At 41.2% G+C, this 101,810-nt stretch overlaps 4 protein-coding genes across 8 annotated transcripts; 1 reads left to right on the top strand and 3 right to left on the bottom strand.

Moving 5' to 3' along the window:
- Window positions 1–14,303: 14,303 nt before the first annotated feature.
- rmnd5b (required for meiotic nuclear division 5 homolog B) lies at window positions 14,304–35,592 on the bottom strand. The gene is made up of 10 exons (XM_036576889.1): window positions 35,548–35,592; window positions 31,200–31,428; window positions 29,499–29,641; window positions 27,451–27,588; window positions 26,416–26,516; window positions 24,936–25,102; window positions 22,030–22,195; window positions 20,527–20,629; window positions 16,998–17,152; window positions 14,304–15,058 (listed from the first exon to the last, which is right to left on the bottom strand). Exons 2-10 carry the CDS (start codon window positions 31,336–31,338, stop codon window positions 14,995–14,997), a joined length of 1,176 nt encoding a protein of 391 aa, XP_036432782.1. The 5' UTR covers window positions 31,339–31,428; window positions 35,548–35,592; the 3' UTR covers window positions 14,304–14,994.
- A 3,298-nt stretch (window positions 35,593–38,890) lies between these two features.
- nsd1a (nuclear receptor binding SET domain protein 1a) lies at window positions 38,891–71,777 on the bottom strand. 3 transcript variants are annotated; one of them, XM_036576881.1, is made up of 25 exons: window positions 71,683–71,777; window positions 70,276–70,452; window positions 67,425–68,332; window positions 64,992–65,133; window positions 64,288–64,460; window positions 62,240–64,100; window positions 60,495–60,607; window positions 60,148–60,376; window positions 59,729–59,820; window positions 59,584–59,637; window positions 58,983–59,031; window positions 58,688–58,848; window positions 57,601–57,723; window positions 57,107–57,230; window positions 56,144–56,344; window positions 54,346–54,525; window positions 52,290–52,446; window positions 51,971–52,176; window positions 51,668–51,780; window positions 50,452–50,721; window positions 49,589–49,705; window positions 48,187–48,328; window positions 45,975–46,081; window positions 44,368–44,569; window positions 38,891–42,888 (listed from the first exon to the last, which is right to left on the bottom strand). In XM_036576881.1, exons 3-25 carry the CDS (start codon window positions 68,313–68,315, stop codon window positions 42,209–42,211), a joined length of 6,387 nt encoding a protein of 2,128 aa, XP_036432774.1. In that variant the 5' UTR covers window positions 68,316–68,332; window positions 70,276–70,452; window positions 71,683–71,777; the 3' UTR covers window positions 38,891–42,208. The 3 variants fall into 3 exon arrangements, with proteins under 3 accessions (XP_036432774.1, XP_036432775.1, XP_036432776.1); XM_036576882.1 differs by lacking the exon at window positions 71,683–71,777 and adding an exon at window positions 70,988–71,103; XM_036576883.1 differs by lacking the exon at window positions 71,683–71,777 and having other exon boundaries at window positions 70,267–70,664.
- A 1,439-nt stretch (window positions 71,778–73,216) lies between these two features.
- On the bottom strand, window positions 73,217–76,191 carry si:ch1073-44g3.1 (UPF0461 protein C5orf24 homolog). 2 transcript variants are annotated; one of them, XM_036576888.1, is made up of 2 exons: window positions 75,927–76,191; window positions 73,217–74,436 (listed from the first exon to the last, which is right to left on the bottom strand). In XM_036576888.1, the coding sequence occupies exon 2, from the start codon at window positions 74,431–74,433 to the stop codon at window positions 73,831–73,833; it is 603 nt and encodes a 200-aa protein (XP_036432781.1). In that variant the 5' UTR covers window positions 74,434–74,436; window positions 75,927–76,191; the 3' UTR covers window positions 73,217–73,830. The 2 variants fall into 2 exon arrangements, with proteins under 2 accessions (XP_036432781.1, XP_036432780.1); XM_036576887.1 differs by lacking the exon at window positions 75,927–76,191 and adding an exon at window positions 75,748–75,893.
- Window positions 76,192–80,149: 3,958 nt separating this feature from the next.
- On the top strand, window positions 80,150–92,684 carry ppp2caa (protein phosphatase 2 catalytic subunit alpha a). Of its 2 annotated transcripts, XM_036576885.1 has the most exons (8): window positions 80,150–80,252; window positions 80,445–80,559; window positions 84,210–84,419; window positions 85,156–85,329; window positions 85,822–85,911; window positions 87,860–88,021; window positions 88,985–89,103; window positions 91,903–92,684. In XM_036576885.1, exons 2-8 carry the CDS (start codon window positions 80,458–80,460, stop codon window positions 91,973–91,975), a joined length of 930 nt encoding a protein of 309 aa, XP_036432778.1. In that variant the 5' UTR covers window positions 80,150–80,252; window positions 80,445–80,457; the 3' UTR covers window positions 91,976–92,684. The 2 variants fall into 2 exon arrangements, with proteins under 2 accessions (XP_036432778.1, XP_036432777.1); XM_036576884.1 differs by having other exon boundaries at window positions 80,154–80,559.
- Window positions 92,685–101,810: the final 9,126 nt, after the last annotated feature.

Below are 101,810 nucleotides of genomic sequence, written 5' to 3'. Positions count from 1 at the left end.
TTCTCCTTCGTCTCGCTCTAATAATGAAGCTGAGAGCTGATCAGAGTTAATGATCTTCAGCGAAGCTCGTTCTGCTCGTTAGTCTGTTTGATGATGATGAACGTGATTCATTCACGTGACGTTACTGAGTAGGATGTGATCATGAGGGTCATTTCAGGACGCCAGTTCGTTCACATTAACGACAGAATTGAATCACTTACCTAAACAAGTGTGAACCATCGAGTCAGAGAGATCGGATTTGAGCAATGAGGCTTGTAATGTGAACGTAGCCTTAGACTCAGAGTTCCTAATATGAGCAAGGTCTCAATTGCAGAATGCTGACACAAGAGGTCTGATGTGCCTCACGCTAAGTCAGACATGTCCAACTGGGGACCTTCCAGGCCAAAGTGCTGCAGAGATCCACGTTTACCCTCATCTAACGCTCTGAATTCAGTTCATAGGCCTTGCTAATTAGCTGATGAGTTGAATCAGGTGTGTTTAATGAGGCAGTGAGCTGAAGTCTGCTGTGTTTTGGCCCGCAAGGACTGGAGCCTGACAAGTGAAGTAGCTTCATCTAGGCGAAGGTTTATATGGAACTATTACAAACAAAAGACATTAAATATGTCCAGTGTGTAGATCATGGTTAATATGCTTATTCCTAGTAGCTGAGACTGAGACTGAGAACTACTGCCACAGTATATATCATTTCACCATGTGAAGTGGACTATCATGGTGTCGCCACGGGTCACACTTATGTACAGAACTGCTGAAAAACGCTCGTCAGGAAGAACAGATCTAGTTCCCGTGTTTCTGGATGTAGATAAGCGAATAGTGCTGTGATATGTTAACTACTGGAGTCGATTATGGATTTATCTGTTGACTGTATGTGTATATACTTCTGTATACAGCTGTCAAGTGGTGCACATGACCTTGGCAGACGACTCTGAAATTGCCTGACTGATTATCTTTTTTCTTATGTAATAAAGTTAAATATTTGTCTTCTGACTGGTTCCCTTTGTTTCTTTGCTGACTGTTAATCATTAAGTAACGTAAAAAAAAAGGTGTTTGGAAAATGACTGGATTCTTTAAACCTCACTTGATGTACAGTCAATTTACAGGACAATTTATATGCAATCACATACAGTACTGTGCAAAAGTCAGACACTTTCCAAAACTGAAGTTCAAAAAATTACTAAAAGACAGAGAGAAAACGGCACCCGCCACCAAAACTGCCCCCATCAGATAAACAGCACTCAAAGCTTTCATCTCTGAGAGAGAGGAGAAAATCAAGCTGCTTCAGATCTGAAAACATCCACAGGTGTTTCTGTCCATCCTTCCACTGTGAGAAGACGACTCAGTGCTGTGGGTCTGAAAGGATGTGTAGCTGTGAAGAAGAACCTCACTGAGAAAAGGAGACGGACACACCTAACAAAGAGGCTGAACAATGGACTGACCACCCCAGAGTCCAGACCTCAACACCACTGAATGGGTTTGATTACTTGGATTCTGAGATGCTAAAAATGCTAAACCAACTTCTAAGACTGAACTTTGGAGGTGTGTCTCCTGAAAAGAATGGAAGCTGTAATAAAGGTAAAGAGTGGAAATATTATGTTATTAGCTTTCTTTTCAATATGTTTCCTGTTTTTTTTTTTCCATGACACTGAATGAAAACTGTTTTGACTAAAAAGTAAATAAATGAGGGCTGGTTTCTGACTTTTGCACAGCACTGTAGTTACATAATGCGTTATATGTCAACAAATGGCAAAAATGTTTTTTCTTTCCTGTACACATGACTATTTAAACAATTCAAATAATAAAATATCTTCTCTTTAATTTACAAACACATTGTGGTATAGAATCTGAGCTTTCCACAGAATTTCTGCAGTGAGACAGTGAAACACAATGTTCGAATGAGTTCAGTGACTGATCTAGTTTAATTCCGATTTTCAGAGGAGGAACTGGGCTAGTTCAGCTCCACTCACCCACAGAGCCAGCACACCTGCACATTAGCTTAAGGTTCTCGGAAGAATTTTGTCCTTGACTGATCAAGAAAGGCCGTTTGTCCGGAGGACAATGAAAGCTCTTATTCGGTCTTTAGGTGGAGGCTTCTCTGCTTCTCTGCTGTGCAGTTCCGGCTCTAAGCTGACCGCTGGCTTTAAGAAAAGCTCCAAGACCACTCAGCTCACCGCGTCCCTGCAGGAGCTGGATGGGTGTGTTACACAGGGACCCCTCGGAAGAAATTAACTAGCCCCAGTGTGTTCATCAGCGTAGAACCCTCAGGGCCTTCTAGGCCTTCAGGGACGGTCTAATAATTACCAGAAACACAGGTCTGTAATTTTTAGTTCGGTTTTATTTGACAGAATCATCATGCTTGATGTATTTAGACTCGGAAAGTACTGAAGTAATACTCTAATTTCATGGTAAAGTTTGGTTGAAAATTAAATCATTGGAACACGCAAAGGGAAATCAGGACCTTTACCAGAGGTATCTGGGTAGATACAGCCAAGAGAAGTCTCCCATTGGTTAGGACTTCAGCAGGTGGAGTTCTAGGCTGTATGTGAAATAGCCTATTACATAGTAGCAGAGCCGGTTTATGAGGAGCCTGGCCACTTCCTATTTCCCCTATTATATCAAAAACAGGACTGCAAAACAGCAGAGGGCGCCCGTAAGCGAGTCCTCAATGAATGGGGGTGAAAGGAGCTCAATGGCTAAAAACAAAAAGTTAAAATAGTTTCTAATCACTCGCTCAGAACGTTTCTTTCATTTTAGAAAGCAGAAGGATGTGTTTCACTAAAAAAAGCAAAGAAAACTAACATGTATTTTTCCTTTTTTCTACAGCAAACAGGTTTTGGGCAGCAGGATGTTAACATTACTGCTATTGGGTGCTGACTGGTTGGCGAGCGGAGCAGCTCATTGGCTGTTCGCGCTCACAGACGTCATGAATGTACATGAGGTGCCGTTTTAAACTCCTATAACTCGAGTTTAAAAGCTCTTAAAAATATAACAGCGGTGTTAAAATGTTTTATGCTGTTCTGTGTTCAGGAAATTATTTTATTCTTTTACATTAACAATGTTTAAGTATTTATAAACTATGATTTAGCTCAAACACATTTTATTCCTTCCTTTTTCGGACTCGCTCGGGAGCGCCCTCTAGCGTTTGAGAAACCTGGAAGACATTCCAGAGTGGTAAGTTCTCTAGTACTCTCATACTGATTGTGCCCAAAAGTAGACATTAGTGTGCAGCATGTGACCAACATGAATTCCTTCATGCGTCATCAGGGTCAAAGATACCCAGTTGACGCACTACTCTGGCTAAATATTCCAGTATGCATCCAGAGCCGTCTTCATGATAAACTAACACAGAAAAGCAGCTGGCAGTGGTTGCTGAACAGTGAACAAGGAGCTCAGAATATGAGGCGTCTCAGCCCCTCATGTTGGAAGGGTCTAGTTTAGTATATAGTGGTGCAGTTTGCAGTCTACAGTTCACAGTATGCTATTTAAACTTAGCTCCAGCTACATCACTGACTAAATATGAACTGTAGTCTAAGCAGGTTTCAGTCAATTGTTAGAAATGAAAAACAGCAACAGCAGCAGCTCTACACCAGCTCTACACCAGCTCTACATCATCTCTACACCAGCTCTACATCAGCTCTACATCAGCTCTACACCAGCTTTAAACCAGCTCTACATCATCTCTAAACCAGCTCTACATCATCTCTACACCAGCTCTACACCAGCTTTAAACCAGCTCTACACCAGCTCTACATCAGCTCTATGCTGAAAGACTCACTACAAATATGCTACATAGAAGCAGAAATTAGCGTCATTGTGTAGTCAAGTTTTTACTGGTTTTTTTTTTTGGTTTATTTTGGCATCTGTAGCCCAAACTCTTAGCTCTAAAACTCACAGCTCGTCACTGATTTACATTCGTCACTTTCATGCCATGGTGCTACGCTGGCAGCAATTTCAAATTCAATCCAAAAAATGAATGAAAAACAGGAGAAATAACAACTAAGAGTGACTATTATTATGTAGACCCTCGACTTGGCTTATTGAGCACCTAACACTGTCATATCTTCATAAAGATGTTTTTCAGTAAAGTGTGACTTAAAAATTGGCCATTTTTTCTAAATAGTATGGCATCCTGAATATTCCTGTTGGAGTACCCTGTCCTGTTTTTGTGGATTTCTGTCAAAGGGAATTCCTCAATTCAAAATTTCCAGATAATTCAATGGCTGAGATGTAAACAAAGTCATTCAGAGTGGTTTGGTGTGAAATGGTTCACTGTAGGGAAACTTACAGACTCAGATGTCTTTACAGTGGTGGTGATAGGAACCAGACGTCACAATGTCTACAACACTAATATAGACATTTTATTTACTGTCCAAAACCACCAGTGAACCTACACAAGTCCTCTGAATGTTTATATGTGATGTTGATGATGGTGAAATAGTGATAAATCTAAAAATAACTTTTCTTTGGGGACTATTTGGCCTCACAACGACTTGAATGTACATGTCATGACTGAAGTCTGAAAAAACATTTTAGGACAAAAGCAAAAACTACTATAAACTTTATCTCAGTCATCAGGCAGTGAATTCATAACCATGTCATGTAATAACTGTCTGTGATGGAGCTTTTAGAGGCATTAAACTCTACAGACGTCTGGTTCCTATCACCACCACTGTGAACAGTTCTGACTCTGTAAGTTTCTCTAGAACAGAGCATTTCACCTCACAAATGGTGGAATTCCCCTTTAAGTGAACAGACAGATCTATTCAAACACATCAGAAACATCTGCTGAACGTCCCTGCAGGTCATTATGAACATGTGAGCAGTTGTTTTGGGCTGCCGGTTTAGTTCTTGTAAAAAGAAAACCATTAAGCTCGATTCTTTTCTGGTGGTTTGCCCTTGAATGCCCATCATGACTTCCTCAAGTCCAGTTCTTTCACAGCTCCTAACTCACACTAAAAGACAGGGTCAAAGATCACCTAACGTAGCCAGTATAGTAGGACAGCAGGAGCTCTATAATGGTGTTTGTAAGGGAGACGATAACTCAAGCCCAGTCAAGTGTAACTTAATTATCCAAGTACACCAAACACAAACCTATCAGGGTCGGCACTACTGGTTATCTGAGTGATCAAGTAACCTGCAGATTATTTTTAATGAATTTAGTAAAGAGATGTTTTAAAAAAGGCAAAACAGTAGAAATGGGATTAACTGGACAACAGCAAACAATGCAGAGCCTCTGAAAGTTTCTAAATCCTAAAAGAAGATAAACGAGAAGGACCTCATTAAAAAGTAGGGGAGTATATATCATCATCATTCTACACTGGCAATTCATTAAGAAGGTTTCAGTTAATTAAGCAATGAAATTTAACTGGGTTATCATGAGGGGCTTATTAATAATAACACTGAAAATCAGAGGAGCTGAAGGAGGGAGTGTCTAACAAGCTCACCTCTGAGACTTACACATTATCTGTATAAAGGGGAAACTCCACCCATTTTTCTAAACTTCTGCATAATTAAATGGTCAAGATGTAAACGGAGTCATTCATTGTGGTTTGGTGTGAAATGCTCTGTTCTAGAGAAACTTACAGAGTCAGAATTGTTGCCGGTTCGATGCCCTTGGCCGACAGTATGTGACTGAAGTGCCCCGGAGCAAGGCACCTAACCCCAAACTGCCCCCCATGTGCTGCAGATAGGGCTGCCCACCGCTCCGAGCAAGTGTGCTCACTGCCCCCTAGTGTGTGTGCTCACTATTGTATTTGTGGGTGTTTCACTGCATGGATGGGTTAAATGCAGAGGTGATATTTCCCCACTGTGGGACAAATAAGGGTCACTTAGCTTAGCTTGTCTGAGACATTGTTTTACATCAGTTTTTGCTTTTATCCTAAAAATGTATTTTCAGAACTCATTCATGGCAGGTGCACTTAAGTCGTTGTGAGGCAAAATACCCCCCCCCATTTTTTCTATATAAAAACTCAGAAGACCTGCCTAGATTGTAGTTTATGTCCATTCATGGTGGAGCGGTTAATGCAGATTTACACATCCTCAAAGAAAACGGTTTTATTTTACATTTTTCCATTATTCATCATCAACGTTGCATATCGTCGCTTTCGTTTTTTTTTTTGAAAGGTCAAAGTGTTTTTGACTTCTCCTGTAAAGGTACTATTTTGGAGAGACATGTAGGTTGTCTGGTGCTTTTGGATATGCAATAAGCAAACAAGATATTGTGACGTCTGGTTCCTATCACCACCACTGCAAAAGAAATCTGAGTTGGTAAATTCCTCTACATTCCTTCATTTCACACCAAACCACTCTGATTGACTCTGTTTACATCTCAACCACTGAATTTTAGAAATTTTGAAAAGTATGTGGAATTGCCCTTTGAGTGAAAACTCTCTGAACAGGCAGAAAACATTTGCTAAACATCGTCATCAAAATCAAAAAAGCAAATCTTTTTCACTGACACTATATTTCTGTTAGATGTGTTTGCTTGTTAGAAACTTAACTTGTGATAAAATCAAAACAAAAATCCACAGTTTTCAGCTTTGTTGGACAACGTTCCTCAAACATCAACGTAAACGTGACATCATACAGAGCCATCACATTACTGGAGAGGGAGAAGAGTGGATTAAAACACACAAATACCTGCTTTTGTGCAGATATTAGAAGGTAGACAATAAAAAAAGCTGCACATTAACTTCCTCTGAGATCTTGAGGATCCTGCGAGGAAATCCTGCTATCAGAAACAATATCAGCTTCACAATCGCTGTTCAACACCAGCAGCAACAGTGTGAGCTCTAAACGGCTGCTCATACTGTACACTCCTGTTATATTTGGAAATAAAAATTACATAAACACTGTGAACCGGCCCTTCATAAATAGAGCTTTATGTAAGGCAACACTTGATGGGACGAGCGAGAACGTGTGTGTGCTTTGTTGGCAACTGTTGACACATCCGCTTATATCTGAAGTGTTTTTGAATTAAGATGAGGTGCGTTTTACATAACACACCTGAAGAGCGGATGTAGCTGCGGCCGTTGGTTCTTTACAGCCTGAGGAGGGAGAGAGATGAATTTAACAGCCTAATGAACAGCAGACATCACAGCTACCGGAGAGAAGTCAGGAATAAACTATTAAATTCATTAATAATCTTTTTATTAACTAATTTTTAGTCTTTTTGCTGAGGAACTCTACTCAGTTTATTGATTTTCTAAATGAAAATAAGTGAACACGTCCTCTAAAGAGAACACACTTAAATATGGCATTTTTCTGCTAATTTTAGTGCACAATTTCTATTTACAGGCATAAAAATAAAATGTAAAATATAAAATATGCTGTAACTTTTGCATAACTTTTGCACAGGCCATATTTTGTGTTTCATTTTCCCCAAATACGTTTAATTCAGTAAATAAACAATAATGATGTATTAAAACGGACAGAAGTGCGTTCACTGTAGAGGATGTTTCCACTTATTCGCATATTTACACTTAGAAAATCCAACAAAACAAGTCATTTGACCAGAGGCGTTCAAACATTGACACAGCTGCATGCTACTCACTTAAATAAATAAATCAATCAATCTGTGGCCCTGACCCCATTGACACGCTATGGTAACACTGCCCTCTAGTGGTGAAGAAAGGTCCTCACCTTCTGTGTGTGGAAGATTCCCCCCAGGAAAAGAAGAAAGGTTATTGTTGTTCTCCATAAAACATACAAAATAAGTTTCTTGCAGGTGCGTAAAAATATGAATCAAAACGGAGTGGAAAAATGTTGCCTGCGCACTGCAAAAAAGGAATAATCAAAATAAAACAAAAAAGTTTTTTTCATTCCATTAAATAAAGTACAAAATGCCCGACACAAACCGAGCGAAGCCTTCAGTCTCTTGCGATCATCAGAGCTAATGAATCAACTCCATCAATCAATCCAAGCCATTTTCAAATGAGTTGAGGTTCTGATCTCCTGAGTGGAGAATCCGTCTACACTGCAAAACAGATCCTGAAATAATGCAGTAATATTAAATCTAGTCTATGTATCGATTATCTCTCATTCTGAGATGTGTAAGAATGAGATTCTTTAACTACATAAACATTTTTTACTTAAGCATTTTTATTACGTGAAACAATCTCACTGTATTGACAATATGCTGCCAGTATAGTAAGATAATTAGTAAGAAATGAAGCAATGAGTAGTGAGATGACTTTTCTAAGATGTAATATTTAATCTTTACAGTTTGAGAGTAATTAGTAACTTGTAATTGTACCTTTTTTGAGTAATTGCCCAGTGCTGGGGTTACCCACACTAACATGAACACTACACACCTGAAAAAGATGGTTCTTCAAGGGTTCTTTAGAAAAGAAAATGGTACATTTTGGGGGCTATCGTCCAGGATGTGCGTCGGAGGATCTCCACAAGGACAGTGAGAGGCGGATGGCACAAAAGCCAGTCTGGCCAAACCACCTGAAGCACCAGAGGCACTGTGGACATCTGAAACAGGACCTGGGAAAAGAAAGAAGTCAGGTAGGAACACCGACTCCATCGTTGGTTGAGTGCAGGTGCTGACGAGCTCCTAGAGCAGGATAGGGAGAAACACATGTAGGACCATGAACACTCAAGGATTGTTTAAATGGTTCTTTGCACCATTCTTCAGATTGATGGAGAATGTGCTGTAGATGGTTCTATACAGAACCTTTCTGAAAATAGTTCTTAATTGTTACAAGCTTGACATCATAACAATAGAAGAACCCTTTTGGTGCTATACACAACCCTTTTCAAAAAGGTTCTACACAGAACCATCTACAGCACATTCTGAAGAACGCTTTCACAGTGCAAAGAACCCTTTACTAATGCAAAGGGTTCCTTGCGTGTTCATGGTTCTACATAGAACCATTTTATTTACTAACGAACCTTTGAAGAACCATCATTTTTAAGTGTAGCATTAACACGAGCCTGTGCTGCGCTCTGTTCCGACTCTGTGCTTCTCTGCTGCACTTGGATTTAATCTTCCCTCTGAACACTCAAACACCTCCTCTCCATAACGTAGATCATCACTTAATAGCCTTTTCCATACCGACCTGTCTTTACGCAGCTGTGTCATCACATAACACTCAATAGTCCATTATAACCCTGGTGCTGTATTGAAATGACCAACAATAATACCTACAATCTCACACACACACACACACACCCACACACACACACACACACACACACCCACACACACACACACACATACACACACACACACACACACACACATACACCCACACACACCCACACACACACTATCTACACCGCTTATACTCCTGGGTCGCAGGGGGAGCAGGAGCCTATTCCAGTGGTCATTGGGTGGAAGACAGGAGCACCCTGGACAGGTCGCCAGTCCGACACAGGGCAGACCCACAGACACATACATTCACACACGCACTCACCACTAGGGGCAATTTAGCATGACCTATTGGCCTTGTCTTTGGACTGTGGGTGAAAACCCACGCAGACACGGGGAGAACAAACTCCACACAGAAAGGACCCTGGTAGCCCAGTTGGGGAAACAAACCCAGGCCCTTCTTGCTGTGAGGCGACAGCGCTACCCACTGCATCACCACGTATTTTCATGGGGCCCTTAGGCACCTGTCTGCTTCTGCCTAGTGCAAAGACCAAAATCCATGAGTGCGATGTTTATGACACACAGTCAAACAAGAGAACCATGAAGAGGAGTCGAACAGTGCTGCAAAACAAACAAACAAACAAACAAAAAAAAACACAGTCTTTAGTACTAATGTGAGAAGAACAGGCCTAGAGGGCAGAGTCATCAAAGCTCTCATTATTAAAGACAGGTTTGTTAGAGCTGAAAAACTGCATTAAGTTCTCTAGTATTAAGGTTTAAGTTTGAGGTTTATCCCAGCCCTCTGAATGGAAGGTCGCCAGTTAGATCGCCTGAGCCGACAACACGCGACTGAAGTGCCCTTGAGCAAAGCACCTAACCCCCAACTGCTCCCCATTCGCTGCGGATAGGGCTGCCCACCGCTCCGGGCAAGTGTGCTCACTGCCCCCTAGTGTGTGTGTCTCACTAGTGTGTATGTGGTGTTTCACTGCATGGATGGGTTAAATGTGAAAGTGAAATTTCCCCGTTGTGGGACTAATAAGGGTCTCTTAATCTTAAAAGCACTTCCAAAACCCTATAAACCCCTAGCAAACGTATAAATCAAGCATTTTAAAACATACGAAACGCTGAAGCAGAGTATAAACATTTTTTTATTTTTATTTTTGATGCAAGTTTAATAAACATACTGCAATGATAGAAGATAAATATTTACAATAGAAGTCGCAATAAAATAGCAGGAAATGCAGATTTCTCATAACCGCAAAACCAAAATGATCCCGTGACTCCCTGACGCCTCTTTTTTGGAGCATCGCAGACGGACGATCTGATCAGGATTTCTGCTTTTAAAGGGTGAAGGATATGAAAACAATACATCATCTCACACTCCTGAATGGTCACAGATCTCACGTGAGTATTTCTGATGAGAAATGTAGCGAAACGCATGGCCTGGTGTCTCTCACGAAGGACGTCCAGCTTAGACCAAGCACATGGAATCGTGGTTAGGTTAGTTTGCGATGCTGGTCAGCAGCTGCCTCTTTTAAACCAGGTCCAAATGCTCCAGCCAGGATTATTCCTCATGCACAGGCAAGTGTGATGTTTAGAACAAACAGCCAATCATGTGAGTCCAGCAGCTTATTTTTTAAAGATGGAAAAAGAAATCAACCCAATGAAAAGCGAAGCTGGCACTACCACCACCATGTTCGAGCTTATTAGAGTAAAGCTTGCTTTATAGTCTTGATATCCATGTTTTTATATATATATATATATATATATATATATATATATATATAAAATGATTGATGCCACAAATGAAGAAAGAAAAAAAAAAAAATGACACAAAAGGGACTGGAGGGGTCCACCTGCTTCGGAGGGCTGTCCTTGATTGGTCTAAAGCCCCTCCCTGATTGGTCCAACGGCGACCCATTGATGAGCCGAGGGTTGAAGAGTTCAGTGGTTAGAGTAGCAGAAACACTAAACTGGGCACTACTACAGCCATGCAGTGCTGGAATTACCTATCGCTGTGCTACTTAACATGGGATCAGTTAGGAAAACGTTATTTTGGTGTCTTGCACTTCAATTAAGGTGCTCTTTTTAGTCCAATATCATTTATATGAGTCCACAGTGGTTGCCCTGCTCCAACACTCTAAAGGATGAGTTGTTTAACCTAATCTCCATCTGCTGCATCTGTAGCATAGTCAGTTACCATGGATAACAATTTTGACACATTCCCTGCCCTGAGAAGAATATAAAATTAGTTGCATTATAATAGAAGCTAATATAGACATAGATTTACAATATTTTCCACTGTCTGGATCTGCTAAGATTTAGACAATACAGAAAGTAGGATTAGATCCATTGAACTAGCATTACAGAGGAATATAATATTCGTTTGTAGAGAGTCACAAATGCAGTAAAGCAAATAAAGTGCAGATATTTTAGCATAGCATGCCGGCATCAGGCACCTTTATTATGCTCTACTGAAGTCCAATAATCAATTATAGCTTCGTAATATCCATCAAATTTGTCCAATGCATATGTTTTTCAGAGCAATTATCTGCTGATACTAAAATGATTCTCATATCATTGTGTATCTCTAGCCAATGAGCAGATGCCAAAGCAATTGCTCATTAGCTTCTATTATGATCCATGTCAGCAGGTTGTCTGTTTTAAGTCCAGAGAAATGACCATCTACTGTAACAGACCACAGAGTTAACATTAAAAATGCTGGAGTATTTTTAAGGGCTTGGTAATCGGCTGTTATATTAGAGCAGGGCAAACAGTAGTGTGGACATTTAAAAGCAAATTCGAATACCTGTCGTCATGCTTGCTGCAGCCAACACTGCCTGCCTGAACTGCTTCCAAATTCAGTCAGGATAATGCAGGCAAAAAGCTGACCTCAGGTGGCCACAGCGAGGACTCTCTGTGCATCTCTGTCCAGTGCTTAGGGAGGCAACAAACGATTGTCTACTGAAGAAAAACACAGCACACAAACACACAGTGAAGCACTCAGGTGTGTCAGGCCGTCAACTTTAAGGTCCATTCAATTTGAGGGTAACTGCTCCATTTGGAAATTTTTAATTAATATCAATCCTTTCGGTCCAATCTGTTTAGCTATGCTGGTACATTCTCCACCATCGACCAGAAGGAAAAGCTGATGCAAAAGAAGAGGCTGGGGGGCTTAGGAGTTTACCTTCTTCAAACTATTACAGACGTGCCATAAACGCGCACACAAAGGAACAGACGGTAGACAAGGGTATGAATCCTGAAAAAAAATTTATCTGATCCAAATCTACCCTCAAACAGCATTCGCTTACACTGTATTAGCTATGTAGTTCTTTCTATGGGGTAGCAGAATGACTGCATACTTTTAGCAGACACTTAAAGATTCCATATCCCATATATGTATTCCTATCTGTGCGGCACAATGCTGAACAAGGCATAGTTATTTTTTAGGGCTGGGACGATAATCAATTTTGAAAACTAAAGAAATCCTGGATAAAATTACTGATGTTTTTATTGGGTATTTTACAGCAACATTCAGTATCTCTAGGAGTTTCCAGAGGGAGAGAAACAACAAAGCATGTAGGCCTTCTGACACAAAAAATAAGCGACAAGAAGTTTTGAAAAACGTATTAACACTAATGCAGTCTTTCACACCGGAGCTCACAGGCCTCATTTACACTTGGCAACAATGCCTGATCAGCGTGATCCAATCATGGTGACTGGATCATCATCTAACCGAAACACAGCCTTCGCCCTTCTGCATCGTATATTCAGATACCAAACTGACTGGATCATTTTCCCCACCACAAGATTTACATTTTTAAGAGTGTGGAGAAGAGTAGGCGGAGCCAACGCAGGCCATGCAGCATTTACTGCGTTATTGCAAAAAAAAAAAAAAAATTTAAAAAAAAATTCTTGCATTCATGATGCAGTACATTCTGGCAAAAAAAAGAAAGAAAAGACAGGGAGTTATGTACGTTCTACTTAGCATCCAGAGCTTAAGAAGAGTCAAAAGAAAAACATTAGCTTTTCAACACTTGCGTTTATAGGTCTGAATGCAGACACAAACGTCTACAAATGTTCAACGAGAAAGGTTCAATGCGGAACTTCGCTTTTCATTTCAGCGCTTAAATGTAAGAGCTTTTACACAGGCTGCACGAGCAGCGCAGCACAGCTTCCCAGAAGCAGCACATCTTTTAGAAGTCTGGCAAATAAGAAAATCAATGAAAAATAGTTAACAATTTATGCTACTTTTTCACTTCCCAGGAGGTCAACCAGGACTGACACAATCACTCAATCCCGTCAGAAAGCTGTAGTATTCTTTTGCTAATTATCTTTCTACTGACTTTATCCAGGTGTTAAAACGATGTCTTTAGAACTTGCTTGCTGTATCGCTGTGTGAACGACCAACTAGTTTGAGATGTGGAGGTCAAGCTGAGGTCACTCAGAGGTAGTATGTGTGAAACAGGCCTTTGTGAAAATAGTCAAGCTTTTAAATACATATATGGAAAACTTTAAGGTATGGATTTTAAAGCCAGGTGTAAACAGGGGCATGTTTGCTTGTGGTTTGTTCACTTCTTTTAATTCTCCAAGCTCTGAGCTGAAGCAGAGCCTCGAACCCGTAAAATCCGACTAGACCACTTAAATGTTGAACTAAAATTAAGAAAAAAAAAAACACTGTTTCTGATGCCGTTTCTCTCTGTGTGCTCACACAAAAAGAAGAAAAGTAACTCTACCAATCAATTTCATTGCCATTATCAATGAGTGGTCCCAACCCTAGTGAAGCCGATCATTTCTAGGCTTTACGATGTGTTCTCTCTCACTGGGTGCTGCAGTTGCAAGTTACTGAAGGTGATGTCATCTGTAAAATACTGTAAAACCAGCTCTGACAGGTAAAACCGGGGAGTTATCCGTGTTAAAACTGTTGAGAAAAAAAAAATGGTGCTTAAGTTTTCCAACAAACACCTCTTGGAATATATTGAAATTACTACTGGATGGGAAATAAAGTCACAATTCACAGCAGTATTTTTTTTTCCTTTTAAATATTTCTGAAATATATACACAAAGCAAGACACATAGCTTTTACTTTGAGGAATCTGTCCACGTCCGACAAAATCTGCCCACGGAATTAAAACTTCATGACCTCCGATTTTTCACACAGATACATTATCACACACTAAAAAAATGTATTAAAAAAAAAAAATTCAGCCAATCTGATCACACTTTTATTATTATTATACACCATCAGGAAGAGCGGCGTCATTCAGTTACAATCGACGTCCTGTTCACAACAGGCACAAAACCTCACCAACAAGCCCTCCACCAAATAACTCGCGGCCTTATTCAATACATCTCTGTGAATATACTTGCTGAAAAGCCGCTTCTGTCATGTACACAAGGCAGAATGCCCCTATATATAGTCGTTTAAATATCTGGAAATAAGCAACAGCAGAAACATACTATGCAAGAGGTTCACACACCTGTTCACAAGCATACAGCCCAGTCTCGTAGTCAAAAGGAGGGAAAAAAAAAGAGGGAAACTGAAAAAGGAATCTCAAATTAAAACAAAATTAATGAGGAGAAAAAAAAACACCACACATATACTTATAAAAGCCTGTGAGTCTGTCATAAATGAGCGTGTATGAACAAATGATCCGTTGAGGTTTGTCCTTGTGATATTTTCACTTACTGACTCGGATCTACAGGTGTGTGTGTGTGTGTGTTGTCATGACCACCGGCCTCTGCCAACTAAAAGCTTAGGAGGGGAAGCGGCTCCACGGTTCGAGCCGCCACAAAGGGGGACTCGGCGTGCCCGTGAACGTGGATCATTCCAACTCAGCCACTCCAGTGAGCTTCCGACACAGCAGAGCGTCCGCTGCTTTAATCTGCTCTCCTCCGCAAAGTCAGAAGTAGATCTGCTTAGCGTCCGAAGGGTTCTGCTCCATTGGACAGTACGGGCACTTCAGCCTGGGAAATACAATGAAGAGATTCATCACCATCATCATTATTACAGTAGCTGTTCTACAGATCAACAGGCATCTCCATCTCCACAAACACTCATACAGTGTTAAAAAGCACATTACCAAGTCTATTTGAGATTACTTAATAACCTGACCACCCCATTAGCCACACAGCTCCAGGGCAAAAATACAGAGGCAAGCTTTGGACAGCAAAAGCGTCTTGGCTGTTGATCAACCAAATCTGAGTAAGAGGGGAAAACTGTTAATGCTATCTTGCCCTAAGCTACCATTTTAACCCTGCATTCACACCGGCAGCGACACGAGGTGACAAAGCGGCCAGAGGTCATTCATTTTCAACGAGAGCAGGCGATTTCCGGCGACAGGAGGCGACACGAACGTTGGCAACGCAAAGTGGGAGGAATCAGCAACTTTATGCATTTAGGAGAAAAGTGATGTGGCGATTACCAATGTGAACTGAGCACTGAGCAGAGTAGTACACGCTGTATCTCCACCACTGTGAAACAGTACGCTCCATCTTTGGTTCCTAGATAATTGTTCCTACCACAGGTGGCCACAAAAAGACAGTAATCACAAAGACCAAACACTGTTTTCCTCACAAACTGACTGCACAGACCCGGGGATTAATTAAAAATAAGCACACAAGCGATTTCTCACCAGGATTTATTTTCAGCAGGAATGCATCTGATTTGTGCTTAGCGTCAGTGAAACCATGGCAACCAACGGTCCGCTCAAGTTCAGAAACGCCCTCAAGCGATGAGTGACCAGCGACAAGGGGCGAAAAGTCGCTGCCGGGGTGAACGCAGGGTAACAGGCAAAAATGCCGTCTTTCAGTGCAATTTTCAGCGTTGTGTGTGGGAGCGGGTGGGCAACCAGCCCACTGCAGGCGGGAGAGGGCCAAACACGCATTAAGAGAAATTCTGCAAATTAATGAACAGCCTAAATAAAGTAGAACAATCAATAAATCACACACACACACACACACACACACTATATATGTATATATATATATATACACATATAAACAATACAAAATGATAACTGTAAAACATTTAAAATTAATACAACAACACGGAAATTGTTGTAGCCAAAAATAAACGTTCCGTGGTTTAAATTCTGATTTGTGCTTACTGGGAATAAATGGCGTTTGGTGAAGTTACTTCACAGTGAGCCTGAGGGCCGTGACTGCAGTTTTATTTCAGCAGGGGAGAATGTATTTGTGGATAAACTGTCAGATATTGGATGTCAGTTTGCCTAGACGGAACTGAGTGGGCGGGAACGGGCCAAAACATTTTGGTTGCGGGCAGGGGCAGGACTGAATATATAGTAGATCTACTGAATATGCCTGGATCGGCTCCCATCAGGACATCTCGAGTTTAAACTTCACAAGTTAAGCCATCAGTAAGTCTATTTAAGAATTTGTGAAATCATTTTAAGAGGGGTCTTTCCAAGCAACAGCTCTTAATTTTCCCTTATTTCATATAGGCCTGGTGAGTTACGTCAGGCGTGTTTAATAAGGCAGAATGCTGAAGGCTGCAGAGCTGTGGCCCGCAAGGACCGTAGTCTGACACATGGTTTAGACAGCACGTTAGCTTGAGCTTTAGTTTTTATTATCTCATACTACACTGCACTAGATACATGTACATAAGGTTGTGTACTGTGCTGAAAAGCACATGACTTACTGCATGTGCACTTTATTCATTTTGTCAATATTTCATACTTTCAGTGCCACTTTAAACAAATATTCCCAAACCTGTACAGTACCGTATATTTGTAAATATATTTATATTCAATTTATTTGACGTATTAGTTATTGTATTTTCTGTCTTTGTGTGAGCATTTCAGAAATGTTATGTTGTGAAAATATTTTTTGGCTAATAACACTATCCTAATTCTGGTAACAGGAATGAAAGGATAAAGGCACTTACTTCCCAGCGTTGGTGAGTTTGTTAAGGGCGTCTCTGGAGATGACGTGCCCACAGATGAGCTTCATGGGTGGGTTACTCTCTGACGTCTGCTGCCTCAGGATGGGACACGCAAACACAGAGTGATACCAGCACTTTTTGCCCAGGTCTATTTCAATCTGCACACAAACATGCAAAAGAGAAAATATGAATTTGAAAGTGTATTGGCATTATGACTACCATTTACATTCAGCCAGCAGTTCCCTAAAAAGGTGCATATATAAAATGCATACAGCTTCTTTAATCTCCAGTGAAAAACATCAATCTATAGAATGAGAAGCTGCACATGAGCCTAGGGGCCACCATGTCCAATGCCAAGCATGAGCTAGAGGGGTAAAAAGCCAGCATTTGTGCAGCACTGTAACTGTGTTCTTCAGAGTGATGGAGCTCCATCAAACATCACTACCTCACCTCACTGATGCTCTTGTGCTTGAATACAATCAAATCCTCACAGTAATGTTCTACCATCTAGTGTAAGGCCTTCCCAGAAGAGTAGAGGCTGTTACTGCAGCAAAGGAGGAACAAAAGAAGAAACCCTGGAGGAGAAGGAGGTGTCTACAGACTTTTGGACATAGTGTTTCTAAGAACTATACAAAGAGGCTTAGTAGGGTATCACGGCACACAACACCCAATCAGAGCATGCACTTCAGTGTGGAAACAACAAGACCTTTTGTTAATTTTTATATTATAAAACTGACAGTTTCTGTCCTAACATCTGATTGGCTGAGCCGCATTCGAAGCCGTTGTAAAACACACGATATACACACACCTATGACCACCTCACAGCAACTGAACTCTGTATTACTGTGTCATGTCAATCACTTGTGCTGTTAATGGCATAATCTTTAACTCTCATGCTGCTCGCAGGGACCACCGAGTGTACTGATGAAGTAAGAATCAGTTTTTTGTTTAAACTGAGGGGCTGAAAACTTATTTTAACTTATTTTATCTTAACTAGAACTAGGCAGATCAGCTAGTTGACAAGCTAAAAGAGAGCCAATAGCCTAAACAGCTCCATCACTAATATCACAGGCTTGAATTGAACTACTCACGGTTTGATTCACTGTAAAACAGAAGTATAAAGGTCTAAACTACGAACTTGAATGTCTTACACACTTCAAATGTCCGTGTTTCAGTCAGAAGTCGTGTCAGGCTAAATCCCAAACAGCCCTGTTCTCCCTAAATAGTGTTCTGACTTTGAAAGTTTAGAAATTCTAGCCTTTACAGCCAAATAGTGCACTATTTATCAAGTATGGTCGCTGCTGAATCCCAAATGACTTGCATCATTTGTGCACTATGTAGGAAGCAGGGAGACATTTGAGATTCAGCCCCAGCTTGAGAAGAGGGCGCCATTGGATCAGTGCTACATAAGACTTTCGGTGGTAATTCTGTGACCAAAAAGTACTTATAAGGCCAGTTTTATTTAACAGTATAAAGTTTGGTCAGTAGGGGGAGCACTGCACTCACTGCTAGACCACTGACTCCGCCTACAAGCACAGCTATTGACTCGGGAGCCACTGAATGCTGTCGCTTTATTGGCACCCAACCGAAACAGCTGCATGAATTAGGGATTGTTTCATGTAAATGATATGTAAATGAGCTGCTAGTAGGCTGGTGCTTGATTTCACGCACTGAAGCTGATTCATCATTTGTAATCAAATCTCCACTTGTTCCCTTGTGGTATGAAAGTCTCATGAATTAGATGCAGAGTAGTTTTTATGCCATTAAAGGTGGTTAAATCTGTTCTTTTTTACACAACTTTGATGAATAAGGCACTCTAAATTTGCCAGACTTGCAAAATTTTCCAAATCAGTCAAAAAAGCAGTATTTACCAGCTAATGGAAATGCTTGTTACAGTTTTACATTTTCCCTTCTGTAGCACATCTGACTCCACTCCTCAAGTAATTAAAAAACTCATTACGAGATGAGTAATGCGCAGGGCCTTCGGGGCCGCAACAGGGAACCACTCTGCTGAGGAAAAACTGCTGAGGTGGAAAGAGCTTTAATTTTATTAGTATTTTAAATCAAGTCCAGATACAGATTATGTCCGGTAACACCATCAATGGGGATTCTTAAGTGAAAACACTTTTCTGTGTACAGCTATGCAGAATACAGTACTGGTGCAGTAAGTGTACACAACTATGCCAAAAATAGATTTTTGTATGTTTATATTGGATGACAGAACAGCATTGTTATTCTCCAAAGGCACTGTGCTTTCTCAGCAGCCTTCTAAAGACTCCTCTGGGGCCTGGAATGCATCCAAATTTAGGGCGGCCAAAGAAAGGAGCCAACAGGAGAGAGTGAGCGAAAGAAAGCACAGGAGAACAAGAGCGGCTGCATTGATGGCTCTGATTAAGATCACTGCAGTGTGAGAGGGAAATGCACATCAGATGCTTCAATAGCAGAGGAGCAGATGAACGCAACTTCCAGAAGATCAATGGTCACCTTATGCCAAATGAGGACCATGGATATGGCCACAGATGTGAAATGAATTCTGAATTTCATCAAATTCTCTAATTTACTGCAATAAACATCAAGTAGAGTGCAAAATACTAAACTTTTGGGACTCTGGGTTGCTGAATCGAACTGCACCCAAGAGGCAGGCAGTGTTTGTTTTCATACATTTCCAGGACAAAAATGTTCTGATCTCCACAGTAAACAAACTAAAACATGGTATTTTGGTGCATTATTTCTGTATTTGTTGAGTTCGGTCACTTCTTTAAGTACATCTCCTTCCATCTATACTTCTCCATTTTTAAAACTTATACAGGTGCACTTTGTAGTTCTACAGTTACAGACTGTAGTCCATCTGTTTCTCTGCATACTTTGTTAGCCCCCTTTTACCCTGTTCTTCAGTGGTCAGGACCCCCATGGACCCTCACAGAGCAGGTACTATTTGGGTGGTGAATCATTCTCAACACTGACGTGGTGGTGTGTTAGTGTGTGTTGCACTGATCTGAGTGGATCAGACACAGCAGTGCTGCTGGAGTTTTTAAACACTGTGTCCACTCACTGTCCACTCTATTAGGCCTGGTCTGTGGTGGTCCTGCAGAGGTCCTGACCATTGAAGAATGTGGTAAAAGGGGGCTAACAAGTTCACAGAGAACAGACGGACCACAGCAGTGTTTCTCAACCTCGGTCCTGAAGGCCGACTGCTCTGCACATTTTAGTATTTTCCTTGCTTTGAAACACCCACTTTAACTCAGTAATGGGTAGTTAATGAGCTGTTTCGTTGCATCAGGCGTGTTGGGAGCAAGGAAAACACTAAGAGTACAGGGCACTGGGCCTCCAGGACCCAGTCTGAGAAACACTGGACTACAGTCTGTAACTGTAGAACTACATAACATATACGGCAAGTGGAGGTGATGAAAAAGACAATGAGCACAGAAACCAGGAGGTGGTTTTAATGTTATGGCTGACCCCATATATTTTATATAAAAATATATAAAATATAGATAAAAATATGGAGAAAAAGAGAGACTGAGAGACTCACAGGCAGTTCGTCCTTGTGTGTCCAGACGCCGCTGCACTGTCTCTGCTCGATTACCTGCTTAATGTTCATCAGCACAGGCAGCGCCATGCAGCCAGACGCAAAACTAGGGGAAAAAAGGTGCACGTTAAAATAACAGGTAGCAAAACAAATGACAAAAATTCACTCCAGCCGCTTGTATTTCTTATTACAAAACTAATGTGAACCTCTGAAGACTGTTTAATGATCATTCACATTATCTAAAAGACTAATTATTTAAAAATTATAATACAGGTCAATCTTCAACCACATCACGGTGTCACTAATGTGTTTTTAAAGTTGCGGAAGGTATCAGAAGCAACATGCAGCAGCATAACTGCAAAATTTACATATATAAATATGGGTATATATGGGTATTTTTTTAGTCCATACATCACAATATTTATCATAAAAACCTTTTACTCAATACCACTCAGCCCTACTTCTTGATGACTGTGACAGTCTCACTGGAGCCGACCGTCCTCTTTGCCCAAATTACACAGGCTGTGCGAACACAACTATCGATAAGGTACGAAAACGAGCCTGTAGCGGGAAATTCAACAGGTGCATGAGGAAACATGCAGCTCTCAGCAGCAGGTCAGGAATGAGACACTACACAGGGTGGTAGGCGGCACCGTTCACATGTTTCTGAACGCAAGCGGAGGAGTGGGTCATGTGATGTAACCATCTACTGCCTACATCTCTGGACTCAAATCCCTGCTGGCCTTTTCCTGAGATCAGTGATTTAGAATGCAGCTTATGATCCTCAGCAGCTTTCATAATGTAATCTCATTATGCAAGGCAACACTGTCCCAAACGACTGATTCACTATACGTCCAAAAGTTTGTAAACATCAGCAAAACAACAGCGTTTCGTCTGAAATGCAGGGTATTAACAGGGAGTTTGCTCCTCATTTGCTGCTGTAACAGCCTCTACTCTTCTGGGAAGGCTTTACACTAGATGATGGAACATTGCGGTGAGGATTTGACCGCACTCAGCCATAAGAGCATTAGTGAGGTGAGGTACTGATATTGGTTGATCAGTTCTGGATCACTCCAACTCATCACAAAGGTACTGGATGGAGCTCCATCACTCCAGAGAATGCAGTTGGTTTTTTAAGCTGGACTATGCAAGATATTTCTTGTTTATAAGTGAAGTAGCATGACTGAGTCAGTAGGGAAACGTGGTGTACGACTGCTGTGGCAAGTCACTCCGTAAAGCCTGAAATAGTTTTTTGTTTTTTTGTTTGTTTGTTTGTTTGAGGGGTCTAAAGCCTCCCCAGCCCTGGGCCATGGAGCAGTGGAACTGTGTTCTCTGGAGCGACAGCGCTCCGTCCAGCACTTGAAGGCTTTGTCTAAACCTTATTATGAATAAGTTTGATCACAATATTCTGATCCAATACTATATTCTGTATATAATACTCTGATTCAGATTCTGATAGGACTAGTATGGAGTCAGCACAATTCACAGCACGCATTTTTGACTGACCTGACGCTGAGGGGCGACTCCACGGACAGGCCGAGCAGGGCGCAGGCGTCGCGGGTGAAGATGTTGCAGATTTCCGCCCACTGGTTGGTCTCCAGCAGGCTGCGGTAGGGTGAGTTTTCAATGCCATTGCGCAGGTAAACGAGGCTGCCCATTAACACCTGGATATCTACACAGGAAAAACAGACACAAGCTGGATAATGGCCACTGGGTCACACACACACATCAGTCACTGATCATTTGGATAACTGGGCCAATGTATATTAGGGATGTGCATAGGTACTTGAGCACTCTGTTAACTGTTCCAGATGCCAGTATGAGGATACTGAAATCACTACTCTAGTGTATAAAAATGTACAGGCCAGCACTTCAATAAAACAAAGATTGTGTTTTTAACAGGACTGTAAACGTAAAAGTATTGCTCGAATTTGCAAATATGCACATTATGTACATGTGTATGCAAAGGTTTGAACACCCCTGCCCCATGAATTACATGTTTTGTTGATTTTCTAAGTGGAAATACGTCAAAACATCCAGGTAACAAATTTTAATATGCCATTTTTGTGATGATTTTTAAGTGACCAACTTAAACTTATTTGCCAAGTTTAACATATTAGAAAAACTAAAACATAAAATATGCTGTAACTTTTGCACAAACCACATTTTATGTTTCATTTTCTTTTCGAATATGTTAAATTCAGTAAATTAACAATAATTTGCATTAAAATGTACAGAGGTGTGTTCTTTGCAGAGGATGTGTTCACGTATTTTCACGTAGAAAATCAACAAAAACATCTAATTTGACCAGATGTGCCCATATTTTTGCATACAACTGTATATACAGGGTGATTCAAAAAGATTCATCTGATTTCAAAATGATTTATTTCACTTGTAAATCATTACAGAACAATGCAGTAAACTTTAAATGGTTTAAATAAGCATAAAGTTTATTATGTAATTTTGAAAGTGCTCAGTATGAACCTCCTCCAGCTGTACAGACAACATCAACACCATAGTCAAATTCATACCATACTCGATTGAGCATGCCGGGTGTCGCTGCACTCACAGCTCTTTCAGTGTGATTTCGGAGATCATCCAGTGATGTGGAACCAACGACGAACGCTCTGAGCTGTTGGAGGTTCACTGCCCACGAAAATCACACTGCACAGTTATGACGGATTCACTCTTATTGAAGTGGAGAACGCAGAACGCTTTCTGCTCAAGGGTCTCCATCTCCTCTCAGACTGAAGGGACCCAGTGACAGTCAGAAACTCTATGACCCCCTCTTTCAATTGGTATGTGATTGGTTCCTAAGTGCCTGACTGTTGCAAAAATATGGCGCTTTGAAATCGGACAAATCTTTTTGAATCACCCTGTATTACAGGCTACTACAAAATAAGTGCTTAAACAGCAGTGCATTGCCAAGAACGTGTCGTTAAGGATGTGATTGAGAAGTCAGAACTAGGCTAAATACTCTAGCTAATGTTACCTTAAAGAAACAGTGAAAAGATATTTTTCTGACAAACAAACATGTTGGTATCGCATCCACTGAGAAGAAAAAAAACTCATCAGCATGAAATGGTGTACTGGTTAGCTCTAGTGTTGGCTCATTATGCAGCCTTTTTAGCCTTTTAAGACTGGTGCTGTCACCTAAAAAGCTAAGCCTACAATCTTGCAATAAAGTCCTTTTTTTATCCATTTCTCCTTCCCTGTGGTTAATAAAATATCCGTTCACGAACTCATGTGGATATTCTGATATCTAAGTTAGCCAAAACGCACATAGACATATATAAGTTTGAGATTAAAAAACAAAGTCCAGAAGTTTTTCTATTGTGGTTCTCTAAACATACAGTGCATACAGAAATACAGGCTCAATACACTGTTTGGCTCCAGCTGTCAGAGCAGCTGTGCTATCTGCTAACTGAGAGAGCTCCACAAAACACCCTAAAGGCTCGTTAGCGCAGAGAAGCACGTTCTACAGCTGTTAAGCCGAAAGTGCTGCCAATTCAAAAGATTTGCTGAGGACGGATTATGTTACCATTACAACAAGGACTATGGAGCACTGATTAGGAGCAGTCAGAGCTGCTGATATTTGCTGCGGTCTTCAGCCTGCCTCAGTCAGCTCATAGGCCCATTAAGCAGGACCCCACAGTGCACTACGCACAGCTGGTTTCTTCATGCATAGATAACTACTACAAATAGATATTTACTACTCAGTGAGGTCTGAAATGAGCATTTGTTCTGATGTTGCAAACCAGAGCTATTTCACGAAAGAGCTCTCTTTAATAAAAAAGAGAGTGGGATAATTAAACCATGGGTGTCATGGTGCTCAATTAAACCAATGGTTTTCAACGCTCGTCCTGGAGTCACCGTGTCCTGCACATTTTGGTGACCACACCAAATTATGGTCAGAGGTCGTCTAAGACATGGACTGGGAGCCAACGGACTACGACACAAATTTAAAACCTGTAATTTAGCACTGGTAGTTTAATCAAGGCTGACTGTTGCTGTGAGGTAAGAGTCATTGTTTTGTGGTTCTCACATTATGACCCCCTCCTTGTTTCTGCGCTCATTGTCCATTTGGGTCCATGGGGGTCCTGACCACTGAAGAACAGGGTAAAAGGGGGCTAACAAAGTATGCAGAGCAACAGATGGACTACAGTCTGTAACTGTAGAACTACAAAGTGCACCTATATAGTAAGTGGAGCTGATAAAATGGACAATGAGTGTAGAAACAAGGAGGTGGTCATAATGTTGTGCCTGGTCAGTGTATATTGATATATGATTCAGCTATAAACTGAACTATCAGGTTTTTTTTAAAGAAACTCAAAAAACCTAAGAGGACAGTGTGTCCTCACGGAAGCTGGTGAGAAACCCTGGTGTAGATCTGTACCCTGCGCGAGTCTCACCTCTCTGGTGTTGGACGGCGAAGGGCTGGAAGTGGCGGGCATAGTGCAATGCTTCCAGCTGGTTGTCCACGCCTCCGTTGAGCAGGCTGATGAAGTAGAGCCTGTGGAGCTTGAACTCCAGACTGCTGTTCAGATCCAGCAGCCTCTGTCGGTTCGTCACAGCCCATCTGTTAAAGGCAGCAGGACAAATATGGTACCAAAAACATGACATGACACCAGAAATGAGCAGTGAAAAAGGTGAGAAACCAACAGAGAGCAGTTAATTCTGCGCTCAGTGGATTTCTCTGATAATTCTGTTTATTTTTTTAAATTCTGACACATCATATCTGCTGTTATATCATTAATAATTCAACAAAGGGGGATTTAACTAATTTAACTAAATTAGAACAGCAGCTAAGTTAGTTATTCCTGAATTCCAGTCATTCCTGTTCAGTGTGCAGCGTTCATGCTGCATCAGGTTTTTGTTTGAATGGTTCGATTTGCTTTTAACGTGGTTATCATCGGTCTGTGGTGATTTTATATGGTTTATGCTGGGCTACCAGCCACAGTGTCTGGAGGGGGGTTTAGTCTTCAAATGTAAATGTTTAGCTGCAGAAAAAAGGGGGGAGGGATTGCCTAAATTTAAGAGCACACTTTAAATATGTGATAACTCGTATGAAGCTGTCTCAATGAGCCAGTAATTTAACATATTCTCTGCTATCAGCAGACCTGCACCCCCCTCAAAATTAAAAACCCATGAAAACTTAACAATCCATGTGAATGGAGTATCCATTATTCAAAACAGTGAATTTCACAGAAAGGTGAGGAGTTTGCATGTATGGCAACACTGCAAGAGACAGAGAAAGGAGCTTAATATTGTAGGGCAGTGGTTCTTAAACTGGTTCTCAGGGACCTCTAGGCACACCATGTTTTGCTCTGTCTAAAAGTCTAAAAATCTGGACTGTCTGGGGGCCCCGAAGACCAGTTTGAGAACAACTGGTGTAGGGCAATAGTACTGGTCTGCAATCCTGGCGAGCACAGCACTACATTTTAATGTTCTTACTGCTCTGAGAGTGTCTACACATTAGACAATGCAAGCACAGAGCAGCAGACGCATACAGAGGCAGACCGTGTCTGTCTAAAAGGCTTGTGTACAGCTGAAAAAGAGAGGTTTGTACAGTTTTAAATCAGGCATCCATTTTTCTACTGGCTAACGTACCTCTACATCTGAATCCAGTAAATATTTGACACAAAACAGACGGCCTTTTCTCTGCTTACAGGTACGGCGGTTCGTAGCCTGACAGAGTTAATGCTAAGTGAAACACACTGAGGGAGCTGTTGTCTGACCCTGTTAGTGCGCAGGCACCCTAACACCTCTCATTTAACTCGCAACTTGTATTGGTGCTACACACAGGTCAGCACAATCACAGTTCTACAATTCACTCCCTTTTTGTAGCAGGATTTTTGATACTGCGAAAAGAAAGAGACAAGCCATACGTACTCTAGTGCTGGCCTGAGGTCCTGCATTCTTAACGCCTCGAGAATGCGGTTGAGCTCCAGAAACGGCTGCTTCATGCTCATGTCGATAACCACACCAGACTCCTGCAACAGGAGACAAAACACAGACAAAACAAAGTTAGTGGAACGGCAAAGGTACTTCATACTGCAGTTTCACAACTCTGGAAGTGGAAAACAATGGCCGCAACTTATTTTTATAACTGATTAATCTATGGATTATTATTTGATTCCTCCAACTACTGTGTCTTCTTCAGTTTCTCTCCCTTTGCCAACCCTATCATTCAAAGTTCCTTTTGTAAGATTTCTTCTTTCGTATTGCAAAGAAATAACAGGAGCCATTATCACCCCTTCCACTTGCTTGGAGTCTGACAGAAGGACCACGTGGCGTATCACTATTACAGACCTTTAGTGAGCTTTTAACTAAATTTTTATTGTTTTTAACAAATGCAAAAAAAACAAAAGCAGCATTTTAATCAGCGTTGTTGACAAACTGTTGCCACCCTAAAACAACTATAGACACCAAACTTTCCCCCTTTTTTTCCCTAAAACATAATTTCACAATGCCAGCTGCTATTTATAGTGTGTCCTTTGTTTATTTACCTACCTCTGACTCACTAATCGCACATATGGAAATGTGTACAACTGTATATATCATAGCTTTAATTTCACATTAAAACTGTGCAATACTGATGTATAAATGTGTATATTTAGAGTTTGTGTATATATTTTTACATACTTTTTATTTATTTTTGTACTACTACAAGGGGGCTACGCACCCAGGATTTTCACTCACCTTCACACCTGTTTAAATGTGATGTGGCAATAAACTGGATTTGATTTTGATTTGATTCGAGTAAGTTACTCAGTATGGTATTGGTCTCATTTTTGGCGAGTACTAACAATATATACTCGTACTTGGTATGAAAACAATGGTATCGATACATCCCTAATCATGACTGACACTGCATGTTAATGTACCACTAACTCCTTTCTAGAGGCAGCGATGAAACAAGCCTACCTGGCAGAGGTCCTCAGCCACGCTCAGCATGCCCTGGCGGTACAGGTGCTCCACAATGGTCTCACTAAGGTTCCTCTGTTTCTCGGGAGAGTCCCACACGTTCTCAGCCACCACAGCACTCACCTCCGCATCAAAGTTCTACACGGAACAATACCTCATTACACACGTGAGATTTAGTCACGTTTAACCAAGCTACTACAGCAGAGGTGATGGACTCCAGATGAGTCCAACATCTGCTTCTTTAGTTTTGCACTGGAGCTACAAGGTTAATGTAGCTAACAGGTAATGGAAGCTCACACACCACCAATTAGCATGGTGCAAACTGCATATCTAAATCATCATGTACTTGAGTAATAATAGAGCCGAACAGACTTGCTTATGAGGTTTCTGACACAGTAATAAATGCTGTTATCTATAAAACAAAAAAAAAGACAAAAATACAGATAATTTTCAAGCCTCGAGGCGGCTACTGCAGGTCAGCTGGGTTTGAGCCAAGGGTGATGCTATGCAGTCTGCATATTGTCAGTTGGTGGACACTGCTTTTCTTGTCCTCTAAAATAGCCTTAATGCAAAATTTACATTGCAAAACAAAAGCTATCATTTATAAAGCCCTTCATGAGTTAAATCAGGCCTGTCAGACATGGGAAAACAGTCAGTGTGGCAGCTGTGCAGGACTTCCTTCATGACATCCTTGTACTCCGTGACGAACTATGATTATTAGAGCTAAATTTTTAGTTTGGGCCATAAAACCTCTTTAAATCTGTCAAAAAGAAAGAAGAAAAAAAATAATAATAAAAACACCACCTCTATGATTTACGCCTATTTCAGCTAGTACCCCTATGGGACTGTATATTAGCGCTAAGATAACAATGAGTGTGTTTACATGTGCTTAATAATCCGATAACTGCAGAAAATCAGATTTTGTTAGTAATCTGATCAACGTGTTTACATATTTTTGAGTAATCAGATAATAGGAAAACCCCAGGTCTACATGAGTCAGATTTCTGCTTTGCAACCAGCCAATAAACTCACAGAAGATGTGATGTAAACATAACATAAAACTCTTGCTGTGGCTTTTTTCTTTTTTCTTTTTTTCAACATCACAGCACTTTACCTGAAAATATGAACATACATCATCTAGAAGATGAAGAACATTTAAATCCTTCATTTCGTGTTTGGTTTCAGTGCCGCTCCAAGGAGAGGTACAGTCATTCTCGCGCATGAGCAGACTGAGAAATCCGGAAGAAATCAGAGTAAGAGTTTACACGCACTGAGAAATCTGATTACTGAGCTTAAATCCAGCTCTCTTTATCTGATCTCTTAATCTCTTGATCGGATTATTGAGTGCATGTAAACACACTCAGTGATTCAAACAACCATTTTCTGGCCGCTCTACATAAATCAGATATTTGCAGCTTGTAAAAGACGTTCCATGGATTTTAAATAAATCAGACTTTAACGTGTTTTCAGTTACTCGTTCAGTTACGAGCCCCAACGTAGAGCTGCTATGGGTTTATCCATTTCTAAGATCTGACTCAAAACTGACCAGACTATCACTCCTACTCAAAGTGACGTGTCTAGAACTCCCAGAATGCCTAGAGTGACTTTTTCCTCACACTCACAGGAAATCATAACATGACCATTTGACTTCACTGTCACTTCCTCATTCTATTAGTAGTTCATGTGACAAGTTAGAACTTACCAATAGTCCTAACCAATGAGAGAACTTGCTTAACTATATCTACATATCTATATCTATCTATCTAGACTCTACAGAGGGAAAAAAGCTCTGACTGGATAAATTTGCCGATGGGTTATTAAGAATTTAACTCATTTTTTTTCCTTCCAACCAAAGTTTCAAATAAAATAAAAGTATTACTACGATAATTACAGAGTGTGTACAACTAAGCCTGATGATTATATTGAACAGAAACAACCTTAAAAGGACAAACATTCATTCTTCTGTTTCACAGAAATCACTAGGCTTTTACTGAAGGCCAAGAAGGAACACTGCTTGCAGCAGATGACCAAGCACAACTGCTACTCACGCGGTCGATAGCTTTGCCCACTTTGGACACGCTGCCGTGGATGTCCTTGTGGCGAGAGGCGAGCATCTGCACTGTTTCTTTGATTTCCTTACAGCACTGCGCCATCGTCTGAGAGAGTACGGACAAATCCGCATCTTGTACACCTGAGATGAAGGGAGAAAATAACACAATGTAAAACATGTTTCAGGAGGGCAAAGTCATGCCCTGCCATTTAAACAACAGCATGAATCATCTGTGTAAAACAAAGCTGGAGTTACGTAATCAGCTGCAAGCTTTTGTGTGGGCAAGAGGGTCAAGAGATCGCGAAATGATGAAACGTAGCATGACTTCTCCTACCGGGTGGGCTGCACTGCCTATCGGCACAAACAAAGCACCTGTTTTTCCTCTCGCGCCTCCGGAGCCAAGAAATCTACAATACACTGCTCTTCAAACTCTACAGCATAACATAAACAAACACTCCCACAGGCTCTCACCACTCTAGCTGATAAAGGTGTAGTGATCAATACTGTAGTGAAAAACCAGTGAATGGAAATTGCTACCTGAAACCACCAGTGAACCTACATGTGTCTTCTGAATTTCGTTGATAATGGTAAAATAGCAATAAATCTACAAAATGTGTAGGGACTATTTTGCGTCTAACGCATCAGCCCACGCATTCATGACCATTTCAGCTAATAACTTTCATTAAACTCTTCAGACGTCTGGTTCCCATTGCCTCCCCTGTGAACTATTCTGACTTGTTAAGTTTTCTAGAAAGAAACATTTCATATTAAACCACTCTGAGTGGCTTTGTTTACATCTTAACCATTAAATTATGCAGCAATTAAAATAATAAATAAATAAAAAGTGGAATTCCCCTTTAAAATTTGCACTGGTCACAAAATTTCACATTAGGCTTTGTTCACCAGGCTGAAATGGCAGACTCAGATCTGATGTTGTCACAGCTGTGTGGACACGCTAATCTGATCTTTTCAAATCCAACCTGAGCCACTTTGGCTACGTTCACATTACAAGCCTCGTTGCTCAAATCCGATCTCTCTGACTCGATGGTTCGCACTCATTTAAGTAAGTGATTCAGATCTGTCATTAATGTAACGAACTGGCGTCCTGAAATGACTCACATGAGCACATCCTGCTCAGTAACGTCACGTGAATGAATCACGTTCATCATCATCAAACAGTCTAACGAGCAGAACAAGCTTCACTGAGAAGATAATTAACTCTGATCAGCTCTCAGCTTCATTATTAGAGCGAGACGAAGGAGAAAAAGGTGAGATGAGCTGCTTTTCCACCGTTTACAGGCTTTAACTTCTGTTCGGCGCTGCTGCCATGGTAACGCTGAATGATGCCACAGTCGAAAAAAAGCTCACGAATTCCGATCTGAGCGTCACATTAAGGTCGTATGGCCACGAATCGGATACGTATCCGATTTTCACAGCGAAGCTCGTTCTGCTCATTAGTCTGTTTGATGATGATGAACGTGATTCATTCACGTGACGTTACTGAGTAGGATGTGCGCATGAGGGTCATAGAGATCGGATTTGAGCAAAAAATCGGATTTGAGCAAAGAGGCGTGTAATATGAACGTAGCCATAGACAGGCCCTATTTATTCTAGCTTCCCAAAGTCACAGGAGTTGAATCACCACCCTCGGACTGATGCATCACAAACCACTCGTGCATTTTTTTCTCTTTCGTCTTACCGAAGGTGACCAGCTGGCTGCGAAGTTCACACACGTTCCGCAGCAGCTCGTCCAGACGCTCCTCAGACTGGTGCCCGTACGTCACGAACCTGTGCAACACTTTCTCCAACTCTCGCTCCACACAGGCACACTGCTCCATCACTGTAGAGTAGGACTATCTCTCTCTCTCTCTCTCTCTCTCTCTCTCTCTCACACTCACACACACACACACACTTAGCAGCACCAACACCTGCAGAACAGACACAGAAGCATCACAGGTTATATAATTTGTCATGTATACATTTTATATAACATATAATCATGTACGATTGGAATATGATTATATTAATAATTAGGCCAGTCATCATTCTTACATAATCGACTGATCTTAAGTATTTAAGCTGATCACAATTATTTTCAACAGTTGTTTTCTTTGACAATCAAAAGTTTTTTTGATCTATTCGGTTGAGGCAAAAACACATACTTATTACATCAGTATCATACCGGCACCAGAATGAACAGTGTCAGAATGTAACTGCGGCACAAATTATCAAAACAAGCTGGCAAATAGGAGGCCAACTTCAGCTCCCACATCCTTAACAGGATCCCGGACAACTGAACTAAGATGCACATTTTACTCCGGACAGCTTCTCAAACCTTGGACAGTATCGAGCAGCTTCGCTCAGCGTTTGACACTGAAGGGACTGAAGAGATCGACATTTCCAACTTTATTAGCATCACAACCTCAACAGCAACCTATGTAGCAGCCATGCTGTGTGATTTCATCTACATTTTGAGGGTTAAATTTACTGGGATTTTTAACGAGATCGAAAGCAAGTAGCTAGAAGTCCAGAAAGTAGCTAGAAGCTCCAAGTAACTAGCAAAGCTAACTGAACAGCATGATGACCGAGCTTATTTACACAGAGGCTCATTTTATTTTCCTGTCTGTGTTTATTTCGACATTTCGGTGCCTCACTGTAAACCAGCCAATCGGAGCTTATCAAATTATTCATGAGCCCCCCAAAAAAAGGGAAAACAGCTCGTTTCATTCTAGGGGCTCATCACAGGGTTGGAAATGGAAGTGTAAAACCGCATCTGGCCATTTTTCCCCCGACCAAACTAACATACCGCATAACCGTTCAGATATTTTAAAATACTTCACTGGAAAAAAGATAAACTAGGTTTAAAAGACCATATACAGATAAAACACTACATGGCACAAAATGCATATAAATGGGCCTGAGAATCCAGCTCTGTTTCTTACTGTAAGACAGAGCAGCAGGAGAACTGCCCACTAACAGTCACTTCATCAAAAAGGTCATTATTATTTGACTCAGTTGTTCAGAGTAGAAGAAGCACTAAATTTCAGAGTAGCAGTGAAGAAGCTGTGCCGCCTGCCAGACCTGATTACAACGCTCCTGTTTCAGATTAACGCGATCAGCGGCTCCTACAGATCAAAGTCTATCAGAAACAGTCATCACAGTACATGACATTAACAGGCCACATCTACTCAGACGCACACTGCACTGAAGACTCGGTTTTGCCTGGATTTTCACAGAATACATTTCAATTATAAATGATTCACAGTGTGATGTTTAGTTTTAGGATTGTGAACAAAAAAAAATAAAAATCCACCAGCAACACAGAAGAAAAGCTGAAAAACTGAGCACAACCAGTCAAATAAGCTAAGCTACTAACCTGTAAATGTGCAGCTGCAGACAGAAACACTGACAACACACAAAACTCAACATGTGTATATATATATATATATATATATATATATATACACACACACACACACACACACACGTGTATTTATATATATATATAAAATCTGTACTGATATAACTATCAGTACCATCCACTAATTGATGATGCAATATCACTGTAAATTACATTTGTGTGTGTGTGTGTGTGTGTGTGTGTAGTGTATATATATATATATATATATATATATATATATATATATATATATATATATATATGTATAGAGCTGTTGTCGGAACTTTACAGGAGAATGAAAGAACCTACTTCACTTATAATGTAAGTCAATGGAAACAGACTTTTTTCCCCCAAGTAAATTTAGGCTGTTTCTTTTGGTTCATTCATCATGAAATTTACAAATAATGTAAAGAGTAACAGGCATTTTCAAAAAATGTCAAAAACTGAAAAACGAAAAAAAATGGAGAGATGAGGTTTTCTTCTGACAGCAGCGACACACACACACACACACACACACACACACACACACACACACACACACACAATACACACACACATATATATATATATATATGTAACAGGTGGATGAACACTTTTATGCATAATGTATGAATCAAATTTATACTGTCTGTCTGATAAGTGTCTGATACATGGATCATACCTATGTCTGATAAACACATCATAAAACATTAAGCTAACATATATGCGTAATATATGTCATCCACATAAGATTAATGCTTTTATTATATAGTATTTGTGTTACACATGTTACGTGTTTATTTACGGTGTTATATGACTGAAATATAAGTCCCACATTTGAAAAAGGCCAATTTCAAATAAGCTGGCATGTTTAACACGTCAGATATAAGATGGATTTAAGGGAAATCCATATACGCCAAAGCAGGTGATATACTGCCATATATCAAGATTTCTGTTTGGGAAGTAAGGTCTGCTTTGGTTAAAGAGAAAGAACAGAATAAAACAGTCTCAGATATTGTATTTTTTAAATGTTGAATGCTCTAAAAATGGAAAATTTACACAACAGAAGGTTAAAATAAGTCACATTCTATTTAGCTGTATCGAAAAAGGTATCAAATCGAGACACTGCGTCAAAATGATTTATGAATTTTCTGAATTATTACCACTACAAGATACCATGATGTGTTATTTACTTATTATTATATATATATATATATATATATATATATATACTATATGTACTGATATAACTATCAGTACCATCCACTAACTGATGATGCAATATCACTGTAAATTACATTTGTGCTGAAAAAGAATGTGTTGACAATGTCTTTATATGCCTTTACTCTAGAGGTGGGCGATACAGCAAAACATAATATCACGATACTTCCAGATGTTTTTACAATCCACGATACGAGTCACAATATTTCGTTTTTTCTTATACGTTCAAACAGATGAAGTAGTGCCACGTTTTAAAAATACTATTAACAACTATGAATCCAACGACTAGCATCCAACATTTCACACACTGTCCTGAATTCAATTAAACAGAAGGAAAAAAAAATTGTGCTGGGCAATATAACAATTTATATCATTATCATTCTTACACCACTATAAAATATGCTTTTCTGATCATGGGTATCGTCAGTACTAGCAGAACACAGAACGACTGCACGTTTTACTATAAAGAGAGCCGTATAACTGGGTTTAGTGCCACATACTGAATAAAAATCACTGTATTCACAGTTTTTGCTGGTATTTTTTTTTATGTAGCACTACTGACTCTTCTTTCTCAGTTCCAACCCAGATCAAATGTCTGAAAAAAATAAATATCGTGACATATCAAGTATCATGAAAATTTCCTGAAGTATCACAATGTAAGATTTCTGCCGTATCGCCCACCTCTAGTAACTGTGCTCTCTTCTTCATCAAAAACGTGGAAAGAAAGTAATTTTAAACCGCTGATCAAATCCATGATATACTCAGAAAAGCATACCGTGACATATCAGGATGTTATTTATTTATTACGATAACGATAAATATCGTCGTACCGTCCAGCTCTACATTACCTGGTATCGCTACATTATAAGATATGTGGAAACGTCACCACCAGACTTCACAGACATTTCAGTGGCTGATTTCTGACTAACGTTACAGGCTGAAGTACAAATACCGACCTAGTCCTTACTAAGTCCTCACCTAGTCCTCATTTTTACAGCTCCAGCTTGTCCTCCAAACCCAGTTTCTTCCTCAGCCTGAGCTGAACTGTGGCTCTGTGTCCTGTCCGGCTAAAATAAAGAGCTAGCAGACCTGGAGACTAACATTACAACCTGCTTCAGCATCGCCTCGACACTTAGTCCTAAAACTAATCACCATTTCAAACGCAAAGGGTGAGAATCCCGGACTAGGAGCAGCCGAGGAGTCAGAGAGAGAAGAGGCTGAACGGGCAAAAACAAACACTAGCTAGCTGTGCTAGCGTTAGCCAACAGGCTAACTGCAGGCAGGCGGGACCAGCTCGGCCAGCTTTCCCCCGCTTTCACCGGCAAACCCCCGTCTTACAAGGCGAAGTGTCGACGGGGTTCATTAGACTCAGCCATCTGCCTCCATCTGGGCTGATTTAGGGCTGTCTGAGAGAGGAAAATGGGAATAAAGCGCAGTGTATACTCGCCTGCTGTAGCAGCGATCCGTCCGTGGAGTAGAAGCTCACCGCGGATGGCGCCCTCTAGGAGCCGGGAGTACAAGAGCGGTGTTTATAAACTACTTTAACCGTTTGTGAACCAGCTTTGTACCAGCGCTGAGCTTCCCTCAGCACTTTACTGAAGCCCAGAGAGGCCGAGAGGTAGTTATAACTTTCTAAGATGTTATCTTGAGATCATGACTTATTTTTCTTGTGATCACAAGATTACAGAAGTTGTTTTCTCGAGATCACGACTTATTTGTCTTAGGATCTCAAGATAAAAGTTTTTTCTCAAGATCACTACTTGTTTTGTACGGAGCCCCGCTGGTGACATCCTGTATAAATAAAAATAATGCGTGGCCACGACTTAGTAAGCTGTGATCTCGTTCCCACGCCTTACTAAGTCGTGGCCACACATTAGGATCTCGTTCCCACGCGTTAATAAGGTGTGGCCACGCATTATTTTTATTTATACAGGATGTCACCAGCGGGTCTCCGCAGTTTTGTGATCTCAAGATAACAAAATTTGTTTCCCCAAGATCAGATTTTTTTATCTCACGATGACAAAAGCTACGGAGCCCTGATGGTGACATCCTGTGTAAATAAAAATGGGTGGCCACGCCTTATTAACGCGTGGGAATGAGATCCTAATGCGTGGCCATGACTTAGTAACACGTGGGAATGAGATGATTAAGTCGTGTCCATGACTTAGAAAGGTGTGGGAACGAGATCACGGCTTACTAAGTCGTGGCCACGCATTAGGATCTAGTTCCCATACTTTACTAATGCATGGCCACATGGGAATGAGACAATTAAGTCGTGGCCACGCATTATTTTTATTTATACAAGATGTCACCAGCAGGGCTCCATAAAAAACTTTTCTCACAATCACAATTTATTTTTCTCATCATCTCAAGATAATGAAGATTATCAAGTTATCTTGAGAAACAACTTCTGTTATCTTGAGATCACGACTTATTTGTCTCATGATCTCAAGATAAAAGTTGTTTTCGCAAGATCACAAACTATTTGTCTTGGGATCTCAAGATAAAGGTTCTTTTCTCAAAATCACTACTTGTTTTGTGATCTCAAGATAACAAAAGTTGTTTCCCCAAGATCAGACTTTTTTGTGATCTCACGATGACATGCTGTTTTCTCAAGATCACAACTTGTTTTTCTCTTGATCTCAAGATAACAAAACCTGTTTCCTCACGATCACAATTTATTTTTCTCGTCATCTCAAGATGATCAAGATTATCAAGTTATCTCGAGAAAACAACTTCTGTTATAAAAGTTCCAAGTTTTTTTCCTCAAGATCCCAACTTTTTTGTCTTGGGTTCTCAAGATAAAAGTTAATTTCTCAAGATCACAACTTTTGTGATCTCAAGATAAGTTGTTTTCTCAAGATCACAACTTATGTTGTGCTCCCATGATAAAAGCTGGTTTCCTGAGCTCAAACTTTTGTGATCTCAAGCTAACAAAAGCTGTTTTCTCACAATCACAACTTAATTTATGATCTCAAGATGATCAACATTATCAAATTGTACAAAGAAAAGAACTTTTATCTTCAGATCACAAGACAAATAAGTCATGATTTCAAGAAAACAGTCCAGAAAATTATAACTACCTCAAAGCCTCTCTGGACGTCTGTAGTATTTACATCACCAGACACTTTATTAGAAGCTCCTGCCTTGTAGCTCTACCTCGCTGATGTTCAGAGACTGTAGATCCGCAATGCTCACCTGTTGATGTGCAGCTTGTGTCGGCCGTCTTTTAGTCCTTCATCAATGTAGGGTTGAACGATTTCAGGAAAATATTTCATTGTGATATTTCACAAATTTTGCGACTGCAATTTAAATTGCGATTATTTTCTGTAAATTAAGGTTCAGGCATGTTTTTTTTAAATCCAGGAAGACCAGAATATCCACTATTTCTTGTTTAAGGCTTGATTCCTGAACGCAGTGTGCCAGAGTGCCAGTAAGCCGAGGCTGTGATGTCACAACACAAGTAGGTTTGGTTGCCTCTGATTGGTCTAACTCGTCTACAGGCAGTTCACAACCTCTGTGTTATTAGGTTCAATTCCCTCACTTAAAACTTAAGACAACTTTTTGGTAACGTAGGCCATAATTTACAAAAGTGCCCTCTCTTAAATTATGACTTCGATATAAAAATGATTCATCTCTTACGTCAACAACCAGTTTCTGACCACAGAGCTGCTCTTGGCTGGATGTTATAGCAGTGATGCTGATGTGTATGTAAAACTCCTAGCAACACCACTGCGTCTGATACATTCGTACCAGCCACTACCATGTCTGTGTCACTGCGCTGATGAGAATGGACCACCAACCACATTTTTTTTCAGCAACCAGCTGTTTTTTTTTCAGCCAGGTGTTCAACAGCAGTCCTGCGGTCAGAAACCAACCATGGGATGAGAGGCAGAGAGGGTCACTGCTACTGTTCAACAGATGGGCTACAGTCTGTATTTGCACACCTATACAGTGCAGCTCTAAGATGGGTGTTTCTAATAAAGTGGCCAGTGAGTGGAATCAAAAGGTAGGTGTTTCTAATAAAGTGGCCAGTGAGTGGAATTACAAGGTAGGTGTTTCTAATAAAGTAGCCAGTGAGTGGAATCAAAAGGTAGGTGTTTCTAATAAAGTGGCCAGTGAGTGGAATTACAAGGTAGGTGTTTCTAATAAAGTGGCCAGTGAGTGGAACTACTAGGATGGTGTTTCTAATAAAGTAGCCAAAAATGGAAGTACAAGGTAGGTGTTTCTAATAAAGTGGCCAGTGAGTGGAATCACAAGGTAGGTGTTTCTAATAAAGTGGCCAGTGAGTGGAAGTACAAGGTAGGTGTTTCTAATAAAGTGGCCAGTGACTGGAATCACAAGGTAGGTGTTTCTAATAAAGTGGCCAGTGAGTGGAAGTACAAGGTAGGTGTTTCTAATAAAGTGGCCAGTGAGTGTTGGTTAGTATTTACCATATTCATCTCACTGAGTGTGGTGCAGTTGATCTGATATGCAGTACATATTAATCTTGCCAGTAACTCTGCCAGCAATAGCAAATGTGGTAAATATCTGTTACAATCTCTTAAGTCAGTATTCTACATCACACGTAGCAATATTCAACTATTTTTCAATATTTTTGATATTTTTTGAATTTCCAGGCCAACATTAACCAGCATAGAACTCTTCCCTACACTAACATTGTTCTACCTTCAATGCATTCTTATAATATACAATTCATTATGTGTATTATCAGTTTTTACCATATGCAGTGGAAAAGAAACGACCATCACTAAGGTGTTTGTGTTGGTGCACCAGATCGTAAGAATGAGCAGATGTGGTCCAGTGGGAGCAGCTGTTTCTACTGTAAAATTTTACTTATAATATTTAATATACATAAAGGAGTACAGTACGGTTCATGAGTCTTCTAAAATGGCAGCAAACGTTTTTTTCGCCCCCGATCACCCCAGAACATCTGATTTGTGTTTCGTTTTCTTCAGGGCGCCGAGGGGGGCCAGAGGAGGCTGGGGCACGGCAACTAACATCACGAACACAGCCACAACGAAAGAGTAAAAAACAAGTACACGAGTGAAAAAGGTTCTACAAGGTCCATAAATATAAAGAGACTAAAGAAAAACAAACATTTTTTTTTGTTTGTGGAAGGATATACAGAAGACGAGAAAAGCAAGTAACAAAGATGGTCGCTGCAAAGTCAAAAAGATAAAAAAGAAAAACAGATAAACGTATGTGGTGGTAAGATGTTTCACATTGCATCAGATGGGTGTTGGTATCAAAATAGACTGATTGTAAGGCCAAAATGCTTTCAAGCTCATCGTTGAAGGTACAGAGAATGTATAGTGATGCCTCTCCTCCGTTTAAAACAGTGTGTTTTCACTGCGGGGAAGGTGCTCCTCATCTCGAGAGCTTCCGAACCAGATGTGCATGTAACACAAATGATACGAGATTCAGATGTTGGGTCTCCAACACTGAGTGGGGTATTTTTCATTCCAGTTTGTTGGTGCAAAAAACTAAGGGGCACTACCGAGTGCTTTGAAAAGAGGTGTTAAACATACACGAAGGCCAAAATTTCGCTGCTTAACCTTCAACATAAATATGAACACATGAATCCGCGACAGTCTGTCCGATACTAAGCCGGATATACACCTTCTCAAGGTGTGAGAACCACCAAAGAAATGTTTCAGTCAATATTAATGACGGTGAAATTGCTGAATTTAATTTCACACCTGGCATGAGATCATGCGAACCTGCTTTCAGTCACAATAAGCCATATTAGCTTTTATTTTTTTAGTTAGGTACTCATTTAAAAAGGTAGGCTTGAATGGAAAGTTAGCCAATAGATTCTATAATAAAGTAATCGAAGTCCTCTGTATTCCTTCAGTATCTGTACCTGGTAACACTGTACAGTAAGGTACTGTTCTTAGAGCTACATGCCACCTACATAAGCTTGATATAACCCTACATAAATGCTTATAAATGCTTGTTCCAATAGGCGTCGCTCGCTGTCATGGTTACATCTGCAGATCTTGATCAAAGTTAGCAAAAGCTGCCCTTATAACAGATGACGCCTATTGGAATAAGCATTCATAAACGTTTATGTAGGGTTATGTCAGTTGTCATGACAAGCTCATGTAGGTGTCATGTAGCTCTAAGAATAGTACCCTACAGTAAAGTGTTACCCTGCACCCTAACCCCGAAATAAGAACATGACTTCGGAAAAAACAATCATGAGGCAGAACAGGGAACAGGCAGAGATCACCACATTGGCTGCGTCTGCTAATTCAAACTTCCCGCCTGCTTTCTTTGATTGTGCCTGATCTGTGTCCGGCTGTCTTGGATAATATGAAATATATTTCATATAAAATATACTGGCAGAGCTGACCAGCACGTGAATCCAACGGCTACCAGATCAGGCAAACTACGCAGACGCAGCCACTGTAACTTTTCTAGAATTATGCAAGATTATTCTGTGGATCGAACATCTGAAACTGAACGAAACAAATCACAGAGTCAGATTAGAGTTTAAGACGGTGCTTGATTGTTTAAAAGTGGAGGCAAACAAAGCAAAAGCCCCAGCGTGAGAACTATTCAAGAAACTGAACCAGCTTCTGCATTGTGGTTCCTGTAAAAACCTGAAAAAGTGCGAGAACATTTTTAGAGGCACCTTCTGAACTATCAGAAAAGGATGAGCAGGACGTTGACTGTTTTGTACGTGCTGCTCTTGTGCAGACATAATTCAATATATCCTGCAAAGGAGGAAGCAGCATGGTGCTTTAATTGGTTTTACTGCAGGGTCTCTGATGAACGAACTCAGCGTCGACTTATTTTGCCTGATTTAAGAGGCGTGAAGTGAAGAAACTCACTGAAGTAAGACATGATGAGAAGAGGGGGCAGTATCGTCACAGAAGATTCAACTGTAAAATGGACCAACCTGAGCTACTTTCACTAATCCTGAAGCATACCTTAACAAAAGATAATGGGAGCTGACTTATACTCTCAAATGATCAAGTTACTCAAACTGAAAACGCCTGGAATGTCGAAGCTCTCAGTAACTGAACGCTTCAATTTAGCATGTAAGTCAGCTTTCACATAATAATAGTAACAAAATATGTCAATTTATTATTATTTATTTTTACGATCGCAGCCTGGAATAGCTGCAGTTTTCTTTGCTCAGTCACTATTTGATTCTATTAAATTCATGTGGCCAGTTCTGGTGGTAATGACACGTGCATGGGCAACTCAAAATGATGACTGGTCAGTCATTTTTGAGTTTTAGGATAGTTGTATGAGGCCATTTCTGTACACATGGGGCAACTTGAGACACTGTTACTGCTGTCCTTAAAGACAAGATGTAATTTCCTACTCATCTTAAGTGTTTAGGGCTTCTAATCCACTGCGGTGTATTGAACTCATATTAGTCTGTTTTTAAAACAGGGCGACCTACAGGCCGGACGAAAGCATGATCGCTGTCCAAAAGTGCATCGCAGCTATCGTAAGAGTATTATTTCTTAAGACACTGCGTTAAAGTGTTGCTGCCCCCCAATATGCTGGATGTCACCCGCTGTGTTCATATTTTGCCAGAGAGAAAAATGTAAACAGTTGGTGGAAAAACAAAACAAAAACAAATCAAAAACCAACACAAAAGAGCACCAGACAGTAACTTTACACCCACTACTGGACTCATGGCTGAAGAACTCAGCCAAAGGCCCACAGCACCACTTCCAGTCCCCTTTATGGAGCTGTTAAAGAGGACTTGAATAGAGAAGGCAAGCTGATCCCCATAATCAACCTCAGCATGTTGCACACGTCCGTTAGATTCAAGAGAGTCCCTCTGCATTCAGCTGAGAACTAACTAGACAATCTCCAGGGCCTGTATTCACTAAGCACCTCCAGGTATCAGTGCTGATCTAAGATCCCAGCTTTTGTCACCATACACTATAAAAGCATGACTGACTCAGAAACAGCACTTTCACAAGGTTCTTTGAGAATATGGCCTCCAGTACTGTTCCTGCTTCTCTCTCGCTGCTCTCTAGCGCCCCCTGCCGGCTGTGGCCGGCTGAGGAGGCTGCCAAGTCAGAAAGAGCTTTGCGATTGATGGATGGATTTCAGAAAGGAAGAGATTTCACTTTCTCCTAAGACGCCTCTGGCTCCATTTCCACCTCTCCTAGAGCTTCGGCATCAAAGTCTTCGTCCACACACTCATCGCCCCAGTCTTCAAACCCCTCTTCGTCTTCCTCGTCTTCAAACCCCAAGTCTCCGTAGTCCCCATCATCATCGTCGTCGTCATCATCATCATCATCGTCCTCATCTTCATCACCTATAACCTCCAGTTCCTCATCCTCATCCCCAATCACTCCTTCCACCACCTCTCCTTCTTCCGGTCCTACATCTTCTTTCGCCTGTTTACAGCGAGAAGAGGCAGCAGGGATCATTGTGCGGTCCATCACAACTTCATCCTTGAATGCCCCTCGCTGGCCGCCGTAGCCAGGTCTACTGGGGGCAGGGATGTAAAGATGAGCAGCTGTTGCCATGACAGCCTGAGGTAATCTGGCAGCGGAGAGTCCAGGGCCTCCTAGATTGGGTGGCGGGTGCAGGATGGGAGTCCCAGGAACGTACTCGCGGATCTCGCCTGGCTCCAGCGGGTCGGGGCCACACGGGTCGTGCTCGCTGCAGGACAGCTTCCCGTCCAGCTTGGAAATGAAGAGCATGCCCTCACGGTGCTGCTCGCAGTAAGAGCTGGGGCACATCTCACAGAAAGACGCCGCCTCATGTCCACACTTGTTACACTGATGCCACGGGCACTCCCACCGACCTGCAGACAATGATGACGACAAATGTGTAAGTCGAGTTTCTTAGCCACAGATCAAATAAATTAATAACTGCTCTAGGTTTTGAGGTAAGTCAGGTCATCCTAACGTGGAATACTGTTTTTCTACACAAACGGGTAAAAGCACACTGCATATCTAAAAGCAGTAAGAGCATCCATTATGAAGCCTGAATTTTGTCAGTGCTTAAAAGATAACAGTACGTCATACAGTGACAGACACCACATAAGCAAGTCTGTTCAGGATTAAACTCTTAAAAATGGTTCTTCAAGGGTTCTTTAGTAAAGAAAATGCTTCTATAAAAGAACCATGAACACAAGTGTTCTTGAGACTGAAATGGTGCATTGCAGATGGTTCTATATAGTACCCAAGAGGGTGTCTAACGTTACAAGCTTGACACTGTAGCAACAGAAGAACACTTTATTGTGCTATACAGAACTATTTTCAGAAAGTTGCTTTACAAAAATCAATATAGAGCACATTCTCCATTAATCTGAAGAACGCTTTCACAATGCCAAGAACCCTTTAAATCATGCAATGGGTCATTAAGTGTTCTTAGTTCTTTCTAAAACCATTTTCTTCATGAAAATGAACTTATTTGAAGAACTTATTTTTAAGTGTGTACCATCTTAACAGCTTCACAGCTTCACAGCAAGCCTCTGACTAGGTCTGGGCGATATGGCAAAACTAGATTCAGTTTTCTCAGTCAGTAATTTCACTCAATAGTATTCATTTATTTAAATCACTTAATTACAAGAATGCAGAAATTTAAAAACTCTGAATGACCGAAGTTAAATCGTTAGGATTGAAACAAATTCAATCAGAACGGTTTGATGGGAAATGCTCCGCGTTAAAGAAACGTACTGGTTGAGAATTGTTCACAGTGGCGGTGATAGGAACCAGACGTCTGAAGAGTTTAATGCCTCTTAAAACTACATTACAAAAGCGCTATTATATGAAAATGGTTAAGAATATGCTGCCTGATGCCTGAGACATTGTTTTACCATGGTTTTTGTTTTGCCCCAACGTGTATTTTTAAAATTCATTCAGGGCAGATACACTCAAGTTGTTGTGAGTCGCAAAACAGACCCCAAAAAAAGATTTTTCATTTATCACTAATTTTCCATTTTCAGCATCACACACAAAAGCTCAGAAGATCGTGTAGGTTCACTGGTGGTTCTGGATAGTGAATAAGATGGCTATATTTATGTTGTAGACATTGCGACCCCTGGTTCCTATCATCACCACTGCAAGTCCACATTTTTGTGCAATGCATCACATCAAACCAGTCTGACCAACTTTGTTTACATTTCAAAAAATAAATTTAATTCAATTATTGACAAATGTTTTCAGAAACTGGTGCAATTCCACTTTAACACAAAATAACAGCCATCTTACTCTCATACACTCGACACAAAGCTGCAATACCAAACCATGTTGCTCACTAAGCGACAGGCCCCACTCACCTGCAGGCCTCCTGGCCAGGTTCAGACAGTCTGCGTGGTACACTTTGGGACAGCCAGGCTTTTTGCAGGAAATGATTTGGCCACCGTCGCCGCAATAAAAACACTCGTCCTCTCGCTCCTTAACCACCTCCAGCTGACTCTTCCGCTTCCCAGTAACCTTCTTCCTCAGCTTGCGGCCCTTGTCTTCTGATGGTGGCTGGTTCTATGACAGACACAGATGTGTGTGTTATTAGACTAAACCCAATGTACGAAACTCAGTCTGAAACTAGTTTACGAAATAAATGAACCTGGAATCACACTATCCGTAATGTGGGCAGTCAATTTTCCTTCTAGTGCTTCTCCCTGAAGTCTCTTTAAACAGAGAGGAACGACAGAGCAGTACACCACCCACCAGTGTCCAACATTCACCATTTTAATCACCTCTGACAGGTGTTTGTGCATGCGAGACTATGCGAGGCACCAGATCAGGGGTCGCAACCCAAATTTTAAGAGACATTTTGTCCTTTCAACAAAAATCAAACCACCTTGGGAGCCACAACATTCTATGTCCATTTTCCCATCTTGGCTGTAAATATGTCTCAGTATGTGCTGATGTGTTAGTATAGGTTAAAAATATAATATAAACAAAAACAGACTTGCTCTGCTTTAAGCTTTAGCACAGATACAGCCACTTTCACATCTCTGGCAGGAAACTTTTCCTCAAAAGTAGAAAAGCTTCTTGTAAAATGTCTCAACGCTTTTTTTTTTTTTTCGAGGCTAAAGTCGCTTCTCATTCACCGGCTCCTTGTTCAAATTTTTCCAATCCACCTTAAATGGTGCCTGAGGCGCCAGAATGTAACCGCTGCACCATTTAAGGTGGAACGGGAAAATTCGAACGAGAAGCAGACTTCAGACTTTTTAGTGTGTGACAATTTATTTTAGCAGATTAAATGTTTTAGGAAACCAGCTGGAGTGATTATAATTACAAATAAGTCAGTTCGTCTCCAAATTATTGGAGTCCGTCTTAAATCTTTCTCTCTGTCTTTTCGTTGGCTACTAGCTAGGTGAGACTGTTGCCATTGCTATGGTGACCAGCAGTCTGTGCGCCAACCTTCAGGGTTAAAGGGTGAACTAGTAGTTCCACATTAAATCCAGTGTTTAAGACCATTTACTGCTAAAACTGTGTTGAACGACCAGCAGAGCTTTATTTTACTGCAAAGAAGATTATTTTATCTAATTCTGCTGTGGAGCCGCAACAAGGCAGTAAAAGAGCCGCATGCTGTCGACACCTGCACTAGGTAAAAGCACGCAATGCCATGTTTTTAATGAAACACACACATACACTTTACCTATTTATTTTTCGGTACATATTTTTATTTGGAACAGCTCGCACTTAAACCATTCCCTGCTATCTAATATACTTGAACCTGTGCTGTATACGGTTCTTATTAAATTGTGTGTGTTTATGTTTTCTGTCTTCACGAAAGCATTTGCCAGAACAAATTCCTTGTAAGGTTCACTGCACTTTCTTCCTTGACCTTATAATTTCTCATAGAATAAAATCATTCTTAAGAAAGGAGGACTGCCCCTCCGCAATCTATTACCAGTGATCAATAATCACTACGTACCTTAGGTCGCACCCCGAGGAAGCCACTGCAATTTGGCGCCCCGCATTTACAGACTGTCTTGCCGTTGCCCAGGCACTCCAGGTTGTAGTTGAAGGTGAGCTCAACACCTGCCAAGCAGTCAGAAACACGTTTAAACACCACTGCGCCAGAGAGACTGCAGTCTGCTCTAGCAGTAAGCTTCTCCACCAGGGTCAGCAATGCTGATACCGTATCAGGTCTTAGTAATTTTGTTATCAGTTGGACAGGACTGTCCTAGACACAAAAAACAAGACAATTCCTCAAGCAAAATATACAAATCTGAATGTACTATGATAGAAAGGTTGGCATAAACATCAGTATTCAAATACATTTTATTTATTTAGAAATTTCCGCTGCATTCATTTTCCCAAAACAGCTTCCCAGAACCATGGGTGCCTCCCCGAGGGAAACATGTCACTGGAGTATGATGAAGAAACACCACTCTGAAGTGCATCACACCTACGTCACACAAGTGGCCACTCACAGTACAAGGGGAGGAGCTCTCCCTCAGCTGGGTTATTCTCAGTGAGCACTTTTTCGAGATGTCTGAACATGGCATACATCTTTTTTTTTCAGTACTCACTGTCTGGCTATAAGCTTTGGTATAGACTCATGATGTATCGCCTTTATTTTGTATGTGTTAACCATGTAGCCTTTAGGGCGCTAACTGGAAAGCTAGCAGAGTAACGGTGTTGTGTCAGCAGCCATGTAGAACAGATGGACAAGTCTGCTACCTTAAACACAGACTGAACAACACAAATACAAGCGTTTTAAAGTATTTTATAAAACGGACAGTTCCGGTCCTAAAATCTGATTGGCTGAGCCGCATTCGAAGCCATTTTGAAATCCACGATATACCACGGCTATGACCGCCTCACAGCAACTGAACTCTGTATCACTGCGCCACGACACTAAAACCCTTCTGCTGCTAATGGATTAATCTTTGACTCTAATGCTGATCACACGGAGCACCGAGTGAACTGATGAAATAAGAACCAGTTTTTATTTAAACTGAGGGGCTGAAAACTTATTTTCTTATCTAGAACTGGGCTGAAAGATAGCAAACATGCAAACAACTCCAACATTGATATCACAGGCTTGAATTAAAGTACTCTTAACATGATCCACTAAAAAAATACAAAAGTCTAAAGAATGTCTCCTGAATGTCTCACACGCTTCAGATGTCCGTGTTTCAGTCAGAAGTAGCATCAAACCCAGGATGAATCCCAAACGGCTCCGTACTCCCTAGCTAAATAGTGCACTGCCTGTCGAATATGAATGTGGATGAATCCCAAATGACCATTTTTAGCGATATTTTTTATTGTTGGGCTGCAGGATCCAGTATTTAAATTCCTACGTAGTGCACTATGTAGGGAGCAGGGAGCTGTTTGAGATTCAGCCCCAGCTTGAGAAAAGTGGCGTCGTCAGACTGGCAGAGGACTCACAGTTGTAATTTGGTGACCAAAATTACTTATAAACAAAATTTTTTGCATTAAACAGTGCTGTGATATCATATTTCACTGTTATACGAAAAAAGATCATGAAATGTCTGCAATTTACATATATAGTACAGTATATATAGTGATTGGCAATTTTTCTCCTAATTCAGTGGTTAATAGTTGCTTAGCAGTGATACCGTACTCTAAAGGAACTACATTTCTTGGTGGAATAATTGTTTGTAAATTATTATCAATAATAACTTAAATAATTATCAAAAACATTGTGTATTTTAATATATTTTATGTTGGCCATCGTTTTATAAATGCGGTAAGCCAGGCAGTGCACTACTTTTGCTTTGCTTTGCCTCGTGCCAAAGAACACCTTTCCCCTTGATAAAATCGCAGTAACCTCTCGTGGCTTATTGCCTTATTATTGCTATGACTTACAACAGCAAGCTTGTCCTGACACAAAACGAAAATGTGTCATCTCGTCAACACATCAGGATTTCGGGTCAAGATATGCTGCCAAAGTCAGCACTTGTGTTCAGTCGCTCCCTCACCTCTCTGAGGCCTCGTCTAACATGTTTCACTTGAACTAAAAGTAACGGTTCTTAAGTTAATTTTGGGGATTTCCCAGTGGGGAAACTGGACGAGAGCTTGTTAAAACCAGTACTGAAACTGATCTTTGTGCATCCCTAAACTGAATTAATACTGCATATGCTGTTCGAAGTCACTTTATAGGGCTGTACTCCCACCTGCACCAACATCCTCCAGAGCGAACAGCCCCACTCGCGTGTCCCCGTTCACCGTCCACTTCTGCGTTTCGCAGTTCGGCTGGCAGCTGTGGTTCATGAAGCGTGCCTGGTTCCCCTTTGGCCCTGCATCAATGATGCGGTCCTGCAGGCAGGAAAAGAGCACAACTCAGCAGGACACAATGAGGGGGAGGGGGAGACTGTGGCTTAGCACCCAGTGGCACCCAGAGAGAGCAATAAAATATTTAGATATAGATCTCCACAGAGAGAAGTACTGTATGCAAATGGAGACTGAAGGAGTAACAAGCGTTATGAGAAAGATGCTGTGTTAGACATTAGAATGACTGTTTGTGTTAAGAAAGGTTATTAAAGACATTATGAGGTAAACAACACTTAATGCACAACGCATGAACGCTGCCTGTTAACACAGTATCGTTGCTGTCAGAAAAAAACCTCATATCTCCAAAATAAGAACTTTACAGGAGAAGGAAAAAAAACATCCTTCACTTTTAATGTAAGTCTGTGGAACCAGACGTTTTTCCAAGACATTTTGGGTCGTTTCTTTTGGTCCAATCATTATGAAATTTACACACAATGTAAAGAACAATTTCGAATTTTGTCAAAAACTGAAAAATGATAAAAACGGAGATGCACAGACTTTACTGTTATATATCAAGGGCATCAACTGAAGTAAGTCTTATCGTTATTCTAGACAAACAAGCTGCAGTGTAATTCTTGCTTTTACTGTCAAACGAACTGAAGTTCAGTTCAGTACAGTGCAGATGAGGCTTCTCACTTTTTGGCTGTGGTCTAAAGGCTTTAGCCTTGATTTTTATCCTTTTTTTAAACCACTGAGAGATCAACATGCTATGTATGTAGACTTCAAGAGCATTCCGGAGACCTTTTAGTTCACAGCTTTCTGAAATTTTGGGTGTAATGACAGAAAGGTTAGTAAGAACTTCACAGGGTCTGCCGCTGCCATTGAAAACACCATATGTGACAAAAGCTTGTCAGGCCTAGCAACAGTAACCTAAGAAACAGGGCTCAGAGAACGGCCAGATGGGAAACTGCAATTTATGTCCTTTAGACTCTATTCTTATGCACGCTGGATTAATTCTGAGTGCTTGATGACAGCTTTAAATAAAGGGTATTAACATCTATACTGAGTGAACCATACCAGCCTTTTCATACACAGTCCAGGGAACATCAATTGATTACATATTTGACTGTTCGGCTGTTTTTGTCCAGCTGTGTGTTGCCGGATCGTTAGTTCATGTGTGAGAGCTAACAGAAGATCTAGAGTTGATTCCAGACGTGAAGTTTTTGTTGCTGCAGATCAAAGGAGAAGAAACGACAGTGGTAGTAAAGCAGGTCATCAAGAAGCTGAACAGTCAGAGAGGCTTGCCTTGTCTAGTGTGAGCATATAGAAGTTGCTGATGTCGTTCTCCTGCGCGTGTTTGATCCTGGCACGACACTCCTCCTCGTCGATGACCTCACCCACATACTCGCTCACAAAGGCACCCTGAGAAAGCAGAAAAGGGTCATGTCAAACTTACTGTTTCTGACCTACAGCTAAAGCAGTAACCAGTCATGAAATGCCTGGAGTGAAGTTTTTTTTTGCTGTTTAAAACTAGAGCGACAACGCAAAACACTGGTACACTGGAACTCAATAGTCACCCAAATAGACCACATAGTTTCTGTTGAAATACATCCCCAAAACTTTTCTCAGCCCGCTCAGGTCTTCATCAGACTTGTCGATGCGGTTTGGAGCACAAAATGACTTCCTGTGAATTAAAAAAAATTTGCAAAACTTCACCGCCAAAGGCAGCAACTCCACACAACAAGACTGGTAACTGAAAAGCAGGACTGACCTTGAACAACTCCTTCGTATTTATGATGCTCGTTGTCACAAATACTGATTCTAGATCAGCACTGCGACTGCTGAGGTGGTTTGTATATACAAACCCTGTTGTCTAAACTGCCCGCAGTTTGGTTTATTTTTATAGTTCATAGTAAGTCATACTGTGTCCTAAACCACATAGACAAGCCTGCACGACTTTAATGAAGACCTGGACGGTTTGAACGGGTTGAAAAGGATTTAGTGATGTATTTTGACAGACATGAATTGGACTATTTGGTTGACTATTGAGTCCTAGTGTTTGTTAGCAATGTTAGATGAAGACGAAAACTGTCAATATTATTATTATTGTTATTATTAGTATTATTATTGTTATTATTATTGTTTATCAAAGGAGCAAAATCCCCCACCTTCTTGATGTCGGAGATGCTGCGTAGCCCCCAGCCGCGAGACAGCGTGCGGAAGATCTCCACTGGGCTGTACTGGCGTTTGGTGAAACACTGGTTCTGACAGCGCTCTCCAGCCGCACACACCTGCGGGTGGCACTCGTACATCAGCATTCGGTTGATGCACTCCGAGTCGATGCCGCACGGGTTCTCGTCCGAGGCCTTACAATTACAGCGAGGGATCTCAGACAGGTCCGCCGTCAAAATCTGCACCTTCCCTATTGGCCTGTTTACCTGAAAGAAATCGTTTGGGCAACAGGTACATAACCTGGTAAGCATGAGTCAGAGTTTAAAACATGAGTCACCTCTGTGAAAAACAAAAAGCATGACAAGAAATACAACCTGGAGGGAAAGTTCTCTTTTATTTTCACACCATCAAACAAGACTCCTTTAAGACCAACACTTACCTGCTTTAGGCAAGGGACATATCATACCACGTTAGGTACAACGTAGGTGTATGGAGAAGGACATATCTACACTTTTTATGGGGAGTAGGAAGCAGCTTTAATAGATTTTATTGGGGCGGGATGACTATACTTCCATGTTTCTGTATTTCCACAATAAATTAACCGTATACTGAATAACGGGATGGGGATTGAGATTTTAGTTCTTCAACCTCTTCGAATTCTCTCTCTGAAAACCAGCGAGCTACTGACATTCTTAGCAGTTCTAAACAGAATCTCAAAACTTTTTAAATTAGTTTTTAAATTAGTTTTTAATTCTGTTAAACTTTTTATCCTTTGCAGGGTTTCTATGTATTTATTACAGCTCTGTTTTTTTTTTTAAGTCCATTTCAACTGAATTTCAATATTGCTTCTAATTAGGGTTTTAATTCTATTACGCATATTCTAACTTTTCAGTTAACTTCTATTTCCAATCAAAACTAATCACCTCTGTCACATCACATTTACACAGGTGCGAAGGTGAGTGAAAATCCTGGGTGCCTACCCCCCCCTTGTAGAACTTAAATACAAAAATACAAGAAAAAAAGAAAAATTGTTGTATTTTGAGTTATTATTTTAAGTGTTATATAGAGTCAAAAGATAGGTTTAAACACCCTAGGCCCAATTAGGTTTTGTTTATTGTCTAAGTAAAACCCAAGAGAACAAACTTATTTATGGCATTTACCTTCCATACGTTTTAATTTAATCTCTGGGCGTTTTGGTAGCATGGGACGTACCTTTATGTGCCTGTACGGCGGGGGCTTTTTGTCGTTTTTCCTGTCCTCCTGAAGCTGCCTCATCTCCTTCTCAGCCTGCAGCTCTCTGAACCGCTCAGCTGCCTCATTTAAAGCTAAACAAAATCACAACAACAGCATCAGTCTTCTGCTCAGCTCACAGGTCATTCTATTAAACCTAGTGTCCAGTTCCAGCTCAGTACCGTCTCTGCTCAGGCACTCAGTTCAATTAATTAGCAAATGTGTCTCTCAGGGATTCACTGAGCAGGCCAGGACTGAACTGGCACCCCTTTACTGAATGTTCACCTTTCTTGTAAACAGCGTCTGTGCCCTTTCCCATCTTCTCCTTGTTGTTGGCGTCGCCCTCCATGTAGGGGAAGCAGCGGGCCTGGTAGGTCCACACGTAGTCTTTGGAGCCGAAGAAGTGCACAGGGAACTCGCCCACCTCATGCCTCATGCGGATGATATTCTCAGGAACGTTTTTAGGTAGGCTGACCTCAGCAGGCCACCACCTGCACAGCCCAAAAACCATGGCAGTGGAAAGTTTAAACGTAGTATTTGAATGTCAAAAGGACATCGTTTGTTTTGGAAATGAATGCTGGCGCTCCGCCAGGACAACACCAACCTGTAGCGGCCTACTTTCACCCACAGGATGTCCTTATAATGGGGTTTCTTGCCTGCTCGACAGTCATTGCAGTACCAGCTGCCCTGAGGCATGTCGATGTTCAGACACTCGCGATGGAAAGCAGCAGGGCAGGACTCACAGCACAGCAGACTGCCCCCTACAGAACAGGAGAAGTATTACACCACAGCACATTACAGAACGCATCTTCCAAACCGAGCTCGATATCGCTGCAGTTTCATACAAACACTGGATTTAGTTCTAACCACACTCTAAAGGTCTAATATTTAGATGGTCCTCAGTTTTAACGCTTTTAGGGCCCCCACGGTGAACAGACCTTAAAACACCCGTCCTGAAATGTTATATTAATGATTTCTTAACAGCTTATTGAAGCATGCAGAGGAAATCAGTTGGAAATGTGGATTATAAACTTTCAATTCAAACCGCATTTGTGCATATAAGTACAAGAGCAGATGTTTTATTATGAAAAAAGTTGTGTATTTTTGTGAATTCAGTCTGTTTTTGCAGGAGAAACAACAACCACAACAACCACAGTCACCACACAACCACCACAACAACCACCACAACATCCTTTGCCCCCCACCCCGGTTTGTTTTTTGACATTGAAACAAACAGGAAAGTAGTACACAAAGAAAACACTGCTCACCATTAGGGGTGTAAGAAAATACTGATACACTTGAGTATCGCGATATTATGCTTTGTGATACTGTATCGATTCTCAAACACACAGTATCGACTTTTATTTTTAATTACTAGTTTACATGCATTTAGATTCCGACAGACCGTGGTTCATTTGTGTTAATGGTGCCAGTGTTGCAGTCCATCTTCAACCATTAGACTCTTCCACTTCAACATAAACAAGCAGCGTAAGGGCGCACCGCTAACGTCAGCTATAGCAAACCTAGTTAGCTGACTAGTGTCGCTACAGCCGATGGCTGAATCCTAAAGACAAAGACTGGTGTTCTAACAAGCTGCCCTACCTATCGAGCGAGCATTCTTATACCATTACTAAAGCGTAGTAACTTGCTTTTAAATGTTAATTCAGCCATACTTCAGCCTATTGTACAATCTTTTGTACTGTCCAGCTTAATATAAGCTGATTTAGGCGATCAGAATATCCTACTTATTCTATTAATACTGGTAACATTTTCTGATAAAGAGGTTTAGATGATGTTGAAGCCATTCACCAGCTTCCTGTTTGAACTTTCCTGTTCCACCTTAAATGGAGCCATAGTTACATTCTGGCGCTTAAGGTGTTGTAATAATAATAATAATAATAATTGCTGTACCATTTAAGGTGGAATGGGAAAATCAAACAAGAAGCTGGTGAATATGAAGCTGACTTCAGTCAAATCAAAATGTCCTACCTATGGTTTTCTGTAGGGAGCTACTATATTTATGCCCTACAGTAGGACATTTCGGCAAGGCACAACAATGAGTCAGAACAAAGCTCCTGTAATACGCTGAACACGCTGGAGCCTCATTACACCGTCCCCTCACGACAACACATCACTGACATGGCTGTGCCCAAGCTGTCCAAGGAGGTAAAAACGAGCTTATTTTTTTTTACTGCGAGAAGCAAATATTAATATCTTTGCTCAGATTGCACAAAAAATAGTGCTATGATGTCGGATGTTACAGGGACTGTGACAAACGCAAATGCAGATCTCACTGTTCTGATTGCATAAATAGTAAACTTTCTTTTACTCAGAGTTTTTTTTATGACAGTTTTTTTAAAATTAAATAAAAAAAATGGCAATAGATCATCTTGCTTACAATACCGCGTTATATTGAATCGTAACCCCTGTATCGTAATACATATCGTATCACCAGGTTCTTGCCAACACACAGCCCTACCCACCAAAATAACTAGACAGCTTTTGTATTTGTGCATGACTGGTGCTTGCAAAGCATAGTAGTTTGAATATTTTTCCTGCTATAGATTTTTAGTTATGCATTTTAGCTCAAAAATGGACTGGGAAGAAACTGGGAAGAAGTCAAGAAAATGTCTGAGAAAGAACTGGAAGTGATGCGATACCTTCAGAGCAGACGAAGCACCAGCTGACGTTGATGTGTTCGTGGTTTTTGCAGCCTTTGCGGGGAGTGAAGTGGTTTGGACAAAGAAAGCTGTTGTTGGCCAGCGGGACGCTGCCAGCAGCCATGCAGTAGTCGTTAGCGTGGTAGGCCACCGGACAGCGCACGCAGCGGGTCAGACGACCTGTGGTGCACAGACACAGGACACAGAGAGTGAGACACAGAGGAAGAACCTTTCAAGATCTGATCACAAAAACACACTCCAAACGGGAGAGACGTTAAATCTAGCAATCCACAGTCCCGTTTATTATATGTACTTTCATTCTTGCTGTCCTCACATGGCACGCAAGTCAAACCCGGTCAAAATTTCTGTTACTGTGAAAAGCCAAGAAAAGATGATCTGATTTTCAAAAGGCATAAATTTAAACATGAGCTTTTCTTTTTTTATTTCCATATTTTACATTTTTCAGATAACAAAAGAGCAAAAGTTTGGGCACCCTGCATGGTCAGTACTTAGTAACACACCCTTTGGTAAGAATTGCAGCTTGTAAACACTTTTTGTAGCCAGCCAAGAACCTTTCAATTCTTGTTTGGGGGATTTTTGGCCATTTTTCTTTTGCAAAAGTCTTCTAGTTTTCTAAGATCCACTCCTGTGCTTAACAGTTGGAGGGGCTTTCTTTTCATGAAATTCTGCACGTTTTTTTTTTTTCCTCCAACATACCTTTATTCATTACGGCCAAAAAGTTCTATTTTAACTTTGTTAACTGAATGTTGTGGTAAGGACACAGGAAAGGTTTTCTTCTGACGACTTCCATGAATATCTTCATATTTGTTCAGGTGTCACTGCACAGTAAAATAGCGCACCACCATTCCAGAGTCTGCAGGTTCCTGAAGATCTTCTGCAGTCAAACAGGGGTTTTGATTTGTCTCTCAGCTCGACCTCCACCGTTCCTGTTACTTGCCGTTTCTTAACTACATTAAGAACTGAGGAAACAGCAAAGCATTTTCAGGTAGCTATCGTCTCATAGCCTTCACCGCTTCGTATGGATCGATTATTTTAATTTACAGAAATCTAGGCAGCTACTTAGAGGAGCTCATGGCTGCTGATTATTGGGAAAAGGCTTGAGGAGTCAGAGTATTTATAAAGCTTTGAAATTTCCATCACATTGCACACTGCATCCTAACGATCACTGTGAACAAAACTAAGCCCTAAAAAGCTGATCAAGGTCTGAGACTTTGGCAAAAGTTATCTGAGAGCTCAAATCTTTTGGGGCACTCAAACTTCTGCATGGTTCTCCTTCCTTTTTTTCCACTCTAAAATTGTACAAAACAAAAATAAGACACTAATCTTGATGAAAATGTTGAACGTTTCATCTTTACGCCTTTTGGAGATCAGTTCGTCCTCTACTCACTTAGCATGGCACAGTGACAAATTTTGACTAGGGTGCTCAAACTTTTGCACATCACCGTAGCATTAATTAGCAGCTTAGCGTACACCACCTACATTGCGTGGCATACTGTAACTATGCAAACACAAACACTGGCCTTTACTTAGATCAGGGGCAAAAAGCTGGACATGTACTTTCCTCTGTTATCTGCTGTTCAGTCATTGTTTCTTTTTTCACTGTGTTCATTTGAATTCCTTTCACTTCCTCACCCAGATAAAGTGTATCGAATTTCATTCTTTTCTGAAAATGTGCTGCACATGTACGAACTAAGTGACCTCTACCCGACCTCAAACGTGCCACAGCTCTTCCCAGACACACTCTAAGCCTATGCTAAGCGGAGGGCGTCTCTCTCACCCTTGGAGATGGAGGGGTTGTTGGGGTTGGTGATGTAGCAGGCCAGGCAGACATGGAGAGAGCAGCGGAAGCCTCGGTTCTGTGGGACGGTGGGGGCGTATTTCAGAATGCACTCCGCGTGGTAAAACTTCCCGCACACCGGAATCATACACCGCCTGACGTCCTCTCCGGGCTTCTTGCACACAAAACACGTGTGCACACCTTGAAAAGAGAACAAGAACAAATTCAGAGCTTAACAACCTTAAAAAAATCATTTTAGTAATGCTGATGATAAAATCGGCACTAGTCGCTGCCCAGAAAAATAATTTGGTAAATAATTTGGTGAATAATTTCACCAGCTTTTAATAATTTCATTGCTTCATTGATCAAGGACACACATGGAGAAAGCCCACCTGTAAAGCACTACTGAAGACACACACTGATGGTCTTTTTCTAATTCCTCACACATCAGTGTGGGACAGCAGAACATGCTTGGAGAAAAAAAGCTAACTAGCCAATTCTGTACAGCCTAAAATTGACTACCATGAACTAAAACACACTGAAGTGACAATTTAGCAAAAACTCTCCTTACATGTTGGTGAGATTTCTGGCACTGTATGACAGTTATCTACTAACATGGTCAAAAGTACAATATGGTGACTAATAATGTTTTTTAGCTATGCAAGGAACTTCTGTCCATTTTTATTTATAACGGTGCGTCACAATGTCAGAAACAACATAAGTAAGTCTTTTTTAATATATTAATCTATTACTATTACAACACAACACTGCTTGAAACAGGTATGTGATGATTTTGTCCTGCAGCTTACTTGTTGGCCTCATCATAAACAAACCACCAGTCCAAAATTAGCTTCAGGAAAACTGTTCGAACTAATTCTTTTGCCAACTATCACTTCAACTATATGTGGCTTGTAGCTCCTCTGGACTGCACTCCTAAGGGAGAGTGGGGGTGGGTGAGCTTACCTGTAGTGCACTCCTGGCAGATGAAGCGCCCTTTGGGCATCTCGCTGAGGCCGATACACTGTAGATGAAAGGCTCCACAGCACTGCCCCTCACACAAGAGCAGCTCACCTGTCTTCTCACATACCTGAAGAAAACACAAATTAACGCACATAAAGGCATTTGTTAGACAACGACTCTGAACATTAACCCCCTTAAACACTCAGCTTATTACTAAAGCAATCTACTATGAATTACGTATTAACTACTACATGTACTGAAGAATGACAGCCTATACCTAAAGATGGATCCTTAGAGTTTAAGGGGTTTTAAATCTCACTTGCCAAAAAAAAACATCACAACATTGTTTAGTGCTTTTCCAAACTCTAACTCAACACCTATGCAATGGCAAATGAGCAAGGCCAAATAGTATAAACTGTGCACTTCACTGTGTTACTTACACAAAATGAGTCTAGACACTGTCTTTTTAACACATACATTGATCTTCGATCAATTACCTGACAAACGTTCTCTTTCAGTGATGCAGCTCCGCCTTTCTCTGACGGTTTCCTGCCATAAGACAGACCTACATCAACAGCAAAAGAATCCCTGGCTGAGAGAAGCCCCTCACTCAGTGTCGCCTACACAGGAAAGCAAAAAAAAACAAAAAAACAACAGGTTTCAGACAGTCATCATTTTCATCAGTGTCACATTTGTTTTTACATTCTTTAAGCCACGTGAGCAATTTAAAAGCCCTAATAACTAAGGCTACACAATACAGACACAGTACTGGTGTTACGATCTTCTCGCAATTTATTTAAAACATACTGGTAAATCAACAATGCAGCACGTTTGAAGACCTGCACTGTTCTGACCAAGAATAATCCACTTTTTTTTACATTACATAAATACTTTCATCTATCAAAACACAAACAAACGCAGTGGAACTGCAATCGGTCAGGCTGCTCACAGAAAACTCAGGGACTGGTCAGAGGGCTCATTTGCACAAAGCAGCCTTCTGTGGCATCTGTTTTACAAAAATGACTGGGTATCGTTCAGTTTATCATCACTGCCTTAACCAAGACCTTGGCTGCTAGACTAATGACGCCTAGACAAACCTCTTTAAGTCCTTCTTTTAAATTACAAACAGAAAGTGGGTGTGGCCTAAATCAGAAATGAATGCGAGCTGCTGGAAGTGGGTATATTTACAGTTCGCAACAGACTGCAGACTAATCAAGAAGTGCTGATGTATTTTCTTGCATACAGAATGTATTTTAGACAGCTAACCAGCAGGCTAGATTTTGCCAGATAAGGCATGCTGCTAATTGGCTCACGGAAGCTGATAAGACTGACTGCTCTGGTTTTGAATGATGAGTCTTTTAACACTCTCTACTATTCTATAAAAGCACTGAATTTCAGAAAATAGCCCTAATTAAATCATGCTGTCATCATAACAATTAAAGCATAACTTGTGCAATTCTACCAGCACCTTAATCAATTTTAAACTGATGCTTGGTGCTAATAGGGCCTTTTTAGATAGCAGGAACACCAACATACTGTTAGCATCCACATTTATCTGGTACTGTAGCACTGGGAGTTTCTGACCTCTGCTGTTACAGGCCCCGGCGTTTCGGGCTGGTTCTGCTCTGCTGTTTTGGGCTCAGCTGGACTGCGGCTGTGTCTAGTCTCACGACTCCGGAGGACGCTGGGTGTTACAGGTTGAGTCGAGGAGGGTGTCTGTGCATCACCTGGTCCAGGTTTGATACCTTGAGACAACAAGCGACACATAGAATTCAACAAACAATTTGGCAGAAGAGCAACAAAATGAGTCTATTACTAGTTAAACGGTTAAACGTTCACTATTAAACTATGAAAAATGCAAGGAAAAAGGGTGAATTACCTGACATGGAAGGTGGGCTGGACAGAGTGGTTCCAGGCACTTCATTTTTCTATGGTTAAGAAGGAGAAAAAGCCAAAGTGAAGTCTCAAAATGTCTGAGCAAAATCTTTAGCTCAAATTGAAACAATTTATGTTATTATTATTATTACTACTACAACAAAAAGTTGGGAACCTGTGCAAAATGTAAATAAAAACAAAATGCAATGATGTGCAAATCATTCAAACCCCCTTATGTAATTGAAAATAGTACAAAGACAACATATCAAATGTTGAAACTACAACAGTGTCTCCTCACTTCCAAATGCACACAAGTTTTGTTAAAAGAAGAGGTGATGAAACACGGTAAAACATGCCCCATCCCAACTTTTTTGGAACTTGTTGTTGGCATCAAATTCAAAATGGGCATATATTTTTTGCAAAACAATAAAATTTCTCACTTGCAACATTTGATATGTTGCCTTTGTAGTATTTTCCTTTAAAAAATACGGCTTGCATGATTTGTATATCATTGCATTTTATTTTTATTTAGATTCTGCACAGCATCCCAACTTTTTAGAAATGGGGATGTAATAATAATAATAATAATAATAATACTACATTACCTGAAAAACTTTGACATCTGATTGCTCTGTCCAATTACCCTGTTGCTTAGACTCCTAATTAAGTAAAAAAGAAAACACATATGGTAAGTAATAATGACCAATTCATTGACTCTTCTTAAAACGAACAACAGTAAACTGTTCTCACCTTCTTCTTTGGGATCCTGATTTGTTCCTCCTCGATGGCACACTCCATTACTTTATGGGTGGGCTTCCTTGGTCTTTTTCTTTCTGAAGATGCTGTAAGATTAAGTTCTTGTTATAAACAGCATGGCACGTAATACTGGCACAAAGCAAAATACACATCAGTGCTGTCGGAACAAAACCTTGTATCTCCATTTTTGTCGTTTTTCAGTTTTTGACATAATTTGAAAGTATCCATGGTCCTATAAATTGTGTAAATTTAATGATGAATGGACCAACACAAATGACCTAAACTTACTTGGAAAACACTCTGGTCCCACTGACTTATATTAGAAGTAGAGTATGTTTTTCCTTCTCCTGTAAAGTTAACATTTTGGAGATTTTTGATCCGACAACAGCGATACGCTGACATAAAGCACTTACCAGCTTTCTTGTCGGGCAATTCTGCTTCTTGTGCGGGAGCTTTGTCAGGTGTTGATGAGGGCAGTAAAGAAGGGATGTTATCAGGCTCATCTGGAGTCGGCTGCTGCTGATGCTGAGATGGTTCTGTTGCTGAAGCCTCTAATAGCTGACCTGCAGCTGAGCTTACACAGTCAGCCGTCTGAGGTTCTGAAGGCTGCTGGCCAAAATTAGTGTTATTAATCCAAGCCCCCTGCAAGGAAGTGTGAGATGTTATTAGTGTACGCCACAGTTGCTTGTTCTACACACCACCAAAGCAGCCAAAATAATTCATTCATAAAGTCCTGCTTTAAGAAACGGCCTCGTCTTACTGTTTTAGAGCACTCGGTGGTTTTCTTTGATTTCTTCTTTGGAGTGTAAATCTGCTTATACTCCTCACCACACTCGATCAGCCTCTTACTTGGCTTCCGAAGCCTTTTGCTCTCTGAGATAGACGGCACAGAGAAGAAAAAAAGAGAATAAAATAGTCAAACATCAAGTCTCATATTGCTCAGTCATGCTCTGTTGTTGGTGGGTCATGAACGCAGAATTCAGTCATATGCTTGTTGACAAAAATAATTTTCGTTCAATCATGGCAAAATTATTCAGAGGGCCTACATAACCTCTGGGGCAGTCATGGGCTGGAGGTTAGGGAACCAGCCTTGTGACTGAAAGGTCACCGGCTCGATCCCCTGAGCCGACAGTACGTGACTGAACCCCCAACTGGTCCCCGGGCGCTGTGGATAGGGCTGCCCACCGCTCTGGGCAAGGGTGCTCACTGCCCCCTAGTGTGTCTGCATTCACTAGTGTGTACGTGGTGTTTCACTGCACGCACGGGTTAAATGCGGAAGTGAAATTTCCCCGTTGTGGGAGTAATAAGGGTCACTAAACTTAAACTTAAAAATTTAACACTGCATGCAAGGGGAAATTTTATACCCTGTTTAGATGCTGGTGGATTCTGCTTAGCATTCATTTTGGTAAGTTTTCCAACTGCCAGTGTGTAAAATCAGTACTCTGGTGTTTAATGTGAGGTGGCTGTATTGGTCAATAATGCTGGACGGTTTAATCCGAATGCACAGATGAGTCTGGTTTGGGCTTTTACTGAGATGAATTTTGTGAGACGAACTTTACTTTGTGAATGTGAAAACTCGTACATTCATAGACCTTGAGACTTGACAGCTATGCAGTCTCACAGTAATCCCTGCTCCTGGAGATCTACCTTCCTGCAGAATTTAGTTCCCACTCAAATCCAACATGCCTCTCCCCCTTACCTACCTAACACTACTGCATCTAATTCAGCCAATGACAGACTTATTTAGCTGGAGCAGGAGTGAGTTGAACTGGACTCTGCAGGAAGGTCTATCTCCAGGACCAGGTTTGGTGACCACTGCGCTACACAGAGTGATTCAGAAAGATTTATCCGATTTCAAAGCGCCATATTTTTACAACCGTGAGGCGCCTAGGAACCAATCACATACCAATTGAAAGAGGGGGTTATAGAGTTTCGGAAGATGGCTCCCTTCAGTCTGAGAGGAGATGGAGACCCCTGAGCAGAAAGCGTTTTGCATTTTCTACTTCAATAAGAGTGAATCAGTCATAACTGTGCAACGTGATTTTCGTCAGCAGTGAATCTCCAACAGCTCAGAGCGTTCGTCGTTGGTTCCACAACACTGGATGATCTCCGAAATCACACTGAGAGAGCTGTGAGTACAGCGACACCCGACATGCTCAATCGAGTGTGGGATGAATTTGACTATGGCGTTCATGTCTGTACAGCTGGAGAAGGTTCATACTGAGCACTTGTAAAATTACATAATAAACTTTATGCTCATTTAAACCATTTAAAGTTTACTGCATTGTTCTGTAATGACTTACAAGTGAAATAAATCATTTTGAAATCAGATGAATTTCACAATGCTTAGTTTCAACACCAACCTCTGAGAAGTAAAGGATGCAGTCACTAGCAGTGATGTCCACTCCAAGAATTCACTGCCCATTTGACCAGTTACAAGTATTAGTCACTGATAATGTAACCTAATAACATGAGCTTTTAACCAAATATAACCAGGGCACTCACCAGAGCCTTCTTTCTTCTCTGCAGAACAGGACTGGAGGCTTTGGAGGGTTTCCTCAAACACTCCATTGAGCCTGGACAGTATCTTGGTTGCATCCTGTTCCAGCACGCTGCCTTCACTGCTCTTTGGCTTGGCACTCTCTCCAGCTTCGGCCTCAAATGTCTGCCAGCGCTTCTTTGGGGCCACAGTGGAGAAAATGCCCCTACCACCAGCCTCAGGGGCAGCCTCGGTGTGGCAGTTCAAAAGCTCCTCTGGTACAGTTGCTTTTGCTTCAAGTGCTTCAGATGAGTTCTGCTTCTTAAGTGGCTTGCTGGAGTTTGAAACCTGAGAAAGCACATTGCTCCCATCGTCCTGCTTCTGAGCCTCCTTTTTCCCTGTAGCCTTAGTTTTGGGTTTGCTCTGCTTTGTGCTGCTGGCAGGCGCCTTCACATGTGGTCCGTTCTGAATCGGGACCGTCACCTGGTCCTTCTCGAGAACGCTGTCATCTGGAGTCGTGGAGGGATCAGAGAGCAGTGTGGGGATCATCGAGGGCTCCTGCTTGATGAGCGCGGAGGGCGAGGTTGGCGGGAGGGTCAGCGGCCTTCCCTCTTTCTCTCGGCTGTCGTGCAGGTCCTTCAACAGCATGAGGAAAGTGCTGAACTTGAAGTTGGAGTCGGCGCGTAGGGGGGGCTCATCGGGGACGCACTCCTCCTTCACCAGGGACTTGAATGACAGCTCTTGGGCATCCCTGAATGAAGCTTCAATGGGCGAGGGGGACGGAGAGGGGGCATAGGAGGAGGAAGAGGAGCACGAAATGACTGCTTCTTTCTCCGTTTTGACCAGGCTGATCAGAGAATCCGAAGGTTCGGCCTTGGGCTCTTTAGTTTTTAAGTGTGGTCCATTCTGGACGCGCTTCTTTTTGGACCGAACTCTAGTCAGCTTCAGGAGGGTGGGGTTTGGGGAGCCTCCATGGTGATCAGAGATGGCCAGGTGCGTAGGGTCCTCTAAAGCCTCTGTTTTCACCTGCCAATGCTGCTCTGTGCTCTCAGGCAGGTCTGTGATTGGAGAAAACGAATCGTGGTCAGTTGCAGAGGGCGGAGATGGGGATGAAGATTCACGGCTGGAATTGTGACCGTCTTTGTCGTCAGTGTCATCACAGGCAGCGAGAGCCCTGGACATGAGCCCACAACTCGCTGGCAAGTAGAAAGAATGCATCTCAAATGTCCCATCCGACAAGCTAGGGGAAGTGCTTCCCAAGCGCTTGCCGTTTGAAGCCTTGTGCTCAAGCAGAGCCTTGCTGCTCGGTGTGCGTTTTGAGGCAGATGCATTTCCTTTCCCCATCTTCTGGACCTTTTTTTGTTTTTTTCTTGCACGCTCTACCTTCGGCTCAGGGCTGGGCTCTTTTTCCAGCCCGGCTTCCGGTTGCTCATCCGAGCGTTTTGGACACAGTATCCTTGGAACCGAATCAATGTCCAGGTATGGACAATCCCTAGCATCTGATTCCAAATCGTTTGTGGATGGTTTGTGAATGTCTGCCGCGGGGCTGGACATCAGCCTGGAGAACAATCCATCTTTCATTTTCAAGGGGCTTTTCAACAGTGAGTTGTTTTTCTTCTTAGCTGCCGATTTCTTTTTGCTTGGTTCTTTGCTGGCTTTGGGCGGGCTGGGGATATGGAGGTCGTGTCCGTTGGCAAAAACAGGACTGGGTGAGGGCAGAGGACGTATAGCAGAGCAGGTTAACGAGGTGAGCGTCTTCTCCTCCGTAACAGGTGTGCGTACATCCCTGACAGAGGCAGGTAGTAGCTTACTGCTGAGAGGCTCCGGCAGAGCTGCCTCTGCCTCCTGAACCCCGGTTTTCCACTGTGGCATCAACCGCTTTGGAACCTGTGGCACAGGCAAAGAAATTAGGCCTCAAGCAATAAAATAACTGCCTGTCAAGCGTTAATCTAGGAATATCTAACCTTTCAAAAAGTCTTTAACAGAGTCGGTTTGAAATAATTCTAGCTTGTCAAAACCCACGGCTTTAATAAGCAGTGAATAAATGGATAAGGCGATGAATGTCAGACGTTACTGTGTATTTGTAGCCCTTGTCTCTTTGTCTGCCTCGTCGTCTGAGCACGGGGAGTTTCTCAAACTGATGACCTCCTTCAAAAGGATAAGTGGCTTTTCCAGAAACCCATGCTTGGTCCACAATGTCCCCAAATGTCCTGACAAAATACAGACGGCACGGCCTGCGACTTGGCTCTGAAAGATCACATCACACGAAAACCAAAACTGTGAGACTTAATAGACCTAATGCCCAGAGCTAATAAGATTCACTCGAATTATAGCTCCAAATACACTGTTAGAAATAAAGGTTCTGTAAGGTACGTTTTTCGTTCATCAAGGTACAAACAATGTAAATGTACCTCAAAAGGTACAACAGTGGTTTTAAATAACCTTAAATAAGTTTTTCCAGGTGAAAAGTTCGTATTTGTACATTTTCATAACCGGATGTTTTAAACAGATCAATAAAATAAAAGCCTGGAGACGAGACGGGGTGTGTGGAGTCAGTACAGCTTAGAAAATATCATTTCAGTGGATTATGGTTCAGTTATGTTCCCTGACTAAAGGTACTGACATGTACCCTTGAGGGTACCACCCCAGTGACAAGAGGGGTCCTGCCCCAGTGACAGTTTACTACCTTCATTTCTGAGAGCGTACTGCCACACTAGCAACAGCACTGGAAGAAATATCCATTATATCACAGGCACAGAAGAGATCAGGAGCAGTAACCTTTCATCCTGGTGTGACTCTCACTCAGTGGCTCTATAGACACCCGGCAGGGCCACCAGGGCCTACGGTTAAACTTCGCCCATACGACATCACCCACTGCATACTTCACTCCGGGGAGAGGCTTCTTCTTTGGGCTGTTAGACTGTAAAGAATAACAACAAACAGTAAGTCCATATTACACAAAGACCGTCCTGATCTTACAGACGAAGGACATTGTTTTTGTTTCTTTGACATTTATCTACCAGCCAAACACTGACCAAACACAGGCTGCATCAGCTCAGGCGAAATATACCACTGTGTAAACATTTCTGTGTCAAAACAATCTTTGTACATCTGCTCGCCTTTTTTAAAATAAAGCGGCAGACTCTATTGACCCACAGTGGGCTCTGTCCACATGAACCTGGCACCAGAACTCAGTAAGACTACTTATTACTTACATCAAATTACATAACACTGTAATATACTGTCATATACCACCACTATAAAGTACACTCTCATTTAATTCATGTTTGTTTACTACTCACTCCACTGGCAGCTCTCAGTCAGGGGGGGGACTGCCCCTGTGAAAGCTCCAAGTGGCAGCACGCTCATTTGGAGAGCAGTTTTGTTTCGGTTTGTGTGTAGTAGAGTCGACGTTAACAGGCGCTTATTTGCATGTATCAGTCTATTTATCCCTCAGAAAAGCAAAAAAAGAGTCTGGTCCTAAAAAGCTAAACAAACGTTAGTATGAAACGTGCATGTGGTGGCTCTAAGCATGTATAGTTAACGCATGTCATTTACCACAGTGACATCTTCAGCAGCTTCTAACAGACTGTATCAAACAACTGATCAAACAAGTGTTCGTCAAATGAGTTGACAGATGAATCACAGGCATTTTATTTGCGCAGAACATCACCACACGAACCGGCTGATTCCAGTAAAAATCCTGACGAGCTAATCACAGAAACACGCTTGGCATGACTTGAACAGTAACTGTAAATTAGATTACTTTTGAAAAAATGTCAAGCCCTACCTCTCGATGTGCACATGGCAAACAACAGATAATATAAATGAATATAAGTAGAATCCTAATCAGCTGAATAAGTTTCTGAAAGTGTGCTGGAAAACTTCTTACAACGCAAGCAGAAAGAAGTGACCTCAAGCATGGACGATACTTGAAATAAGCAAAGGACACCACTTCAGCAATTCGGTCAGTATTGATCTCTGAGTTATGAGAAGCATCGTTTTCAGTATTTCTGCATAATTAAGTTGTTAAGATGCAACCAAAGTCATTCAGAGTGGCTTGAGGTGAAACACTCTGTTCTAGAGAAACATATCAGCTCAGAGTTGTTCGCAGTGGTGGTGATGGAAACCAGATATCTGATTCTAAAAGCTCACTCACAGAAAGTTATTACATTAAAATGTTTACAAACACACTGCTTGATGTATGAACATTGCTGGACAAAAGTTTTGTGATAGAGTTTTGGTCTAAAATGTAATTTTTTTAAAATCAAATTTAAATTCATGGCATAAAAAGGTGTTGTACTGCATAAATAGCTCCCAAAGAATAATATTTTTCTCTGATGTAGCCCTCTATTGCATAATGTTGCTTCAGGGCAACAAACTAATTTCCTTATTTTACAATGACATTATACATGTTTAAAGACAACAACAGGGTTAGCTACAAAGAAAAGAGTTTGAGTAGGTCAATAGTAAGTCTCAGTGTGCACATTTAAACCTCTTTTATAACATTAAGTATCCATTTTTTTGAGAATTTGCAGAAATACATTTGTTGCCTAGAAGCAACACTGTGTGACAGTGGAATGGATTTGGCCAGCCAGGTCTCCCACTTCCACTTCAGGGAAAACAACTCTAAACCATTTCTTCCCATTGTCGCACAATGTTACCCCAAGGCGGCAAACTCCAAAAGGACCCTTGCACACATTATTACTCATTTGTATAATATAATTTTTTTATTTAATAAACAGGTCCAAAAAAATAAATCAAGGCCCATTTTATGCAAAAAAAAGTCAACCGAATTTTTTTTTATAGCTCTCATAATGTATGCAGTAGAGGGTTAACACTATTTTATCGCTACCAACATTTTACGTAAAACTTCGGAGACGTGTAGGAATGTTCCCTTCACCACCACTACAAAGAAACCTGAGTCGACAAGATTCTCATCATTTCAAACCACTCTGAATGACCTCACCCACCACCTAAAAACTGAATTATGTAGAAATTTTGGTAAAAAACAAAAAAGTCGACTTTAATACTCCATTTCTGTAGTGTTTTCCTTTGGTACAGTCATGGTGTGCATGGTTAGGCTTATTTCCATGCTTTTATTATTTCACCACTCCATCACACCTGATCCGTCTAATCGGCTAATTAAGAAGCCCATCCTGAGTTGAAGTGGACCTGTGGAATGATGAAGCAGATACAAACAGGGCTTACGGGATTTGAGAGAGTGCCGCTAGGTGACCTTGGCCTCTGAGACAGACCGGTGCTGAACAGTGATGCGCAGTTTTCAGTGCTGGGCAGGTCACAGTCACTGTCCGAGTAGTCATCCATACTGTCAAAATCCTCCAGCATGACCTCGACGGGCAGCGGAGGGGGGCTGGCGGGGGGTTCTGGCCGTGACGTATTTCTATGTACTGGGTTAAAGGGTTCGTGTCTGTTTGAGTTGGAGCTCAGGTCAAGCCCTGCACCACAAGAGCTTTTCGCATTTGCAAAGTCCCTTTTCAGGCATTTCTTTGATGAGGATTTGAAAGTCACCACGTCCTCCTCCTCCTCCTGCTCCTCATCATCTTCCTCCTCCCGGTCATCCTTGCTGTCCCCGCTGTCAAACAGACTTGATTCGAAATGCAGGAATCCGTTGGGAATGGGTGAGAAGTGTTCCAGGCTGTCGGAGCTGACAGGGGAGAAGCCATTTTTGTCCAGGTCCTGGACGCTCCGGTATGGACCCTCATCTGCGCCATGGCCGTGGGGCAAAGGCGAGCGGACCAAACCCAGGCCAAACTCGGAGCCCACAACGTGTGCTCTGCTGCGCCCATGAAAGTCCTTGTCCTGCAGGCTCAAATCGGGCCTGTTGACCATGCTGGTCAGGTCCTGGAGCCTCCGGAGAGGGCTGTAGCTGGACGTGGACTCTCTCTGAGAGTAGAGCAGAGGCGAGGGTTTGTAGACGGAGTTCTGCAACCGCACGGAAGACGGCTGGTCCGCCTGCCGCTTCGCACCGCTGTGGTAGAGCCCACAGGTAGTGATGCGGCTATCATGGGCCTGCTGGTCCTGCGGGTCAGGAAGACACCCCGGGCCATCCCTGGCAGCCACTTTGTACGACTGATTCATGTTGTCATGGCTCCGTCCTGACGGAAACAAATACATATAAAAAGGAGTTAAATATATAACCATGCATTACAGCAACTACGATACATCAACTATTACTGGCACCTCTGCTTACATTTAATACTATTATAACACATAGAAAACACGGTACTGTGTAAAAGTTAAAGCCAGCCAAGAAAATGTGTTTAAAACTAATAAAAGCACAAAAAAGAATAAGTACAAAAAGCATAAATACAGTAAAAGTTTTTTTGTTTATTAAAAAGTTGGTAATGTTTTTTAGGGCATGATAGGTTTGGTTCCTGCACTCCAGCCGCTGTATGGATCTGTTAAGCTCCATTCGCAGCACACCTGATTTAATTTAATGTAGCACTGATTAGATAAAGGTAATGCACGACAGTGGGCTTCCTGAGTTGTTTACAGGTTTACTTCAGCTTTTTTAAGGATTAAGGATAAACACCCAGATAAACTGCTATATATATTATTTCTCAGAAGATCTTTGCATAGAAGTGTACTTGGTATATTACCCTTAACACTACTATTCTGACAGCACTGTCTAAACATACTGCCTTTCACTTTCCTATTACTCTGATATTGTCAGCAATAGCATATCAAACATTGTCTTGTCTTGTCTGTCCAGGACTACTTAACTGCTAAATTAAGTGCAGTAATCACTTAAATGTGTGTAACCTTAACACTTGTCTGCACACTGACCCGTCCTGCACATTTCCATTGTTGTGCAAGTCTTGTATGTTTATGTCAAAACAGTGCGACAGCTATTTGTTATGCTATTCCAGTATAACGACAATAAAGCTGAACTGAACTGGGAAAAAAAAACAAAAAAAAACAGACTACTCTTATCAAAGTTAGAGGACAAGGGATGTTGACTGAACCACCTATAGCACTGATGCAACCAGCTGAATTATGGTTAAGGTGATAAATTATGTCGCAACGTGCCACAACATGCGTCTCTAAGCACATCAAGCATATTATCTGTATTTAAACAACACTGACCAACTGCAAGTTTGACCACTAACTGAGCATCACTGGTCCTGTTTCATTGGATTTAGCCCAGTGCTGAACACAGATCATGCATTCATACTGTTTCTGATAGTATTTGTTATAGACGCACATCTACTTTCGTCTATTCCAACTTATCAGATGTCAGAAGAAAACAATACCGCGACGTTATCGTGTATCGTGATACTATATGTTTGCCATATTGCCCAGCTCTAGGCCAGGGGTGTCCGGCTCCGGGACTGGAGGGCCTTTCTCCAACACAGGCTGATGGCTTCCTTGCTCAAACACACCTGAATCAACTCAGCACTTGGTTACTCGTGTTTAACAGGCGTGCTTGAGCAAAGGAAACCACCGAAAAGTGTGCTGCACTCTCCGGCCTTCCTTCCCAGGACCAGCACTGGACACCCCTGAGGGAGGCCTAATGACACACACCAGCCAGGTAAACGGAACGCAGGTGATTATATGAAGCCAAACCCGCGCTGAAGACCAAATCCTGGCACTTGCAATGTCCACACGGTTCACCCTGGCCGGCTTACAGCCGTGCACATGTTGTTTTCGGGGCTGCCGGCTGTGAGCACCCTTGCTTAGGCCGTCATGTCAGGAAAGCCATCAGGGCAAGACAAAGACAGCTTCAAACCCCGGCACTCAGACACACACTCACTGAGGCTGTCGCCTTCTCCTTATCTTAGGCTGACCTTCTGATTGAAAGTGACCACAAAAAGGCAGGCAGGCCGGCCGTGTTGTTGTTGAGGTGTTCAAGGAGGCATAAGCGTGGACTAACAGCCAAGTATGTAGGGCTAGTTCACATGAGGCACGTTCACACGACACATACACACACATGCAGGAAAAAAAATAACAAGACAGGACAGATCGAGGAATTAAGCCCTGAAATGAACCAAAAACACACTGTAGTAGGAAAAGCGTGCCGGAATCTTACCAATCTTACCATTTACGGACAAACCCGTCGGCCATCCTCTCAGATTTGGACACGTCGAGCCACTTTTTTGTCGATTTGTGAAAGGCCAGCGGGAGATCTGTGCTTAGGCCGGGCCTCGGCACTCATCCTTCCCTTCTCTCACTGTCGCCTCGTCGCCAGAAAACGGCATTAATTCATTCGGCCCCCCTGAAAAACGAGCAGAATAAATAACACACTAACACGGCAGTGCACCGCCTCGCCTCCCACAAACTCATCTAGCTCTGTGCCAACGTCGGTGCATCCGAAGTGCGGGGAAACACTACACTGCTGGCTTCCCTGCTGCCCTAATCATGTTAAAGCAAGCCCTGGTGGCTGAGAGAGAGTGTGTATGTGTATGTGTGAGTGTGTGTGTGTGTGTGTGTGTGTGCTGGGAAGAGGGTATACACACAGAGAGAGAGAGAGAGAGAGCGAGAGAGCTAAGATACCCAACCCCCCCCCGTCCGTCTCTAAAGCCTATACACACATCAGGGCCACTTCGTTCGAATTTCCCCGTTCCACCTTAAACGTGCAGCAGTTCCATTCTGGCGCCTGAAGAGTCAGAACGTAACTGCTGCGCGTTTAAGGTGGACCGGCGAAATTCGAACGAGAAGCCGGCTTCGTGCACGAAATCCCCACTCAGCCACCCGTTTGCTCTCATTTACGTGCAGAAATGAGTGTCGTGTCGTGTCGGGGCTAGCCTTACCACTCACAAAAGCGACATTGAAGCGCGTTTGGGGTCTTAAATACGAAAGACTAGGCGTTTTTTCGAAGCCTCAATCGGCCATTTGTTTCCTCGTCCTAAACAAAGGCGTAGCTAACTTCCTCCATTTTACCCCGCCGCTGCCTTCGCGCGACCGGTGCCAGCCAACGGTCACAACGACCAGATATTTGTGGGGGGGAAAATGCTTATTTTAGTCACTTCTGCTCATCTTCGTAGTTCATTTGTCGTTAACGGTGGCTCTAACTACTAAACTAGGCCACGCTAACGTTATTAACGCAGCCCAATCTGTCCACAGGCGTTATCAGCCAAGGCTTATATGGTGGCCCTGACAACGACTGGCTTCTTTTTTCTGTGGTCGAGGCAAACGTTAGCTCGGGAAAACTGATTTATTCGAGGCGAGATTTCCTACTAAGTCTGTCTTTCTGTCCAGTCCAACTAGGCCTGGTGGTGTTTATAGCCGTTTCTGACCACGGTTAGTGAACAGGACACGAGAAAGTGGGTCCAAAGCAGAGAAAGGGAGAAGCCATGTTTTATTATTGTCGTCGTCCGGCCTCCTTTCTGAAACGTACACATCAAAAAAATGTCAATCCCTCAGCCTTTCTGATAACATCAGCGCCCTCACGGCACAGCAGTGGAGTTATAGTCGAATATAGGCTATTTCTCCGGTTAATAATTACCTTTTTTTGGATCTTTCCGCTGGTTGAGAGCAGATTTGCCCCAAACACGACTTGCTGGAGTGCTTGTAGAAATCATTCAGTCCTTCTCAGGGCTTTGCACTAAGAGGGAACTCCTCTGAGACAAGCATGTAAACACCTGGGTATTGATTCAGAACCATCCTCAGCTCTTACACTCTCAAAAGAAAGGATGGTTCTTTAAGGGTTCTTCAGTAAAAGACAGTGCATACAGAACCATGAACGCTCAAATAACTACTGGCATGCATAAATGGTTCTTCAGATTGATGGAGAACGCACTGTGTATGGTTTTATATACAACTTTTTTGAAAATTATACTATATAGCACTAAAAAGAGCTCTATTGTTCATAATGTCAAGCTCGCATCAATAGAAGAACCCTTTTTGGTGCTATATAGAACCATGAACAACACCTCTACCAATCTGAAGAACCATTGCACCATATGCACTGTATATGGCTCTATATTCGCTGCTGTTGGAACAAAACCTTGTATCTCCAAAATGGTAACTTTTACAGGAGAAGGAAAAATGTGCTTTTAATGTAAGTCAATGGAACCAGACCAGACACCCCCAAGTCATTTTTGTCCATTTCTTTTGGTCCATCCTTCATGAAATTTACACACAATATTAAGGCCAACATGCCTTTTCAAATTATGTCAAAAACTGAAAATCAGCAAAAATGGAGATGACAACAACAGCGATATACAACCTTTTTGAAAATGGTACTATATAGCACCAAAAAGAGTTCTATTGTTTATGATGTCAAGCTCGTAACAATAGAAGAACCCTTTTTGGTGCTATATAGAACCATATACAACACCCCTACCAATCTGAAGAACCACTGTGCCATGCAAAGTACTGTTTAAGTATGAAATGGTTCTATATAGAAATCATGGTTCTTGGACCATTTTAAGAGTGTAGGCTACACTGGAATTAACTCAAAGACATGACCACACTAATCAACCATGCTTTTTTCATGCAAGTGCCATTGCATTGGAGTGATACTTGTTTATTTTTTTTTTAGCAGACTGGGTGTAATTGCTCACAACACTAGTTTGTCCATTGGTTGAAAAACAAAACTGAACCAACATGGCATTGCAGATTCTGATCTTTTTTGTGGGGAGCAGAACACTATGGGTTATACTAGGCTACTGACTCACATTTACACGTACAAAAAAAGGTGTTAAAGCATTACATTAATGTTTTTTTCATTCGCCCCCCCCACCCCCAAATCCATCCCCTCCCCGCCCCTCGCCAAAATTTTTTACTCAGAAAAATGACTCAACACTCTATCTCGAAAAAGGGCATCACATTTTTCATAAATACAAAGGAAAAAAAAAAAAAAGAGATCTTACCAAGGACAATACAAGCATAGCACTTTCACATACACGTCGGGAAAAAGAAGGATAAATATGTCTGTGGTTATCGAGTTTAAAATCAGAGTGAAATCAGATGTGGCTACAGAACAGCAATGACCTCGTCCCAAGCGGTCACATTATCAAAAGTTAAAATAACAAAGATTTAAAAACAACACAAAAGCGTTTATTTTCTTGAGTGAGGACTATTGGTCGAAAGGTCTAACATAATCGGTTTAGATACTGTATTTGTATTTCACAAGACTACCATCATGCACATCTGTACAGTAGGTTAATAGAAGGTTTAAAGGAGCAATAAGCAGCAGGTGTTTTGTTTTGAGGTGAGGGGTTGCTTATCAGTCACGCTACTGACTCTCTGCCAGTCACACGTCATGACACAGGAACAGTAAGTAGAAAAGAAAGAAAGGTCCGCCATGAGCCTGCACTTGTAATCACAATATATATATAATTCCACACGTACTACTGTTATACTATTATGTAAGTTTCATATTTTATTCCATTTTAACAGGAAAGAAAATCTACTTATTGCTCCTTTAAGAGTGAAAGAGAATGGTAATGCTCTTTGGATATAGATACACAAAATGATCATAACGTAACACATAGTAAGTGTTATGCCTAGGTATCAAAATTCAATTATTATTATTATTTTTTTTCGTTTCACCCTCCCCTGCCTCACAAAAGTCTTGCCTCGTCGCGGACGTCGATTCGTCTCGATTTCGGACATGCGCTCCCTCGCGAATAAATAGAAAAGCTTGCTGTCACTCGCTAACGTTTTTGTCTTTGACGGCGGCCTCACACAGGCCCCGTTTCTGCATGAGGGAGTAAGGGAATGGCGCTCCGTTGCAGGCACTATGGTCCAGTTTGTTGAGCTTTGCCAATGTTTTGATGCTGCCCGGCGGCCTGCCAGGGCTGACCTTGTAGCCGGCGGCTCTGGTGGTGCCCAGAGGCCTTCCTGGGCTGGTTTTGAACCCGGCCGCCCTGGTGGTGCCCGGGGGTCTGCCGGTGCTCGTCCGATACCCGGCGGATTTGGTGGTGCCCGCAGGCCTACCTCGTCTTCCGGTCTTCCCGAGTCCTTTCTTTTTCTTGGATCCCTCCGGCACCTCCACGCCCCTCATCCTCACGGACTGGGGGTGAAAGTCGTTCTGGGCGTCCTGCAGCTGGCAGGACATGGGTTTGATCATGCTCTGCGGCAAGGGGGGCAGGTTGGGCAGCGGCAGCTGCAGAGGCGGAGGCGGGCCGGACGGGTAGAACTTGCTGGACTGCGAGGTGCATAACTCGAAATGACTGCTCGGGTGCTGGCCATCTTCGCCTAGGCCGCCCAAGCCGTAGTCGTTACTGTTGCCGGCTACCTGATGCATCATTTTCTGCGAGGGAAGAAGATACAAATGTGGAAGAAGATGTCAGACCAGACTGCACAGAACAGAACAATAACAAATACAACAACGTTCAACCATGTTGGGGAAACTGGTAAAGCTATACTATGCATTCTATATATTATACATTATATACAAGCTTTAAGGAAGGCCAACAGCCCCTGCTCCTCTGAGAGGGGCTTTACAGTAGATGTTGGAACACCGCTGTGAGGATTTGACTGCATTCAGCCACAAGAGCATCAGTGAGGTCAGGCACTGATGTTGGATGATTAGCTCTCGATCACTTCAACTCATCCCAAAGGTATTAGGCAGAGCTGCATCACTCCAGAGGCCTAGATTGTTTGTTTAATGCCTCTAAAAGCTCCTTCGCATAAAGCCATTATGCAATATGTTTACGAATATGATGCCTGATACATAAAACTCACTTAAAACTTATTTTAAAGAATCCATTCAGGGTGGAGAAGTGCATGCAGGGCACTGTAAGGCAAAATAGTCCTGAAAGAAAACAAATTTTTTTCAGGTTTACCACTGTTTCTCCCGTCATCAACATTACATATAACGCTTAGAAGAAACGTGGTACTTTTGGGTAGTAAATAAAATGGCAATTTTTGCGTTTTTCCTAGCCATCACCACCACTATAAAGAAATCTGAGAGGTTAAGTTTCTCTACAATGAACCATTTCATACCAAACCACTGAATGAATTTGTTTACATCTCAGTGGCTGAATTATGCAGACATTTGGTGAAAAAAAATCAGTGCAAATGGCTATTTTTAAAGGGTATTGCACTGATTTTTTCACCAAATGTCTGCAAATTTTCTAACTACAAGGGGCGTGTGGATGCTTTTGGATCAGTCAAGCATTCAGTGGTCAGATTCCATACATTAATCAGGATAATGAGTCAGGTCAGTTCAAGACATCAGTGCTTTGCATGCATATTCCGCACCAGCAACTCTCAGACTGGCACAAAGCTGAAGTTCGAGTTTTCCGTTCCACCTTAAATGGAATATGTAACTGCCGCACCATTTAAGGTGGAACGGCAAAATCAGAACAAGAGGCTGGCGAGTAGGAAGCCAACTTCAGCCTCGTCTGACTGGTGCTGTTGTTTTGCCTGGCTGGATGAGTAAAGCCGAGGGAAACGCTGAGTTTACGCAAATTCCCTACACAACGAACGTCACGGCACATTCATAAACAGGCAGAGCGGCACGGTAACGGTAACGGTAACTACACGGCGAGGCCAGCAGGCCCCGCGTTCAAACACGGACCTGCAGAAAACCGTACAAAGACAGACGAGGGTTTCCTACCCAGACGCGTCGGGGCGACTGTTTTTCTCCATCCGTACCTCCGTGCATAGGCTTTAACGCTTTTCTCCACCTCCACACGCCGACGGAGTGGAAACTGAGTCCGAAAGGCTCGGCTGCGAGGGGAAACGCGGCAGCGGAGGCGCGTTTGACGTTAGCGGCGGATAAAGACGGTACTGTACCTCATTTGTCCGCGGATCTCGGGCTGTGAAGGGTTAACTGCGAAACGCACACATCTCCCATCCCTGAACGCAGAGCACGGCTCTATTTATCGACCGCTGTCCCCGTCCGGGAGGATCTGCGGCCGCTCCCGGGCTGTGGATGGCAGCTGTGCTGGGCTGCTGAAGAGATTTCCTCTCCCGGAGCGATGAGGCTTAAATCTGTAGGGCAGCCATTTTCACTCAAATGTTTTTTCACAATATTGGAGGACGGAACAGTGCGCATGCGCGAAGGGGACTGAAGGAAATCACGCTGCTGCTCTCTTGTGTTTTCAGAACCAAAAAAAGCATGTTACATATTGTAAACAGCTTTATTCATATATACATATATAAATATATATATATATATATATATATATATATATATATATATATATATATATATATTACAGTGAATGCTGTAAACACACACATATGTGTGTATATGTAAATATATGTATGTGTTTACAGCATTTACTGTAATATATATATATATATATATATATATATATATATATATATATATATATATATAAAAGTATTTATAATACTCTTTTCTATACTATATACTGTACACCATACTTGGTTAGTACTGATTGAGGAAATCATTTTTTTCTGTTTAAAGGGGAATTCCACCAATTTTATACAAATGTTGCATAACTAAATGGTGAACAAGTGCAGAAGGTCATTCAGAGTGGTTTGGTGTGAAATGTCTTGTTCTAGAGAAACTTACTCAGATGGAATTGTTCACAGTGGGGCTGATAGGAACCAGATATATGAAGTGTTTTAACACCTCTACAACTTCAGGCATTGGCGCTTGGACAGAAAGTTACTGCATGAAATAGTTACAAATGCGCTATGTAATGCCTGAGGCGTTGCTTTACAATAATTGTGAAACATTCATGACTGAGGTCATTTTTTTTCAGATTTTATACTATTTAACAGTTTATGTTACACATAAAAACCCAGAAGATGTGCAGGTCAGCTGGTAAATAAAATGGCTGTGTTTGTGCTGTAGACACTTGTTTTCGACACTTCCTGTAGACATTACAAAGACGTGAGCAAAAAGACATGAACAGCAAACTGAGCAAAGAAGAAAACCTGTTTAATGAACACTTCATTACTATAGCCTACTTCACTGTAGGTTACATGCTCTTCAGGGAAAGGAAGAATAGACAGTTATTCTAAAATAATACGCTCCTCTGATTGTGTAATCTTTTGATCTAGTCTCTGCCTCTAATTTTAGGAGGTAACGGGAGGCCTAGTCTGTAACACAATGACGGAAGTGTTGCACTGTACAGTAGGGGGCCACACTGGGTCGGGGGTGTGTTCATACAGATCATCCACCTTAAGCTAAATGATGAAAACCTTGGACGTTCCTTGATTCCCATGTGCCAAGTGGTAATTATGAGTTCTGGTGGGTGATTATTTGCTTTTATGATAGATAAATAAATAAATTGTCTCACAAAGTTTCCTTAATCAGTCATGGTTATTACACTTGTAGAACCACGCAGCTGTAACTCAAGATAAAATCATGCCTTATAGATTGATAATAAAGCTGTCAAATCACATTTTAAGCACTGTGCTTGTAATAGAAGCCACTCATGGCACTGAATTCTCTATTATATACCTCAGTAAATCTTTAATTACGGGACTATAACATCAAAACCAAGCAGGTACCTCAAATCCTGCCATCTGCACTGGGCCTTTGGCTACATATGGCACAACTGAGACTTAAACTTAAACTTTTACTAAAGTTTTAAAATGCAGGGTGATTCAAAATGATTTATTTCACTTGTAAATCATTACAGAACAATGCAGTAAACTGTAAATGGTTTAAGTGCATAAAGTTTATTATGTAATTTTAGAAGTGCTCAGTATGAACCTCCTCCAGCTGTAAGGACAACATCAACGCCATAGTCAAACTCATCCCATACTCGATTGAGCGTGACGGGTGTCGCTGCACTCACGGCTCTTTCTCAGTTGGTGTGTGATTGGTTCCTAGGCGCCTCGCGGTTGTAAAAATATGGCGTTTTGAAATCGGATTAATCTTTTTGAATCACCTTGTGTGAAGTGGGATCATTAGGATTTGCTGAACAGGTAATTTTTCTGGAAAGTCGATGACAAAGTCTCACAGTGTAAGACAGATCTGCTGAATTTTTTAACCCTTTGGAAATAAATTGGTTTGATGTAATGAATTAATATTGTTTCAAAACCATCAGTACAGTCCAAATCTGGAAACTAACCTGAAGCAACATCTATCTCTCTCTCTCTCTCTCTCTCTCTCTCTATATATATATATATATATATATATATATATATATATATATATATATATATATGTGTGTATATGTATTGTGTGTATATATACATATATAGATATATATATGTTATGTGTGTATATATATATATATATATATATATATATATGTGTGTGTGTGTGTGTGTGTGTGTATACATATGACAGCATTTACTGTGATATTACACATAAATGTGTGTACATACATACATACGTACATACATACATACGTACATATACCACATGTAGCTGTGCGTTTTGAAACTTTAACCATTTCCACATACTACATCAAACTTATACTCCAAAAAATGAGGAAAGATCAGTTTTCCATGATGTAGGTCCTTGCATGATGAGTTGTTTTGATAATTTGTTTTGGTTTAATACCAGAGAAAGAGTTGCATCTGATTAGGATCATTTATGCTGGGTTAGATTTACACAGATTTGTTCAGGGACCTCCTATTATCAGGAAGCTCCTCCCCTTTACCTAACGCAGCAAGTTCACACACACACACACACACACACACACACACACACACACACACACACGCATGCACGTACACAGGCCTCCTCCAGCACCAGGGGTGTGTTCAAGCACACTGCCATCAAACTCAGTTCAGTGTTGTGTGCACTGGATAACAAATCTTTTTTCATGTCTATATATAAAGAATATAAATACATATAACTATGTATATAATAATAATAATAATAATAATAATGGTGTACTAATAGTGGAATATTGGACTTGTGGTAGAAGTTTTGCTCTGGAATCAGCACCTAATTGTGATGCATATACAAAATTGTATATACAAAAATCATAATTTACTTGTTCTCAAGTATATTAATGAGTGAAATAATCTCCTGTTCACTATTCAAATTTAGTGACTTATTCCTTTTTTGTTTGTTTAATTTCATTATGCTTTGTTGGTGACCGCATCTGTACTGCTTTGAAATTGGTCACATCTGTGACTTTGGAGTATTTTTATTTGGAGCAAAAGAATACAGCGTTCAGAGTTCAGTTCCCACACTGACAGGCGCTGGATTTACTAAGACGCTCCACTGCAGTTCTGTAAGTTAGGTAAGTATATTTTTTGACCCAATACTTTTGTACTTTTTTATAAAGTTGTTTTTCTGCTAAGGTACTTTTACTTGAGTCATTAATTTACCCAAGAATTCATACTTTTACTTAAGTATGTGTTTAAGCTACTTTACCCACCTCTGTAAATTACAGAGCCCCGCTGGTGACATCCTGTATAAATAAAAATAATGCGTGGCCACGCCTTATTAATGCGTGGGAATGAGATCCTAATGCATGGCCACGACTTAGTAAGGCGTGGGAATGAGATCACGGCTTACTTAGTCGTAGCCACGCATTAGGATCTCGTTCCCACGCTTTACTAAGTCGTGGCCACGACTTAATCATCTCATTCTCACACCTTTCTAAGTCGTGGCCACAACTTAATCATCTCATTCCCACGCCTTACTAAGTCATGGCCACGCATTAGGATCTCGTTCCCACGCATTAATAAGGCGTGGCCACGCATTATTTTTATTTATACAGGATGCTACTTTACCCACCTCTGTAAATTATGGAGCCCTGCTGGTGACATCCTGTGTAAATAAAAATAACGCGTGGGAACGAGATCCCAATGCGTGGCCACGACTTAGTAATGCGTGGGAATGAGATGATTAAGTCGTGACCATGACTTAGTAATGTGTATGTACGCCTTACTACGTGGTGGCCACGCATTAGGATCTCGTTCCCACGCTTTACTAAGTCGTGGCCACGACTTAATCATCTCATTCCCACGCCTCACTAAGTCGTGGCCACGCATTATTTTAATTTATACAGGATGTCACCAGCGGGGCTCCGTAGCAAATAACGCACAACGATGCGGAACGTTTCGCACAGTGAACGCAGCCCACATTCCTCTCCGGCTGGCAGAGAGCTGAGCAGCCTGAGCAGCCCGAGCAGCAGGCCCAGTCCTGCCTTCACTTGTACCTTCACAGCTACAGTAATTCAACTCGTAGCATTTCGCAACGTTTAAATCAGTGTTTTTTGGCGTTCAGCTGCATTTCTGAGCGGATCCGCTGCTCTAGAGTCTGTATTTTGGGCCCAGATACCCAGTTGAAGCGAGTAAGGTAACCCCTCTGGGTTTCCACGCTTTCTACATTAATATTTTTAATATTATTGCTCCTTTTTGCAGCGCAGCTGACGGCATGGAGGACAAGGTGTTCACCAAAGAGCTGGATCAGTGGATCGAGCAGCTGAACGAGTGCAAGCAGCTCTCGGAAAACCAAGTGAAAATCCTATGCGAGAAAGTAAGTAACCTTCATTTTTCTCTTAATTGCTTTTCTAGAAATATTCCTTCTACCGTAAAACCCGCGTTTGTGTTGCACATTTGCCAGCGCTTTCTCTAAAAAGGCGCAAATCTGAATCGATTTATTCGAAAACACTGCCGCAGTTGCAACTGGCGGCGGCGATTTCTGTTTCCATTGGCTGCCGGTCCACCGGTGACCCTCTCTGTTAGCTGCGATGGCTCTCCTCATTGGCTACCGCCCCACCGTAGACGCACGCCATTGGCTCTTGCCAGCGCGGTGCGGTTAGCAACCGCAGCTCGTCCTACTTTCAGCGCTGCTCGTTGTCAGGCAGATATTTTGGTATTTTGTGGAAACAGAAAGGGATAAAAATCGTAGCTTGGCGTTTTTGTGCACAATATAAAATATATACACATGGTGTTTGCAACAGTACGGGGTTAGAATGAGGGTCTGGAGTTGGAGTTTGTACTGAAACGGGGCTCAGTAAGACTGAAACAGGGCGGAAAAAGAGACCTGGTTTGTACAGTAACATTACAGCCCGGTTTGCCTACTGCTTATTAAAGAGGATTTCCACTGTTTTAAAACACATTCTGAATAATTCAGTGGCCGAGATGTAAACAAAGTACGGAAAAAATATATAAAGCCATTTAGTGAGTCATAATAATGAGAAAGGTATTCATAATTATGACTTAGTATCTCATAATTATGACTTAGTATCTCAGAATTATCACACTTTCTCATAATTATGAGATTCTGTCTGATAATTATGACTTAATATCTCATAAGTATGACTTGGCATGTCATAATAATGAATTACTATGTTATAATTATGACTTACTTTCTCATAATTACGACTTTAATATCTCATAATGAGATTCAATCTCATAACTATAACTGAATGTCTTTAAATATTGACTGTCATGATCATGACTTGGTATCTCATAAAAATGACTTGGTATCTTATAATAATGACTTACTATGTCACAACTACGACCTAGTGTCCCCAAATAATCCTTTAGTGTGTTATAATTATACTTTATGAAAAAATGTTCTCATTATCATTATTAGACATAGTAATTCATGGCAGAGAGGTAAATGCAGGGTGTTGTGAGGCAAAAAAGTCCCCAGATAAAACTTTTTTCCGGTTTTGAACTATTTTAGCTTCATCAATATTACATATAAAAATTCAGAGGACACATACACGTTCACTGGTGCTTTTGGACAGTAAATAAAATGTCTATATTAGTGTTGTAGACATTGTGACGTCTGGTTCCTATCACCACCACTGTAAAGAAATCCGAGTCTGTAAGTTTCTCTACAATGAGCCGATTCACACCAAACTACTCTGTTACGCTTTGATCAGTCTGAACTATTGAAAACCACACGTTTTGAAAATGAATGTAGTTTGCAAAGTTCAGAATGACTCAAAGCTTGTAAATAAAGTGGGAATAGACGAAATGTGGGAACAGAATAGGAAGATCTGTACCATCTCGAACTCAACCCAGTCACGGAAGGCCACAGTATATAACGTCATTTCTCTATTTTGATGTTTGAAGCTGATATAATTCTGATGCAGAAGAACAGGGAAGTGCTGCGGCTCTCCAGGACTGAAAATAGACACGCTGCCGGCCTGTCCTGGCTGAACTCCAAATGATGAGCAATTCAATTTCACCGATTTAGCTTTGTAACAGTTTGAGCTCTGATCAGGGATCTGTAGAGCAATGCTCGATTATATGGTACATTCCAGGGGCCGCATTACAGAAACTTAGTAAGTCTGAAATCTTATCTGATTAGTCACCATGACAACTTCAGTTAGGACTGAATTTAGGACAGAAGTTATTACAGAACAACAGTTAGTAAGTTCATAGTCTTATCCTTTAACTCCAGATTAGAAACCAGTATTACAGAAACATCCTGACTAGACGGAATCTCCTAAATTCAGTCCTAACTTTAAGAACCCAGAGCTGCCTTAGCTTCTGTTTTAACCGTCCGTTTCTATTGTTTTGTGCAGTGACAGGAAGATTAGCTCACTATAACTGGCATATCGACGTTAGCTACATTGATCTGTATTGAATTTTCTTTTTAAAACCCCAGACGCTGCAGACTCGACCTCCACCGTCCCTCTTATTACCTTTGAGTGTTAATGTTTGATAAACGCTCATCAGATAAACTGTTACAGTGATTGTGGTCAGTGGTGGACTGTAACTAAGTCAATGTAATTCGTTACTGTACTTAAGTAGGTTTGTGTCTGTACTTTACTGAAGTATTTCCATTTTGGGCGACTTTTTACTTTCACTCCGCTACATTTCAAAGTCAAATATCTTACTTTTTACTCCACTACATTAAGCGAAATCTGTCGTTTTTTTTGGTTTATGTGTTTATCAAAACATAACATGTCAAAGCAAAAAGAAACGCGAAGCAAGAACACCAATCAGGGCACAGCGCGCACTTCGTTTTGAGCTTGTTTTGACCCGTTGGACATACCAACCCAGTGCAAGCATACGGTTCAGTGTCAGTGCAGCAGTGTAAAAGTTTGCGAGTGTCTATTCAACATAAATGATGAACTAACCTAACTTTGTGTAAATAGACCACAATATAGAAATATGTACACATATGCAGTTGTGACTGACGTGTCTTTTCTCTGAATTACAAACAAATACAAATATTTCATTTTATAGTAAATTTGTTTTGGCTAGTTTACGTTTACAGATTTAATATAGTAAAGGAAAACTAATTTGTGAACCTGAGTTTAAAACAACTTTTTATTAAACTTAAACTTGTAATTAAGTTGCAAATAAATCTGAAAACTGAAACTTTGCTTGTTTGTTAAAAGTGATTTCAGAGCCACTCAGTTCTACCTGATGGAAATAGTTTTTCTTCAGTGTTTTGTGTTTATGATAATTTTAATAGACATCAGCGTCACTAATTAATGACATTCTATTAAAAGACTGGTTTACCAAGAGAGACTCTGGAGTATTTTCACCTAAAATGAGTTACTGAAGCAGAGTCTTGTTATAAAAATGATAATAGGACATCAGAGTCATAATTAATCTTTTAGTACTTTCACTTTCGATACTTAAGTACATTTGAAGGCAAATACTTTTGTACTTTTACTCAAGTGGAGGTCTAAAGGGAGGAACTTCTACTTTTACTGGGGTAATATTTTACCTTGGGTATCTAGTTTAACTCAAGTACCTGGTTTGTGTACTTCGACCACCAGTGATGGTGGTGAATAATGAGGAGACGGAGCTGATCGTGTGTTAATATTGATAAACTCAGATAAGATATTACAGTGATGGTGGTGAATAATGAGGAGACGGAGCTGATCGTGTGTTAATATTGATAAACTCAGATAAGATGTTACAGTGATGGTGGTGAATAATGAGGAGACGGAGCTGATCGTGTGTTAATATTGATAAACTCAGATATTACAGTGACGGTGGTGAATAATGAGGAGACGGAGCTGATCGTGTGTCTGTTTATTAGGAGGAGTATCGTTAGCGCGCTCAGCTAAAGAGTTTAGGAAACTGAAACTGAAACTGTGGAGCGGCGACTCTGATAAACAGCTCGAAGCGCTGAAACGATATTCTTAACTTCAGTATTTGGCCTGTTTTACTTCAGTATTACCTCAGTGTTTATTTTGTGTTTTACAGGCGAAAGAAATTTTATCGAAGGAGTCCAACGTTCAGGAGGTGCGCTGCCCCGTCACAGTGTGCGGAGATGTCCACGGCCAGTTCCATGACCTCATGGAGCTCTTTAAGATCGGTGGAAAATCGCCAGATACCAACTATCTCTTCATGGGAGACTACGTGGACCGAGGCTATTACTCTGTAGAGACTGTCACACTTCTAGTGTCTTTAAAGGTAAAAAGATCTTTTTTTATGGAGAGTGAAACTCGTCTACATCCTCATACTTTAAGAAGTTTTGTAGATGCAGCTTCTGATGTTGGTAGCTGCCTTCACCAAGTTTAAAGGGCCCATATAATAGTAGTTCCACAGCATTTATGTTTCAAAAGTTATAATCCATTTTTACAGGACCATTTCTATTTTTGTCTCTTTAAACAGGCTGTACTGATGTACTGATAAGCTCCTTTCTGATTGGCTGCCCTGTATTACGTCTCTTTCAAAAAGCAGCCCAGAAATTACTTAAATATACTCAACAGGGAACAAACAGAAGTGCGGAAAATTTAAGTTTAATATATTGGAAGGAAAATAAATATGAAATGTGCCATATATTTAGCAGAGGCCGCATTTCTTTCTTTCTTATTTTTTTCCAATATGTCAAATTCAGCAAATAAACAGTGATTGACTTGTAAAATGTGCAGAAGTGTGTTCTCTGTGGAGGATTATTCAACATGTCATTTGACCAGAGGCGCCCAAACTTGTGCACATGACTGTAAATGGTACGTTTTGACACTTTCACAATGTTCGCTTTAATACATCAATCTTATTGAAAAATAAACGAGGAAAATTCAGTTTTCAACGTTATGGGCCTTTTAACACACAGTCAAAAGATCTAGCTGAGAAATTTCTGAATCATATGAATATAATAGACTTCGGTTATGTTCCAACTTTTCCATTCATTTTTTTCATTCCTCAGGTTCGTTACAGAGAGAGAATCACCATCCTCAGAGGGAATCACGAGAGCAGGCAGATCACACAGGTGTACGGCTTCTACGACGAGTGTCTGAGAAAATACGGCAACGCAAACGTGTGGAAATACTTCACAGACCTTTTTGACTACCTTCCTCTCACAGCCCTGGTGGACACACAGGTAACCTGCTCCATGACCACTGCGCCTGTAACTGATATATGCAGTGCAGGTCGCTGTTGTTGGAAGAAAACCTTGTATCTCACGTTTTTCAGTTTTTGGCACAATTTGAAAATACCTGTTTCCCTTTACATAGTGTTTTAAATTTCATGATGAATGGACCAAAAGAAACGACCCAAAACGACTTGAAAAAAAGTCTGGTTCCATTGATTTACATTAAAAGTACAGTATGTTTTTTCCTTCTCCTGTGAAGTCACCATTTTGGAGATACAAGGTTTTGTTCTGACAACAGCGAGATGTTTAAGCACGGATGTCTTCAGATTTTGACATTAAATACAGTATTTTATTTTTTTTTTTGTATTTTTTGAAATTTCAGGTTTTTTTAAATGACCTTTTGGTAGTTAATATGAGAAAAATGTACGTTTTTTTCATGTGATGCTTTATTAAAACCCCAAACCATGAGCACAAAGTCACTCTCTTTCTCTGGTCTTGTAGATATTCTGTCTCCATGGAGGACTTTCTCCATCCATAGACACGCTGGACCACATTCGGGCACTGGACCGCATTCAGGAGGTCCCACATGAGGTCAGCTTCGTCTCTGATTTCTGTAACCCTCACAAAGCCGCGATCAGATATTTACAAAGTTATTCTGTTTGTGAAAGCCCGGGTGAAGCGGTGATTATATCTTCTGTTACATTTTTCCATTTTCTGACCCTTTGAGCTAAAGCACTGAAGGTGGGGGTGGACCATATGGCAAAATATATACACACGAGATTAAGATACGCAGGACATATCACAGTATTTCAACACAGACACAGTTCACTAGTAGAGCCACATTTTAAAACAGACATCAAAAGCTCTGGATATAATGGTTTATACTCGGTGTCATTAACCCAATGACTCAGTTAGCCCTAAGACTAATTCTGCTCTGTTTTAATGAAGCATGCAGCTGGTCAGTGTCTTTAGGTAGGGATTATGTCCACAAAATGCTCAGAAAAGCATACTGTTTATCACGATAACACGATTTAACACAAAATTGATGAAGTATTGTCATTGCCCACCTCTGATTGATTGTTTGATTCCCCCGTTAACAAGCAGTGCAGATAAGAACGCGACTGTTGCATGACTTATGATTTTGAACTTCTCTGATAAAACAGTATTCTATAAATTAAAATGTTGGTTTAATAATTAATTCAGTACATTTAATTTAATTAATTGAATTAATTAAATGTAATTAAACATGTGTTTACTAGCATATTCTGTGCTATGATATTAACAGATTACAGTTTTTAACATCACAATATAATAATCACCGCTGTCGGAAAGAAACCTCGTATCTGCGAAATGGTAACTTTACAGGAGAAGGAAAAAACATACTGTACTTTTAATGTAAGTCAATGGAACCAGAGTCGTTTTCGGCCGAAGTCATTTTCGGCCGTTTCTTTGTAAAGGACAACAGGTATTTTCAAATGATGTCAAAAACTGAAAAACAAAAATGGAGATACAAGATTTTGTTCCAACAACAGAGCAATATTACTACTAATAATAATAATAGTGTTATATTTTATATAATGAAATGTAGAAGAATGTATAATATACCAGAATTAATAGTGTGTGGACCAAAGTAGTTCAAACTGCAGTCCCAAAGTAAAAAAAAACTATGAGGAATTCAGGCTTTAGATATTTCTGAGTGTTACATCGTGATTCGCTTAAACACAAGGCATTATTAGAGATGATAATAAGCTAAATATATACAAAATCATCATTTATGGGGTACTGTATATTGGGACATGTCTGTCCCCAAACCTTAACCCCTAAATTTACACTTCTAAGATTAATACTTATATTTTTGATCTTAAAGTCTAAATGTATATAATGTTTAATCTTTAATAATCTTTAAATGTAGTTTTTTTTTTAAAGATCAAATATTTAGATTTATCATGAGTTTATTTTTTAAATGAAACTACTTTATTTAAAAATTGCTGTCCCAGGTTTTCATGGAACTACCAAAACAGTTTTAGTCTGTGGGCGGAGCCTTATTTTAGCCACACCCCTGTACTTTAGAGCAGAAGTCCCTCATGAACACATGTTGAGCAGTTAGATCCCTTTGTTTTGAAGTGAATGTGTGGAACATTAATATCAGTGTGGAACGTTAAGAACTGTCAGGACTGAAACACATTTTCCTCGATGAACGAAACCTTTTAATGTTTTATTGAAAAAAATTAAGATTTTTAAGGTTTTGATTCCATTTTGTCATCGAAACAGTGTTCAGTCGTTTATTTTGAAAGAATAATCATAATGAAGGAAGAGGGTCCCTCAAATAAAATAATTAAATGTAATGTTTGATGGATTTTAATGCGTTTGTGCATTAATACATAATTCAGTTAATGTTTATGGCAGATCTGTAACTTTTTTGAGAGCTTCTACTAAAAGTGTGGCTTTACAGTGAACCGTGTCAGTGGGCCTCACTGAATCTCTGTGTGTGCTGTAATCATCTATTAGCTGTGTTCTAATGTCCAGCTGTGATTGGCAGGGTCCTATGTGTGACCTGCTCTGGTCAGACCCCGATGACCGCGGTGGTTGGGGCATTTCCCCCAGAGGAGCCGGCTACACCTTCGGCCAGGACATCTCCGAAACTTTCAACCACGCCAACTGCCTGACCCTGGTGTCCAGAGCACACCAGTTAGTGATGGAGGTAAAACAGAGAACAAATGTTTAAAGGAGTAGTTCACCCAAAAACCAAACATACCCGATTTCCCTCTTACCTCAAACATAGTCGATCAGTCAAGACGTGTTTCATGTATGAAGTTTGCTTCTTTAGTTTTGCACTGGAGCTACGAGTCTAATATAATAGGAGTTTGTCACCCAAAAAGATTATTAGTTGGCTTGATTGATTGACTACGGTGGCGATTAGAGGGAAATTATGTACATTGTATTTTTTATTTTTATTCATTCTTTTTGTGGTGAACCACTCCTTTAATCAGGCCTGAAATTTTGGTCGAACCAGACCATCAGATTTCTTTGCAGTGGTAGTGATAGGAACCAGACGTCACAATGTCTACAACATTATACAAATATAAACAAATCTAGCCATTTTATTCACTATGCAAAGCCATCAGTGAACCTACACGAGTCTTCTGAGTTTTATATGTAATGTTGATGACAGTAAAATAGTGGTAAATTAAAAAATAACTTGTCTTTTGGGAATAGTTTGCTTGTAACACCTTGCATGTTCCACCATGAGTGGATTTTGAACATACTGTTTAGGCCAGAACATTCTAAGCAGACATCAGTCAGTGCATTCATAACCGTTTCATTGAGGGAGCTTTTAGAGGTGGACGTCTGGTTCCCATCACCACCACTGTGAACAATTCTGAGTCTGTAAGTTTCTCTAGAACAGAGCGTCTCACACCAAACCACTCTGAATGACTTTGTTTACATCTTAATGATGTAATCAAGCCAAATTTTTTGAAAAATCAGTGGAATTCCCCTTTTAAGTTACAGAAGTGTATACAGGCCTGGACCCCAGGTTCAAAGGGTGCGATGTTCTCACAGTTCATATGATGATTAGCTCATTCATGATTATACATGTGAGTCAAACTGTGGTTTAAAATGCTGTTATAACTCAGTAGTGAATGTAATCAATAATGTTTTTTAGGGCTACAATTGGTGTCATGAGAGGAACGTAGTCACCATCTTCAGTGCTCCGAATTACTGCTATCGGTGTGGAAATCAGGCAGCTATTATGGAGCTCGATGACACACTGAAGTATTCATTGTGAGTATAATGAGGCAGATGTACTGACGTTTTGTGCACCTTGTTTTGGTACTAAAATGGGGCAGAAGCTCTTTATTGTCTGTATTCAGATCAAAGAGGCGGTCGCTGCTCTTTTGCGCTTTAGCCTCATTGTATATGCATTTATAGGAGTTTCCCTCTGAAAGCCCAGAACACTGGGAGGAGATTATTATAATGAAGCACTTATTCTGGTTTGGCAAGACTGGTAGTAAATACTGACTGTTTAACACTTCATCCCACACATTCGTTATTTTCAACTTGAGCAAAATTTTGTGAATGCTCGCCGTGTCTCATTATTCTTAATAAAATCAATTAGTAAAAGTGGTATTTCCTAAAACTGTGGGTATCAGAGTGTCTTAAGAGCCGATTTTGTGTAACTAATGATTTGACCGTTTTCTTTCACAAACTCTTGTGAAACTCTTTCGGCTCTGCAACCCTCTGCATCACTAGCTTGTCATTACTTGTTCACGTTGCAGCTTCACCATCATGGTTAGATGCGCAGAGCTTAAAGGACACCTTCAAAAAGAGTCAAAATCACGCAGTTCTCAGTCGAACAGAAAGCTCTCAGTGAAATTAAACCGGGATTTTACAACGCCACGTGAATTCTAAATGCAGTCGGCACCAAACTCAAGTTCATCTCAAACCGCCAGCAAAAAACGTGCTTCATCTGTTTCAGAGGAGCAAGTAATTACTTACTGTTTTAGTTTTTTATTTATGTAGAAATAATTGTATTAAAAAATAATCAAAATAATGACGTTTATGTCAAAATAATCATGCATTTCCAGAAGAGTAATTACTTATTAGTCATTATTTTGGCTTACCTAGTCAAACTCATGAGTTACAGTTGGATCGTACACTTTGGCTGTGTCCCAAACCACATACGCATACGCTTTCTCTGCTACACTACCGAGAACACTTCAAATAGTGTTTTTTTACATACTACGTACTATTTAGTGTGTATTATGTGGTTTGGGACACAGACTCTCTCCTATGTGGCGGAAACAGCCTTCCATACAAAAAGCATGTGTTATATTGTGCTGCTCATATGTTAAGTGTGAAGTTGTGCCGGTTGGCGTTCATTTGCATGAACGATGGCAGAAAACCCACTGAATTGGCCGCCCACACCAGCGCAAAGTGTCGGCAGGCTGTCAGTATGTAGTACCTCTCTTAGTAAATCTTCCCTTCAGTCTCTTCTGGCTTCTCATTCTATAGCTTTTGTAGTTTTTAAACAAATTTTATGCTTTTTATAGATTTGCACCCAGAAGGAATCAACCGACAGGGATGAAACTCGGTGGGTAGGTTTGACATCGCGGTACATGCGAGTGATTCAAGTTTCACGCTCAGCCGTACATCTGACATAAGCAAGGACGGGCCTTATCACTGTACCTGACTGACCTATAAGGTCGTCCCAATGCGCGTGCTTTCCATTCTGACTCACACTGTTGGGTCGGTGCATCCTTTGCAAGCGAAGTCTGCCTCGGAGAAGAGTTGGAAAGCAATTCGAGCAGTTGGAAGAGTTTGAGAGGGGTCGCATCGTCGGGCTCCGGGAAGCAGGATGGTCTTATCGACGTATTGCACGGCATACCGGTCGTGCGGGTATTGCCATAGCACGCTGTCGGCGGCAGTGGATCTGGGGGACCCTACACAAACCGCGGAGAGAGAGAACCAACGGATTGTCGGACATGCACGGAGTGACCCAACAGCCTTGATTGCAGACAGTCATCAAGCAGCGATGCCCTCCATGAGTCATCCTGTTAATGCCAGCACCATTAGCAGACGGCTGCACTTGCCAGACTGTCTTGGAGTGACTCAGAATGGCAGCAGGTCATCTTCAGTGACGAGTCCTGCGTTTGTCTTGGTGGAGACGACCAGCGAATCCATGTGTGGAGGCACCGTGGTCAGCGGCAAGATGAACGGTTTGTTGTCATGTGTCACACGTCCAGAAGGCCTGGTGTCGTGGTGTGTGGTGCAGTTTCGTACGATGCCAGATCACCTTTGGCCTTTATTACCGGCACTTTGAGAGCCCAACATTACAATAATGAGGTCCTGCAATCAGCAGCCCCATCAGTTCTGAATGCACACTCCAGTGCGCTATTCCAACGCTCGTCCGCATACTTGCCCTGAAGACACAGGTACTATGCCAAGGCCAGCCGCACCGCAAGACCTGTCCCTGATTGAAAATGTGTGGGATGCTATTGGACGGGCTATCAACCCTCCACCCCTACCGCAAAATCTGCAGGAACTGCGTGAGAATATTAAAGCTGAATGGGATGGATTATCACAGGACACCATTAGGAACCCCTATAGTTCCATGCTGAGACGTCTGGCATGCGGCCATAGCAAACACGGCGGCCCGACGCCGTACTGAGAGACACTACTTCTGTATGTGTAGCTCAATAAATATTGACCATATCAGTCTACATTTCGAATCATTTATTGTTCCTGGTAACCTTTATCTTCCTTCCGAACAGCACTGCAATCAGACCCTTCTTTCTGGGTGCAACTATGTTTTTTTTTTTTGACGATGAGTGACCGTGTGTGAGGCGAACATCCAGGTTTGTAGAAATTACAGCCAAAAACGTGAGCTCCTGTAGAAATTTCATTTTTACATTTTTACAGACGTCGACCTGATAAACTAATCCAGTCGGAGTAGGGCTGATGTTGACCTGTACTTGTTATCAGTTACTGGAAATGCCTTTGGAAAAAAAGTTTTTGTTTCGCTCCGTTTTTAATATTTGCCTCTGAACTGACGTGTTTTTGGAACTGTCTCTGTTTCTCTAGTCTGCAGTTCGACCCTGCGCCAAGAAGAGGGGAACCGCACGTCACCCGCCGCACCCCAGACTACTTCCTGTGAAGTCTCCGTGCCTGATCAAAGTGAACGTGTTCCACAGCGCCATCTAGCTCACGGACTGAACAGCTGACGAAAGAAAAGAAAGCTTTCATTTCACTAGTGGGTTAAATTCCTAAATTTGTCCATGGACCAAAATGAGTGCCATCACCTAAACAAGCGCTGAGGGGTGGTCGGGAGGGTACAGGTCTTCACACGTGTACAGTTATTAATAATTATTTCATTGATATCAGAACTTCACACTTCACTCACCCATGCAGCTTAGTTGGTTTATCTGTGTTACTTTAATTTAAAACCTTTTACTCTCTGGTTTGTGTACAGTAGGCGCTTCGGGCTGGACGGTGTTGACGTCGTGGTGAATAAAAAAAAACTTGCCATGCATAGAATCATCTCCAATTAGCACAACCTTACATACCTAACGTCATCCGATTCATCTCAGACTTAGCGAGATTCCTTTTCTGTTTGCTGTTTTAAAGGGAAGGTGTGAAAATGAGAGGTGCTGTCCTGCACTTTTCTGGTATAGTCTCTATCAGTGTTATTAGACTAGAGAACGGCTACTTGTGGTTACGTTTTACCTGCTACTTTGTAAAACCGAGCACTTACTTACTTTTAATTGATGGAAGACACAAGCTAGGCCCCTTTTGCTACAACAGTATGAAATGTAAAACTTGTTTTTAAGGCTGAAGGTCTGAGATAAAGCTGTTTTTAAGCGAGACGTCTGCAAGAAATCTCTTTCTTCTGTGTTTGTGTTCCTGTGTACACGTGCGTTGTGACCATTTTATTGCCTTGTTCAGTTCTCACCACAACCAAGCTCAGTGGGTTTAATTCAAAGGGGAATTCCACCCATTTTTACAAATTCTGCACAATTCAAATGTTTAGATACAAGTTATTTTGTGTAGTTTGGGAAAAAAAAAAGTTTTCTTTGGGGAATTTATTTTTAAACAGTATATTTTAGGCCAAAACCTTCTTAAAACTATCATAGAAATCATGTCTCAGACATCAGGCAGCTTATTCAGAACGATTATGTGTACTAACTTACAGCAACAGAACTTTTAGAGCCGTTAAATTTCCTGGTTTAAAAACTAGGAAAGACCCCTCTCGATGATGCATGTTGAAGGTGGGAAGAAGTTTTGAAAAACTGTGCATTAGGGTAGATATATAAAAGGAGATGCCGCAGATTTTTTAAATATTTAATAGTTGCATCATTGAGATGTAAACAAAGTCATTCAGAGTGGTTTGGTGTGAAATGGTTCACTTTAAAGAAACTTACAGACTCAGATGTCTTTACAGTGGTGGTGATGGGAGCCAGGGGTCATGATGTCTACAACGCAAATATATATTTGAGTGTTTATATGTAATGTTGATGATGGTAACCATCCTTTAGGGACTGTTTTGCCTTGAAACTTTCTCAAGCCTACTGTAAAAACAATGTCTCAGACATCAGGCAACGTATCATTGTAATACCTTTCTGTGATGTAGTTTCAAGAGGCATTGAACTCTTCAGACGTCTGGTTCCTATCACCACCACTGTGAGCATTTCTGAGTCACTAAGCTTCTCTTAAACAGGGCATCTCACATCAAACCACTCTGATTGACGCTGTTTACATACGAGCAAATTAATTTGACACCATACTGCAGGGGGGCACAACTCCAGTCCTGGAGGAAGGGACAGTGTCCAGCACAGCCTGTTGACTTCTCTGCTCAGATACACCTGATTCAAATTGTCTGTTAATTGCCAGGTTTAGTGGGTGTGTTTGAGCAGGGTTTGAGCAGGACTTGGAGTTCTGCATCCCTACCATGCAGACTGGTGTAATTTGTCAGTTTACCCTCCATCCAGAAGATGGCGCCATTTTACTTTTTTGCAAAATAATGAGGGCCTTGTTGGAATTACACTACAAGAACACACAATGATCCCTCTTTACAGCAGGTATTCCCATCCTAATATGCTATGCAGATATTTTGGGAGTGTTTAGGTTACCTTAACACTACATGTAGGAACATGGCTGTGGGAATTTGACTGCATTCAGCCATGAGAGCATTAGTGAGGTCAGGTACTGATGTTGGATGATCAGTTCTGGATCACTCCAACTCATCACAAAGGTGTTGAATGGAGCTCCATCACTCCAGAGAACACAGCTCCACTGCTCCACAGCCCAATGCTGGGAGGCGTTATACCCCTCTAGCCACCCTGTTGCCATATATACGCACTACATGGCAACATTTTAGAGGCACCTTGTTTTCTTTCTGAGTGCTGTTCCACCATCACAAGGGCGTAAGATGGGTAGATTTTGGCAAGATTAACAACATAGCACAAATATTTGTGTGATATAGTTTTGCTTAACGTCAACCTTTTATATTTAATGTGTTAAATATGGATTCTGGCTAAAACCGTTGCCTTTGAAATGTTATTTGTCATGTTATGTAATATTCTGTAGCGCAGCACTGCATCCCTCAGCCTCATCAGTTGGACAGAATTCATGAATTACTGTGCTGTTTTTTTTGTTTTTGTCAACATTCAATGTTCTCAGACTACAATATCCAGCATGCATTACTCAAATACCACATACAACCATTGGGAATCCTCTCCATGGTGATGAAGAAATAATGACTGCTATTGTAGCCCCTGATGTAGAGGCTAATAAACACAGACATGCTACCGAGCCTCCTAATAGTTAGCTAAAAAAAGACATTTCAAACAGCCCACGCTTAAAGGGGAACTTCACTGTTGTTGCAAACTTTTCTTAAAGACTCAAGATGAAAAACTCCAATAGTTAAAGTGTGTGTGTGTGTGTATAGTGTATATTGTATTTATTGTATTTACATACAGTGAAAAGGGTAACAGGCATTTTCAAATTACGTTAAAAACTGAAAAACAGTGTACAGTGGGATCTAACTGCTCACCATGTGGCCTTGAGGGACAGGGATGCAGCCTCACTTCCTGCTCTGAAGTGTAGGAGTGTGGATAAAATAAGGCTCTGCCTACAGAGTAAAACACTGTGTTTCAGTGGTGGCATGAAAAAATGTAAAACTTTAACTTCTGATAAATCTAAATCTTTTAACTTCACTTTAAAAGAGGTCGAAAAGATCTTTTAACATTGAAAACAAATATATTACGGCTTATTTGTTCACTGTGGTGCTGATGGGAACCAGATGTCTGAAGAGTTTGATGCCTCTAAAAGCTCCATCACAGAAAGTTATTACATGAAGTCATAGTCAATAGTTTGTGATACAGTTTTGGCCTTGAAAATACATTTTAAAAATATTTTAAAGGCAGAGGTGTTGTAAGGCAAAATAGTCTCAAATGGATTGTTTTTTACCTCTATTTTATCATATCAACATTGCATATTAAAACTCAGAAGTCGGGTAGGGTTACTGGAGGTTTTGGATAGTAAATAAAATGTCTACGTTTGTGTTGTAGCCATCGTGACGTCTGGTTCCTATCACCACCACTGTAAAGAAACCTGAGTCAGTAAGTTTCTCTACAGTGAACCGTTTCACACCAAACCACTCTGAATGACTCTGTTTACATCTGAATGATGCCATTATTAAATTTTAGAAAAATCAGTGGAATCTCCCTTCATATATCTACCCTAATGCACACACAGTTTTTCAAAACTTCTTCCCACCTTCAACATGCATCATCAAGAGAGGGTCTTTCCTAGGTTTTGGAACCAGAAAATCTCCTAGAGACGACTGTGTCAGGAGGTGAGTAGACATGCTAAATTTTATTTATTATTTTTTTTTAAAGCTAAAAGTCCCCAAACTCTGAATGAGGCTTGTAATTCCTTTTAGCTAACAGCTACTGAACCCCAGTTCCTGTTTGGTTAGCCCGCTCCATCTGGACTGGAGGTTTGGTTTCAGGATATCGTATGACTGCAGACGTATTCGTAGGTTCTTCGCTCAGTACTGCTGGTGAAACTCTAACTATGTAACCAAGTGCTAATGCTGAATGAGGGGGAGGATAAAAATAACCTGCAGGGAAAACCGCAACATAATGCAGGCTGAAGGAAAGGCCAGGAAAGGTGAGCTTAATTACAGTATGACGGAAGTATCAGTGTTCCTCCTCTCCTACGCACACACACACACTGTACAGTACACACCAGCATGGCACACACCAGGACCAGATGGAGAGCAGCTGACTCAGCAATACGATAGAGGAGAGAGAGGAACAGAGGGGATCGGTAAATTATCAGCAAACAGTGACTAAGGCCACCGGATTTTATGTTAATATACACTATACTGTCCAAAAGTATGTAGACACCTGCTCATCCAGTATTTCCTCTGACATGAAGGGAATTTATAGGGAGTTTGTCCTCATTTACTGCAGTAACAGCCTCTCCTCTTCTGGGACGGCTTTACACTAGATGTTGGAACATTGCTGTGAGGATTTGATTGCATTCAGCCACAAGAGCGTTAGTGAGGTCAGGTACTGATGTTGGGTGGTCAGTTCTGGATCACTCCAGCTCATCACAATGGTACTGGATGGAGCTCCATCACTCCAGAGAACACAGTTGCACTGCTCTACAGCCCACTGCTGAAGGGCTTTATCCCCCACTAGCCAGCGATTGACATTGGACATGGTGACCCGAGACTCATGTCCTGCTGCTCCAAAGCTTCCATTATATTGATCATTGCTTTCTATGGAGATTACACAAGCTGTGTGGCATTGAATGCCAATGTCAGCAAGGAGCGCACCTCAAAGCTGCTTTTTACTCATTACAAAGGCTATACTTCACAATGTAAATATGTACAGTAAAGCCTGAGAAAATGTTATGTAAAGTCATTTATCTGGGCAGTAAACAATTATTTATCAAACAAAACTACAAAAAACATTAGAATATAATAAATACACATAACGATACATTGTGATTTGATGTGTTTAAGTGTATCAGCTGAACCATTTCAAAGCTGTCCTTAAAAAGTCCTGCATTTACAGTTACCATCCAAGACCTAGTTTGGTTAAAGGAATAGTTTGGTGCAGGTGCAGACTGAACAATGTCCTGCTGGTCTGGACGGCTAATTAGCACGATCAGTTATTAAAGAAATAAAAGCTACAGATTAAACTAGATTAATCTGTGTCTGAGCATTACAACAAAACAGATTTGGTGAAAATCGTTTGAGTAATAAGGAAGTTGTGGCTGATTTAATCCTGAGACTCATCGTCTCTCAATACAAGTAAATTCGTTCACAAACGGATCTTGACCTCTCCAACATGGCGGACACTCAGACGTATCGCCTCAGATAGAGAACAACAGACAACACAGCATCTAGGTAAGTATATCTATGAATCCAACACTTCGCATTCATGCACATCATGCAGACAGTAGATCCTAAATTAGATTATTAAATTCTATTGTTTTTATTTTAGAAATGATTTAAACATATGTCTTCAGTTCAAAATTCAAGATGAACAGTTATTTATAAAAAGAAACAACAGAATCGCGAATGTACTGTGTAGCGTCCATATATCTGCATCACATGCATGTACATGATGTACAGTTGAATTTTGGAACAACACCTGTTGTCCAACTGCCCACCGTGTTCAGCTACAGAGTGAAGCTTTTTTATTTTTATTGTTATTTTCATAGTAAGTCATATTATGCACTTAATCACATCAACAATCAACAAAGTTTTGAGAATGGGGATTTTACAGGAAGTGATTTGGGTGACTATTGACTTCTAGTGTGTTGTTGGCAACATTAGCCTCATAGCTCCAGTTGGACACCAAATATGTCTTGGTTATCCGACCACATCTGGGGTTAGTGGAAAATTGTGTACATTTGATTTTCCACTGAATTTAAAGTAGCTGAATTCACTAATTTTAATGGGGTGTCTGGATACTTTTGGATGTATGGTGTAAATGTAAATATACTTAATAGGTACATAATGTGTACAGGGCTGGGTTAAAGTTGCAGTCATCTGAGAAGATAACATGTTAAGGCATTTATCTGGGCAGTAAGCGTTTATTTGTTCAAAATAAACACAAACATTAGAATAAACACAAATAAACAAATAAACTATACATTGAGATTGATTGTGTTAGCGTAACCATTTCCAAAGCTCTTTGAGGAAGTCCAGTATTTACAGTTACCATCCAACATCCAGTTTATCTAATCAGTCCCTTATTAGATTAAATCAGCGCTGCTGATGGAATTAAACTCCATGCGATGACTGGAGTGCAGACAGAAGTCAGGGAACCAAGCCTGTGTTCCTCTATCTAACATATTCAGAACTTCTTAAAAATGAAGCAAATGTTGATATGTTTTAATGTATTTCTGTTTATTTGTATTTATTCTAATATAATACAGTGTTTATACTAGTAAAAACACACTTGGTGCCTTTTGTTCAATGCTGTAATTCTGAGGTGTGAAATTTCATACAACAGTGTGACGTTTAAAACAGGATGATTGTATTATGTTACTCAGTGTCCTCTGACTGAGGAGAAAAATGACGTTTGCGGAGTGAAAGACAATCTTCCAGATGGCTTTAATGACGTTGAGTGTGTGTGTGTGTGTGTGTGTGTGTGTGTGTGTGTGTGTGTGTGAGAGAGAGAGAGAGAGAGAGAGAGAGAGAGAGAAAGAGAGAGAGAGGGAGTTTTATATTCACTTATTATGTAAAGACTCTTAAGCAACAAAAGCCTCACTGAGACCCCTCAAACCCACTCTCTCTCTCTCTCTCTCTCTCTCTCTCTCTGTCGCTGTTAATTCTCAATATGAGATCCAAGCCGTCATTAGGCTGGAAAAACAAGCAAAAACATTAGGTGTGACCAAACCAACTATTTGATACATTCTTAAAAACGAACTCACTGTGAAAACGACTGTGGTGGATGACCGGAGAATTCTTGGTAACACTTTATTTGGAGTGGTCCTTTGTAGATCATTAATAAACTCTTAACAGAGTATCAGTAACACATCAACAACATATCAGTGAAGTGGCAGTAGTGAAGCATCTGAATACATTAAAGTAAATATCTGGTAGACGTTCTGTTGATACGTTACTCACATTAAGTAGATTATTGTTAATATGTTACTTCCATTGCACAAAACCTAACCTTACCAGCCTTACCCAAAACCTAACCCTAACCCTGGCCCTAATCCTGACCCTGCACTCCCTCGTCTTTTAGCTTCAACTATCCTGACCACTTTTCCCCATCTTGACTCATTTTCTCCTATCTCACTGGACGTAGCTACAGGTGTTTTCCTTTCTTCACTCTCATCTGCAATTAACCTTCTGTGTCCTCTCTCCTCCAGGCCAGCAAGATCCTCCCCACCTGCCCCCTGGCTGACAGGTGTCCTGCGCAGCAACCGGCAAGAGTTACGGAAGGCTGAGAGAAAGTGGTGGGAATTCCAGCCTGACTCGGATCTTCACTCCTACCGATCTCTCCTTTCTAAGTTCTCACTCAAAGTTACTGCTGCAAAGTCATCTTTCTACAGAGGGAAACCTGAAGCATCAGCACCTGATCCACGCAAGCTCTCCAGCATTTTCTCCTCTCTCCTCAACCCTCCTCCTCCCCCTCCACCCTCTTCTCTCACCCCTGAGGATTTCGTCACCTTCTTTGAGGAGGAGGTTGATAGAATCTGTCATTTCCCTCTGTCTCCACTCCTTCCACTAGACCTCGTCCTCTTGTTCTCAATCCCTAAACTGTTTTTTCTTCTCTTTCCACAGATGATGTCCTACAACTGATCAAATCCAGTAATCCAACCACCTGCTCACTGGATCCCATCCATTCCTCTTGCCTCCAGTCAATCTCCATGGATCTACTGCCCTTCATCACTTTTCTCATAAACAACTCCTTGTCATCAGGTCAAGTTCCACCAACTTTCAAGACTTGAAAGTTGATGGTGGTGCTTCCCATGCTGAAGAAGTCCATGCTTGACAGCTCTGATGTCAACAACTACAGACCATTATCACTCCTTTCTCTCCTTTCAAAAGTTCTTAAACGTGCAGTCTATCATCAACGGTCTCTCTTTCTCATGCAGAACCAGCTCCAGGACCCCTCACAAACATTAGAAAATACCCACTCAACAGAAACTGCCCTGAGAAGCTCCAGGCAGCAAGATCAGCCAAACTGTCTTCTGTTCTGACTCTTCTTGACCTCTCTGCAACTTTTGACATGGTCAGCCATACAATCCTGCTGGATGTCCTCACCAACCTTGGAATCACTGGCTCTGCATGGAAGTGGAAGTCCTGTTTGGAGGGTCGCTCTAACCAGGTAACCCTCTCCATGCTGGCTCTCCACTTGTGTCCCACAAGGCTCAGTGCTGGGTCCTCTTCTTTTTTCACTACACACTTATTCTCTTGGTGATGTAATATCCTATCATGGCTTCTCTTACTACTGCTATGCTGATGACACTCAACTAATGCTTTCCTTCCCACCTTCTGACACCAAGGTTTCCAGTCGCATCTCAGCATATCTGACTGACATTTCTTCATATGTGGCAGCTCACCACCTGAAGCTCCACCTGAGCTACTATTCATCCCTGCAACTAGAGGTCCTCATCGTGATCTTGCCGTCTCATCTGAGAACTCTCTGATTGTTCTGTCTGAAGATGCAAGAAGTCTTGGTGATTCTGGATGGCCAGTTATCGTTCTCGGCTCATATTGCAATCCTGATTTGGTCAAGCAGGTTTCTCCTGTACAACATCCGGAGTTAAACACAGTGCGCTGTGTTTAACTCTGTCCCTTTTTCTCCAGATATCAACCTGGGCTTTTGTTTCTAGCAGTATCTGAGCTCAGGACTAGATTTCCCTCTAACCTATTCGTAACTAGCAAAGATACTTTCTCTGAGTCGACAACAAAGCACTTTTATAAGTCGCTCTGGATAAGAGCGTCTGCTCAGCCTGGCCCTAATCCTAACCCTAACCTTAACCTCAACCCAAAACCTAAAATACCTTCAAATTAAACCTGAAAGTCAATAACCGACCGTGTAATATCTTACTATACACTAGTGTACACGAGTTTTTGTTTCTATGAATCATCACAAAACAAACCGACAGCTCTGGCTCTCGGAGCTCATTTTCAGAAACTCTATACTGTGTGCTCAAACGAAGACTCACGCAGACAGGAGACGTGACTTAAAGCAGAGAAACAAGTCACAGAATCCAGAGATGCATCACCTGAAGAAACAGAATACTCTTAAAAAAAGGCTTCCTGAATGGACCTCAGTGAATTAGATGGGTTTTGAATGTGGCTTTTTAGTCTGTAACATTTCCTCTAGAACAGCAGTCTGGAAATATTTGTAATATTTTCCTTTGACGTTTTTTGAAACTTTAACTTTTATAACTTTTCAGGCCATTTTCCAGTCCTTGCTTTTTAGCCAATATGCATGATCTGATGCATGCGCAGACACTTTGATTAGGCTCCTTACTTGTTGAATTTTCCTTCTAGCACCATTTACCGCCAGTCTGTAGTCTGTGACAACAGTTTCAAATCTTGGCGGTGGTCAAACTCTCCAAGCAAGTGATCTCACTGTATTGGCAGAACATTTTGTTAGTTGTACAAAATGTGCTTGAAACCAGCTGAATTATCTGCCAGTATAATGAGACAATTTTACTTAATAAAATGACCTGAAACATGTAAAAAAAATCTGGAAATAAGCTAGATAACCTTACAATAAGTGCACAACCATCTCAAAATGGGAAATATTAGATATATCAACTAGATTTAAGATCATTTCTCTTGACAAGATACCATTTTTGCAGTGCAGGGCACATTTTTGCCTCTTTGAAGGCAAAAATAGCCATTACATGTGGGTAGCAACCACTTTCTGCTTTCCTCCTCTTTTAATACGGCCTGACAACTGTGGCTTGTCAGTTTATTCCAGTTAGAGTGCCAGAGAGAT

Source organism: Colossoma macropomum, unplaced genomic scaffold, assembly GCF_904425465.1.
Source record: "Colossoma macropomum unplaced genomic scaffold, Colossoma_macropomum, whole genome shotgun sequence".
Classification (NCBI taxonomy): Eukaryota; Metazoa; Chordata; class Actinopteri; order Characiformes; family Serrasalmidae; genus Colossoma; species Colossoma macropomum.
Note: the sequence above shows the minus strand (reverse complement) of the source record. Positions and strands in the feature narration are given on the sequence as shown.

Bases quoted from the DNA above. Each gene is read 5' to 3' on its own strand.
- si:ch1073-44g3.1 (XM_036576887.1), bottom strand. From the start codon at position 75,795: ATGCACGGAGGTACGGATGGAGAAAAACAGTCGCCCCGACGCGTCTGG. The intron at 74,437-75,747 runs GTAGGAAACCCT...CTTCCCTCGCAG, and splicing joins AGTCGCCCCGACGCGTCTGG to AAAATGATGCATCAGGTAGC.
- ppp2caa (XM_036576885.1), top strand. From the start codon at position 80,458: ATGGAGGACAAGGTGTTCACCAAAGAGCTGGATCAGTGGATCGAGCAG. The intron at 80,560-84,209 runs GTAAGTAACCTT...TGTGTTTTACAG, and splicing joins TGAAAATCCTATGCGAGAAA to GCGAAAGAAATTTTATCGAA. The intron at 89,104-91,902 runs GTGAGTATAATG...CTGTTTCTCTAG, and splicing joins GACACACTGAAGTATTCATT to TCTGCAGTTCGACCCTGCGC.
- rmnd5b (XM_036576889.1), bottom strand. From the start codon at position 31,338: ATGGAGCAGTGTGCCTGTGTGGAGCGAGAGTTGGAGAAAGTGTTGCAC. The intron at 26,517-27,450 runs GTAGGCTTGTTT...CTCCTGTTGCAG, and splicing joins TGGCTGAGGACCTCTGCCAG to GAGTCTGGTGTGGTTATCGA. The intron at 22,196-24,935 runs GTGAGACTCGCG...TTTCCTGTGTAG, and splicing joins CGCCGTCCAACACCAGAGAG to ATATCCAGGTGTTAATGGGC.
- nsd1a (XM_036576881.1), bottom strand. From the start codon at position 68,315: ATGAATCAGTCGTACAAAGTGGCTGCCAGGGATGGCCCGGGGTGTCTT. The intron at 60,377-60,494 runs GTAAGACGAGGC...ACTTCCTTGCAG, and splicing joins CCACCGAGTGCTCTAAAACA to GGGGCTTGGATTAATAACAC. The intron at 46,082-48,186 runs GTGGGAGTACAG...ACTGCTTGGCAG, and splicing joins TCTGGAGGATGTTGGTGCAG to GTGTTGAGCTCACCTTCAAC.